The 143,574-nt window shown below is 52.3% G+C and overlaps 1 protein-coding gene across 7 annotated transcripts; it reads right to left on the bottom strand.

Annotated features, from left to right (window-relative positions):
- Positions 1-28,107: 28,107 nt before the first annotated feature.
- On the bottom strand, positions 28,108-142,696 carry Cacna1i (calcium voltage-gated channel subunit alpha1 I). 7 transcript variants are annotated; one of them, XM_041671728.1, is made up of 37 exons: positions 142,489-142,696; positions 131,538-131,788; positions 108,611-108,722; positions 107,662-107,795; positions 91,729-91,826; positions 80,821-80,980; positions 74,107-74,422; positions 72,753-72,845; positions 69,831-70,143; positions 66,598-67,007; positions 59,718-59,869; positions 58,539-58,724; positions 58,144-58,261; positions 57,852-58,007; positions 57,333-57,426; positions 56,541-56,743; positions 55,543-56,016; positions 55,162-55,262; positions 54,590-54,713; positions 54,325-54,393; positions 53,675-53,859; positions 53,088-53,214; positions 52,695-52,820; positions 51,053-51,142; positions 48,755-48,947; positions 47,944-48,095; positions 46,628-46,737; positions 45,900-46,033; positions 44,689-44,759; positions 36,383-36,461; positions 35,739-35,860; positions 34,698-35,066; positions 34,317-34,463; positions 33,276-33,479; positions 32,459-32,627; positions 30,665-30,858; positions 28,108-29,537 (listed from the first exon to the last, which is right to left on the bottom strand). In XM_041671728.1, exons 2-37 carry the CDS (start codon positions 131,765-131,767, stop codon positions 28,890-28,892), a joined length of 6,663 nt encoding a protein of 2,220 aa, XP_041527662.1. In that variant the 5' UTR covers positions 131,768-131,788; positions 142,489-142,696; the 3' UTR covers positions 28,108-28,889. The 7 variants fall into 7 exon arrangements, with proteins under 7 accessions (XP_041527662.1, XP_041527663.1, XP_041527661.1 ...); XM_041671729.1 differs by lacking the exon at positions 142,489-142,696 and adding an exon at positions 132,899-133,013 and having other exon boundaries at positions 34,317-34,424; XM_041671727.1 differs by lacking the exon at positions 142,489-142,696 and adding an exon at positions 132,899-133,012.
- Positions 142,697-143,574: the final 878 nt, after the last annotated feature.

Here is a 143,574-nt window from a genome sequence, read left to right as displayed (position 1 = left end):
CACTCCTCCATGGAACAGAGATGACATAATGGACACAGTGTGGGGGAGGGGCGCTGTCACAGCAACTTGGGAAAACCCTGGGGAACAGACTAAGCCAGGATTGCTGTGGGGGGCAAGTGATGGTGAAGATGACAGACTGATGGGATGGAGGGACAGACGGACAGAAATAAAGCCCCACAAGAGGCTTGTTGCTAACTCTATCGATCAGGCACTACCTTCCCTGGGCTTTAAGACGGAACCAGACTCAAAGCGGTTAAAGTATGGCCCAAGAGCATGCAGCCAGTAAGAGTCAGAAGCTGATCTTGGGGTCACCTGAGGTCACAGGCCTGATCTAAAACTACATCATTCTCTACATCCTACCAGAAAAGAGGGTCAGAGAGCCACGAGAGCTTACAAGAGCTCTGCAGGAAGGAAAGAGGGGACATGGCTGCACAGGCCAAGGCGAAAGGGCTGCGAGAGGTAAGAAGAGCGTCCAGAAATGCCAACCTCAGAGAAACTTCTAGAGAGATAAAACCCCTTTCTTGATGAGGTAGTTATAAGTGCTGGTGCCCAACCTAACTTTGGGGCAGGTCCAGGGACAGGAAAACAGAGGCAGTTAAAGAGGTGCCCCAAGATCCAGAATCTCGCCCAGAAACCTCTCCACAGCTCACAGACCCCACGTTCTCACCACCGTCTGGAGGCGCTTCACCTCCCATGTGCATGCGCATCGCAAGGCTTTGCTGTTGGGCTTTTGGGCCCAAGTCTATTAAAATTCTGATGCTTCTGCGGCTGTGGGAACAGAAAATGATAGGAACGTCAGGAAGAGAAGAAAAAAAACTCTGCCAACAGTCGATGCTGCAGAAGTCAAATGCAGAGAGGATGCCTAAAGGCAGGGGGCTGCTCTCTGACCTTGGCCTGTCTAGGAGAGGTTACCACAGCCCACCCCCCGTACCTTGGAGCAATATGATAAAACTCATTATTACCAGTAGCAATAGCAAATACAATATACTTTATGTGTGTGTAAGTATTTGTATGATGTATATAGAAGTCAAGAGTGATAGTGGTATTTACCTCAAGCTCTCTCCACCTTTTTTTTTTTTTTTTTTTTTTTTAGAAAAGGTTTTTCATTGAACCTGTAGTTCTCAATTTCTGCTAGACTGATTGGCTGGCCCCTAGAATCTGTATGCCTGCACCCCCCAGCCCTGGGGCTGCAGGCACACACCACCACACCCTATTTTTATAGAAGTTCCAGGCTTCAATCTCAGGTCTTCAAGCTCCCACGCAAGCTCTTTACTGACAGCCATATCCCAGCCCTACATTAATATTTTGCATTTGTCTTTTACATCCATAATTTACGTCTGCAGAGGGCCTGGGGTTTTTCAACGTGTGTCATACACAATCCTTTCCCTTCGCCCTGACAAGCTAGTGAAGCAAGCAGGAAAAACCCTGTGTAAGCATGAATACTGTCGTCACATAAACACAATCCCCTCCTCCCAGGCACCAAGCAAAATAGTACTCCCCACCCCCAGAGGTTGGCTGCAGCTAAGTCATTTTAAAAAATGTGGGTAAACGGGACTGGAGAGATGGCTCCGTGGTTAAGAGCACTGACGGACCCAGGTTTGGTTCATCAAAAGACTCACGACTGCCTGCAAATCCAATTTCAGGGGATCTGATGCCCTTTCCTGGCCTCTCTGGGCACCTGGGCTGAATATAAACGCACACTGGTGCACACACACTCATAAATATGTAAACAATAAATATTTTAAAATGTAAATGGGCCCTTTCCTCTGAAAGCCCCAGGTCCCCTCCTCTGGTATGACTGGGCTTCTGAGGGAGACTCGAGAGGAATGCCCAATTTTCCAGTACTCCATGTAGCATGCTTGGAAGTTTAGTGCTGCAGCAGACCACAGCCGTACTGTAGCACAGAAACAGCTCCCATCTCAGGGTGAAACAGCAGTGAAGCCTCACACTTAGCCCAAAGCCTCCTAGACATGAACTTGGAGGGGCATCCAAGCCTCGGCTACCTGGGCAGCATACCTAGGCATGAACCAGGAAGGACTTGACCAGTTAGCCAGAGTGGACTCCGAATCCAGAGAAGCTCTGCCTGTTGTAGTTTGAGGCCGTAAGTAAGCGATCTGGGGACCACAAGAGGGTACCACTCTATAGAGTAGTTAGAGATGCTGGCACGGCCTGACGCGTGGGGCACATTTGGCTCTAACATGAGCTCAATACGCATTTGTCTCTACTGACCCATGTTCTAGTCACTAAGCTGGTTCTGTTCCCAGGGGTTTCCATACAGCTCAGGAAGTTCAAAGGTGACTCAGTTCCCCCCGGGCTCCAGCTGGGGTGACTCTTCTGTTAAATGGCGCTTTTATCCCTGCCCGGGCTCGGAGTCCAGAAGGCATTCCTTTTGTGTCCTCCTGGAACATTCTTCATTCAAACGTATTGTTGTCCTGGACAATGGCATAAAGCAGAGCCTAGCTGGCTCCCAAGAATAGAAGACGACAGTGAAGCCCCCCCCAAACACCTTGGCATCTGTGAGTGGCAGTCTCTCTCCGTTCCTCAGGGCTACCTGCTCTTGGTGTCAGCAGGAAAGGGCCCGGTAATTAATTTTTAAATTTGCTATTATCATGCATTAAGGCAGCAGCCCAAACTTCCAAGTGGTTTTGACCTTTCAAAATGTTACAAGCAATATCAGTTTTTCTCCTGTGACCCAGAGACAGTGAAAACAGCAGCATGGAGGTGGGCGGCCATCCCCGCCCGGTTCCCCTCAGTCCCTTTTACTTTGCCTGCCTTCTATATAAAAGGAACCCTCACACCTAAACATTTATTTTTCTAGGATGGGATGTTATACAATACCTTCCTCTTCTTAGCCATTGTGTGTTTGTGCACCTGTGTTCACATGGGCATGCAGATGCCAGAGGACAGCTTCGGGTTCCATTCCTTGGGATGTCACCACTTTCTTCACTGGGACCGGCTCCCCACTAATCAGGAATTCACACATTAGGCTAAACTAGCTGTCCAGCAAGCCCCAGGATCCCTCCTGTGAGGCCCATCCTCCTAGCATGGGGTTGCAAGCAGGCACTAGCCCAATCCCCTTTCTCTCTCTCTTTCTCTTTTTTCCTTTCTTTCTCTCTTTCTTTTTGTTTTGTTTTTTGAGACAGAGTCTCTCTGTGTAGTTCTGGCTGTCCTGAAGCTCATTCTGTGGACCAGGCTGGCCTCAAACTCACAATATACTTACTCCAGCCTCCCTAGTGCTGGGATTAAAGATGTGCACCACCATTCCCTGCCACGCCCGGTTTTCTTAGTTGGTTCTGAGGTACTGAGGGGCTCTAACAGGCCAGAACATGGCAAACATGGCCCCAAAAGGTTTTGCCTTTTATCTTTCTCCCCCTTTCTAGAAACCATTAGATTCCATTCCTAAAGATAGCCTCCATGTTCCGTTCCCTTAATTTAGCCACTGATTCAATCCAGAGACAAAATACTAAGGTACAACAATCAAAATTCATTCTTTGCCTAACCTGTCCAATCAGGATTAAAAAACAAAAACAAAAACAAACAAAAAAAAGAAACAGCACCTGCTCGCTGCTTGCTGTCTGCCATTTCAGCCTCCCCCTGCTTGTTCCTTTGGGGTAATAAATCTCCTAAGCGTTGAGAATATGGGGTCTGGCTATGTCGAGTACGGACTCTGAGGGGGCTGCCCTCCCTTACAGGTTCAAATTCAGATTTTCATGGAACCATTGCCACCACGACCCAGAGAACCATTCCCTTTTACCATGCTAAGAAACTGTAGCTCCCCAGTCCTGGGCACACCCACTCAACTCTCTCTCTCTCTCTCTCTCTCTCTCTCTCTCTCTCTCTCTCTCTCCCCCTCTCTCTTCTCTCCTCTCTCCTCACCACCCCCACTCCCGAGATTTGGGTTCCTTTAGTAGCTCACAGCAGCAAGGCTGGAGCTACAGACAGTTAGGAACCACCTCATGCTGGATCAAACCCGGGTCCTCTGGAGAAGCAGCCACTGCTCTTAAAGGCTGAATCATTGCTCCCGCCCTGCAGGTAGTTCTGATGACTGGATTGTCTCACTCTGTATCTGTCCTCAAGGTCAGCTTGTCTCTGTTCCAATTTCCTTCTTCTCTGAAGTGAATAGGACCCCTCACGTGTGAACTGTGAGGGAAGATCCCAAGCTGCCAGCAGCTGCCCACTGCTTTGTTTAGGTTTTCTCCGCTCATGGCTTTTGCCAGATCCCCCACAAGACCAGGACATCTTCCCTCCATGACTGCTGTCCTGAGCACATTGTGTCACAAACCCAGTGGGACACACTGTGTCTTTCCACAGTGTCAGAATGTACTAAATCACAACACACTCACAAAGTACGATGGCCTTGTTGGCAACAATTTACCAGAATCCTGTGTTCCTTGGTGGCCTCAGCTAAGGCAACCACAGATCCCTCCATTACAACCTTAATTACTTAATATTAACTCTCAAATCACATATTACACAGCACACACACACATCTGTATGTAAATCTCTATGTGTGTGTGTGTGTGTGTGTGTGTGTGTGTGTGTATTTGTGTGTGTGCTGTAGAGATTTAAGTAGCCACAGCAGAATTCAAGAGATTTCAGAGGCCTGAGAAACAGGAAAATTGATAGAGATACAAATGGAGTCTCTATGGAAAGCAGGGCAAGTTAACTCACTAATGAGGGCTGCTGAGGCTGTCAGCCATAGTCAGGCTGCATAGCCAGTTGGACTGAGGGAAGGGAAGGAAAGGGAAAGGAAGAGGAGGGAAGGGAAGGGAAGGGAAGGGAAGGGAAGGGAAGGGAAGGGAAGGGAAGGGAAGGGATGGTCAAATGGCCTGGGGACCATTGTCACCACAGTATTGGGTATCCTCTTCTCTAGGGGTAGAGGAAATGGAGACATACTCTTTCCCTGGCATGTTCAAGAAGCTCCTGGTTTCCCTGACATTATTTAAATATGAGCCCCTACACTTCCAGTTCACCTTGATGAATTTCTACAGTGACTCTTTCTGCTTCCAAGGAGAAGCCATGCATCACTCCGTGCCACACAGGTGGCTCTGGATGGAGGGCGCCATTCACATGTCCACCAGGTGCAACGTCATCCTCCATCTTTAAAACAAAGTCGAAAGCTGCCTGTAAAATGGAATCTGTGGGACAAGGTACAGACTAAAAAAAATCACTGTTTTACACCCTGTGGAATACGTTAGAGGACAGCACAGCCTGATCTCAAGGCCACCAAGAGCCCACTCTGCCACGGCACACTGGCCCACCACGACCACCTTACTGAGAGCAGAACTGGCTCCACCTTGGCCAGGGGTCAATTTCACTCTAGTTAACGACCCATCTGCACCTTCGCCAGAGGCCACCCCTGGAGGCCTGCTGAGCTCAGAGCACTGTGCACCCTCATATAGGCCTCTGGAAGAAAACGAGAGGGCTCTACCTCAGCCTCCACCACCCTCCAGCAGCCCCAGTCACCTCCTTCCCCTCTTCCCTGTAGCATGGAATAATCACCAAAGGGACACAGCAGAAGCCACTCGTGATTAACCTTGACACAGGCTGGACTGTCATCACCCCACTGAGGTCATGGGGGTGAGGGGTCACCTACTGGGACCAGAGAGGGGTGTTTCTCTCGCTCTTATATCTGAATGGCGTGCAGGAATCTGATTCTGAAGTTTGCATTTTCTTTCACCTCCCAGGAGTCAGGACTGTGTGGGATGCAGAGGCAAGACGAAGGAAGACCTGAGACACGGCAGCAGCCCAGCTTCAGGATAGAGGGTCTTGGCATCACAGCAGGCTTGAGGACCCCTCCTCAGAGACTACACCCAGAACGTCATTCTCCATGCTCCATTCCAGACAACTGTTAGGTAGGAAGCTGATGGTGGCCGTCTCAAGCTGTGGGAGTTCTCCACTGGAGCCCAATGGCCCCTGATGACACCAAGGCAAAGGAGACCTGGCTGTGGTCCTGACAGCAGACTAGAAAGGGGCCCACCCTGCTGCCATACAGATTGTGCCTACGTATGGGAGGTCAGGAGACACGTCTTCCCAAGGTGGAAGATGGCACACCCAGGAAGGCTGGCCTTCAGGGACAAGCTCTCCAGGCAGGAAGGAAGGGAGACACACCTAGCACAGGAGATGGGTTGTGCATGGCTAAACAGGATGCCCTTGGGGACCGGCCAGCTGGTAAATAGCAGGAGATGTTCTAAAAAGCAGGCAGGTGCCACCATCTGCAAGACCCTGGAGGACACCGTGTTCAGGAGTTTAAATTTGGGCTTGCAAGCAGCAATGGAAACGGAGAGCTTGAGAAATGAATCAGGGAATCAACCCCCGCTGGGTGGCCATAAGGGACAGGGGAAGGTGAAGCCAGGGGCAGCAGCTGGAAGCCATGGGAATGCTAAACTTAATTGACTGGAGTAGAGAGAAGATTGGCAGGAAGTACTTCAGGGAACAGATGTGTCCCTAGCTCCATAGGCCCTCAGAATAGCAGATGTGTTACCATAGACCTGGATGGAGGAAACATCATACCCACCAACAGTTGGGGGCTGGCTTCTTGTCCCGGTGTGGTGGGGACATGGGGTGGGTTGGGCTTTTGAATGAACCTGAAATGCTTGGCTGGTCTGATCCAGTCCACTGAGTGAACCCTGGGGAGTTCTTCGGGCTACCTGGAACCTTTGTCATTGTCTCCCTTCCATCAATACAAGTTCTTGCTATCGCACGAAACAAGTCCTTTCTGAGTGTCGTACTTTGAAGGGACTTCCAAGCCTGATTCCTTATGCTAGTTGTGTGACCTTAATTAAGGGAGCTCTCGAGCTCTCTGAGCATTGATTTCTGTAAGAAAATTGCTTTTCTCAAAGACAGTAAAACCTAGATCTTTAAAGGAGGTAGGAGGACAATGAAGAGGGTCCCACACTCATCCCGGGAGGACAACTCTTTTTCATAGTTCACCTTGGGGATGGCCTGCTCAACCCTGTTGCCATGGTCACAAATGCTCTGAGAAGTACATGTTCCCCTTGTAATGGTCTGGTAAGAGCTGGGCAAATGTCAGCTATCCTAAGACTGGCCAAGTACCAAAAGGAAAGTAAATATAGATATAAAGTATGATACCAAGACTTCTAAGGGCGTGCTATGCATCAAGAGGTCATGTTCCAATTGCACACATTTCTAAGAAAAAAGAGAGACCCAATGGCATTCTTGAGTAAGTTTGTATGGACTCCAGATCCTCATGGTGTGTATGGCTATAGCAGCAATGCTGGAACAGTTTACACCATGACTAGCTTAGCTCTCTACAAGTCAGGGCTGCTTTTTCTCCCCAGTAAGCTGGTGGTTAAACTAGTTATGCTGGTTAGTTTTTATTGACAACAAGACACAACCTAGAGTTACCTGGGAAGAAGGAATCTCAATTGAAAAATTGCTTTGATCAGATTGGCCTGTGGCCATGTCTTTGTGAGATTATCTTGACTGATGATTGATGTGGGATTTCCCTCTGTATGCTGTGATTATGTTTTATTGTCACTGGTTAATAAAGAAGCTGCTTTGGCCTAAGGCAGGCAGAATACTGCTAAGCAGGGAAAACTAAACTGAATGTTGGGAGAAAGAAGGCAGAGCCAGAGATACCATGTAGCCGCCCAAGAAGCAAGATGTGAGGTAACAAACCACAAGCCTCATGGTAAAATACAAAATAATAGATATGGGTTCATTTAAGATGTAAGAGTTAATTAATAAGAAGCCTGAGCTAATAGGCCAAAAAGTATGTAAGTAATACTAAGCCTCAGAGTGGTTATTTTATAAGCGGCCTCAGGAACAGGTGGGAGGAGAAAACCTGGTCCAGGGGGACCAGCAGGATGGAGAATATTTGTAGCTATAGATGATTGATGTGGGATGGCCCAGTCCACTATGGGCAGCACCACTCCTTAGGCTGGTGAGCTGTATAAGAAAGCCAGCAGAGCATGAGTCAGGAATCAGCTTTCCTCTGTGGTTTCTGCTTTAGTTCTTGATTAAATTCCTGCCCTGACTTTCCTCTGTGGTGACCTGTGACCTGGAAACAGAAATTTTCCTAAGTTGCTTTGAGCAGAAGGTTTTATCACAATGGCAGCTATGCCTTGTTATCTGTTTCAATCCCATCTTGGTGGAAGTTTAGGTTGCCTCCATACTTCTGTAAGTATCTTTGTGTATCTGTTCCTGGGCATGCAATTGCTAGATCAAAGGTCACAGGGCTCCCTGGACAACACCTACTGGTCAGCTCCTCAACCTGCTGAGTGTCCTACCAGCCCCAACCACCTCCCCATTTCCTATAAACTTCAGGACAGGCCTCATAGCCAACCCTATTCAGGCTTTGACGGCTGATCTTTCACTCACTCATTCATTCATCCTTTCTTCCCTCTGGTCCAGATCCTGACTGCCACACCTACTCTTCAGAGCATTCAGCATAGACCTGGATCATCTTCTTCTGGAAGATCTGCTGAGCTCCCTAGTCAGGCCTCCAGTCTCCTCTCCAAGCCCTACAAAGTCATCTACAAATAATCTACACACCTTCACCTGGGTAGAGACACACAGAGGAGCCTTCCAATGAGATCTGTTCTACAACCAGAGACACAGCACCCGCTCTCCATTCCAGAGACCACCCTTGTGCTGTGGGATAATGCTCTTGTACATGGTAAAGATTTGTCACTAGTATTGCTTTAATAAAACACCGATTGACCAGTAGCCAGACAGGAAATATAGGCGGGGCAAGCAGAGTAGGAGAATTCTGGGAAGAGGAAAGGCAGAGACACAGCTGCAAGCCAGATGCAGAGGAACCAAGATAAGAATACCTTACTAAGAAAAGGTACCAAGCCACATGGCTAAACATAGATAATAGAATTATTAACTTGTAATTATTAATTTAAGTTATAGGAGCTAGTTGGCAATAAGTTTGAACAATAGGCCAAACAGTTTATAATTAATATAAGCCCCTATGTGTTTATTTGGTACTGAATGGCTGCAGGACCAGGTGGGACAGAAACTTTTGTCTACACTCCTGTCCACTCCCGATGGAAGGCATTTGGAAAGGCTGAGATGTCAGGTGGAGGGTGGGAGTAAGGCAGCCTAGGCTCACACGCCAGAAGATGCTGTGTGGGTCAGCTATGAGAGTCACATCAGGGAAGCAAGCCCACGGCTTAGAGAATGAGATCAGAACAGAAAAGGGTCGATGTCAGAAACAAAAGCCATAGAGAAAGGCCCATGAGCTGCCACAACCACCACCGCCCTGAGTCCCCTGAACCCTCTCCACAAACCTTTCTTATTTATCTCACTCCTTCTGATCCCCACCCCAGCATAAGACCCCTCCAACTCAGTTTAGAGCTCTCACTCCCCCGCTCCCATTCTGGTGTGCTGGAGACCCTCACCCATGCCAAGCAAGAGCTGAGTATGTCATGCAGTCCTCGCCAGGCCCTTGAGGAAGTGGCACAGTGCACCCTCTTCCCAGGAGAGCTGCTTCCAACACCACTGACTTGAATCCTACATGGCCTTCATTTCTAGAAAGCTCTCAACGCTGTGGCCCAAATCCCTGATGTGATTTTCAAGTCTGTGTCCTAGACAAGCATGGCCATACATAACTGTAACCTCAGTAACTGAAGGCAGAGAGGGGAGGGGAGGATGGGAATGAATGAGGCCTGAGTTACAAAGTTTCAAAACCTCAAGACAAAGAGCCTTGCTCCCTGTTTCTCAGGCATCTGAGAGAGTAGGTCTGCACAGGAACATGATGGAGAAAGGGAAGGCACCAAAAACCCGGGAACTGGGCAGCCGCATGGGCGTACCACCCAGCAGGCTCAGTGCAAGCTGAGCCAGCAGTCCCAGATCTATGAAGCCACCTGCCTATGGGCTCCTTTACTGTCAACTGAGCTTTCTGCTGGGCCCTGGAGGCCATGGGTATTGAAGAGACACCTCACTCTATATCCAGCACAAGTTTACTGTCCTTATGAGGCTCCTGCAGCAGGGGACAAGAACATAATGCCTCACCGAGCACACTGTGGCTGAGGCTTACGTAAGTTAGGCAGTAGGAAGGTTTCCTCCCATGGTGACACTGCACGGCCTGCTGTCACCGTGATGAGCAGGGGCACAGTCAGGGGAGAGGAGCACTCGGTGACCCTCATCCTCAAATTGACAGGGCCGTCTGCATCCCTGTCATGTCCTCGTGGACTCCTGGAATGTGGAGCCCACACTTGTCCGGTCACTCGAGAGCTTCCCAGCTGGTTGGCACACTGGCACCTTGAGGTCTGACCCCAACCTTACCGCTGAGACAACACGATGAGCCCAAGATGATGTCATTCTCTTGGGAGTGAATAGGGACTCTGAGCTGCATGGCCCTTCCACAGATATGATCCACTGACGGCTGCAGTACCCAGCAGGATGTGGGGCAGGCTGCTGGCTGGACAACCCTGCTCTCAGACCTTCTTGCTCTTTACTAGAGAACTCACGGTGGGGATGGGGCAACTGGTCTTGCAGAAGCAGATTCCAAGAACTGAGGAGCCCAATGGCTAAGACGCTCCCCAACACAGCTGACAATCTTCTTTTGGGGTCCCCCAGGCACTAGCATGGCAGCCAGCTTATTTAAGGACTGTTTCATTATTTGGAGTGTTCCAGTTGTAGCCTGCAATTCGGGCCACAGGAAAGACAGTCAGTGAAGTTTATAGTCTGGAATTTGGAGGGGAGGTAGAATTCTGGAGAGACAGGACAAAAGTGACAACTCCCAAATAGCCAAACAGGCAATGAATTCATGTAGTGTAGTGTGGGGGAAGTTTGTAGCTCAGGGAGAGCTTCCTGAATGGGGAAACCCTGCAGATGCATCTTATAAAAACTAGTATCAGGGCTTGGAAGTGGCCAAGTTGGTAGAGTTCTTGTCTGATGTACCTGAAGTTCTAAGGCCCAACACTGAATAAACCAGGCATAGTAGTATACACCATATCCCAGAATTCTGGACGTGGAAGCAGGAGACCAGAGACTGTACAGAGTTCTAAGTAAACCAGGCATAGTAGTACACACCGTATTCCAGCATCCTGGACGTGGAGGCAGGAGAACCAGAGACTGTATAGAGTTCAAGGCCAGCATGGGTTACATGAGACCTTGTAAATAAATAAATAAAAATAAAACTCGCAGGAATTGGCTTTTTAGCAAAGCTCAGAACACAGAGAAGTAGAACATTTAGGCTCCTTAAGGAGAGGAGCGGGGAACAACAGAAGACACCCTGACTGGACTGGGACTGGAAGGCAGGGTTAAGATGCTAGGCACCTTCTGATGTCACCAAGATCTGCCAAAGGTGAAGGACAGGTAGAGTAGGCCATTTGTGTCCACCCTAGATCCTTGGTGGGGGATGGACCAGGGGCTCCCACTTCCCCACTCAGTTCGCAAGCCCCCTGCCATGGAGGGGGTGAAGCTCTGAAGTTCTCAGAGCTTAACATCCAGATTCCTTTGGCTCGGGCCTGAGCACAGACAACCGCAGGCCAAGGCTGACCTGGTCCCAGAGCCCAGGGAGACATCATCCTGCTGGTGGCACTGGAGAGGCAATGACTGTCAAGGGAAGAGGCCCGAGGAGGCAGCAGGCCAAAATCAAGTAGAGCCGGGAGAGAGAGATGCCTCCCGGGGCTATTAAACCCAGTCATTAATTTAAAGAGTGGAACCTTCCCTAATGATAGCCACGGGCCGCCTGTCCCCAGAGGCTTCTGGGAGGCTGGGTGCTGCTTATCAGCTCCAGATAGCCGAAGTGGCATTAGCGTATCACAGTCTCAGCCCTGGGACTCGGCTTTTATATTCTGAGGACAGAGGAGAAATGGCCATGATCACTTTTATGACACTAGTGTCACTGCAGAAGCTTTTTGTGAAGGATCTGTGTGTGTGTGTGTGTGTGTGTGTGAGAGAGAGAGAGAGAGAGAGAGAGAGAGAGAGAGAGAGAGAGAGAGAGAAATTAGGCACATCAAAATCGTTCTTCACCAAGAAGAGGCACCTGACTGAGAAATGGTTCTGCCCACCTTGGAGCTGGGTTACTCACACAGGTCTCATTTAACCAAACTCCATCTCTGTGGGACCCATGGGAAGACCTTGAAATCCCAATTAAAGATGCAGGGAGAGGTGAGGAGACAGTTCAGTGGGTAAAGTGTTTGCTGTGCCAGCATGAGGACCGGAGTTTCTATCCTTAGCACCTCCACAAAAGCCAGACATTGTAGCACACATCTGAACTCTGAGTGGGAAGTGGAGAAGGGACGATCCTAAGGCCTCACTGGATAGCCAGCCTAGCCAAAATGGCGAGCTCCAGGTTCAGTGAGAAACCCTGTCCCAAAAAAGTTAGGTAGAGCACAATAGCAGAAGATACTCAACATCCACTTCTGATCCCAATATATTCACACACACGCACACACGTGTGCACGCGCGCGCGCACACACACACACACACACACACACACACACACACGCACTTCAGGGGGATGTGGGGAGAGTCCTTGAACTGGGCTGTCCTGGGCTGCAGTCCCTGCTTCCATCCTATAGTGTCCCATTGGGGAGCAAGTGGCCTGGATCAATCGACAGCTTGGCTTGACAACTGGTCTCAAGGAAGATGGCCTCTGTCACCAACTGCCCAGGTGGGACAGAAGACACTGGACTTCAGAAAGAGCCTGAACAGCTCACATTGAGCATCTCTGAGACTGCCGAGAAAGCTGGATACTAATGGCCATTCAGCAGTCAGGACACAGAGGTTCCCAAAAGACAGTGCCACTGTGACCAGTCAAAGGGCTACAGCCACAAGAACACGCCCTACCCATGTCATCTGTGAGGCTGGAGGATCAAATACAGATCTCTGGTAGACAGGATGGGGACTTTAAAGCCACCCACCCTGGGCAGAGCCTCTTTGAGTTGAAAGCTGGATGAGTTTGGGGACCTCTGTGAAGGTCAGAGCTGGAACTGCGGCATGGCGTCAAGTCTCTAGACAACTAATCAGGACTCAATCTATTTTCTTCATTATGGGCCAGACTCCTAGTTCATCCTTCAAACTAATGAGAAATCTTGTTTGGGCGTGCTGGGCTGCTTCTGCCTTCTCCTGGTGTCATTATTATTACTACTTCCCCATGTGCCCAGCGCCCTTGCGGCTGAACATTTCACTGTGGCCCCGTTCAAGCTCTAGGGAGCCAGAAGGTCACCCTGAGAAGCAGGGCTAAGCCTCTTATAATGGGGCTTGTGGGACCAGATGCTTGTGCTTTGGCTGTCGACACTCTTCCAGACTGTCAGGCTCCACCTTCCACGGGGAATCAAAAGCCGGCAGGTGTGCTGTTGGTGCTCCCAGCTGCTGTTCTCTGCCACCCAGAAAGGAACCAAGTACAGAGTGGAGCACCTAAGTGTGGGAACGGGGAGGGCCTTCTGGACCTGCCTGGGGGACACTGCCATTGTGCAGGGGGTGGACTTTCCACGATGGGTGTGGCATCCCTGGTTTGCCACACAGTGACCTCAGAAGGACTCGGGGAAACACGCTGGTCCTCAGAAGGGAAGAGGCATATGTGACTATCACCTAAGGATATTGGCTATCTGGACCCCTATCTATGTAGGCAGATACTCCTAGAGGGGGTCTTTCTCTCCCCTGACAAGGCTGGGAGCAGTGAAACCATTCACATAAGGGCTCATGATTAATTGCAAGGCAGGTGATCAAGTCAGATCTGCCTCTTTCCTGGTGAGAGGTTTGAGGAGCAGCAGAAGGAGATGAATGAGAGGATGAGCCCTGGGATTGGATCTGCCAGGGCTCAAGCCCACAGAACAACCGCATAGTTTGCCTTGTACAAGCCCCCTTTCCCTGCTGTGAGGACGCACTTCGGTCTTCCAAGGCAACCCACGCCCAAGTAAACACTCAGTCAACATGGGCTACAGAGCTAGGCATGCATGGTGAGGCCATACCCTTCAGCCCACACTTCCCAGGGTCCCAAATCTCCAGGGAAGGTACCTCAACCAGCACAGCCCACGCCCACAGGCTGAGCATTGAGTCAGAACCCAGTCACAGTCATTTCCTGGGCAGGGACCGGCCTTGGCATACACGGACCAATTAGTCAGAGATGGATAGTGACGGGGAACGGGGGTGGCATCTGAGCCCAAGGAAGGTGCAAGAGCTACTGTCTGGCTGTTAGTTTGAGAAAGTTCAACTACCTATTCATGGTGGCTGCAGGGGGTTCCAAGATGCACCCTACTCCTCCAAAAATGATCCAGCTCCTCTGTTCCAGAATGTATCTTAGGCCGCTCACAAAATCCTTCCCACGAACACAGCGAAGTGGCCAGGGAAGCCCTCCTAGCCTTCTGGTACCTTCCCCTTGGGCATTCGCCAAGTAGGAAGGAGGTCCCTATGGCAGCTTGTTTAGGGGTCCCTCGGAGGACTTCTCAGCAGAAAGCTGAGCTCTGGAATGGACCTTCATGGTGCCTGCATTCCCCAATTAACATTCGCCCAAGCCCCAGGTGGTCTCTATCATGGGTGCCTGTGCCTGCTGGCCCAACCCACAGGATCCAGATTAAAGACAATCACCAAGGATAGCTGAGACCCAACCACACTGGCAACTTTTCTCCTCCCAGGACTCTCACTCTTGGGAGCCCTCACGGTCTCCCCCCACAGACAGCTGATGGGGCTGCCGGCTGGGCCGGGTCCGGCCCATTTCAGGATTCAGAGAAGAGGATGTCTATAGTGCCAGCAGAGGCTGTAGATAATGCTGTTGGGAGAAACCAGTTCTGTCCATGGGCCTCCCAAGCCTGAGCCATCAGCATCCATGATCCAAGGAGGCAGGCGCTGCTCCTGCTGCCGGAGTCACGGCCATCCCTCACAGGCGTCACAGCCAAGACATCGTCCTGGTATTCAGCTCTGTTTCAAACCATTCTTCCTCATTACTCCGCTGAGCACTCCTCGAGCATCTCCCTCCTCCGCCTCCGTGCCCTGCAAAGGACTACAACAGGACTCATTTCTTGGCTAAGGGACAGGCCATCCGTCTTCTTAATCTGCCCTCATAAATCAACCCCCTGAGCACGTCAGGCTGCCCACCTCTGCTTCCCCAGAACTCTCCCACCCTCCGGATACCTCCCAGGGAAGCCCCCAGGCCCCAGTTTTTTGTGGAGGGACAGTCATGTCCCCAGGTCACCCAGCAAGCCTCTCTACCAGAGCTCCCCTCACATGACGAGGTGGGGGCCTGGCAGATGCCTCTTCAGGAGGCATGCCAGCAGCCACAGCAGCTGCTTCTGCTGTCAGCAGGGGCCTTCTCCTGGAACGGGATGTCTTAAGCTTGTTGGGATCAATTGCCCGTACTGTTCTGATTAAGGCCCCTGCCAGGTGGCTGACAGCTCCGACAGAGAGGGGAAAGAAGAAAGAATTTGTTGGGACCCTGAACAGATCCAAGGGACAATGGCCTTGGGGTAGAAAGTGGAGGAAGAAGAGATGGAGTCAAAGGGCATGGGAGGGGCTCAAAGGTGTTTCATTGGGCAGTGACCTGCTCTGTAGAAAAAGACCCAAACAAAATGCAAACCAAAACAGCTCCGAGATAGCATTTTACACAGATTTCAGAATGGCTAAGATCAAAACCACTGATGACAACTTATGTTGGAGAGGATGTGGAGTAAGGGGAACACACTTCCATTGCTGGAGGGAGCACAAACTTGTACACCCACTTTGAAAAATCAATATGGCAGTTTCTCAAAAAATCGGGAATCAATCTACCTCAAGACCCAGCTATATCACTCTTGGGCATATTCCAAAGGATGCTCAATCCTATCACAAGGCCATTTGCTCAAGTATGTTCATAGTAGCATTATTCATAATAGCCAGAACCTGGAAACAACCTAGGTGACCCTCAACCAAAGAATGGATAACGAAAATGTGGTACAGTTACACAATGGAGTGTAACTCAGCTGTAAAAACCATAACCTTATGAAATTTGCAGGCAAATGAATGGAACTTGAAAAAAATCATTCTGAGTGAGGTCACCCAGAAAGACAAACATGGTATGTACTTATTCGTAAGTGGATATTAGGAGTAAAGTATAGGATAACCAGCCTACAATCCACAGCCCCAGAGAGGCTGGAAAACAAGGAGGCCCCAAAGAGCGGTGTTTGGGTTTTCTGGGAAGGGGAAATAGAAGAGATCTCCTGGGTAAACGGGGGAGTGGTATGGGGAGGATGGGAACTTGAGGGAGCAGGTGAGTCAGGCTGGGCGCAGGAGGTGGGTTGGGGTGGAATGGGGGAGGAGAGTAAGGAAAGGGATGTCTTGATAAGGAAGCTCATTTTGGGGTTAGGGAGAAACCTGGTGCCAGGGAAATTCCCAGGAATCCACAAGGATGACCCCAGCTAAAATCCTAGCAATAGCGGAAAGGGGGCCTGAAGTAGCCATCTACTGTAACCAGATTGGTGTCTACCCTAACTGTCATCAGAGAGCCTTCATCCTGTAACTGACAGAAGCAGAAGCAGAGATCCACAGTCAAGCACAGGGCCAAGCTCTGAGAGTCCTGCTGAAGAAATGGAGGAGGAATTGGGCCAGCCAGGGCATGAAGGTCATGACAGGAAAACCCACAGAGACAGCTGACCTGAGCTCATGGGAGTTTATGGACCAACAGTTAGGGAGCCTGCATGGGATCAGCCTAGGCCCTCTGCATGTGTGTGTGACAGTTGTATAACTTGATCTATTTGTAAGGCTCCTAGCAGTGAGATCAGGACCTTTCCCTGACTCTTAGCTGGCTTTTGGGAACCATGCTGGAGTACCTCGCCCAGCGTTGATGCAGGGGTGGAGCTCAGACCTGCTTCAACTTAATGTGTCATGGGCTATTCAAGCCCATGGCACGCCTGGCCCTTTCTGATTGGAGCTGAAGAAGGATTGAATAGGGAAGGGGATAGATGGGAGGGAAACTATAGTTGGTGTGTAAAATAAATGAAAAAATGTTAATTAAATAAATTTTTAAAAAAGGAAAAATCCCCAAACAAAGGACAGCAGGACCATCCCAAGTCAATGCCAGTGTTGGCATTTGGTGGGCATCAGAAGGAAGCTACTAAAACGCCACAGAAACGTCCAACTGAAGAAGAGGATGGGGGAACTAGTAAAGAGTAGAGATGTGTGTTTATGTACAGTGTGTGTGTGCATATGCATGCATATATGTGTGTTTGTGTGTATCGTTTCTTAGTAGATGGGGAGGCCCAGAGGTGCCTTTAACCTTCATCTCCAACCAAAGTTTCTTTAAGATTCACAAAACAAGAGCTAAAGAGATGACTCAGTCAAGTGTTTGCTGCACAAGGACCAGGACTTGGCTTCAGCTCCTCAGCACCCCTGCAAAAACCCAAGTGTGGTGGTGAGTGCCTGCAGCAACAATGCAGGGGAGGCAATGACAGGAAGATCCCTGGACTCTTGCCACACTGATGGACTCCAGGTTCACTGAGAGACCCTGTCTCAAAAAGTAAGGTAGAAGATTGGGCACTAGCAATAGTGGAAAGGGTGCCTGAACTGGCCATCTACTGTAATCAGATTGGTGACTACACCTTTAAATCCACCACCCAGAGGCAGAGGCAGATGGATCTCTGAAGGCAAGGCCAGTCAGAGTTATGTATTGAGATCCTGCCTCAAAGAAGAAGGAAGAAGAAGGAAGAAGAGGAGGAAAGGTAGAGAGATTGAGAGATATACCAGAAGTCAACTCCTAGCCTCTACATGAGCACAAATACACCTGCACACACACACACACACACACACACACACATTAATAAATATCAATTTAAAAAACAAAAGCAGGGTTGCTGCTCTTGTCTGACATTGTCATGGACATTGAGAGGTCCGACCTTGCTTCCTGCTCATCTCAGACTTTCAGAAATGTCCTTTACCTCCTTGCAAACTTATCCCTGCACTGAATAAATAAATTTCCGGCACCTCCCTACCTCCCATACCTTTCTTTATTTGGGGTTCCCAGTTGGACTGCATTCTCAGCTTCCCTTGCAGCTAAGCATGGCCGCCGTAGTACAAGTGATGGCTGCTATTCCCAGGATCTCCCTACAAATGCCTCCCACGGTGAGTTCCCCAAGCTGGGAATAGCGTTTCCCTAGGCCACTGATCCTGCTTGGGGGAGAGACACCCACCATACCGGACATCACTTGAGCAGGACTAACCAGTGGTGGACTTGACACAGCAGCAAGCACACCTTAGCCAACATCAGCCCAATACGTTGCCAGAATTCACATACCCTGTGCGATGAGCCTGTGCATTTGTGCTGTACTCTAAATCCTTACTAGATCCAGAGACAGGACTGGGACACAGAGCCTGGGGGGCCTACCCCACTGCAAATGGAGAGATCCAACTGAAAAAGCCTTTCGTACCTCCCAGCATCTTAGAGCCCTACCTTAAGCCCTTGGTTGGTCCACAGGGTTTTTACTTTCAAGGAATTCCTCGGTAGATCAGGACATGAGTGACCACACAGGCGACCTGAGACAAAGGGGTGATGGCTGTTGTGGCTCTGAGGATAGACGCTGTCCCTCAAGGAGATGATGGTCTATTCAAGCTGAGGTCACAAGGCCTGGGTGGGACTGTGCCTGAGAGAGGATCCCTGTGGCCAGAGCATTGGAAACAGAGTACCAGGCAGGGCCCTGCCTAGGCTGGAGTAGATGGGACCCTTGAGAGTAGCCTGGCTACTCCCTGGGAAGGGTGTGGGCATGCCGTGGTGACGGTCTCGGGGCCTGGAGCTGGCAGGCCTGATCTATGCTAACAAAACTTCAATCCACAGTGTTTAGTGACAGCTTGCCTGGCAGTGGTTAGAGCCTTCTGTGCAAACATGTCAAGAGACCATCAATCCCTTGATCACTGTGGAGGTTTGGACTGCCCTCCAGCTGCTAGTGACATTCCTGAACAGTGTCTGCAGTGACAGGCAAGCAAGAGGAGATGCAGCTAGGACCTGACACTCATGCCTTCCATTGCCCTTCTCAGCAGCCTCCTGAGAGGGATGAGATTCAAATATGCCAAATGGCTTGCTACTAGCGAGGCCGGAGTTGAAATCTGAGCCAAGCAGTGACGGTTGGTTCCAAGGCAACACAGGCGGGTTACTGAGCTAGATAGTTTAATCAAACAGAATCTAGGTGTTTCTTAGCAGTGCTCTGTAGATGCCTTCACCTTCAATGAGTTTCCTAGAAGAAACGGAGAGGACCCTTGGTGACGTGAATGACCACATCCCATCACTTACGTGGGGAATCTGCTTAAGGTTGTGACAGGGTAGTTCCAGCCTGCCATGCCCTGCCCCTTGGTGTTTGGAGTTACCATCCCCACAATCATGTCAGCCAGTCCAGCACCAAGGTTAAACCATATTGACTGATAATGAGGATCCATTCTGACAAATGCATTATTTAGGAGATTTTGTCATTGTGCAAATATTACAGCATCTACTTGCCCAGGGCTGGGTGGCGCAGATATACACACTCAGACTATATGGTACAACCACCATCATGCATGTGGTCCATCATGGACTAGACAATCATTGGGTGGCACGGGGCATACATGTGTTGTATTGGCTGCTTTTATGTTACTTTAACTAAAATATCTGACAGAACCAAGGCAAGGAGATGGTTTATCTGACTCAGTTTCAGTCCACTGTTGCCCTGTGTGCCTAGCCAGGACATCATGTCGGTGGGAATGTATGCTGGATACTTCTCACATCATGGTGGACCCAAGAAGTGAGGTAGGGGGCCGGAACCAAAGGCCTTCCCCTAGTGACCTGTTTCCACCAGATAGATCCTGCCTCCTAAAGATTCCATGGCCTCCCAAAACACCCCATCAGTGCCCCGATCCATGGCCTATTATAACAGCAGCTGGAGCTGGCAGAAAGTCAGAGTTCAGACGACGTCAGTCAAGGGAAAGCTGTGAGAGTCAGGAAGAAGGATACCTGACTTCACCTGGCCAATCAGCAAAGGCTCAGAAGCCAGGACCGGGGAAGGAGAGAGATGCTGGAATGGCACTCTGGCTGGGATCAGATCCCAGATCCAGGTCCTGGTCCAGCCCAGGGACATGAAAGTCCAGGCAGGGCATGGCCAGACAGGGAGACTCCCCTAAGGTGTTATAACAGCCAGGATGGCACACTGCAATCAGCTATAAGAGGGTTGTCAGGAGAGGGCTGAGAGTCAGACCGAGGTTGTGGCTGGCTAGATTCTGGAATGTGACAGGGTAAACACAGAAAGGTCAGGGGAGGCTGGGGGGCGGGGCGCAGTGAAACAAATCAGAATGTCAGCACCAGCAGGGCTCCTCGCTCTGCCCACCGCTGCGTCCCCAGGTGTTATCTTCATGCCCAGTCCTGAAGATAAGGAACCTCTGCCAAGCAGGCCAGAACAACGTGTAGCCCAGCCTGGCCCTGTGGCCCTGAGGAGACCAGACCCCACCATGCCTGGAGAGCTGTGACACACCCAGGGCTGTGTGCTGTGGGGTGTCTTGAGGTACCTTGAGTTTTCTCTTGAGGAAACTCGTAGAGGCATGAACCCACTTATCTGTTCCCCAGAGACAGATCAGCTGCTCCTCAAGAGTGTGTGCCCCGGAAGCAGAGTCACTGACTCACCAAGACCCTCAGGTCCCGGGGCACGAGCCCTTGGCGACTCTGCTGCCAGACTCCTTGCAGGGTACACATGACTCCAAAGACCTTTACTAAGTGGATGTCCACTGTGCTCTCCTCTCCTCTAGGGGTCAGCAGGCAGACTCTCCCTCCTCTGCAAATTCCAGGGTTCCTTCTGACCTTTGGAAACAAAAGTCAGGAAGTCCTGACAAAGTCACTCACCTCCCTGAGACAAGCAGACAAGCAGGCAGGTGCCGGCTGAAGAGAGTGGAGGAAGGGAAGGAGAAATACACACACACACACACACACACACACACACACACACACGACCCGCTCAAGTGGGGAAAGGCGAGGTTCTGTGACCAGCAGGGAAGCCAGCACCATGGAGCCTGGCACAGTGGCCCTCACCAAAGGGGCAGCAGGGTTTTTGCCACTGACCCCATGATCCCACTTGGGTGATACACGAAGGAGAGGCAAAAGTAGAAACTGCCCAGAGATGTGTACATTTGCAGCAGCTCAGCCCACCACAGGCAAAAAGTGGCTGCAAATGGGGCGCCTACCAATGACGGGTAATTAGCGGGTGTTCATCTACATGGAGATGCTCCTCGGTCTCCGTCAGCCTCAGGGTAGGGAGCCAAAAAGGGCGAACACTGTGATTCCACCTTGTGAAGTACTCAGAGGAGGTGCTCAGAAAAAGTAGAAGGGAGCGTCCTAGGGGGCTGGGGGCTGTGTAGTTGTCTCCCCAGAACTGAAATTCTGACTGGAGGGAAGCTATGTAAGGCTCTGAAGTCAATAACTTCTCAGATTCACAAGGGTAAGGGACCGCCCCAAGACTATATAAGCTGTAGGGACTGTGGGGCAGTGGCGGGAAGGAGATTCTTGGACCTGTCAACCGCAGAGAGCTCTGGAGTTCCAGCTGTGGTGAGCTGGTGGCTTTCGATGGTGTAACTGCCTTTCAACTGTCATGCTCCTGTAAACAACCCCAAGGAACCGGCTCAGCCACTTGGACTTTGGACTGGCAGGGGGTTCCTCGTCTGGACTAAGTAGACATTTGTTCTAGTCCCCCAGGAATGGTGTCACACAGCACTGCGGGAGGAAATGAGTAGCTAGTGTTTGAGGGGGTGCAGGACCTCCTTTTGGAAAAAAATGGTTTTGCGTGGATGGTAGCAAAGGCTACACAACACCGTGGATATATTTGATGCAATATGGTCTCAACGTCATTACATAGTTAAAGATGGTCTTGAACTCTTAATTCTTGTGTCAGCGCCTCTCAAGTGCTAGGATTACAGAAGTGTGCTCCCACCCTTGGTCTATGTGGTGCTGGGGATTGAAGATATGAATGAATTTTTGTAAAGTAAGGCGCTGGGGATCAGCGCGGCATGGCCTCAAGCTGGAGCTGCGGGGACGTTCCTAAAGATGGCGATGCCTGACTTGGGCCTTAAAGGCTTGACAAGGGGGAACCAGCTCGGGAGAGGCCAGCAGAGGAAGCAGGGTGGGGAACAGAGTAGGTCCAGGTGGAATCTTGTTGACTGTGGGTAAGGAACAATATCCCCAGGGCAGGCAGGCATCACACAGGTCCTGGGAGCCACCAGAGCCATGCCATCCAACTACAGAGTGACAAGAATGAGATCAGATGGCATGTCACCTAGATGTCATGCACCCCAGGCTCAGACTGAGAAGGGCTGGTAAGATAATGAGCATCCTGCCGCAGGACCTGGGCCATGTGAACAGAGATGGACACCTCTGCAGCTCAGTACCTGGGCACATCACTTCTGCTCTCTCAAGGCTGGCTGGATTTAGAAAAGAATACAGGACGGCCAGTGAACCCAAATGTCAGGTGGCAACAAATGGCTTGCCAGGGTGTGTCCCTGACTGCATGAGGCACACACGCCATAAGCAATTCTTTGTGGTTAATAGGAGTGTGGAGTGTGGCTTGTTTTCTTTTCCGGTGCTGAAGTTGGAACCCGGGGCCCTGTGGATGCCAGGCAAGTATTCTGTGACTGAGCTCACCTCAGCCCCTATGTGAGATCCACTCAGAGTAGGCTTTGTTCTCCTGCCCCTTATGTGGAAGGGGTGGCTGCTGCCTTCCACATCCCTCTCTCACCTAGCGGGTATCCCCATCTTGCGTTCCCCAGACCATGATGGCAGAAAGATGTACCAACAGTCATGCCTCTGACCCATGACCTAAGCTGACCTTGCTTCTGGTTCTATTATCTGCCTCTTGCTCTGAGAGGCTGCATCTGTCCGTCCCTCTGACACAATGGCTTCCACAAGCATGGGCACCTGTGGCTATGCCCCCAGAGCCTGGCACAGGTCTGACACACAGTAGGCACTCAGTATGGACAGAAAGACGACAAGACTGGCTCTATGAAAGAGCTACCTAGTGCAGAGGGGAAGAGGGAGGTAAGCGTGAGGGGGGTGCTCTACCCCTACTGTTTTACTGTCTGCCCCCCTCCAGCCTCTCACACTAGCCACCACTCCCCACTTTTCTTGATGCTCAGGGTTGACAAGGGGGCTGGAATACAGGTCTGCCCTCACTCTACCCCACAAGCCCTGCATCTGGTCCACACATTCCCATGGCAGCATGGTTACCATGGCAATAGCAACCAGAGGTCACAATGCTGTAAACCAGAGGATGTCTGCCCTCCTGGAACACCACCACCGAGACAGAATCTAATTTTCATTACAGCCATAATGCTGGTTTTGCATAATGGTACATATATTAATACCTAACACGCCTGTGTTTATTTGGTTAGAATTTGTGAATGCGGGTCTAAATAAAAAGTGCTGAGAGCTGAAGTTTGTCACTCACCGAAAACGCTCTTGGAGCGTCGACTTAGTCCAATCTCTCCTTGGTAGCTACTGGCTTCTAATCTCATTGCTAATGGGTAGGCAGGGACACAGAGTTGGGACAAGGTGAAGTGGACACTCAGCCAGGTGCTAGACCTTCCTAGGCTGCTCACCTCTGCCACAGCGGGTGGAGTCACACTCCCCTGCCAGTCAGTCTCCTTGCAGGGGTGGATGCAGCCGAGGCAGGACCTGCTGGGGCCTCCCACTGTCCCTTTGCTGCCCACTGGCCAGTAAACGTGTAATGGAAGACATGGAGTGTGTTATCGCCCTGGCAGCTCAGTGGGCTGGCCCTGCGCTCGTAGCTGCCTTTCCGCACCTGCCACCTGCAGAGGGAGGGAGCAGGCAGAGCTGGAGCTGCCAAGGCAATAGTGGAGGCCTGGAGATGATATGGAGCCAAAAGGAGCATGGGAGGGGGCGGGTGGAGGAAGTGTGGCCAGTGACACAGTGATCCTCTCTGTCCCCGACCCCACTCTGGGACCTCAACAAAAGAAGTTACAGCAGGCTCTCCTACAGGTCTACTGTCCACTCAACCCAGCCACTGTTCTGCTTTAACTAGCCAGTTCCTCAGTCTCCCCTCATCCACACTGCCATTGCTACCTCAAGTACTGGCCCTAAACCTAGGTATGGTGCCACTACCATGCCCCAAGCCAGGCAGCCACATCCCTTATCCCTGCTTGTTCTTCCTTCCTTCATCCATCATCCATCCATCCACCCATACAGACTCCATCTATGACTCTCACCTGACCCAGCCCAGAGCTACCCTCCAGGGCTCAGAAACAAACAGAGGAGAAAACCTTGGGAGTGAATCCCCAACACTAGAATGCTATTGTAACATGGTAGCACCCACACAAATCAGACAGCCAAGAATCAGAAAGCACGGCACTCACTCTAAGAGGTCTCCCTGATGTCTGGAACACGGAACTCAAGGGGCAGAGAGGGCTACCAAGAGAGAAGAGCTGGAAGAAGGGCAGCAGGGGACAAGGAAGAAAGGAGCCAGGGTATTGTTTCAGGGCTGTGACAGGCCAGGTAGGTAGGGGGCCTTGGTGGAGCAGGGCGGGGAGTGGGGGGACAGCCCAAGGCCTCAGAGAGAAAGAAACAAACACAGAAACAGCAAAGTCAAGAGGCAGAAAGACTGCGTCCTAGAGACTTGACCAGAGCCTTTGATCCAGCAACGCCTGAAGCCAACACTACATCTGGAATTCTTAAAACTTTGAACCACTAAGTTATTTCCATCTGTGTCCTTCTTGCTTCTCTTTTCTTCTGCTCTTTTATTCTTCTTAAAGGTTTTTTCATGTGTACGCATGTGCGACTGCATGAGTTTCTGTGCACCACAAGCATGCAGGAACCTACACAGGCCAGAAGGAGGTGGTGGATCCCCTGGAACTGGAGTCATAGGCAGTTGTGAGCTGTTGGGACTAATGAGTCCTGGCCTTCAGCTGCTCTTCCCTCCTAGAACCTTCTAATTAAAGTTACTAGAAGCTGTGCCTAGCTTAGAGGATCAGAAGATGGGATTTTCACCTGTTGGCCAATGACTGCAGTGTATTTAAGCCTACATGGTGCTAATAAAGAGGGGCTTTGGTACCAGTGTTAAAAGGTCTGTGTTCTCAACCTCCAGCCCCTTGCCCAAAGCTCGCGAACTGGGGTCTAGCGCATAGAGCGCAGACAGGGGGTAGGGGGAGGGACGGACGCAGTGCGCAGCAGTGAGCCACATGACTTGCATGCTGGGAACTGAACCGCAGACTTCTGCAAGAGCAGTGTTGTGGTCCAAGTAAGAATGACGCCCATAGGCTCATGTATTTGAATGCCTGATCATCAGGGAGATGCCTGAGAATGATTAGGGGCTGTGGTCTTATGGGAGGAAGTGTGTCACTGGGGGTGGGCTTTGGGGTTTCAAAAGCCCCAAACCAGGCCCAGGGTCACTCTCTTTTCCTGCTGCCTGAATATCCAGATGTAGAGCTCTCAGCTCCTTTTCCAGCACCATGTCTGCCTGCATGCTGCCAGGCTACCCACCATGAAAACAATGAGCTAACCCTCTGAACTGTAAGCCAGCCCTAGCTAAACCTTCTCCTTTGTAAGAGTTGCCATGGTCACAGCAATAGGACAGGGACCAAGACAAGCAGCAGGCACTCCTTCCCTCTGAGCCGTCGCTCCAGCCCCCATCTTTTGCTTCTAAGCCCGTTTGAGTTGGGTTTTTGTGCTTTGTAGCCATGAGCCCTTGTAGTACCAGTTCTATGAATTCAGGCTGTAGTGTCGAGGGTAAGCAGCTTGACCTCTCCCCGCCTCATTCCCAGCCCTGAAGCTCCACCCAGACCCTGAATACAAGGGGATCCTTCCACGGGGTCTCTGAATTCCCCCAAAACCCAGACCCCACAGCTGCAGGATGAAGACATTATCACGCTTCCCTTGGTGGGGTCGGGGAGGCGGAGGACCAGCATGATCCCAACCCTGCAGGGAAGGAAGAGTAGAGACATGGAGAAAGTCCTCAGTAAGTTTCTGGGGTTTTATTCAAAACAACGCTGGCTGGCGGTACGGCTTGGTTTCTCTATGCCCGGGCCATCTGGGCCAGCAGGGACCAGCGCCTTCAGCAACTAAGAGGGAAGTTCATTCACACTGTAGAAACTGTACAGTGACCGGAAGTTAGAGTCAGAGCAGCAGAGCTGGGCTGGGGGCTTGCAGGACGAGGTGGCCTCTGCCTCCCCTCAGGCCCCAACTCTACTAGGGACACTGATTATTGCACAACGACAAAAAGAAAAAGGAAAGAAGAGTATGTGTGTCTGGGTTAAACAGCAGCTTCTAAGACCCCAAGCCCTTACACAGAGTAGCAAAAGGGGCTGGAGGTGACCCTGGGAGCTGTGAGCTCTAGGAGAAATATTGGGGACAAGCAGATGGGTGAGTACTGCTCACGGTTCATCCTCCTCAGAGGGACTACCTGGACCAGAGCAGGAGATAGCAAGAAGGCAGGGCAGGCTCCGTCTGGCTCCAGATCCTTCTCTACAGATGCTGTGTGCCCTCCACCCCCGCACCACACAGCCTGGCGAATTGACAGCTTCCGGGCACTGGCACCTGCGTTCCCATTCTCCTCACATCCAGGCCCATGTGGATTGGGAGAGTTTGTGCTTTGGTGATGGACAGGGTTAGCCTGAGGCCGCAGTCTCGAGCCACAGTGTTGAAGAAGGGGCGCCCGCCCAATCCTTGCCCATTACAACCCATCTTGCCAGCAGCTCACACCTTTCCTGGCCCCTGACTCCCCACTCACAGACACAAGGCCAGATACCTGGGATTGGTCCTAGGAAAAACCCACCCCAGGTAGTGTCTGTGCTTCTGGGCTCAGCAAATCATTCTCTCTAGATGCCCTGCCGTACCTAGCTAGCTACAGCCCTTGCTTAAACATTGTCATTTCCCTAAAACAGCCTTCAACACATCTGCCTGCTCTGGGGTCACACAGTTCAGCGTGAAGGTATAGATGCCTGAACATCTGCACCCAGCCTCAGAGGCACGGCAGGGAGAAAGCTGGCTGTGAAGAGCCGCATAAGCACACACACACAGAGGCAGCCTGAAGATGGAGCTAGATGATTGACATTGTACCCAGAAAGCAGAAGGTGGAAGATGCTATCAAACACCACCATTGTAAAGCCTGAAGACCATGGGCCTGACCCAGCCCTCTCTAACCAAGTCAACTCCACACTGGGCTCCTGGAGTCACCTTCCCTTCAACCACGGCTGTGTGTGCACAGTCCAAGTGTTCGGGCTAGTGCCCTTCACAGGTGACCCGGGATCTTTGCTGCACTCACCCAGAGCCTCAGTTTACCCATGTGTAAAGTGAGTTTAACAACCACTTTCCTCCTCCTCGCCTCTAAGCACTTGGCAGGCAGTACCCCTCAACAATCCTCTCCTCTTCGCTTCCTCACAGCGCCCTGATCCCAGGGTCCCTGTGCCAGATGGGGACACCCCAGAGCCTACAAACACAGCTGCTGCTCACTAGCCTGGCTAGAAGCCCACTTCTGTGAAGTCAGAATCTGGGAGCAGGGACAAGAGATGCACATGCTCTTAGCAGTACCCACGGCAACCCTCAGTGATGTGGCTGAGCACCCCACATCACCACCCTTGTCAGTAGGCCACCCACAGCAGCGGGCCCCGCCCTTCTTCAGGCTGATTGTAAACCCACCCACTTAAGAGCTGAGCCTGTGAAAGTCAAGGGCTCAATACAGAGTAAGTTTTTTAAAATAAATGGGTAACCATTCCAATAAAAAAAAAAAAAAAAAAAAAAACCTACCCATCCTGAACTCCTCCGGAAAGCGCTACCACAGGAGACCCGACGTGCAGTTTGAAACAGTGAGACATACCCAAGGGTAAGCAGGAGTTGGAGGATGTGAATGTCCGGGTAACTCGGTGGAGCTAAGGGTGCTGGGGTGGGGAAAGGCTGGAGCCAGGCTTTAGGCAGGTGCTCAGAGACCCCTTTAGATTTGTAGCTACCCTAAACACTCCTGGGGCAGGGGTGGGGTTGATTAGGGTGGGTGACCATAATCCCCAGGAACTGCTGCAATTTGAGGCCTTCATGGAGGACAAAAAATAGAAAGTTCTCGTGTAACTGACAACCCAAGCTCGGGGAATCTGTGTGGACCAAGCCGGTCCGAGGACCCCTTCACCTGTCCTCTCTCTTGTATGAATTATTCCTGTTTGCTGCCTTCCTGAGGGGCTGATCCCCCCCCCCCCCCCCCCCCCCGCCGCCAAGTACTCACAGAGGTCAAAACTTGACCCAAATCCTGAGCCCCCTGCCCAGCTTCAGAAATGCCCGGTTCCCCAACCCTGCTCTAAGAAATAAGACTAAAATCCCACCCCACCCCCAGTTTTTCTAAAGAGAACATCTAACTGGCTAACTAAGAAAGTCTGTGTGTCAAGAGTGTCTACAAAAGACTTCACAACAATACGACAGTCAGAGGGACAAGACTGACAACCCCGACATGTGGGTAGAGGCTGGGGATCTTAGCAGCGTCTCCTCTTTAAAAGGGAAAAAAAGTGCACCCTGAATTGCTTCTCTTCTGTCTCCTGGGCCCTGAACGTCCTCCCAAGCTGCTCTCAACTGAGGGAGATACCCGAAACTACAGCCACCGAAGCCACAGCAGGAGCATCTGTGCTGTGCAGGCCTGTGTCCTAATCAACAGACGAGACCACCGTCTGGGCCCTGGCCTGCACCCTCAACTTTAGCACTTTCTGGAATTCATAAGCTCTCCGTAAAAAAAATAAATAAATATATGTCTGTCTCTATATATATATATGTATATATCTGCATATACACTGGAAGGGCCACGGATGGGGCCGCACATCTGAGCCTCAGCTAACCCAGACCCTCCTCAGTCGCCTGCCCAGTGGCCCGGCGCTGGCTGGCCCCTATGCCACTCCCAGGTGTGGACAAAGTATTGCTGTCTGCTCCCTGGCTCCTGAGGTAAAAGAAGGCAAGATGGGGCAGGCGGGCGGACAGCAGCTGGCAGGTCCCCCGCAGCCCCTGCGGCCCCTCATCTTTTCCTCTTGCTTGCAGCATCGGTTGACTCCAGCTCCCCAGGAGGTGGCTGTGGCTCAGGTGCTGAGGAACCCAAGCCTGAGGCCAGCGGGGCCTGACCTGGTGGGTCCTTGCTGCGGTCTGCAGCCCATGATGGGCTCCTGGCCAGGCCGCGGGCTGAGACTGTGGTGCCAGGACGGCCAGGTCCAGCAGCGAGGCTGCTGGTACTGCTGAACTTCCTGGCGGGGGTGAGGCCCGGGGGTGGCAGCGTGGGTGGTGGACAGAAGAGAGACGTGAGCGATAGGCTGCTGAGGGTCTCGGAGTGCTCACTGCCTGCACCCCCACCGCTTGCACCCCCGCGGCCCTCCTCATCAGAGGGGTCCATGGAGTCGTGGTGGGTGCACCCAGGACTGGTGGAGCCCCCGCTGCTGTGGCTGCGCTGATGGGCTCTCAACCCACGCAGACTAAACAAGCCACGGCCCCTTAGGCTGAGGCGGCGCCGGGTGGCCGGTGACAGGCCAGCACATGGCCCTGGCACCTGGACCGGCGGTCCCAGAGCATGCCGGGGACTGTCACTCAGTGTCAGACTGTCCTCCAATGTGGTCTGCAGGCTGCCCGCTGAGCTGCTAGGGCTGGCATCCAGTGATGTGTCACTCACAGTAGCCTGCAAGGAGGTAAGAAGGGATGAGGCTCCCTGAATCATCTTCTCCTGGTCCTTAGTGGACAGTCTGATGATGGGGACCCAGGATGCTTCCCTTCTCAACATATCCAGGATCCCACAGCATCCCTTCTGCTGTGTCACCAGTCCCTGGGACCTCTCGGCAGTTACAGCGAATGTCAAACAGGCTCTCTGTCCCCTCGGGGCAGCCTGGGCCATCTTTCCTAGTCCCAGTGTCTAATGACAAGACCTTCCCTGGTATAGTTCCCAGCTGACTCGCAGCCACCCACATCTCCAGCATCACTTCCGCCACCTGTCCCTTCTTCACAAGCCCTTCTACCAGCTCCCCCATGGCCCTGCTCCATCCTCTCTCCTAGGTAAGCCTCCAGCCTTTGCTCACTCTCCCAGCCACCCCTCACCTCCCCACAGATTATACTCCCAGCATTCATTTGCTTTGACACCTCTCCTTCTGCAACACACACACACACACACACACACTTTAAACCCCGAACTGCTTGGGAGGCAAGAAGTCGGTCCATTGCCTGCTGCAGAGCACAGCCTGGTAAAACTGGAGATTAACTGTGTCTTACTAAGCGATTATTAGGAAGCCTGCAGGCCAACCTCTACTGTTGTATGGGCCCACACATGGCCCACCAAATGTGCTGGTGGATTGTTGTTTCGTGCTCCAAAGGCCCTCTGTGCCCAGCTGGCATGTGGGCTGTGGCTCCAACCATCTGATACAGACGACCATACAGCCAAGACTTCCCACTTCCCAACCTGCCCGTCTGCAGTCAAGCAATTTACAGTCTACAAGCAGTCTAGCAATGATACCCCTACCACCCACCAAGAGCACTCAAGGCATGGTCCCTGACCCCAGTACTGTGTCACCCCACAAAGCCTCCTCAATGCTTTTCTTTCCCTCATCTCGAGCTAGGACCCCTGTTTCAGTCATCTCGACAACCTTGGGGATCCTCAGGAGCTGGTCTTACTCATACGCATCTTTGGTGTCACCTCTCAAGTCTCAGAGGTTCCCCAACTTTCCCAGACTCAGCTGTCGTGGCTTTTTTCTGTTCTTTTCCTTCCCCTCCCCACGTATCACCCGTGGCTCTTCAGAGTCCAGGAGGTGCTTGTACCTGACGCAAGAGGGTGCAATTGACACTCGGAGACCTCAGGGATGCCCAGGAGCCCTGAAGGGCGATCTTGGGCAGGGTCCCTGCACTCATGCCCGGTTCCTGTCCCTTCTGGCTGGCAGACACAGCAGGGTGGAAGAACTCAGCAGGCATCTGCAGGAGAGGGCTGGAGGCATCTGGGGAGAAGGGACTCGGTGCTGCAGGGAAGGGAGAGGAGGTGCTAGGAACGACCCAGGAGGCAGGCACAGAGCACCAGCTCTCACGTGAGCATCTCAACAACGGCTGTGAGAAGACTCTGGGCAAGTCTCCAACTCAAAGCCTCGGTTTCACTCTGAGCATGTCTGTGAAGAAGTGTCTAGATTGGGTTGAGGCGACAAGACCCACCCTCACTGCGGGTGGTGCCATCCCACAGGCTGGGGTCCTGGGATGAACGCCAGGGAGAAAGTGAGCTGAGCACCAGCATCCATCTCTCGCTCTGCTTCCTGCCTGTGGAAGCCATGTGACCTGCTGCCTGTTCCTGCTGTCATGCCTTCCCCGCCATGATGGACTGGACCCTTGAACTATGGGCCAAAATAAGCACTTCCTTAAGTTGATTTCACCAGGCACCTGGTCACAGCAGTGAGAACAGACACAAGAGGAGGGACGTGGGGAATATCAGCAGGTATGGAACACCTGGCCCAGCACCATGCACATAGTAGGTATTCAATCACTAAAACTCATTATCCTTTGGGCCCTGACAACTCCACATGGCTAAGTCAGGCCTGGGGCCTCCTCCTGGACAATGCAGGGTCGAGTCTCAGGTCTATGCCAGGCCCTGTGCTGATGGTATAGAAGCTGCTGGGTGGGCCTGGTCTGCTCCACTGTGGATAGAAAGGGACAAGGCCAGGTTGGAAGAGCCTGAGGCAGGCCAGACGTTTGTATGCCAGTGCCAGCACCTCTGCCTACGGTCCCCTTTGAACCTCACAAAATGAAGGAAGAATGCGGGGTTCAGAATATGTGACTAGTTACCAGGCAGCCGTATAGGCTGTGTCCTGGTAGGTTGCCGACTTACTGAAGGAATGCTCATTCCTTAAACAGCTAATTGAACACTCCATCAGAACAAGCCTGGGGGCAGACCCAGGGCTCAGGTTTTGAGATCAGGAAATTTGGGGTCCTGGCACCCCAGCCATCATGCCCAGTAGAAGTCACTGGCTTTACAGAGGGTCCATGGAAAAGCCGGTCACCCAGACATCCCAGAAGACATCTTGGGGTGAGTTTGGGGTCTGAGGGGTCACTCTTGTGTTAGACTGTCTCCCTTTCCCCCCACCCAACCAGTGATGCCACCCAGATTCTTGTCATCTTCCAAGAGGGAGCACAAGTGACAGGCAAGCCAGCTCAGTCCCTTGCTATATCCCAAGACACAAACCAGCTATGAAAGGAGGTTTGGGGTAGAGTTCTTTATCAAAGGGCCATTGAAAACACCAGTCTTCCGGTCACTGTGTCCCCCTCAGATTAATCTCTATTCCACCTCAATAATCTGTAAGCCTTCCTTCTGCTTGATAATAAAAGCTGTGGGCGGCAACCTGGCTCCCTTTTCATCACTGAACACAGGAAGCTCAGCGTGTCGCTTCCTTAAGGCCAGGCTTCAGCTAGCATTCGCTCATCGACTGCTGCTTTACTACCAGTGTAGCAGGCCTGAGTCTCTAATTCTCAGAACCCCACTTGCTTCTTTATGGTGGGGGGAACCTCCACCGCCTCCCTCATGCAGCAGATGCTTAGGATCAGGGTGTGGGGAGCTGGCAAGGCTGAAACCCTCACCTTGGCTGCTCTCGTGTTTGAGCCAGGACTGGACGGGATTGAACGGGATGGCCTCCATCTCGCACTGCAGGCTCTCTGGGCCTGCAGACACTGGCGCACTGGCAAAGGGGAAAAAGCATTCATCCAGATCTCCTGCCTGCAAGGGCTCCTCCGGAGGCTCTAGCTCACCCTGCAGGCAAGGGAGGTAGGTGGTATTGAGGGAGACAGAGGCAGGGTTCCTGCATAGCTATCCCCATCCCTACCTCGGAAGCCCTTCCTCTCGCCTTCTCCACCTGACCAGCAGTCACCACCTTCCAGTCCTCAAGTGAGTGAAAGGTCCTGACCTCTAGGAAGCCCTCTTGGATGCTCCTGGGCAGCTGTGGTTCCCCTGGCTCCTCCCTTCCTGACTCTAATAGCCTTGAGACAGCACAGGCTCTTCTTCACGCCTATAACCAAATGCTAACTCAATGTAGTGGTCGCTCGGGCTGAAGACATCAGAGTAGAACATTACGTGAACCCCTGCCTTTGCCAGAACTCAGTTTCCACATTCATACTTAGGGAGAGGAGTTCATCTTTGGCTGCTGCCCGGGGTCTTGTACATGGAGCAGAGGGTTGTAGCGTCTCTTTGCTGACTTTCTCAGCTTTGCAAGTTCCTTGAGAGCCACCCAGTGTCCACTCTGAGGCGGATGGGCTCACGCTATCTCAACCTGCAACTTGCTTCTGTGTCTGACAGAAGATGTGGCCTCAGTTACCTAGACTGTGTCCACCTGAGCCCAACCTGGCTGGATAAGCTGGCATCGCACATGGAGGAAAATGTGAGGAACTCCTGGCCACTTACCTTACTCTCCTTAGGGCCCTGTGGGCAGGCTGTGGGGTCCTCAAGACTCAGGTCATCCCCCAGCAGGATGGACGAGGACCTGTCTGAGTTCAGGGAGAAGGCCTCTGTCTCAGCCAGCTGCACCTGCAGGGGGAGGTGGTGGCCTCGGGTCACCCTGGGGCTGGGATGGGGCAGCCTGGGCCTGGAGCGCTGAGCAACAGGTCCCTGAAAGGACATGGGGCAGTGGTCAGAGTGGTTCGCAGGCCTGCTGGGCATGGATGGTGGGCACACTCTGTGTAGGATCCCAGCCTGGGGGACACATGATGGCACAGGGGCCACTCCCAATGGAAACCAGGTCTGAGTGGCCCACCTTGGTGTCTGAACACAAAAGAAGACACGGTACAGCGAGCTACGGAGCTCTGTTGTCCACTTGCCCCAGACCAAGAGTCCTTAGAGCTGGGCTGGGCGTGGCTTCTCTGAGGGCTGTGAGGGCTACTTGTACTGCATGTCCCTGCAAGACTTGCTAGACTGAGGAATCTGTTTCAGTCATGGGGCAGGAAAGTTGAGTAACCTCCATGTTCAGCTCCTGCCCAAGGCTCTTGGGGATGACCTCACAGCCACTGATCCTATAGAACAGCATGGGCTGAGCCCAGGAGCACCATGTGGAGGACGGGGTATATAGGAGGAGCTCTTGGGAATAGCCTGGGAGATGGCCCCTGAGCAGGGTGGGGATGAGCTGCCTCTGAGAGGAGGCCCAAGAGAAGTATTGAGACACTCAGGGGGACCACAGTCACTAGGGAAGAAGAGGCACCAGGGACCCTTTCGTGGGTCACAAAGGACAAAATGCCCCAGACGGGACACAAGGACGAGCAGCTTCTGAACACTTTTTATATCCAGGTGCTGAGGTGGGCTCTCTAGGCGACACCACAGGGCCACACTTCACAGACAAACCACTATGACCAGTGGGACCAGCATGTTGCTAGGGGCCTAGAGCCACAACGTCCCTCAACACCTCACTCCCAGGTGACTCCCGGGAGCCAGCTCCTCTGAGGCTGCCAGTACCTCTTGCTTGTCATGGTGACACTTGTCACAGCCAGCAGGTGAGGAGTAGTGGTGGAAGATGGAGCCAGACAGGTTGTCAATGATGGTCAGCTCCCCCTCCAAGGAGTCCTTGATGATTAAAGAGACGCTGTCCAGCCACAGGGTCTCCTAGGCGGACGGGGCAGGGTGGGGACAGGTGGGATTATCGGCTGGGTCCCTGGACTTTGGGGTGGGTATGGCAGAGCTGCCCTCCCGTTCTCTGTGCCCACAGCCTGGGATCGCCCTATCTTAGAGCTGAACACAGAGGGACCCCAAAAGATAGGGCACCTCCAAGCCCAGCTGCCCAGCTGGCCCCGTGGCGCCTGCCCTTTGAGCCCCATTCACCTCTCAGCCCTTGCCCACCTGTGCTGGAGAGTAGCAGTGCCGGCACAGGTGACCCTCGGAGTCACCCCCAATGCCCGGCCCTCCTGATCCACGACCGGGGGCTCCTGGTGAGTTAGTGGGCAGCCTCGGGCCAGGACAGGGACACGGGCCGGGACTGGGGCCAGGGCCCAGGCCATGGGCCATCTCCAGCTCAATTTCAGCATCCATCTCCGCGTCCTCCTGGGCCTCCTTGTTGCTATCATCCAGATGTTTCATGAGCACAGCTACCACCACGTTGATGAGCACGAACTGAGCCGTGAGCACAAAGCTCACGAAGTACAGCGGCGACACGAACTGCAGGCTGCTGAGGCAGCTGCGCTCATCATGGGTGCAGTCTCGCAGAGTGTCCTACCACAGGGATGCCACACGCAGGGTCAATGCCACCCACCACACCTGCCCTGCCACACACCCCACCTCCATGCACAGAGGACCCACAAGGCTACCAGAGCTCAGGCACACACACACACACACACGCCCGCATGCACGCACACACATACACGCACGCATGTCCACACACGCACACAAACACACACACGCATGCCCGCACGCACGCACACACATACACGCATGTATGCCCACACACGCACACATACACGCACACACGCACGCACGCACACCAAGGGGCCTAGATTAATCCCCCTCCAGAGTTCTAGCAGCCTTCATCGCCTTCATGCCCATAGTAGCCTGAGCTTCCCTTAGCTTCAGCCAAGTCCCTAGGGCCCTAGCCTGGCCCTCTTCATGCCCTACTGGGGCTGATCCCACCTCTTAGAGCCCCTAGCAAATCTGAGAAGAAGCATGGGGTTGCTCAGGCACCCATGGTGCCAGCCCAGGAAGGTCCTGCCTAACCTGAGCAGGACTCCATTTCTCTGGAGTCAGGGAGGTCCGGGACGTCTCTGGACCCTGACTTCCTATGTACTGTAGGATACTGGGCGTGCATACTGGGTATGTCTGGATCAGTCATACCACCATGCATCCGGAACTTGAAACTATCTGATTTCCCCCCAGCTGGCCCATGAATACCTTCATGATTCCATTCCAGTTATCGCCTGTGGAGACCTGGAAGAGTGTGAGGAAGGCCATGCCGAAGTTCTCGAAGGTAGCGTGCCGGCTCATGCCCTCACACGGGTTCTCATCGTTGCAGACTGAGAGGGAGAGGTGGTCAGCTTGTCCACCAACAGTACCCCAAGCCGCCAGCCCTCAACATCCTCTCAAAATATCCCCTGCAACCATGTGCATGTGGACTGTGCCCAGCCTATGGATGGGGCAACTGAGGCTCAAGGAAGTGGTGCGCTGGCTGGGGGCTCAGTCTTAGGAGCATGTGGCTTTTCTATCCAATAGCTCCTGAGAGAGGTGAGGTGAGGGTCAGCTCCTCAGGGAGCCCTGATTTCTGGAACTGACTTTATATGCAGGACTGAGTTAAGTTATTGGGGTAGCCCTGGTTCAGGACAGGCAGTGGCTGGGGGCAGAGGAAGGAGGTTCCCCAGAAGACCAGACAGCTTGAGTCCAGAACTCCACCACACAGGTCTGATGAACGCTCATGAGCCAGGCCTCAGCAAATACCCCATGCTAAGATCGGGTTTGATGAGAGTCCTGCTACTGAAGCATCTCCCCCACACAAGGGCCTTGGGTGGCAGGCTGAGGAGCCAGGCCTAGGCATCACTCACCCAGCTTCCCAAAGAGCTCCACTCCCAAGGCAGCATAGATGAAGAAGAGAAGCATGAAGAGGAGGCCCAGGTTGCCCACCTGTGGAGAGAGACGGCTGGACTGGGACCAGAGGCCTAGGGGGAGGCTTGCGGGGAGAACAGGGAGTGGTCTGGAGGAAGGCAGGGGTAGAGGTGAAGGACCTCAGATCAGGGTGACAGAGGCAGGGCCAGGCTCAGGGCAGCTGTCTTGTTATACCGGGCTGAGTATCCATGTCTGCTGTCTCCTTGTAACCTCCTGAAGGGCAAGACTAATGAATCATAGGTTACCGAACAAGAAGTGAATGTTTAAAGTCTGCCGTGAGAATATCACTTGTTCCAGAAACTTATGAGGGAGTAGGGATGACTCAGTGGGTAAAGTGTGCAAGCAAGGGGACCTGGCTGCAGTCAGCAGCCATGCAGAAGCTGGGCACAGCGGTATGCATCTGCCCGGCTGATGACAGAGACTGGCAGGAGACTCTGGGGTTCATGGACCAGGTATTCATGAGCTCCAGGCTCAGGAAGAGAGCCTGCCTTGAAAGAAAAAGAAGGAGGGAAAGAAGGAAGGAAGGAAGGAAGGAAGGAAGGGAGGGAGGGAAAGAAATAAAGAGAAGAAAAAAAGAAAGAAGAGGAAGAAAGGAAGGATGAGAAAAAAGAAAGAAAGCAAGGTAGGAAAATAACAGAAGATACTAGATGCTACACCCTCACACACATGTATACACACACATACACCATCCACCCACCCTCAAATGAATCTACATGTCATCTCAAGGGAAAATGAGACAGACTGAGAGCTGAAGGACCTGTTTAATCACATGGATCTCAAGTAATGGGTCAGAGATTCAAGTCCTTTGTTAGCCTGGGTAAAACTAGATGAAGTCAGACTTGCCTCCACAGGCCAGCACAAGGCTGGTCACTAAAAGGAATTAGGAGAGAAATCACACACAGCCGTGGTCCCAGGAGCCTCCTGCAAATGTAGCCACCCCTGTCCCGTGGCTCCTACAGGACAGAATGCCCCAGATTCCGAGCCTGGTTCAAACCCACGCATCAGTGGGAGACTGCCTTTACCTCACGCTACAGATGAGCCAAAAGGCATTGCTGCCCTACAAAGAAAATCCCTCCTGGTCCTCCAAAGGCTCCTGTAAATTGAGCCAGGCAATGGTTGAGGTAATCACTATAAAGTAAACCCCTGTGGATCACAGACCGCTCTAGAGGAGGCCTTCCTTCCCAGCCACTCCACAAGGAGCACACACTAATTAATAACATCCTTCTCATTAAGGACGCAAGCACTTAGTGGACACTGCAAGCCACAGTGTGTGGCCCTGACAGCCAAGGAAGACTCTGTCTCACCAAGACCAGCAGAGCTCATCTTCTGCCCTGCTCGGACTTGGCTGGCCGTGTTTCCTAACCAGGAGCGGGTCCTCATCATTCCCTTCAGTCCCCTACCTTCACCCTCAGGCCCTCGGGGTCTGAGAGCTCCAGCAGCCTCCTCATCTGCCTCCTTGCCTCCAGCCTTTCCTCCAGTCCTCTCACAGAGGCAGCTCTGCTTGAAGCCCCCTTGCCCAGATACTCCTATGGTCAGAGTCCACAGCACAATGCCCCCATGTGTTTTGTCTCAGAGCCGAAGACCTGCTATGGCATCCCCCGCCCACCCCCTTCCCAGGATGATCTCCCTGCTCCTTGATTCCAACCATGTGGAAATGGATGGCTGGGTCTCTATGCGCCATGTTCTGGTGCAGGGGAGATTCTTCGCCCCCTCATCCTCATCTCTCAAAGCCCAGTCCAGGTCGCCAGTTTGAGCAGAAATGATGCTCAAACTTTGGGATACCTGCAGAATTTGTAGCAGCAGTATCCTGGAGTATGGACTGAGGATAATCCACCAGGACTGGCCATCCACCCCCAATTATCATCCAGTTACTAAGTGCTACTGCCCAGTATCGATCAAACAGTACCCTGTGAACCAGGAAACCAAACGGGGTTGTTAAACTCAATGCCAGGCTAGAGAAAGCAGGGATCCTCATCCCCTGCCATTCCCCTTGGAACACTCCCCTGCTCTGGGTTCAAAACCAGGCACTAGGGACTACAGAACTATGAAGGATCCCAAAGAAAGATAAACAAAAGGGTGGATACAGGCTAACCCATGGTTCCTGACCCTACACCCTCCTGAGTGCCCCTGCCAACAGAAAAACAAGGATGTGTCGTTCTGGGCTTAAAAGATGCCTTCTTTTGCCTCATTTTGACACCTATAGGCCAATCCATTGTTGCCTTTGAATGAACTGATCCTGAGAGGGTTTTTACAGCCAATTACAGCCAATTGACCTGGACTAGGTTGTCCTGAAGGTTCAAAACTTCTCCCACACTCTTCAATCAGGCCTTAAGTGAAGACCTCCTGACTTTTTGGCAGAGGGTTCCAAAGAGCACCCTGTTATAGTATGTGGATGACCTCCTGATGGCCTCAGAAACAGAAAAGATGTAGGAAGGCCAGTAGGGGCCTGATAGAGACAATAAAGGTCCTAGGACAGTGGCTCTTAGCCAAGAAGGCCCAATTATGTGCGCCCACCCCAGGTCACCTCCTGGGGGTACAAGTTGGGAGGAGGCAAATGAGCACTTTCCCAGAGCCACATCTAGGTAATCCTACTATTCCCACACACACACACCTCAAACAAAGAAACAAGTGCAGGAATTTCTGAAAAGGTCAGGTACTGCCGCTTGTGGATACCCGAGATCTCGAAGGTACCTAAGCCACTGTATACCAGTACCGCGGTGGTGGCACCCAGTCACTACAATGGACTGATCCTGAATGAGGAGCTTCTGAGGCCTTGAAGACCCTCATTTCTGCACCAACCTCGCCCTCGTGGATGTCTCTAAGTCCTTCTATTTGTATGTGAATGAGGCCTAGGCACTTGGACCCTGGAAGAAGTCAGCAGCCTACCTATCCAAAAGACTGGATCCTGTTTCTGCCTGTTGGCCACTTTGTGGGCAGTTGTCTCTACAGCTGGGGTGGGTGTTAGTGAAAAGCCAACAAGCTGAACTTGGGCCAGGAACTGTTCCTAACCACCCTGTTCCTCTGCAGAAGTCTTGCTGAAGAGGAATCCCAAAAGGGTGGATTCCGATACCCCGATAATGCCCTATGAGTGGATTCTGATACTCCGATAATGCCCTATCAGGCAGTTCTGGACCAGCCCCATATGGGATTCTGTAAAAGACATCAGCCTTGCGAGCCTGTTGCCAGATGATAACCCAACAGAGCCCCTCCATGACTGCCTGGAAGTGACTGAGGAGATCCAATCTGCCACACCTGACCTACCAGATGTCCCACTGAGAGAAGCCGGAGAGGTAATGTACCCTGATGGAAGCTGTTTTGTTCAAGACAGAATCACGTATGCTGGGAGGCAGTTGTCACCTTGGACAGGATGGTGTGGGACCTCGGCACAAAGGGCTCAGCTTCTGGCATTAACTACACTGGGGGAAGGACAAAACCATCATTAATCACAGTCCTTGTCCATGGGACCCCTCGATCAAGAAAGGGGACTCCTCACCTTGACTGGAAAGGAAATAAAAAAAAACAAAAAACAAAAAAATCTTGGCTCTACTAGAAGCCATATGGCTGCCAAAACGAAGTGGCCATTGTCCACGTGACAGGCATCAAAAAGAGAATTCCCTAAAGGCCCAAGGGAACCAGTAGGGCCTCTCCAGATCTTGGTTACCCTGACAGAACCCACGTTTCTCAAGTGCCCAAACTATGCACAGGAAAAAACTAAGTGGTCAAGATGGGAGATATCAAATGGGAGGCAAATGCATGGTGGGTCTTGCCAGACAGGAGACCTGTACTCCCTGATGCTATCAGGAGACAAATGGTCACCAAACTCTACCAGGCAACCCACCTGGGGGCATCCAAAACTGTAGCCGGGGTCAGTAACTGCTAAGTTACTCGGGTCCGGATATAACATCCTTCCAGTAGACAATTTTGTCAAAGACCCTGTGTCCAGAAGCATTACTTAAACACAAATGAATCCCAAAGGAGGAAGGAAAGCCCAGAAGGAGTCCATGCCTGAGGAAGCAGGGAACCATGGAAAGCAGACTTTATAAAACCTACAATTCATGGGTATAAATATTTGCGAGTTTTCATAGACACCTTCTCTAGATGAGTAGAAAATTACCCTACCTGAACAGAGTTGTGATGGGGGAGTGTCATATATCAATCTGTTGATTTCATTGGTTAAGCAATAAAGAAACTGCTAGGCCCATTTGATAGGCCCACCCTTAGGTGGGTGGAGTAAACAGAACGGAAGGCTGGGAGAAAGAAGCTGAGTCAGGGAGTCGCCATGATTCTCCCACTCCAGGCAGATGAAGGTTAAGATCATTCCTGGTAAGCCAGCTCGTGGGCTACAGCAGATTATTAGAAATGGGCTAGTCCAGGTGCGAGAGCTAGCCTAGAAGAGGCTAGATAGAAATGGGCCAAGCGGTGTTTAAAAGAATACAGTTTCTGTGTAATTATTTCGGGTAAAGCTAGCCGTGGGGGCGGCCGGGTGCCGGGGACGCAGCCCGCCGCTCTTATTATTACAACAGAGTTGGCCCCAGTGGTCACCAAGAAACTCCCCCAAGAGTTGACTCAGATTCAGATTGCCCCTCTCCCTGGGGTCCAGGCCTTTATGGCCAAACTTTCCCAAAATCTACCAAAGGTCCTAAATGTTGATTGGAAACTACATTGTGTCTATAGGCCACAGAATTCAGGTCAGATAAAAATGGGACCTTGAAGGAAACTTTAACTAAATGTCCTTGAGACTGTCAAAAAAAAAAAAAAGCAAAAAAAAAAAAAAGCCAACCTCCTACCACTTGCCTTTCTAAAAGCCAAGTGCACCCCATATTGAGAATATCACCCCACTTGAAATTATGTTTAAGAAGCCTCCATGTCTCTTCCCTAAGCTAAGAGATGCTCATCAGGTAGGAATTTCTAACCACTCCCTCCTCAAGTCCTTCCAGGCCTTGCAACAAGCCCAGAGGACTATTCATCAGATGGTTCAAGAGGCCATGACCCTGTTCACATCTGAGCCTCCCAACAAGTGACAGCCTGTTGACCTTGTGTGGGTAAAGAGGATCCTGACCCAGAGCCTGGAGTCAACATGGAAAGGCCTGCACCCTGTGGTCCTCACTACTCCTACAGCAGTGAAGATTACCAGTGTTGTCCCATGACTTCACCAAACCCAGTTGAGACTACAGAGGACAAAGATGGATGGGCTGTCACCATGTTCTCCAACCCAGTAAAGATAAGACTGGCACGGGCCTTAAGACTAAGATTGTCCTATTTTGTCTTCTTTGTGTCCCTGTGGGAAATCCTCAAAATCCCCAAGAGCCAGGACCTTGCTTGAGAGAACTAAGAAAGAACAGAACTGGAGAGATGACAGCCAGTCGATATATACACTGAGATCAACCCACCTTCCGGGTGGGTTTCTGTAAAATAAGACATCCAGAGGCAACTAGGAGAACAGGCTGCAAAGAAGTATGCTCCTGGGGCTGTGGGTCCACTTTTGAGGAGATGGGGCTCCAATCTACCCAACTATGCCTGCTCTACTGACGGCCCCCCAAACTGCCAAGAGCCAGGCGAATGCCATTGTGCTCAGTGGGGTTGTGGACCCAAGTCCTCCTAAGGGCACACTGACCCTTTAATGGTCCTAAAAAGAAAATCATCATGGTCTGCCTGTAATTTCATGAGTCTTGGGCAATGCAGTCCCATATCCATAAAGATTAGGGCCTGGCAGAAAACTGAAGGTCATTATTGGGAAACTGGCAGAACCCGCAGACTCAGGTTGTATGTGAGGGGTCAAGACCCAGGCAGCAAATTTACTATCCAAAGAGAACCTCCACCTAGGGTCATCTGGCCCATGTGCCCCAAACTGGCCCATATTGGTACCCCTGGAATATGAGCTCCCTAAGGTGGCAAGCCCCAAAATTTCAATAGCCGCAGGAATTCCTTCAGTGATCATGGAGGGTAAAGGTCCAGGAAGCAGCAGAAGCCAGCCCCTCAGTGTTTGGGATGCTAGAGGGAGTGTATTGGTTCCCGAGCCATTCTCAACAGGACAGGTGATGCCTGCTGGCTACCTCTGCATCCCAAACCCCGTAGTATGGGATAGGAACTAGTCAAAAAGTATGCTCTACTTCCATTCCTGAAAACTGTAAATGGGACCAACCTAAGCTCATCCTGGGAGACCACCAAGAAAAGACTGCTCAATGGCATTAAGATGCTCCCTAGGTAACTCCTCCTTTGCAGATTCCTATAGCCATACACGGTAAGTTAACTCCAAGAACAGCAAGCAAGTGTATTTCTAGGCCCCAACCACTACTTGGCTTGCACGCATGAACAGCTTAACCAAGTGTGTATCTTCTGAACAGTTTGCACTGGAGGAGACCCTACTCCTTGAGTCCTTATGTGTGCCATTCCACAGGTATTCATCTGTGATGAAGAACTGAGCAGGGCTGACTTAAATCTAGACAGTGGGCTGCCCTGTGCGTGGCAAGCCACCCACATTTTCATTCCCCTATTGGTGGAGGAATGCAATCACAGGCTCCGCTGGAGCTGGAACTTCAGCCTCAATTGTAGGGAATAAAGACTTTAAGGAACTCAGCACTCAAGTGAGTGAGACCTAGACCATTTGGGAAATTCTGATCCCCATCTGGAAACTCAGGTGGATTCCTTAGCGGAGGTTGTACTCCAAAACAAGGAGGTCTCTACAGGACACCAGGAGAAAACTGCTGCTTCTGTGCCAACCAATCAGGGTGATTAGAGAGAGTTTAGCCATGGTCAGAAATAACACTGAAGAAAGAGAAAAAGACATCAAGGATCTGACAACTGGCATCAGTCCTCGTTCTTCTGGTCCCCTGGATAACCACTCCACTTAAGGCCATTGCTGGGCCAGCAATCCTGTCGTCCTTAGTCTGCACTGGAGGACCCTGCTTGCTCAACTGTCTACTCAACTATATAAATCAGAGAATAAATCCTGTTAAATTCTTAGCGCTAAGGGGACAGAGCAACCCCCTGCCCCAAGATGGCACCAGTTTGTCTCATGCCCATAGAACCAGTAGGGAATGTAACAGGCTTCCAGACCTTGGCACACTGAGACCATGTTATAGGCACCATCCTGACCTTAAACCCAGCACATAGGCCCCAGCACCTCCAACATGGGAGCAAAGTCCTAATCCATCAAAGACCCAATCCATAGCTCTAAGGAAGTCTCTAACTGCACAAATCTTGCTTTCTTTTTTCTTCTGAGCTACACTTCTTGCTAACTAAAGTGTGCCAACCAGAATGTACTTTATTTGCATAAAAATCCAAGAGCTGCCAGGTAGCAACTCTTTTAATCCCAGTTCTCAGGAAGCAGAGACAGGCGGATCTCTGTGAGTTTGAGGCCAGTCTGGTCTGCAAAGCAAGTTCCAGGACAGACAGGGCTGTTACACAGAAAAACCCTGTCTTGAAAACACAAAAACAAAAATACAAGAGCTTAGGGTTGCACGATTTGGGCGAGTTCCCCATGCATCGCTGGACAGCAATAAGGACTTTATATTTCCAGCATTAAGAGTGCCTGTGGTGGTCTCTGGTGGGCTTACCTGTGACACTGGGAAGCTCACACCAAACTCAAGAATGGTTCTCAAGACATAAAGTTCCCTATGTGCATCATAATGAGTGATGTGTACATTACGTGTGCAAGGGTCAGCTCAGCACAGGCACTCGGCACGAATGCACGCAGTGGGCGGGGACTATAGCTGCCCAAGCACCAGTACCGGGGAGAAGACAAATGCCCTGCTCTGTGAGCCAGATCCCAGCTCACCTTCCTCTGGACAGGGACACGGTCCTCTCACTCAGCCTGTGTGGGGACCTCACTGTCCATTAAATGACATCTTCCCATAAAGCCACTTTTCTAGGCCCAGATCCAAAGTTACCTTCCCTGATTTCCTAGGGAGTAACCTGTGTCTTCTCCCTCCTGGGAGCAGAACACAGGCCTCTTCCCATAAGACCCTGAGGTGTCTAGCTCCCCCACAAACCTAGGGGCTCCTAAAAAGTACTGAAGAGAGCCTCAGAGTCCTCATAAGGCTGGACATGGAGTAGATGCTGGTAACCATGTTATGAGTTCTCAAAGAGAAGCAGGAGAGGCTCAAATAACTTACCAGGGAGCAGACTCTGCCCTGGGTCTTGGCAGGACTGGAGAGGAGGAAAATCAAAGCCCGCATCCCTCCAAGCCCAGTCCCACACAAACCCTCAATCTTAGGGCAGGGTTCCAGGAGGGTGTGGCTCTTACCTGGGGCAGAGCCTGTACCACCGTGTCCAGTAGGGCCCGCATTCCTGTGGCCATCTTCAACAGCTTCAACACTGCGGGTGACATTCAGCCCTGACTGTTAGTTCAGGCTATGAGTGTGTACACGCGATTGTGTACATGCAAGTGTGTGAACTCGGGGAAGAGAAGGGACACAGGGCAGCATGTGACCAGGGCACCACACAGGTGCCTCTTGGGCACCACACAGGAATATGGCTGCAGGGTCTGGAGGGATGACCTAGTGGTTCAGAGCACTGGTTGCTCTTCCAGAGGTCCTGAGTTCAATTCCCAGCACCCACATGGTGGCTCACAGTTGTCTATAATGTAGTCCCATGGAATCCAATGCCCTCTTCTGGTGTGTAAATGTATATGTAGACAAAATACTCATTTACACAAAGTACACAGATAAATATTTTTTAGATAGTTTTTAAAAACTATTTTAAAATTTGTTTTAAAATATTTTTTAAAAGCTACAGCTACAGAGTGAGGGGTTTATGAACAAAACAGAACACAAAATGGGTACAGAGAAGTTCAAGACCACAACATGGACAGTAGAGTGAGGGGCACACAGGTGCGTGGATGGACGAGCCAGTAACTGCTATGTCAAAGATGGCTGACACAAGGGTCCACATCCCTTCCTGTCCCTTCAGGCTAAAAAGGACTTTGGTGTCACCCACAGCGTTTCTGCACATCTCTCTCTCTTTAGAACGTGAAGGCAATAGGCAGGAGGTGGGCAGAGGATCAAGAAGCACCCAGCCATCACTGTGGCAATAGGATTTCGAAAAAGTAGGGAAAATTTGGGGAGGAGAGAAGGGATTCTGAGGGAGAAAAAGAAGATTACAGGACACGTTGAGGGCTGTGCCCTGCTACGGTGCTGGAGAAGTGCCAGGTAGCACACGAACCTGGAACTGAGTCCTCGTGGTACATCCTGAGACTTGACCACACAGATTATGTTTACCACGAGGAAGCAGAGGTGCACACAAGCATGGGGGTGGGCGGCTCAGTGTGCAGGAGGCTGTGCACATATATGGGTGACATGGGGGCTCCTTTTGGATCCTGCTCTGCCCTACTCAGCAGAGAGCCCTTCTTGCTCACATGCTCTGTCTCTCACCCCACTCCTACATGCTCTCCCCTAGGCAATGGGGAGTCCCCTTCCTGACCCAGCTTGTCTCTGTCCTGTCCTGTCTCCTACTTACCCCGGGCGATGCGCAGAACACGCATGATACGGATGATGGTGGGGTTGATGGGCAGAGCTGCATTGATCTCAATCTCCTCCAGTGTAATGCCCATGACAGACAGTAGCACAATGGCCAGGTCCAGCTGGTTCCATCTGTACAGCCGGGCAGTGGGAATGGGGAGGAAAGCATAGTGGCTCAGGCACCGGTGAGTGCAGGGTCTTCTCCCAGCACTTCACACTCCTGTGGGGCCTACTACAATGTGTGAATACCCTTGCTTCTATCCATCCTCTGTAGTACCAATGAGTGTGCCTCCCCACACACACGTGCTTCTTTTCCTTCCTAAACAGGGAGTTGCTTGAGCTGAAGAAACATCTCTGTCCTTTTATAGGGAGGAGGCATGGACTCTAACTTCTAAGTCTAAATCCTAAAATATCTAAATATCCTCAACTGCCTTCAGGTAGCATTTGACCAGTCTGTTGAGCTCCCTGAGCCTCAGCTGCTTCCTCTGAAAAGTTAGTATGAGGCAGACCATTCTCTATCTTCAGGTTACAGAAGGCCCACAGGAGATGAACTGAGACAACCTGTATCCATCCAATGAGATTTAATTGCTTCCTGTCCAGAGATCTAGTCAGCAACTAGGAGTCCGTGACCATAAATAGCCAAATATTACTGGCTCCTTCCGGTTGTTTCAAAGATCTGAACTTCTTCCTGACCCTGCTTTGCCTTAATATGGCTCAGCCACTCACCGGTCCTTGAAGAAACGCCTTAGGCCAAATGCCACCAGCTTCAGCACAGCCTCCAGCACAAAGACAGTGGTAAACATGTAGTTGCAGTACTTGAGGGCTGTCTCCAGGGACTATGGGAAAAAGAGAAGCATGGTCCAGGATTATTATCTGCCCCAGCACTTTTCTACAACCAAAGAGTCTCTGTCTTTTAAGTGGAGAGTTTAGTCTATTTACATTTAATATAATCCTTTATTCCTTTTTATTTATTTATATTCCTATTCATCCCTTATGTCTTTATGTGTAATACTCATTTCACATTGTTATTTCATTATTTATGTTGGCCTGACCCAGTTGCTTCTCTTTGAAGACAGTATGGGATAGTGGCTAAGGATCCCCAAACCAGACTGCATAAATTTGAATACTGGCTTAGCACTTGTTCCTTATTTAATCTGTGACCTGGGAAAGTGCTTGACCTCTCTGGCACTTAGTTTCTTCAATTAAAAATTTAGAAAATAATCCCAGTTGCCTGTCAGAAAGCTCCTATGATGATTAAATGAGCTAGCAATTCAGTGCTGGGCACAGGACAAATGATTGGTCATTGTAAACTGAAATAATCCCATTTCTTCACATTAATTTGGAAATTCTATAATTACTGTTCACTCTGCCATGGTTCCCTTCCTTTTGACTTCATAACAGTCTTCTCTGTCCACTAAAATACGATGCTAATTCTTCACTTGGAGACTTGGCTCCACTTTTCCTGCCAACTCTGCCAAGAGGAGCCTTTTAGAAAGCTCCTTCCCCTTAAATTCTTCTCAGGAATGCTGTTTGACCCCAAGGATGCTTGCCATGGACCTGCCCCCAGAAAGTCAATCCCTAAACCCAGGATACGGGGGGGGGGGGGCGGGCAGTGGAGGACCCAGTAGACTTTGAACACAATCCAAGTTCCAATTCTATCTCTGCTATCTACTCTCTGAGGCTCAACCTCTTCATCTGGAAACCCCAGACAAAGGTTCTCCCAACGTTGACATTACTGTGAGGATTAAAACACACACCATGCCCTGCATAGTCCATATTAACACACCGTAACCACTTGTGCTCTAGGCCGCTCACCAATGCCACCTCCCCCGCACTCCTGGAAGGAATGGCCATTTTCTTTCAAACTTCTAATTCCACCAGCATCTCCTCCCCGCAAGTGCCTGGCATAAGCATATCATGGAGGGACATCATGGATGCCACAGTCAGCTGGCCCTCTACCCAACCCTGTCCCTGAGGTGAGATGCTGTTAAGGTTGGTTCTTACCATGAGACCTTAGACTAGATGGTGACCCCAAGACTCACTGTAGGCTGGTTGTAGTGCTCCAGAGACATGGTGACCACGTTGAGGCAGATGATGAAGGTGATGAAGATGTCCAGGTAGTGGCTGGTACACATGGAGTGGATGAGCAGCCTTGTGGGACAGTAGGTGGCATAGTAGGGCAGCCTCTGGGCCTCTGCAAGGAGTATGGGAGAGCGGCACAGACCATACAGGGTTGGACCACGCAGAGAGAGGAGCACAAAGGAGGGAGAAAGCAAGAGAGAAGCATGCTGGCTCATACCGGGTCCTAGATGAGAGTTAGTGTTCCTCTACCAGCCAGGGCACCCACCAAGAGGGAAACCAGGCGATACTGGGGTCAGGTAGCAGAGATGTTAGGACACACATTATTTCTAAATACCCAAAAGGCCCATGATAAAGACTCTAGGTCTGATAGGCAGAGACAAGGGTCCTCAGGCTGGCTATCCAGGGGTGGATGACTGTCCCCAAAACTATACACAATTTGTATGAGGGAGAACATAAGGGGAGGTGTGTTCTGAAAGTTCCCACTCAGTGGATGCCCACAGGAAAGGCCTCCTATGTCTCTGCCTGCACTGGACAACCTGGGGCTTCACTCAGGTAGACAACGGTGTCATTACTGATGGCCTCAGGACACCTGCACAAGTAGATGCCAGGGAAAGGGGCCAGGCCATGGACAGAAGATGGATTAAATCTTTTGTTCCCTTCCAGTTCCAAAGACTCAACAGGCCTCAATCAGGTGCCCGCTAGGACACCGCCCAGTAGGCACCGCAGCGAGTAGAGAGACCCTGCCCATCCCAGCATCCACCATCTGCTCACTACGGCGCTTCTTCTCTAGGCGCCTTAGCCGCTTCTCCTCGCGCCTCCGGGCCTCTTCGGCCTCCTGGTGCTGCCGGCACTTGTGGAAGTTCTCCACCACCACGCCCACGAACATGTTGAGCACAAAGAAGCTGACGATGAGCAGGAAGGAGATGAAGTACAGCAGCATCCAGGGGTTGTGGTTGGTCACAGGCTGCAGGGGAGGCAGAATGAGGACTGAGGAGGCTGATCTGCACAAGGCCACAGACGCGCTTGACTTCACCAAGCCTCGGTGTGACGGGGGAGCTAGGACAGCTTGCCTCCAAAGAGTAAGGTGAAAACAACACAGCATGGGAAATGTCTGCCTGGGCCTGATGTGAGTAAGGAGGACAGCAAATGGTCCCCCTTCCCTGCTCCTGTGCTTGCTTTCTGCATACATTGGTCTGCTGCCTTTACATTGACCTTCCACACATTCACCCATACAAGCATTCATCTACCATCTACCCAACTCATCTATCACCCACCCACCTACCTACTCACTCAACTATCCACCTACCCACTCACCTACCCATCCATTCATCCACCCACCCACCCACTCACTTACCCTTCCATTCATCCACCCACCCACTCACCTACCCACTCATCTACCCTTCCATTCATCCACCCACTCACCTACCCATCCATTCATCCACCCACCCACCCACTCACTTACCCTTCCATTCATCCACCCACCCACCCACCTACCCACTCACCTACCCATCCATTCATCCACCCACCCACTTACCTACCCTTCCATTCATCCACCCACTCACCTACCCATCCATTCATCCACCCACCCACCCACTCACTTACTCATCCATTCATCCACCCATTCACCTACCCATCCATTCATCCACCCACCCACCCACTCACTTACCCTTCCATTCATCCACCCACCCACCCACCTACCCACTCATCTACCCTTCCATTCATCCACCCACTCACCTACCCATCCATTCATCCACCCACCCACCCACTCACTTACCCTTCCATTCATCCACCCACCCACCCACCTACCCACTCATCTACCCTTCCATTCATCCACCCACTCACCTACCCATCCATTCATCCACCCACCCACTTACCTACCCTTCCATTCATCCACCCACTCACCTACCCATCCATTCATCCACCCACCCACCCACTCACTTACCCATCCACCCACCCACCCACTCACTTACCCATCCATTCATCCACCCACTCACCTACCCATCCATTCATCCACCCACCCACCCACCTACCCACTCACCTACCCTTCCATTCATCCACCCACCCACCTACCCACTCACTCAACTATCCATCTACCCACTCACCTTCCTATCAACTCATCTACCCACTCACTCATCTACCCATCTATCCACTCACCCATCCATATTCACCATATATCCTATCCATCATTACATTACCTACCCATCTACCCACTCATCCATTCATCCACTGATTATCTATCCAACCTATTTATATCTGCCCATCATCCCACCCCCTCATCCATCTGTCTACAAACACATTTCTCCATCCATAAACCCAATCTGCTATCCATCCACCTAGCCACTCATTCATCTTTTTGTTGTTGTTGGTTTGGTTTTTTGTTTGTTTGTTTGTTTTGCTTGTTTTGTTTTTCAAAAGTGGCTTTCTCTGTGTAGCTCTGGCTGTCCTGAAATTTGCCCTGTAGTCTAGGCTAGCCACAAACTCAGAGATCTGCCTGTATCTGCCTCCTGAGTGCTGGAATTAAAGATGTGTGCCACCACTGCCTAGGCCTCTATCTATCTATCTATCTATCTATCTGTCATCTACTTATCTATCTATTTATCATTCATCCATCCATCTATCCATCACCCACTCACAGACTCATCTATGCACCTATCCATCCATCTATTCATCTACCTTCCCACCACATCCATATCCAACTATCCACTCACCCATCCTCCCATCCACTCACCAGCCCACCCACTTATCCATCTATCCGTACATCTACCATCCATCCATCCACCAGCCTTCCATCCACTCAGCCTGCACTTATCCTCCCACTTATCCATAAACAAAGCAGAAAACTGAGCAGGAAGCAGCCAAGCTCAGAATGGTGAGTGGAGTCCATCACTAGGAAGAGGAGAGAGGCAGTCAAGGATAAAGGAACACTTACAGGTCTACTCATCACCACTGACCCTCCTCACCTCCTCTAGCTCCAGACCTAACCTGGTGGTTCTAGGAGACCAAGAGCCAGAGGTGACTTCAGGTCCCTTCCCCGCCATCCTCATCAGCTGTGGCCCAAGCCATGCCCACCTGCTGGTCCACGGCAACAGCATCCAATCCATTATACATGATGTTCACCCAGCCGTCCTTGGAGGCCAAGACAAAGAGGGACATCAGAGCCTGGAATACAAAGGAAGAGGTAGAGGTGACCGATGTGGATCCATCAGGCCTCTGCTGTTCTGCCTCTAGGAGACCAAAACCAAAGAGGTCTCCCTGAGTAGTCGAGCTGTGCCCTTGACGGATGAGGCCTCTGTGAGCACCTCCTGTGTGCCCGCTGTGCACCCGCGGCTGCTATTGTGGGGTTAGAAGGCGAACTGGAGCCAGAGTCCTGAGCCACCAACTCAGTTCTAGTAGAGTCCACGAACTCCCATACTCCGGCCCACAGCAAGAGCACAGGATCCCGTGAGGGAGCAGTGAGTCTTTAGATGGGACACTTCCTGGTAAGCCTGGGGGCTGTGCCATTGTCACCCCAGGAGTCCCCAGCACCTGAATCAGAAGCTCAGGAGCCCTGGGCCTCAACCCAGCCTCTGGTGTTAACTCAGGTATGAGAGTGTGGACCTGTGAGTGAGCATCAGGGGATCTACCACAGGGCCACCAGGGGAGACACCAGTGAGGGGGACACCAGTGAGGGGGACACCAGTGGGGGGACACCAGTGAGGGGACACCAGTGAGGGGACACCAGTGGGGGGGACACCAGTGGGGGGACACCAGTGAGGGGACACCAGTGAGGGGACACCAGCGAGGGGACACCAGTGAGGGAGACACCAGTGAGGGGGACACCAGTGAGGGGACACCAGTGGGGGGACACCAGTGAGGGGGACACCAGTGAGGGGACACCAGTGGGGGGGACACCAGTGGGGGGGACACCAGTGAGGGGACGCCAGTGAGGGGGACACCAGTGAGGGGGACACCAGCGAGGGGACACCAGTGAGGGGGACACCAGTGAGGGGACACCAGTGGGGGGACACCAGTGAGGGGGACACCAGTGAGGGGACACCAGTGAGGGGGACACCAGTGAGGGGGACACCAGTGAGGGGGACACCAGTGAGGGGGACACCAGTGAGGGGGACACCAGCGAGAAGGCACCAGCCTGGACCCTGCTTCTTCTTACATCTGGGAGAAAAAATAGCCCTCTCTCTGCAAATACCTAGCTGCTGGAGTCTTTGTGGGGCTGGGGAAATAAGGCCCTTTGGGGGCAGCTCTCTCCTGGAACTATCCCCAGGAGGGGACCAAAGGCAAAGCAGGACCCTGCAAGCTGACTGAACTATTAGAAAAGAGAAGACGCCAGGCCAAGAGGCCCAATGGACTAGTCACCAGCTGAGTTTGTCAACTGGATTGTCATATTCCCATTTGACAGAGGAAGAAACTGAACCTTAAGTGGAATATCCATACAAAAAACAGCTGGGGTGTATGCCCAGGTGTGGATAGCTCTAAAACCCCCATTATCAACCCTTGGGTGGGAGGGTAAGACCAGAGCCAGTGTTCATGAAGCACCAGCCAAGTTTCACATGCTGGCAGATTCTGCACTTAGGGTCCCAGCCTCACACCTCCCGGGAGCAGAGCTCAACCCCTACCCACTTTGCAGGATGGGAAACTCCTGCCTGGAAAGGGAAAAGGGTCTGTAGCAACAATACAGGACCTGAGCTGGGCCCGTGACTCCTGAAGCACTCACCTGGCCCAGGTTGTCAAAGTTGTACTTGTGATGCACCCAGCGATAGTTGGCGGCCACGCAGTCAGATCTGTTGGTGATGTTGCGGGTGTCCACTCCCAGACAATGGTAGAACTTTCCCTTGAACAGCTGTGCACAAGGAGGGGAGAGCTGGTTGCTCGGGGTGAGGGAGGCACAATCAGAGGAGGGGAAGCTTCCCCAGGAACTGACCCACACAACCTGCCCCTTGCTCAGTCAACCCAGGTTGGCTCTGCCTCCTTCACTTGGCTCCATCAAGACCACCTGAGTCCCCATGTGAGCGAATACAGGTATGAGGGCAGAGCGCGCAGGGGCGGGGTTGGTATGAATAGGCTGGGCTGGGCTCTTTGTCACCCCGCCAAGTGAGCACCCCCTCACCTGCACCCCCAGGATGCCGAAGATGATGAAGAAGGCACAGCAGATGAGCACAATGTTGCCGATGGGTTTAAGGGAGGAGATGAGCGTCTCTACCACCAGCTTCAAGCCAGGGGCCCGGCTAATGACCCTGCAGGCAGGCAAGGAAGGACAGGGCACTGAGTCAACAGAGAGACAGCCCCAACTCAGTTCACAGCCACCAGGCCTCCTGAGAGGTGAGGTTCCAACAGGGAAATGAAGAGACAGTTGCCAGGTTACCTAGGATGGGGGTGAGCAGCGATCTCTACCTAGGTCAACACACAGAAGGACACTTGACCCCTCACCCAGTACCCATGCGGTACACATTACACATGAGAGATGGCAGTGAGCCACCCAGGAACACAGAGGAGGTCACACTATGGAAGCCATTTGAGCCCCTGCCCTAGGCTCTCTGGTTCCTCCCCCAGCAGTGTGGTATGCTTGGCACAATGCTCTTGGGAGCCTGCATTGTCAAGCCAGAGTGACGACCCACTTAGACTCGGGTAATTTCCCTACACTGCGCAGCCACCTTGTCCTACACTTCACCCCTACCATTGTGACAGGGTCTTTACCTCAAAGGACGTAAGGTGCGTAGGAGTCGCAGGACCCGGAGGACTCCCAGAATCTTGGCTCCCCCCGCGGAGGCCACAGATACCACGATATCAATGATGGACACAAAGACCAGGAAGCCATCCAGTACATTCCAGCTGCTGCGTAAGTACGCCTGCTCGCCAAAGTACAGGCCCAGAGAAACCACCTGGGGACAGGGTTAGGGTCAAGCCTTTGGAAGTGGAGGGGTCCAGAAGACTCCCCTCAAGGAGCAGGACAACGGGAGGTCAGGTCCACCTCCTGTAAAGAGGTGATAGGTGGGGCTCTTCTGAAGGCTGGTGAAGGGCAGGAAGGAGCAGGTCTGGGCCCAGGGAAGGCTCCAAGCTATGGTCTCAGAGAACGACAAGAAGATCTCAATCCAAAGCCACCCACACTGGGAGCCCCCCAGGGTAATGCGTCTACCCAAACACACCCTTCTAGCTGGGTTTAATAATTGGAGAAGAAGGAGGCATTGATCCCCTCTCATCCCAGAGCTCCGCCCAGGGTCTAGAGCCCAACAGGAAGGATCTCTGGGGCTTGTGGAATGTTGCTGAGTGCCAGGCCAGCAGGAGGGGTGAGGCCTAAGCCAGGGGCTCCAGGTGGGAGTGGGAAGGATGCAGGTGAAGCCCACAACCTTCAGTGTCATCTCGCCCACGAAGATGGCTGTGAAGATGTAGTTAGACACCGTGAGGAAGATGCGCTCCTGAAAGAGTGGGAGAAGCCATGAGTCCAAGTCTTCCACAGCTGTCCATGTGCCTAATCAGCCTCTGCTTCAGCCAGGAGCAGCCACGACAGCTGCCGCTAAGTGTCTGGCTTAGCCGAGCTCTTCCTGGGCTCCCCCACCTTGGCCATCCCCAGTGTTGAGAGCCTCTGCCCAGCCCAGGGCGGCAGCCACTCACAGTGCTCCCGGCTTCAATCTGAGGCCTCTCCAGGGCAATGGTGATGCAGTTGAGGAAGATGAAGGCCAAGACCACGTAGTCAAAGAGCTTGTGAGCTATGATGGTCTGACAGAGGATCCGGAACCTAAGTGGAAGTCAGGAAACCCCTGCAGGGTCAGTTTGACCAGAAGGAAGATGGAGGACCAATACACACTCTTGGACCAGAATGGCTGAGAGGAAGAGATCCCTCTCCCTTCTTGTAGCCATTCAACAGGTGCCAACTTTACATCTGCCAAAGGTACCCAACTAGAGCCTCCTCCCCAACCATACACCCTATGTAATGAGGTCAACCAGCTGCCTCCAACACCTAACACAAAGGCCTCTGATGGGAAGGGCTCCATCTGAGCTTTCAGGCTGGTTTGTGCATCTGACCAGGCTTGTGCCCAACACAGGAGATGCTCACGAAAGCCGAGGAGGGCCATCTAGACCCCTCCCCCTTCCCTTGAAGACCCTCCTCTCTCTAGCATATAGAGGTGCCCTTCCAAACATGTCACCCTTCTCCTCTGGCCCTCACCCAGCCAGCCACCACTCACTTGTTCTCAGGGGAGAAGAGGTAGACGGACCAGTCCTCACGGACTTCACACCAGTCAGGCTTGTAGACATCGATCATCTTGCGGACCCGGAAACACAGGGTCTGGCAAGACAAGGAATTGGGTGCCAGGGTTGGTGGTGCACAGAGCGGCCCATCTCTTCCCACTCTACCAGCCACGGAATGAACTCTGAACTCTTACTCCGGACCCCAACCAAAGGATTGGCAACAGTAGGTCCGGGGTGGGCAGTTCAAGCCCCGCCCTCCAGCCCCACCCACCATTCCAGGACAACCCAAAGCCATGTCTCTTGAATCTGCCTCTTCCAGCCCTGTAAACTGCTTTTACAATCCAGCTTCTCAGGGGTCCTGTCCAGTCCCAACTCACGTAGTCGATCTCCTCCTCGTCTTCCCCACGGTCGCGGCGGTCATCCATCTTGGTGAAGACATCCTTGGCGATGTTGGGCATTCTGCCATTGCAATCCTCATGCCCCGGAGCCTGGCCCGCTGCCCTCCAAACAGTCCGCGAGTGAGCGCCCACCACGGGCACCAGCTCTGCCAGGTCCACTGAGTCTCTAGTATCGAGGGACAGCGTCCGGCGGTGGTGGCGGTGACGGTGTGCAAGGTGGGGTCCATGGTGAGCATGGTGGGCATGCGGGGCATGCAAGGGTGCAGTGCGGCATGGCACCTCCTCCCGGGCACCCTCACAGGCCCTGGCGCAGCTGCCACCATGCTCCCCCGACAGTAGGGACTCGTGCTCAGCTGAGGGTGGCTTGTGCTTCAGGCTGTTCCAGCTGGAGCGGCGGCTGGCCCAGGTCCCGCTACGTCCCCAGGGCCCATAGTAGGAGCTCCGGGAGCTGGACTGCGGAGAGGCCCAGGCTTGGATCAGCAGTCACCCACACCGTAATCTAGCACCAAGGCCTGAACCTCCTGCAAGCCATGCTAGAGTGAGCCCACCCACGCCAATGTATGACTGGCATTAAACCCCCTCCTTCTTTGAGGAAAGTATATAGTAAATAAGGGCCTACTTTACAGGTAAGAAAACTGAGGCTCAGGGAAAGGTGATAATTTGCTTGCTTTTACACAGCTCAGAGGTGGCAGAGGCCAGATTAAATTTCCAGTTGGCCTCACCTCCAAAGTCAACACATTGCTGCCAAGATGAAATCCCAGGTCTCTCCACCACACCACAGCCTTTCCTACCTTACCCTTTCATTCCAGCTACCAAGACCTATTCTGGCACAGAGCACCCAGAACTGCCATAAACACAGACCCTGACTGGTTTAAACTAGATAGTGTGGTACCCTAGCCAGGGCACTTCCTACCACGGTCCCTCAGTGCTTTCCACCTCCAGCAAGGAGCATCCATCATAGCACCCACACGACTCACCAAGGAACGCTGATCGTAGCTCATCCTGCCCAATGACATGACACTGCTTTTGCGGGAGTCGAGGGCCACCAGTACCGGGTCTGGCTGCAGTGAGAGACGAGGGGCAGGGCCCATGGCACCAGCAGAACCCAGATGCCCACCCAGGGGGAGGCTAGGGTCCAGATGTCCATTGGGTGTCATAGGTATTGGGCAGAGCTTGAGATCTGGAGGTGTGAGATGAAGAAAGCAGACAGACAGACAGACATGAGCCAATCAGAAGATGTATGTAGATGAAGAGCTTTTTCTGGGGAGACATCCTTGACCAGGAAATCCCGGAGGTTGCCACCTACTTCACACGCCTTCCTCCATCCTCCTTGCAAGGCTGTTTATTTACTTCCTCATGAACCCTTCCTTCTGTTCTGGGGCCTCGACCTCCACCCAGCAGGAGAACCTCACTCCCATGCTCACAGGCAGACACTGTCTTCTTGGGTTACCCTGGCCACTGGGCTTGGTTGGAGAAGGCTACCCTAGTGGTAGCAGACATAACCAGAACACAGGCCACATCCTTAAACACTGGGGCTTTAACTCAGGGTCCCATGTAGGAAGGGCAGCAGGTGGGCTTTCTAGGGGAACCCAGGAGGTCTGTGAATGTCCATTTCTGAAGCCAGGCATCTCTTTTGGATATAATTGTAAAAAAACAGACCAGTGGCAATCCCGGAGCCCAGGCTTCATGGGGAAGCCATCGTACCCTATGCCCACCTGGGAATCTACAGAAGGCTCCTGACCCTGAGTGGAAAGTGGACGTGTGCTTACCCCCGCTACTGTCCAGGCCCTCTGGGAGCTTGTCAAACTCCTCCATGTTGGATGAACTCTGGTCCTCGTCAGAGTAGGAGCGATTAGCATCACCCTGGAAATCAGCTCACATTGACACAGGTCGGCTCTGCCTTTTCCTACCCTTGGGATTTTTCAATGGGTGCTTCCACCCTCCTTTTACAGACGGGGAAAGTGGTTCAGAACGGGGACCTGAGAGGTTAGTGAGGACGTCGGCCACAAAGCCCAGTTTTCCTGATCTCCAGGACTCCCCAAAGCCACACAGATGGAGGGAGAGGCAGGCTCTGGAAAGCCAGGTCTTGGAAGCTTTAGAATCTGAGGTAGTGAAGGCACCCATACTGGATGCAGCTTCCATTTGCTTCCAGGATCGGGATGGGAAACTTGCTGCCTCAGACAACTCTACTTCAGGGGGATGTTTCTTGCTAAAATTATAAGCTGGTACTTATCCCCCAAACAGGCTCCCTGTCCCCTGCCCAATGGCCTGCCCAGGGCGATAGTTACCTCAGCCTGGAAGCCCTCTACCAGGATGGCCACCAGGAGATTGAAGAGTACATAATTGCCAAAGGTCATGAGGGCAACAAAGTAGAGGGAAGCCCATGGAGTGGTGGAGGCCATGCCATTGTAGAGGACAACGTTCCAGTCCTCCTGCGTGAGGATCTGTTGAAAAGGATACAAATTCAGCCCTGGAATCCTTCCAAGCCCAGACTGTTAGCCTAAGACTGTCCAGGACCTGCCATCCAGACGCTTCTCCCTACGCACCCCTGAAATCCAAGAGCTGTCAGCTATCACTCACCTGGAACACTGTGACAATGGCCCACAGTAAGGAGTCAAAGTTCTTCCTGTCGGGGACTGTGTCTCCTGTGTCTGTGCGGAGGCTGAATTTGCAGCCGAAGATATGCATCCCAAGGATGCTGTGCAAGAGAAGGAAGCGGCTCGTGAGACTTAGCACACTGAGCTCTCTGCAGCTGCTGAGACCACCCAGAGCCAGAAGAGAGGGCAATCCCAAGTCCGTGTTAATAGAGGGGAATGTCGGGGCTCAGAAGAAGGACCTGCCCAAAGCCCACAGGGTTGAGTGATAGCGTTGGGTTCACAGCCAGATCCTCCCTCCCCTAGCCATCACATCCCAGGCTCATGCCCACAGCCCCTATCAGGTTCCCCAGTGTTGAGTCCTGGCTGGGCAGGGCGCACCTGAAGATGAAGATGAAGAGCATGAGCAGCATGCAGAAGGTGGCCACGTTGTCCATGGTCTTCATGAGCACCACGAGCTGGCGCCGCAGCGCCGGCATGAAGCGCACCAGCTTCAGCACCCGCAGCAGCCGGAAGGTGCGCAGCACCGACAGGCCTCCGTCCGCCTGTCCCACGATTTCCCAGATGCTGCAGCCAGTGTTGAGGGGGAGGCAGAGGGGTCAGTGGGAGGCCAAGAGGATGGGAAGATGGAAGAGGTAGACAGGGCAAGGAGGACAGAGAAACAGCTTGCATCATCCAGCCATCCATCTAACAAATGGTGTTGGGTGCTACTCCACAGCACCCCTTAAATCAGGTTTTCTTAGCCAGGAGCCCATGGGTCCTGCATTAAGAAGCCTGTGGCTCTTGAGTTGGTGAGATACCTGAGCAGATCAAGAAGCTTGGAACCAAGCCTGATGACCTGAGTTCAATCCTCAGGACCCACATAGTAGGAGAGAAGTGACTCCTGCCAAGTTGTCCTCTGACCTGCACACACACACACACACACGCATATGCACACACACGTTCATATGCACACTTGTAAAGAAGGACAAAGCAGCCAGGTGGTGGTGGTGCACGCCTTTAATCCCAGCACTCGGGAGGCAGATGTAGATGTATGTATCCCTGTGAGTTCAAGGCCAGCCTGGTCTATAGAGTGAGTTCCAGAACAGGCTCCAAAGCTGCACAGAGAAACCCTGTCTCAAAAAACTTAGAAGAAAAAAAAAAAAAAAAGAAAAAAAAAACAACGAGAAGGCAGCAGTCTTTGTCTAAAGCCTCACAAGGATCTGGATGTCACTGTCCTCTCTCTGAGGTTGCGTGCTTCTTTTGATTATGAACATAAACAACAAACCAGAGATTCAGCCAGAGCCATGACTTCATGGGCAATCAGAATAGCTAATATCTTCAGGTGGCATAATGACTGATGAGGCCATTTCTGTGTTTCCAACCCGTTTGGAACTCGGTGGCCTCAGACTCACTGCGACCCCGACTGAGCGCATCTAATGCAGAAGCATAGATTACTAAATGACCAGTTTATTCGGTATTTGTCAGTAAGAGTTTCTTTTGTCATTCAGAGACTTCCTGTGCTATCAGGGCTTGGGGCTCTCACTCCCGCTCTCAGCTTCGAGGTGGCAGTGTGGTTACCTGATGATGACAATGATGCTGTCAAAGATGTTGTAAGGGTTTCGCAGGTAGTCGAAGAGCCCAAAGGCAGCCAGCTTCAGGATCATCTCCAGGGCAAACATGCTGGTGAAGACGACATTACAGATCTCCAGAATGTTGGTCAGCTCCTCAGGCTGTGGGATGTAGGGTGAAGAACATGTGACCCTGGCGTGTCCCTGTCATGGCACTGTAGTCTTTAAGGCTTCTTAGCTGTGCTACCTTTGGATCCTGGGGTGGCGTCTGCCAAGGAGTGAGGCAGTCCACCAGTGATGCTGTACTGTGCACTGGGAGGCATTACTACCCATGCTACAGATGGATCAGCCGCTCACACACTGCCAGGAAGCAGAAATCAAAAGACAGGGTACCTACTGCATGCCAGGCACAACCCTAGGCACAGGACACCTCCACAGTGACTCTCAGGGAACACCAAGAAGATCAAGGGAAGTGTCCAGAGTCACTAGCCAGTGGCAGTGGACCCCCATTCTGCAGCCACAGGCCTCCCTCTTCCCGTAGAGCTATTTCTCTCGGGGTTTCAAGAGGCAGGTAGCAGCTTAAAATGGAACCACTGAAGACCCTGCTTTGAAACAGACAGTTCCATGGGGATAAAAAGGATGGTTCCAGGCCTGGCCCCTGCCTCTGACCCCCCCCCCATCCACAAGCAAGGTGTAGAAGACACAGCCTATGGCTAAGGGTGTGAGGCAAAGAGGCTCTCCTCTCCATGGTGAAGGACATAGCGCTCAAGGGGACACCAATGGCTCCTGCCTGAAACCTAGGAAAAGAACGGGCCACTTATTCCTCCATCACTGAACCTCAAAGCCTGATAGGCCATCGCTGACCTTTCCATTTGAGAAGCAAGGGAACCGGGTGGATGCTGGGGGCTGGCTTACACGGAACCACCCAGCAGCAATAGCAGACTAGAAGTAAGGGAACCGGCTGGGTGCTGGGGGCTGGCTTACAAGGAACCACCCAGCAGGAATAGCAGACTAGAAGGAACCGGCTGGGTGCTGGGGACTGGCTTACATGGAACCACCCAGCAGCAATAGCAGGCTGGACTCCGCTGCAGCACACAGAAACTGCCTGAATCAGCCCATCCACTCATTCATTCATTTGGTTCCTCCTGGGTGCATCACATAGGTCTTCCAAGAGCCCACACTGTGCTGGACCTTTATGTTCCTGAGGGGGGTCAGGGGATGCCCACTCTCATTGGCAGAGTCCCACAAATCACCCCAAAACAAAGCAAGCCAATACCCACCAACGCTGGCAAAGCTAAGCTTGGGAGACAGTGCTGGGGAGCCAGGCAGTCTCCCGGGGGAAGTCAAAGAAGAAAGCCAGTGACACGGGAGAACAGAGCAGGCTAACCAAGCCAAACTCCCAGCCAGGGCAAGGGCTGGGTGGCAGGCAAGTGCAATGACAGCTAGCCATCCCCCACCCTGCCGGCACCCTAACTCCAAGCTCAGGCCTTCCACCGAGCAGCAGGGAACCCCAGGGGCCCCACTTTGATTCCGTATGATTTACAAGAAGAAAGAAAAATTTATGCAGCCACCAGCTTCCCATCTAGTGCCCAGGAAATCCAATAAAACTGCCAGTTCCTCTCAAGTCCAGATAAAAGGAGAGGGTCCCATTTCCATCCACAGTTATATTTGACTCGCAAAGCGCAAGATGAGCAGGACCCTGGGAAGGCAGTGGGATGGAGGGACTCTGATGCTGCTCACTCGGCCCACCCAAACCAGATCTTTGGAGATGAGAAGGGTGGCTGCTGATGGGTCTGTGATGGCCCTCCGCTGGCTCTCAGCCGCACACAATGTGTACGTGTTCCTTCCAACTGTGCTCGAGCCACGGCAGCGCTTCAGAAAGGTCACTAGCTCGCCTCCCTCCTCCCCCGCAACAGCCTTGTCTCCAGGCAGTGCACACCTGTTAATCTCTCTCTAATGGACCATCCATCACTCCCAAGAGCATTTTTCTGGGAGAGAGGCAGGCTGGAGAGAGGCAGACAGATGAATATAGACACCACCAGTGGGAGGCCAAGCGGGGGATGGAAGGGACGAGGCAGAGATGCAGAGAGACAGAAGCCGAGTGGATGGACAGACAGACAGGAATATGGAGAGCACAGAGCAGAGGCGAAAGCCCTGATGAAGATGTGAGGAAGGAGGTCTTGGGACCTGGCTCTGTCGGTGGAGAGTTTGCCTAACATGCACAAGGTCCTAAGTGCAATCACCACACCCATTAACTCAGTATATCTTAGCACTGCAGAGGTTGGCATCAAGAGGATCAGAAGTTCAAGGTCATTGTTGACTATATATTGAGTTCAAGGCCAGCCTAGGCTACCTGACATCCTATTTTGGGGGAGCGGGGAGGAAAGGGGTGGATTGAAACACAGCGATAAGGTAGAAATCAAAGACAGGCCAGGAGAGACAACACAAAAATCACAGACAGACGGACGGGCAGACAGAACAACAGATAATGAGAGGTCTGATGTCTAACATGCTCCCTGTGGAAGAGCAGGTGGTGCAGGTCAGAAAACTCAGCTTGCATCTAGAAGGTACAAGGGGCTCCTTCTTGCCCCGTGCTGGGCTTAGCGGTCCCAGGCTGTCCAGTTCCTGGCCACCTCTATAGAGGTAGATAAAAGGACATACAAGGGTCTTTGAACCGTCCAGGAACCCCTCAAGCCCAGTCTAGCACCATGGTGACAATGGCAGCAGGTGTCAGCTAAGTTCCTCCTGAGGGCAGGCCTGTGGAGCACTTTCTAAACGCCTATCATCTAAGCTCCAATCTTGCCCACACTGTGCCCATTTAATAGTTGGGAAATACATGGCTCAGACAGAAGGAAAGGCTCAGGGTCAGAATCAGGGTCATGGCCAGGCCAAGAAGGAGTCCACTCTGGAGTCGTGTCTCCTCCCTCTCCTGGGAACCGAGTGCCATCACCTGGACACATTTTAGAAGAAGTTTGTTCAGCACATGTTATTCCCCTGCTTAAAGCCTTCCCTGGCTCCCCACTGCACAAGGGTAGAAGTGTCCTTGAGGCCCTCGGTGGACAAGCAGCCCTGCTTGCCCCACGGGCTGTCCACCTCAACGCCATCTCTTCCAGGAAGCCCTCCCTGGTTGCAACCCATGTTAATGCCACCCTCTCTTATGAGACTCTCACAGAGTTATAACTTCAGGCACCAAACCATCCCATAATTCTCTTCCCAGAGTCACCCTAAGCCTGATTTATGTTTACTTCATAGGAGCTACCCAATGAGCTTTGAGTCACCCCCCAGCTGGGGAGGTCTTGAACACAGTCTCCTGGGAGCTAAAACCAAAATGATCCTACATCCTAGATGGGACAGCCCTAAGCTGGAGGAACCCCTTCCTGGTGCCCATTCCATACAACCTCTGCTTTTCACTCTCCGCCTTGACCAGCCTTCACCGGGGCCAGGATGAGGCTTTGGGGTGGCCCTGCCCAGCCTGAGAGGAGGCCCAGGTCTAGTCAGAGAGACACTAAGGCAGGGCCACCCTAAAGCCTCCGAGTGTCCTCCTGGCCTGTGCGCCCACATTTGTTGTGCTCATCCACAGCTGCCCTCTGCACCCCAGAACCAGTCCTGCTGGCTGCTTGCCAGGTCACCTGGGCAGTCTATTTGCTCAGTTTCCCCACCTGCCCCCACCTTCCCACTTCTGTGAAGATGAAGCCTGGCAGTCAAGTTGGCCTGACTTTCCTTATGGTCCCACAACTCAACCAGAGACTACCCAAGGGGTGTGGGCTTCTCAAGTCTCACGGGTCTCCTGGGATTTCTCTTTTTCAGTGCTGGGAATTAGACCCAGGACATGCTAGGCAAGTACTCTGCCATCAAGACACACCCGGTCCTTGTTGGTCATTCTCTCTGTCTTCATGAAACACAGGCAGGTCCATAACTGGCTGACTTCCTTTCACCTGTGAAGTCCTTCCAGGCCAGGCCCTACACGGAATATCCATGCCATACAGAGCCTGAACAAACAAATTGTTCATGGTGCTGGCCCGCCATTATTTGAGCAGCAGTGGCCATGCTATAGGCCATGAGCATCTGTACTGAGCTCCCCATAATTAGAGAGGCAGGGGTGACAAGCCATGACCTCAGCACTTACCCCCTTACAAGTGGTACCCAGAGTTCTCTGCAGGCTTGGGTGGGGTGCAGGGCCCAGTGGAGGTGGGGGAAAAGGACCCATGACCCTCTCCCCTTTTTCCTTGCATGCCATCTGCAGTCCTGGGCCACCTCACACTGTGGGGCCACCTCAGTGGGGGATGCTCGAAATAAACCTGGGGGCGGATCAGTTTCCCCGCAGAGAGATGTCTGAGAGCCCAGGGCGAGGAACAAAAATACCAGCAGGCTCTGCACAGAGCTCAGCGGAACAATGGCTGCCGCTCGGTACTGCTTTAAAAAGCATGGTTTAAAAATTCTTCCTCCTCCTCGCTTCTTCTTTAATTAATTTTTGAGGCTCCAGACAGTGGATGGGAAACTCACCCAGGCTGGTGGCAGAAAGCTTAAACAAAAGACCTGCTAGTAGTCATGGAGTCATGAATGCCTACTAGACAACCAGAATTCACATTTTTGTCCTTCCTGGCCACCCCGTGTGTGTGTGTGTGTGTGTGTGTGTGTGTGTGTGTGTGTGTGTTGGGTGTGTGTGTGTGTTGGGGGTGTGTGTATGTTGGGTGTGTGTGTGTTGGGGGTGTGTGTGTTGGGGGTGTGTGTGTTGGGTGTATGTGTGTTAGGTGTGTGTGTTGGGTGTGTGTGTGTTGAGTGTGTGTATGGAGGGAAGGGTGTCTGACTTTTCTGTAGATAGAGGCACTAGCTAGGAAAGCATTTGACTTTCCCAGGGCCACCTGTCCGTCAGCAGCAGAACCAAGGTTGAAATCTGGACCATGAATAAAGGATATGGCCCCCGAGTAGCGGCCTTCCAAGTGTGAAAACAAGAAGCCGTGATGCTAGCCTGGAAAATATTTGTGAGGACTCAGGGACACCTTGCTCTCTCTAGGCCTAGAGCTTACTAAGTTCCCAGTACATGATCTGCCTCGGAGGGAGACATCTCAAGGCTGAGGTTGCAGACGAGGAGATCAGGGTAGACCCTACACTTGGGAGGAGCCTCTTCCAGCCAGGTGGGGACTCCAGGTAGGAGGCAACTGCACACCACGTGACTTCTGCTGTACCAATGGGAGAAGCTCCAGCAGAGTTAGAAAGTTTGGGGCCCCGACAAGGTAGCTCGATGGGTAAAGAACAACAAATGGTTGATTTTTTTTCTTTTCGAAGCAGGGTTTTTTGTGTAGCCCTGGTTGTCCTAGAACAAGCTCTTAAGACTAGAATGGTGTCAAATTCAGAGATCCCCTGCCTCTGCATCCCAAGTGCAGGGATTAAAGGTGTGTGCTATCGTGGCCAGCTCAAAACAATTTTTTAAAGGAAGTCAGCCTGCTCAAGTGGGATACAGCAGGGTCAAGAGGTGAGTCAGAAAAGACCCTGAGCAGACTCATGTAGAGACCGTGACTGGCCCGAGGTCAAGCAGGGGGGCAAAGGAAGAGCTGCCTCTGCTGTGGTGCTGCCTTGGAGGGGCTTCAAAAATCAGAGACCAATGGGGTTCAAATAAACCTGCCAAGTTCCATGGTGTAAATTCTCTCCCCGGAATCCATCTCAAACAAGCAACTATTTGACAACTGCTTGCTACATTCCCAGGTGTGAGAAAACTGGTGCTCACCAGCTGGTTCCAGCAAGCCAGAGACAGCGCCCACTCTGGTAGGGCAGGGCGTAGACACCAGAGCCAGGCTCTGGAGAACAGCTCTTCCCCCAGCACCTTCCCCAAGAGCATAAGCCCAGCTGGGTCCCCTGCGCTCTGACGGTCTAGGGCCTTAAGGTAAAGTTTAGTCCTCTCCTCTCACCAGCTTCTCCCTGCAGAGATCCCACTCAGCAGCCCTCCCCAAAGATCTTCTTAATTAAGTCAGAATAACTGGCAAACCTGCAGTACCAACCGAGTGTCGGGTGGCAGCCCCAGGGGCCACATTTAACTAAATTGAATGAAGCCTGTGCTTGGTGAGCTAATGAGCAGAGAAATGAAGAGTGTGGCCCCCTCTAGGCACAGGGGAGGGCTCTGCAGAATGACAAGGACACCATAGCCAGGGGGGCTCAGAATCCAATTCCTGCTGGGATGTCAATCTTGCCACAGTAGGTGGGTTCAAGCTGGGCTGCTAGCTATCTCTGGGACCTAAGGTCAGTGAGCCTGGGCATTCCCAGCTGGGAAGTGGGGGTGCCCCACCAAGCTGAGGAGCAGGCCAAGGAAGCCACACCCTCCAAAAAAGACTAGTGGACAGGAGCCAGGAAATAGGGTTACTCCAAATGGAGCCAGCATTTGACAGGAGTGCCCTATGGGCTGCAGACTTCTGGGCAGCTTAGGAGGAAAAGAAGCAGGCAACCTCTGAGTTGGGTCCTAACTCATGAAGTCTTATCCTGCCAGTGAACCACATTCATCAACCAGTCTTTTTTTTTTGGGGGGGGGGGGGTCGAGACAGGGTTTCTCTGTAGCTTTGAGCCTGTCCTGGAACTAGCTCTTGTAGACCAGACTGGACTTGAGCTCACAGAGATCCACCTGCCTCTGCCTCCCGAGTGCTGGGATTGAAGGCGTGTGCCACCACCACCCGGCTCCATTCATTCTAAAGATACCCAAGAGCATCTACCCCCAAGTGTTGCCTTGGGCAAGGATTTGGAGCCCTGTGAAAGGATTAGACTACCCTAGCCAGGGTCAAGGAGATAGATGTGGTGGTGGGCTCAGTCTGGCCTGGGTGTGCCCCTCCACCCCTGGCCAATGCTCCACATTGGCCTGCTTCTCCCTACCCACAACCTGGCCCAAGCCCTGTACCCTCACTGGCCTGTTCATGGTGCTCGATGCCCATGCTGACAGTGTTGACCAGGATGGCCATCATGATGCCTCTGTTGAAGTACTTGCTGTCCACGATGCCCCGCAGCTTGGCTCGTGTCTCTCTCCACACATCACCACACAGTCGGGCTGCTCCATCCTCCTGCTTCTCCTCCTTCCCCAAGCCTGAGGAGGCCCCATCCTCACTGCTCTGGGGTCCATCCCCGTCGGCTTCAGCCTCCGCGGAGCCACCAGAGCCCGAGCCTTCCTGGCCTGAGTCTGTGCTGCCTGGGCCTGAGGGCCGCCTGCCTGCCTCATGCTGGCAGCGTGGGCAACTGCTAGGGTCAGAGGTCAGAAGAGCAGAGATGGGCTGCACCAGAGTGTGGGGGGTGGGGTCCAGGGGACTGTGTCGTGGGCACAGCTCTGAAAAACAAACAGAGACCAGCATTAGTGTCCAAAGCGGGTCCCCAGCTGCCCGAGGGACATTGCCTAAAGCAAGTGAAGTCCGCCTGGTGGGCCTGGTGCTGCTTGGGAAAACATTTTATTTCCACCTGGGTTTTGTCCCTGTACAGAAGTAGGAATGGAGCACCCACCCACCAAAGTTGCAAGAGAATTGTCTTCACGAAACATGTGACAGGCTCACCACAGTGCCTGGCACCTCAGTCTGTGCTAACTCTTGGTCATCTTTGACCTTGACTTTGGGCCAGTCACTCAATGGACCTTCCCAGGCACAGTTATAGGGATCTGGGGACTGCAGGTCTGCATGGAAAGTGGACACCCCACAGAGGAAGCTATGGTAGCTTTGGCATTCCCTACTTTGCTCATCTGTGTGAAGTTCTCAGGGAGGAGGCACAGCCCCAGACGAGGCAACCTCGCTCTCTGGGTTCCCAGGACTTCCCTTCATACAAAAGTCAGGCTAAATGGGGACGGGGCAGGAAGGATCACAACAAATGGGGTCTGTGGCCCCCATAATCTCATAGGGAGTGGCACTATTAGGAGGTGTGGCTTTGTTGGAGTGGGAATGGCCTTGTTAGAGGAAGTGTGTCACTGTGGAGGTGGGCTTTGAGGTTTCCTATGCTCAGGATACCAACTAGTGTCTCAGTTGACTTCCTGTTGCATTCTGATCAAGTTGTAGCCAGCAGCATGTCTGCCGTGCTCCCAAGCATGCTCCTCACCATGATGATAATGGACTGAACCTCTGAACTATAAGTAAGTCACCCCAATTAAATGTTTTTCTTATAAGAGTTGCCTCTCTGGCCATGGTGTCTCTTCACTCAAATAGAAACCTTAACTAAGACAGTGTCTGAGGCTTTCAATGCCAGGCTAGCCTTGAATCGCCTAGGCTAGCCTTGGATCTGTAAGCCAATTCAAAGAGATGTCAGGAGGCTTCCCTCTACCTGGTTTGGTTTCTTCTTTTTATTTCTTTTTTTTTTCTCTGTTTAGCCCTGGCTGTCCTAGAACTCATTCTGTAGACCAGGCTAGCCTCAAACTCAGAGATCCACCTGCCTTTACCTCCCAATACTAGGATTAAAGGCATGAGCCACCATGCCTGGCTGGCTCCTTATTTAAACTTTTCTATATCGTAGTGACATACGCACATTTTGCTTGAATAAGACAAAGAAAAAAGCGCTAATGGGAAAGAAAAGCAGGAACTCCTGCACTTTTCCACACCGGCTTCCAATACTGCAAAGCAACCAGATGCCCGAGCCACTCTGCTCCAGCCTTGGAGAACCAAAGCCCTGCTCAGCCACATCACTGCTAGACTCAGGAAAAGAAGGTCTGGAGGCCCGAGGAGAGGAGGAATTAATATGAAGAGCTTCCCCCCACAGAGTTCCAGGATGAGGGTGGTGGCAACAGCAAGAAGCCTTCCTAATACTCACACCCCTAGGAAGAGCTAGCCTTACCCAGACCCCAGCTCTCCTCTCCACTTGCTAGTCTAGCCCACGGGTCACCTGGGACCACATCTAGATGGCTAGTGTCTGAGGACAGTGGGCAACTGTCTGGCCTCCGCTGGTCTCTAACAGGGTGAGAGAGCTGGGAGCATGGAGTCAGGGCCTCGGGCAGTAATTGTTGCCACTCACAGGCACAAGCTAGGAGATCCCTTTGCTCTGGAAAAAGAGATGGGTAGCCCCGTGGTGTTCAAGTTCATAAGGGGAACAGGACATGCCATGCCCCACAGCTGCTCCAAGGAACAGTCCTGGGGCCGGCCAATTTCTCAGCACCAGCTGGGAGAAAGTGGACCAAACCTGGAGTCCCCTGGTAGCCTGGGTGGCCTCCATTTAGGGTGGGGTGTATTTGCAGCTGGAGACAGACACTCAGCAAGGCCCAGCACCTCTGACACTCTATGGGGCTGGGCCTTTCGTTGACATGCCAAACCATGTCTTCATCTCCCTGGACCTTGGTTTTCCCCTCTCAGAACTGGAGACACCATTTTTAGTCTGCCCCCTTCTCGGGGCGCTCTCTCTCTCTCTCTCTCTCTCTCTCTCTCTCTCTCTCTCCTTGCAACAGGGTCTCATGTAGACCAACCTGATCTTGAATTCACTATATAGCTAAGGATGCCCTTGAACTTCTGATCCTCCAGTTCTATGTCCCGAGCACCAGGATTACCACCATGCCTCATGGGGCTTGAATCTCGAGTTTTCTTTCACACATGCTCAGCAAGCACGCTAGCCACTGCCCTATGTACCTAGCGAGAATATCCTTTCTAAACTGAACACCAGACTTGCACAAATAGTCCAGTGTCACTCAAGCACGAGGCAGGAGCAGAGGATGGGGACAAGGGACACCATGTGCCATGGCATGCACTGCCCATGTGCCAGGAGCCTGACGTCATTACTCAGGTGTGCTGGTAAGCAGGGAACGGCCTTGGGAGCCACAGTGGGAGATGATGTAGGTGGTGACAAGAGGGAGGCTAATCTTACAAGGCTATGAACCAATCACTGTGCACTTGACTTTCAAGTGTAGGTTCAAGGGAGTGGCGCCCAGGTTTGCCTGAAGAACTTGGAAGAATTTCTCCAGGGAGAGGGCTACCCCACACAGGCCGGACAGGGAATAGGGCAAGGGATGAGGAGAGCAGATGAGTCCTGGATAGGCCCTAAGGGAAACACCAGAGTCTAAAATGAATCCTTGGGATCCCACATCTGATATGGACACTTGTTCCAATAGGCATGATCCGCTTGTAATATTGCCATTTTGAGACCCCTCCCCAGGTCATGTTATATGAGCTGCAGGGGCAAGGCCACTTACTGCGGTGGCTGGGCTCCTTAGCATGGGGCCCAGGCTTAGCAGGGGCCTGTGTCCCCGGGCCCGTGGCCTGACGCCGGTTCTGCACAGCCTGGTAGAGGCCCAGGGCACGGCGCTTGGCCTTGCGAAGGATGTGACAGACATATTGGAAGATCTCCTCATAGCAATCGCCAGGCTCGGCGTAACTGGCCACCGTGCTGGAGGACAGGTAGCGCTGGCGCTGCTCCAGCATCAGCCGGTGCTCCCGTTGCTTGGTCTCCGAGAACTGGGTCGCTATGACAACGAGGCACAGGTTGATCATGAAGAAGGAGCCCACCTGTGACCAACAGGAGGAAAGGACAGGAACAGGGGGCAGAGGGAACAGTGGGGCCAAGGAAGTAAAGAGAGGAGTAGAGCCAACAAGAGGGCACAGGAAAAGGGGACAGAGATAGAGAATGGGTTAGCAAGAGCAGGAGACAGAGAAGGAAGCCAGAGACAGCAAAAATGGGGAAGGGGGGAGCGAACAGACCAGAGGCACAGAAGAGAGGACAGAATACACAGCAGAGAGACAGCAAGACAGGGACAGCCAGAGCACAGAGAGTCAAAGACAGAAAGGGGGAAAGAATGGGAGGGAGAGAGGAGAAGAGAGAGAAAAGAAAGGAGATGGGGAGAAGGGAGGAAGACAGCGAGAGGGAGGAAGGGAGAGAGACAGCAGCATGGGGGCACATGGAGAAGGCAGCGTTGGGGGTGGAAACAGACAGACAGAGGTTCAGGGAAGATGGAGGGGCCCAGAGAGACAGAAACACAGACACAGATGGGACAGGAAAAGATCACTGAGTCCTTGCAGGGGAAGGCACAGCCTAGGTGACTTCCCAGGTCAGACTAGGACTGCATCCAAGCCCAGGCCCCATCAGGACCAAGGCCTGGCCTCCCTATCCACCCATGTAGGACAGAGATGCTGAAGCCAAGAGGAAAGACACAATCCTTCAAGTCACTGAAGCTCCTGAGTCCTGCTCACTGGCATGGACTTCGGCTGTGTGCTGGAGGGGGGGGATGGAGCTGGGTAGCCCCACTGTATCCCATCTAACTATTCTGGTACCGGCCATCTCCCCCTGGTACTCACTAACCCCGAATGAGCACCTCTGGCCTGGCAGGAGAGATGTGGCCTCCAGCCTCCTGGGACATCACCCACAGGTACATGCAGATGGCTGCCCCAGTCACTGGTTTATCCTTCTTTCCTCTCCCTGTTACACACAACTGAAAGGGCTAAAGGCGAAGAGGACTTCCTGGCCCAGAGGACTCTGGAAAACAGACTGCCTCTTAGACAAAGAGATGGCCAGCAGTCCTCTGCTCCATCGTCTTCTCCATAGCATTTCCCAGAGAGCTGCATTGCCATGCCTGGACTGGTTAGGGACACAGGAACCAGAGAGATTACACTCTGCCCCCTGTATGGTCACCACCTAGCCTTTGCCCAGCAGTGGTTGCCCTGGGTGACCCAGGCAGCCCTCGTCCTCTCTGAAACTGGAGCAAAGTGGGGACAGGACTTTCCTAACCAGAGGAGTGCTGGGAGCTGTGTATGAAGATGGAAGACCCCCATCGGCCTGCGGATGGTACCCTCTCTCCAGAGACAGGACACTTGGGACTCAGCGACCCCAATAACATCAGGGCATATTTACTGATCAGTTACTGGATACCAAGGGTATACAGGCTCCCAGCTGCATCCCAGCTAACCCTCCCCATCACCTGGGTACTGTGTTGTCACTGTCCCATCTCACAGAGTCCGTGAGTGGCCTGCCTCAAATCATACCATGAGTCAATGGCTTCCTGTGGCAGAGGACTGAGCATCCTGCCTTCCTCCAGGAAATTACCTGCATCCTCCAGCCTTATGGGCGTCTTTCTACCTAAGGTTCTATATGTCACTGTCACCTGTCAGCCCTTCCTTCCCAGACTGTGAGCTCCTTGGAGTGGGGCGGGGCCAGGATCCCTGCTCTGTCCCTAGAACTCAGCCCATCTTTCTGGGATGTTCTGTTGAAAATGTTTCTGAATAGCCAGTGAAGCAGAATGAAATCTTGGCCCTTCTTTCTTTCCTCCATGGTCTCTCCTGAGTCCAAGGCCTCAGGATCCCCAGGAAACCACTGGAGTTACATCACAGCAGGTGTGTCTCTGGTCAGCAGCCAGTCTCTCCAAACTCCTCAGTCAGGGTGTTCCTCATGGGAGCCAAGCTTGCCTTCCCCCACCACCAGTAAGCTGCAGAACTCAGCCTTCATGCTGGGGAGCAAACACAGCTCTCCCAGAGGCCTGGCCTCTGCAGATTATGCTAAGGGAGAAGCCACAGGCAGGCAGGACAAGGTGGACATTGGAAAGCAGGGACAGGAAGTGCTAACCTAGAAGGGCAGAGAGACCCCTGCCTCCATCACCTGGCCACAGACAGAGCTGCAGAGAATCCAGAGTTCAAAGACTTTCCCAGAGCTCCACCAAAGCCAACCTCCCACCCTATGTCTTGCCTAGGAACGAGGTTCATGCAATCAGTCAAAGCATCTTGACTTCCCCAAGAAAAATGGGGACCAAATGGTACCCCTGGGAAGCTCCATTTTGGAACTATACCCCTGGGTAAGACCCTGGAAGAATGTATTCCTGGAGATAGGGGCAGAGAAAGACAAGCAGAATCAATGGGGCAGAAGTTAATGTAGAGAGATGAGAAGTGAAGGCAAGGGGAAGTGATGAATGCTCCCAGCCACAGCCCTGATGAGCCCCTTCAATCACTGGCTGCTTGGCTGCATTTAAAATATTCCCTCCTTGGAGACGGATGCCTACGCCTCTGGCTGCCTCCTGTCTCACCAGGCTCCCCTAGCCCAGAGGGCTCCCTGGGGACTGCCCACCCCTCCTCTCCCTTCCACCCAGACCTAGTGCTGTGGTCCACGGTCCTGAACTTGCCCTGATACTTACTATGATGAGCAGGATGAAGTAGATGAAGTTGTAGAAAGAGTGTGCATCCATCACGTAGTACATGATCTCCACCCAGCCTTCCAGCGTGATCACCTGCAGCCAGCACGAGGAGAGGGTGGAGTCTAAGACACTGGGCCCTCCTGTGCACCCCAAGGGCTGGGGTAGGGGGCAGCATGGATACAGAAACCAAGGTTCAAAGAGACACTGGTGTTACAACATCACGCTGCCAGGCAGGAGGGGAGCAGGGACTCCCACACGATGGAGAAGCAGAGAACCCTGGATTTAAGCACACTGACTTCTTCCATACACTGACAGCAGAGCTCACAGCGGGGCTGAGGTGTGGCAGGTCATCTGACCGCCATTCAGAGACTAAGAGCCACCTGGGGAGGGACAGGCTAAGCACTGGGGCCTCCCTGGCTCGGCCTCACCTTGGCTTGTGGCAAAGCATTGAGCAGCCTCCACCCTCTGGGCTGACCAACCAAGAGACCCAAAACACAGTGACTGAGCACGAGTTCAGTTGCTGCCCAGCTCTGAATCTCTGTTATGATCCTTCCAAGAGCAGAGTGGGAGCCCCCTGCCCTCCTCTGCTCTCCTTCTCCTCTTCCTTCTGAGGACAGCGGAGCCTCACGGTACAGGGGCTGGCATCCCCACTCACAGCACTGACTTGTTGTCAGGCACCCAAGGGAAGGGGTTTGTTAGCACAGTGCACCCAAAGTGAAGAGTACATTCAGTATTGAATAGAAGACCGAGGCAGAAACAAGACCCCCAATGTCCTACAGCCCCTGTTTCCTGAAAGAACCATGCCTCGTTCCCTCAAGAGTACAGAGAAGGAGTTGGTACAGGAGCCACAATGGTCTGTAAAACGGCTGCATGGGTACAATGGCCCCAGGGCGAAAGCATCTTCTATGCCAGCCAGTCAGGCTCCGCCCAGGCCTGGCCCCAGTTGTCATTGTTCTTGCAATGACTTTCCTTAGCATGGTGGGCCTTGCTTTGGCTCAGCCCAGACCTTCCAACAGAGTCACGCCCTGCTTCTGTGAACAGAACTCCCTGCTCTGACCCAACCCACTTGGGCATCTGTAAGGAGCAAAGGTTTAGAGGGGAGCCCCAAGTGGATAGAAATCTTGACTCGCTATTTAGCCACCGCAGACTCCTTGGCCAACAGGCATGGTTTCCTCCTTCAAACCTTGAGTTTCCTGCCCACAAAGTGAGCAGGATGAAGCCTAGCCCACCAGCATGTTGGACAGCTCTCAAGGAGTGAATGACCAAGTCCAGCTCAAGACTTTACCTGCTGAGTAAGGCTGCCAGCCAGGTCACCCACTGCTGGCCGACCAGTCCTGGGCCTGAATGTTCTCACCTGGAAGATCACAATCCAGGCATAGCCGATGTTGTCAAAGTTGATGGCGCCCTTGTGCGGGTTGGCATTGCCCGTGCGGCAGACGTTGTAGTAGCGGTTCCAGTTGACGCAGAGGCCGCTGGCGTTCAGGTCTTGGCGCCCCGCCCCAAAGTCATACACATCATCTTTGGACAGGCAGCATTCTCGGCCCTGCTCCTTCAGTGGGGGAATCTCGTGACAGCCCATGATGCCGTTGTCCCCCGACAGGGAGCAGATAAAGGGCATCTCGTCATCCTCCTCAGGCTGGTAATAAGGGGGTAGGGCCACATCCCCTTGTCTGCCATAGAAAAGAGCAATCAAAGAACGACAGGGGAGAGTCACTGCCAGGTGTACCAGGTAAAGAAAGGCCATGCTGTGGCAAGACTGATATAAGGCCCCATTACCGCCTCCAGGCTCAGGAACATGTAGTCCCTTCCTGAGACACTCTTTCCCACTTCTTATTTTATCTTATTTTATTTTGGTTTTTCGAGAGAGGGTTTCTCTGTAGCTTTGAAGCCTGTCCTGGAACTAGCTCTTGTAGACTAGGCTGGCCTCAAACTCATAGAGATCCGCCTGTCTCTGCCTCCCGAGTCCTGGGATTAAAGGTGTGCACCACCACCACAAAGCCTCCCACTTCCGTTATGATCACAAAAGTCTCTACGGGTCTACTGTGATCCCTTTCCACGATTCTCTCCTCTGAGAAACCTTCCCCGGAGGATCCTCCCCTCCACAGAGCTAAGTCAGGGCTCCCTGAGCTACACAGTGGCCTGGGACAGATGCCACCCAGCTTCCTGACTGGTCCAGGCCACCGTGTTTGGAAAGGACAGAGAAAGAACTCAGCTAGCAGCCACTGCATTTTGCTGACCAGCAGATGAGGAAGTGTGTGGCCCTGGACTGGTGTCTTCCATCCCTGGGCCTGGATTAACTCATCTATGATACTTGGTCATAAGCTTGGCCCACCACACAATCACAAATGATATCCCATTGTGATCTTAGCTATGGAACCCAGCTAGACAGTTCAAGGAAAAACCATCCAGGCAGGGCTTCAAAATAAAAAGGTAAGTGGAAACTGGAGGACTCTGAGACAAGTAATGAGTCTAATGTGCTGTTCTATAGAACAGGGGCCTTAGTGGAGACCACAACACCCAGAGACAGAGATGTGTCTTAAGGCAAACACAAAAGTCAACACTCAGGAGGCTGACGCAGGAGGATTATGAGTTTGGGGCTAGTCTAGGATAAGTGTTAAGTTCATGGTCAGCCTGAACTGAATGGCACGATGCTTTCCTTTCTTGATTGGCTGGTTGCTTGAGACAGGTCTCATGTAGCTCAGGCTGTCCTTGAACTTTCTGTAAAGCTAACAATGACTTTAAACTCTAGATCCTGTGATTTCTGCCTCCTGAGTGCTGAGAACATAGGTACATGTCAGTACACCTGTTTGGAAATGCTGTGTCAAAAAATATTAATCTAATTTAATTAAAGACAAAGGGGAAGGAAGGAAGGAGAAAAAAGCAATCAAGTTTAGGGTAGTGGTGGTGCATGCCTTTAATCTCAGCACTCAGGAGGCAGAGGCAGGAGGATCTATGTAAGTTCAAGGCTGGTTGGTCAACATAGCAAGTTCCAGGGCAGCCAAGGATACAGAGACACCCTGTCTCATAAAACAAAAGCAAAAACAAAAAAAAAAAAACATACAGAAATAACACCAACATTGCCTCCTCTCATATGAATGGTCACCCCAAGGTTCTCTACCAAAGTGTGAAAAACGTAAACAGTCACTCACACTGTTGGTGGGAGCATTAACTGCACCACCCCTGTGGAAGGCAATTCATCAACGTCCTTTAACAATCAAAATGTCACAACCAACCCCACAAAGGTTCACGACCACCTGCTTCTAATACAAACATCACCTTGATCCCCTGCAGAATGACCGGACCATGCCCCCACGTGGTTCTGGAAAGGCTGAATATGCATTAAACAAATCAACCCTGACGTCACCGCACCCATCATGCGCCACAAGCAAAATTCTTTGTGATAGAGTAGGCCAGACTGAAAGATGAAGCCAGAAATCTTTTGAGAATGTTTTTTTCTGAACTCAGGCTCTGAGATTAGTTCAATACATTAGAAAACTGAAGGGGATTGGGGGCCAAGTTTTTGCTGCTCAAAAACACCATTAGCAGACAGAGTTAAACAGCCGCTCCTTGGGACTCTTACCTATGAGTGTGTTCACTGCGTGAGCAAGCACACTGCTATTACTTATCCAACTGTCAATTTGGGTCATTTCTGGGTATGGGGCCCTTATGATTCAGAACTACTCTTGTCCACATGCTTGAGTGGGCACAAGTCATCTCTCTCTCTCTCTCTCTCTCTCTCTCTCTCTCTCTGTGTGTGTGTGTGTGTGTGTGTGTGTGTGTGTGTACGCACATGTACATGGGGGGGGGTATTTGTAAGCAAAGGTGACTGACTTCCTAAGGTCTTTCTGCCAAAGCATCATGAACACAGGAACTGCAGGTGTGAGCTACCACTCCCAGCTAACGCTCAATGGCTGTAACTTTCTTTTTTCTTTGTAGTGCTGAAGGCTGAACCCTGGAGCCTCATGCATGCTAAGATAATGCTCTGCCAGTAGAGCTACCCCATTGGCCCTATCCAGCAAGCCTTTCTTCTGAGCAAAGCCCCTGGGTACCACCTGGCAAGCCAAGGGTGTGTTTAGCACTGGGTCTGTCCAGCCTTTCACAATGCATCCTGAAACCACCCTGATGATCCACCAAGAGCTCCCTGAGCACAGCAGAACATCCATCGCTTGCTCTGTGTCTGTGGCAATAATGGTCCTTCTCATTTAAACCATCCTGGTGGGGTGCTGTGGTACCTCACTGTCATTTCAATTACAACCCCCTTAAGACCTGGAAGGAGAAGGGCCTCTTCAACTACTCATCCGCCACTCCTGCAGCCCCTTGAGAGGTCTCTGGTAAGGTCTTTTGGGCCATTTTTAATTGGATCCTCTTTGCTTTCTTAGCGGTGTATAGTCATTCTTTTTATGTCCTGGATTTGAGTTCTCTGGTAGATGTGTGTATTGCAAAGTTTTTGTTTCAATCTGTTCTTTTTTTGGATTTAATCACTCCTGCAAACCAAAAGACATCTTAAAGTCACAATTCTTCAAGGTTTCCAGTTCACTGTGGACATCAACCCAGACGGGAGGTGGTGTCCCTGGCTCTACAAGTGATGGATGGAGAGACTCGGAAGGTCTAGGACTCGGGGGTCAGTGCAGCTAGCATTAAGGAGTGATGAGCTCACCTCCATCTGTAGGTGATGACCACTTGCCATTACTGAAGACCCTCCTGTCAGCCTTCCCCCTGGTGCTCTTCTGCCAGCCCTACTCCATGAATTCAGAAACCCCAGGGCAGCTGTGCCAGAGGCCAGCCTACACCCAGATACCAGTTCAGATGACCAGTCAATAGCATGGACAGCCCAGCCCTGATCCCACACTTGCCCACCCCCAGCCCTCCCTCCTCTATAGTGTGGCTGAGCCCCTCTCCTGGGGTTCTCAGGGCTCTGCTGCTGCCAGACTTAGCTGGTCAAGCGCTTGCTTTGCATAAGGACCTGAGTTCAGATCCCCACCGCCTTTATATAAACCAGTCATGGTGATTTGTGCCTATAACCCCAGTGCCAGGGAGGTTAGACATGAGGGTCCCAGAGTCTGCGAGCCAGCTCTTTCAGCCAAATCAGTCAATTCTAGTTTCAGTGAGAGACGCTGTCTCAAAATAAAATAGAATAAGGTGGAGCACAATCAAGAAGACCCCCAAACATTGGCCTCTGGCCTCTACACACATGTACACATGTGTGCACTGGCCATAAACACGTTCCCACAGGCCAGCAGATAAGAATAATCTGCTTCTCTCACAGGATGTTGGAAGGAAACCAAACTGGTCCTGATGAGCACAGTGTCCAGCGTGTACCAAGAAACCCGTGAACACCAGCTGTCTTTCTCCAAGACCAGATCCAGGCCCACCTTGCCACTCAGTGATCATTTAGTTAGGGCTGCCATCCGTCATCTGTGGCACCAGACTGAGATGAGCTCACACTCACACACCCAGGATTGCAGGTGCCATTCCAGTGCCTTCCCAATAAATAAACGGTCTCACGCACACGCATGCACACGCGCATGTGTGCGTGCACACACACACACACACACGGAACTTCCCAGGCTAGAGGAACACACATGACGTCATACAATGGCTCACTCCTGCTCAGTGCTTCGTGAGGTCAGACACCATCCTAACGTTCCACATTTTCTAATTTGGGGGCATTCCCAAAACAACTCTGCGGTAGAGACACTGAGGAACGAAGTTGCAGAAGCCACATGGCTAGCAGGTGGCAGAAGCAGAATTTGACCCTGAAGTTCCGACTCCATTGCTTCAGTCCCCCACCTGCACAGCAATGGTGGAAGGCTCTGTCACACCCTTGGCCTTGCTCTCTTCCCATGCCTGAAGTATGGTCAGCCTCTACCAGTGAGGCCTGTAAGTCAAGGCCCCCTGTCCTGAGAGCATGAGCTCTCAGAGCTCAGGGGAGTCCCCCAGCCTTGCCCTACGGTCCCCTCGCTCCGCTCATATTTGGAGCTCCTCTTCCAGGTGGACCAGCTACACACTGGGCCCCTTTAACACTGAGGCCCAGGCACGTCCACAGCTCTGTGCCCCCATCTTCCCCCATCTTAGCCAAAGCAGGGTTGAAGCCACTTCTCAGGGTCTGGACAGGACAAGGAAACAGTCAACCTCTAACCAGCACATAGACTCTCCTGCTGCAAAGCCAAGGAGAACCAGCCTTCTTCCCAGCCCGCCTCTGTGCAGTGTTCGCATTCACTCATTCACTCATTCACTCTCCATCCATCCATCCATTCATTCATTCATGATCTCATTCATGCTATCATCTTAACAGTCCCTCATTCATTCATAGTGAAGAAATTAGGGCTCTGTTTCAGGTCCTGAGAAAACAGTGAAGACCAACGATTCCTGGTCTTGGGGAGAACTCACATCCGAGGGTCCCCCCAAGACCAAATATGCAACTGCTCCAGAGATTTCCCAAATCCTCAAGCTGACAAATGGGACCATTGCAGGAGAAGATCAGCCAACAAAGAAGTTTAGCAGAGAGTGTGTCCACTGCTTGGGGACGAGAAAGTGATCCTCCGGCAGAAGGTGACATGAAGGCTGAGCATGTCTGTGACATGACAGGGCCAGTCACAGAATGCTGTAAAAGATCCACATGGGACAGGAGGGGGCATGGATGTGCTAGCAACACTCAACGCCAAGAGCTCACACACATGCTACTCTGTGAAGCCTTCCCCGCTTCCTGCCCCTGACTACTGGTCTCTGTTGAGTGCTCACAGAAGTGGAAAAGGCCCTCTTCCACTATCCATGGGGCCCTCACCCAGCAAGGTGTCCCTTCCCTGGCCTACCCAGGTACCCCACCATTCCCCACAGCATAGCAATGTCCCTAAACAACTTTTACCTCCCATTACATTGCATTACACCTAACATTCTGAACCCTGAAAAAGGAAACTGACCCCAACTTAGGCAGTGTCCCTACTCCACACATCCAGAAGAGCCTGAGCAACCAACCCTAGCCTGATGCTCCCTATGGGTGCCCTAGCTCAACTAAGGGCAGACCCTGGGTACATCTGCCAGGATAAACCAGACACGGTTGCTATTTCATTTCCGCCTCCCTGGAGCCTGGCAAGCAGCAGCAGCCCAATGGCTTGTAGAAAGCTTTCTTCCAATCGCATAGAGTGTGCACATGCACTGGGTAGTCCTCATCACTTAGAAAGAAGGGATTCTAAAGACATCGCTTTCAGAAATTAAACCTGTCTTTTAAGCAGATATTGACATTCTGCCTTGGGGGTACCTGGCTCCCACTCTGGACCCAGCAGCAGGTTGTGAGCTGATCCTGTGGTGGCACACAACACACACACACACACACAACACACATGCACAACACACACACACACACCACACACGCACAACACACACAACACACACGCACAACACATATGCACAACACACACAACACACATGCACAACACACACACACACAACACACACACCTCCTTGGGTTCTGGGCTCTGAAACTTTCTATCCTTTTCAATATCCAGACCTCCCTCTCTCTTCCTATCCAGCCTTCCCAAACTGGCCATTCCTATTTTGCTGGCCTGATTCTCAGTTAGCAAATGAGTTAGTAAGAGGTGGGTCAGAGTCAACAGGAGCAGAGAAGGGTGGGAATGAGGGTAGGAGTGAGGGGTGCTGGCTAGTTTTTTATAGCACCTTGACACAAGCTAGGGTCTTCTGAAAAGAGGGAATCTTAATGAGAAAATGTTTCCATCGGATTGGCTTGTCGGCAGATATGTAGGACATTTTCTACTGATGACTGATGTGGAGGACTCAGTGTGGAGCCTACCACTCCTGGGCTGGCGGTACTGAACTCTATTAGAAAGCAGGCTGAGCAAGCCACAAGGAGCAAGCCAGTAAGAAGCAGCCCTCCATGGCCTCTGCATCAGCTCCTGCCAGAGGTTCCTACCTTACTTCCTGTCCTGACTTCCCTGGATGATGGACTATGAGCTGTAAGATGAGACAAACCCTTTTCTCTCCAAGGCACTTCTGGTCTCAGTGTTTGATCACAGCAGTAGGAAGCCTAATTCAGACAGGGTAGAAAACTCACATGGTGAAGTTCTCCTCCAGGAAGCAGCGGTTCCGCAGCAAGCCCGCCCACAGCTGCACGCCAATGATGCCGAAGATGAAGAAGACGAAGAAACAGAGCAGGAGCACATTGCCCAGCATGGGCAGCGTGTCGAGCAGGAGGTTCACCAGGATCCGCATGCCTGGGAGAGGAACGGCAGAGAAGGAGGCATCAGAGAAGCCAAGAGAACAGGTCAAAAAGCGGAAGGGATGGCTGGAGGAGAGATGGAGTCTCTTGCTCCTGCTGGGATTGCCAGAGGACACCTCACTCGTCCATATCTGTCCCTGCACCCACAGAGTCAGGAAAATGGCTCTGGGCCCTGAGGCACTTCCATGAGATCCTGGGTGAAGCAGCAGACATTTATGGAGCCCTCTTTCAGGTGACGAGTGCTCTCGTGGGGCTGTGCACAAGAGCATGTTTAGCTGTTTAGCACAGTTAGAGCACATGGAGAGTCTGTTCAGGCTCTCCTTCAGCCTTCACAGTAACCACCTGAGACTGGCAATGGTGTCTCTGCTTCGTACAGGAGATTCAAAGAACAGGCTGGAGACCCATTGCTAAGAAACAGAAGGATGCGAATTCAAACTGTGGCCCAATACTGAGTCTAGCCCTATTCCTATGACCAATCCTCTTACCTCTGCTGATGGCTCTTCTTTAAGTACCCTATCAAACACCTATTCATTCACCATAGCCAGCCCTGAGACATCTCATTCTGCAGAGTGATCCAGACCTTTTCTCGTCCAACCCTCTACTCCCCTGCTCTAGGCAATCTCCACAGCTCCTAGCCTAGGCCGCCTTGTACAGTTAAGTTTGTATGCTATACAACCCTGAGAGGGCTTATTTGAATCAACATCTGACCCTAAGGAATATTTATCTGTCTGCCTTCCTGTCCTGGGGACAGGGTCTGTGTCTGAATCGCCTCAGTATTCCCAGAAGCCATCGGGGCCTAATCCGCAAGATAAGCGTCAACGTTTGTTGGATGCCTGCTCGTGAACAAGACTGGAAAAGAGAGGAAGGTTGGAGGGGGAGGAGTAAAGAATGACAAGTAGGAGAGTTGGTCCTGTTGGATTGTGATTTACCCCAGTGAGATGCTGAGGTAGTTATTAATGAGGATAATTATCGTGGATTTGCATCACACACTCAGCGTGGAGTAATTTCCAATCAATAATTAATGTCCACCCCCATCTTTCCTCCCCACAAAACTAGGTCAGAGTCCACTCAGGAAAAGCACTGGGGCTCCCTGGCAGGCTGCATCATCCAACTGAGAACAGCCAGAGCCAAGGCTCAGCACCCCATTGCTTTATATCCACCCCAACATGGAAACAAGGGGTACATACTGGGGGAGACAAAAAACAAAACAGGTTACTGCATGCTCCCCAAAACAGACCAAAGGACTCCAATCAGCCAACTTCAGGCCTTTCTGGGATCGCAATCATTCATCCATGCATGCATGCATGCAGGCATGCATTTATCAAGCAGTAGAGTGTCACCGCAATGCTGAGAATTCCCCCTCAGAGCTCACAGCCCAGCAGCAGGGGTCAGGGACAGCAGTGTTGAGCAAAAGGACCACCGCCAAGGACACATTTGTAGGGAGGATGCGGTAGTGCTGGGCCCTACAGGATGTGAAGAATCTGCCAGGGGGAGCTGAGAAGAAGTATAGCTTGTGAACACACAGAGCAGTCTGGAGACAGACCTGGGGTTACTGTAGAGACCTGGGCCACTGTCATCGGCAGATCTCGGAGCAGGCACAGCCCTTGAGTCGCCCTGAACTCTGGGAAATGCAGTCCTAGGGTCCACGCAGAGGCAGCTGATGGAGAGAAGGCTGGACCAGAACTGCCTTGAGGAGGCCACAGGCTCCCCTCACTCCGCAACTCACTAGCACCACGCCAGCCTGACTACTCCTGGCTGCTCCCAAGGGTGGCCTTTGTTGCTCAATTAATTACATTTCCCTTGTTCTCCAGGATATTGAGATTCTGAGCTGCTTGTTCCATTCCCTGAAAAGCAGCCCTTTCCCTCCGTTCCCCTCTGCCCAGGGGCCCAGCTTCCCTCCCAGGGCTCTTCAGGGCCTGGGGAGTCCCAGGGCTACAGAGGCAAGGTGTAATTAGGTAATTATGAATTTAGCACAAATTGAATTCATCCATGGCTGCCCAGGGAATTGAGACTACAGGATTAGGAGTCAGGCAAGGCCCTGAGGAACCTGGATAAACCTTCTTTTACACACTCGGTATAGTAAGTAGCCAAGACTGGCAGGACACTGATGCTCTTCCTCCAGTGCCCTAGTGCAAGGCACATGAGAAAGAAGAGGTGAGAAGAAGCAAAAACAGAGACATAAACAGAAGAGCAGAAAGAAACGAAGACAGAGAAGGGGGACCTGGGTAAGAAGACATGGGAAAGGGGGCCTGAGGGAAGGGTAGGTGCATGGGACTTCTCTCTCGACATGCTTTCTCCTCCTCCAGGCAGCCTTCCTGGGTTCTCGCCATACCTGGTCAAAAGTGGCATCCTCTAGCATTGCTACCCCCTCCCCAACCACAATCTCTCTCTCTTAGGCTGGGCTTTCTTTGGGCGCCATAAGCCTGGATCAGGAGCCATTGGCCCCAAGACTGTAGCTCAGGACCTGTTCCCCAGTCAGTAAGAGACAGAGGATGCAGGACATCTGATGTAGATCCATCACAGACCAGATAAAGAGTGAAGTTCTGGTCCCAGCTGGGTGTATGCCTCTGGGGCCACGGTTGCTGTAGGAGCCTCATTTATAGGCAGGCCGGTCCCATGTGTGCACATGTATTTGATCTGAGAGCTTGTATATATACATACATACACACACGCGTGCGCGCACTCACACACACATGCACACACGCACACACATCTTCTACAGCTCAGCCCACAGCCCATTCCAAACGTTCCTGTGAGGATGGCTGTGGGTCCACTCCTGGAGGCAGGCCTGGCCCATGCCACTACAGACCCAGTTTCCTGCTTCCCTCCTGGCTAGCACATACTCAGAAGGGCATCTCACTCCCCTGGTTCTCTCTGTCCTGGGAATGGGCTGATACCTGACTTGAGCCCACTCCTCCTTTGTAAAATGCTTACCACCCTGAATGACTTCCCTAGGCTCAGTCCTCCTCTGTTCTGGATCTAGCTTCGGGACCCAGGCAAGTCTGCATGCAAGGCCCACATTCCCCAGTCCTGCCTGGATCCTGCCCAGAGCAACAGCCCCTCCAGGAGACAACAGGGCAAAGAATGAAAGACTAATGGTGGGGGCTGGAGAGATGACTCAGCAGTTAAGGACACAGACTGCTTTTCCAGAGAACCCAGAACCCACATACCAGGTCAGAACCATCTGAAACTCCAGTTCCACGGGATCTGATGCCCACTCTGGCCTTTCTAGGCATTCGGCATACACACAGTGCACAGACATACATGCAAACAGAAGGCCCATAAGGACAAAAGTAAACAGATTTAAAGAAAGAGTCATAGGTAAATGGATGTTCCCCCTCCACAGCTACTACACAAGAGGCCTCCCACCACCATACACTGCTCTGGGCCCCACGGACTCATCAGCTTTTAAAAAAATATCAAACCAGATGAGGTTGGATTGATGAAAAATATTTGTAATTCTTCTGCTTAGGGTGACTGAGGGGAAGAAGAGTACCTCAAATTTTAGGCCGGCCTGAGCTACAGAGGAAAACCCTATCTCAAAAGTTAATTAACTAAGCCAGGTGGCGGTGGTGCATGCGTTTAATCCCAGCACTCTTGGGAGACAGAGGCAGGGGGATGGATCTCTGTGAGTTCGAGGCCAGGCTGGTCTACAAGAGCTAGTTCCAGGACAGGCTCCAAAGCTACAGAAAAGCCCTGTCTTGAAACCTCACCCCCCAAAAGTTAATTAACTAAAATTAAATAATAAAAATAATGTTCTGCTCTGTCCCTTTAAGAGACAAGCCACTCCCACTTCCTCCCTGTCTCCCCCTCCAGTCCGCCCCATTCCCCCACTGGGCTCAGGAAAGAAGGGTCTGGTCCAGGAATGTGACGTGAGTAGCTTCAGGGTAGATGGTCTAGATGGCATCAAAACTGGTACCATAGTGACAGGTTCCAGGCAGGGAAATGACTACAACAGCTCCACCCCAACCCTAAGAGATGGAGACCCCGAGCAGGTCCTCCGCTGCAAGAGAAGCTGGAAGGTCCCTTGGTGGCCACGGATGAGATGGCAAGAGGGAGGTTCACTTCCTAGCCGGTATCTCCTCTCCAGGCCCAAGGTGCTCCACAGACAGGGGCTGTCAGGCCAGATTAGCTCGGCCACTCTACCAGGCCAGTTCAAGCAGAAATCACAGGACATGTGCCAGCCTCAGTCAGGGGCACAACCCATTGCCGGGGTGGGGGGAAAGCAGAGGGAGAAAGGTGTGCCATGGCTGTGGCCCGGCCCCCAAGGCTGCATACTTTCTGATCTGGCCAGGTTGGCCAAGAGCACCGAGCAGCCAGGAGAGGAAGGTGCTGAGCGCAAGGAGAAGCCGTCTGCTGCCCTGCCACTGCCAAGCCAACTAATCAGAGGCACAACAGGGGCTAGGAGGCCGGGCCAGGCAGCAGACGGTCGGACTGCCAGGGTCACAATTGCTGGCACCAGCCCGGCCGGGAAGGGGCCTGTGGGTTGAAGGCAGACAGTAAGTCACAGAGCACCCCATCTTCTTCATCCCACATGCCCCGAGTCCCTCCCCCAGAGCAGCGTGTGCCCACCCACAGTGTCTCAAACAACCCTCATCATTCTGTGGTCCCATCACCCTTCCCCTGTGAATCTCCTTAGCCCTGACCCTGGACCCTGGCCCAGCGTCTGGGGCGCAGGTGTCAGCCAGCAGTGAGGGGTTATGCACGAATCTTTGCTTTAAGCCTGTACCTAGCTTGAAGCCTGGCGTAGCGACCCCAGGCAATCGTACTTCAGATGAAGAGCAGTCAAGAGGCCAATACACTGACCTATTCTTACCGCCTGTGTCCTACCCAACCTTCTTCAGGATTTCTAGAGCGCGACTCAGCCCTTGACCCTGAACTGACTGCCCTGACCCTACCCCCGGCACATCCTATGATCCCTTTGGGCTCCCACCAGACATCTGGCCAAGGGTTCTCCACCCTCCTCTTCAAAGAAGACAGCAGCTCTTGGCAGTAGGGCCCCTGCCTCATCTCTCTCCCTCCCGCAGGCTTTTGTACCCCAAGAGGAGAGAGTTCATATGGACCAAGGACAGGAAACCTTGGAATCCCAGATGCACCCAGAGATGGTCAGCTCACGGCATCCCTCCTGCCTTCCCTGAGTCCAAGGAGCCACACGCTCCAGAGAAAGAAACAAAATGTCCATGTCTGACCCACATTTTTTCTTTCTCCCAGACCCTGTCCCAAATAAAACTCCCTAAGTTCTTTCAAAAAGGACCCCTCGGTCTTCCTGTCCCTTCTCAAGACAGTCGGCCTGACAGCGATCCATCTGGGATCCTATCTGGATAGGAAGGGCAGGTACGTCCCCTGTACTTGCTACTGCCTCATCTCAGTCAACAGAGAGCTCAGCACCCCCACAAAGTGAGTCTCCAATTCCCCACCTGTAAAACGGATACAACACAATCCCAACATCCTATAGTTTATCAGAGGATGGAGTAACAGCCCCGTGAGACTGTGAGGGGCTCAGCCCAACACCTGATGTACTCCAGCCATTTATCTTTAAATTCCAGATGTAAGCCGCCCCTTCCCGCTATGTTCCTGTCTTTGAATCCTCCAGCAAGGGAGTGGAGATAACTCTACCAATTTCCATCCTGTCGTTTGTGCATGGAGAGCCATGTGAGGAGGTGGGTAACAGTAACAACACAAGTCAGTATAGGTGATAAGAGGTAAATTCTCACCCCTCCCAGCATGCCCCTCCCTGAGCTACCACAGCAGTCCGAGGATGTCGCAGTATCGCACTCTGCAGGAATGCCCGCCCACGTCCTGAGACCTCTGAGTCCTGGATGAACTCTTCTAAGATGAGCCTCTGCTAAGATGTCTCCAAGACCCCCTCCCTGGTCCTCATCACAGAAGCTGCCCATCACTTCTGACACCCGACATTCTGCAGGAAGTTCTCCAAGCACACCATGCCATTTCAGCCACACAAGACAGATGTTGGTAAGATTAACTCAGCTTTCTAGTCGGAGGATTCCAAGACAAGGGGGCTAGGGTTTGCTGAACCGGAACCAGGGGCTGACAGTACAGTGGAGAGACCTGCAGCTCGAGTGCCTGCAGCACTGCCGATGTTTCTCTCACGGCATCCAAGGGCATCTTGAAGCATCTTCTTCATTCTGTTCAGACAGCCCAGGCACACCCAGGATCCCTTATGGTGAGGTGAGTTGTGACAGAGCCAGCACCTGCCAGCCCAGGTACAGCTCAGGACCCGGGAGGTTGCTCAAAGTCCTCCAAGCAGACTCCCTTGCAACAGCCTCGCTTGGAATGCAACATCGAGCTACAGCATGGACTGGCTCCATGCTCTGTGGTGACTGCTCAAGCTTCTAACTGGAGGTAAAAAACAATCTTTCTCTTTGAAAGGACTCAACCAAGGGGGCTCAGGGAAACACTGTGGTTACTGAGGTGAGGCACAGACAGAGGCAGGGCCTCTCTCCTTAACCTCTGTCTCCTTCCCCATATCTGTCCAGGGCTGGAGCTAAGAAGAAGCTGAGGGACATACTGGAAAAACTCTGTGAGGAGAGCCCTGACTTCTGGGTCCTCTACCAACCCTGTGCAGAGCTGAGAACCATACAGTTAATTCAGCTCCTCTGCTTTGTGCCTGCAGGGAAACTGAGGCCCACATCACAGAAGAGTGAAGAACAGGACTGATACTCTCTGACCTCCAGCTGAGTCTTTCTGGGAGCATGTTGGTATTCTATTCTCCACTACCTTTAGAAAGGTTCTGGTAACCTCCCTCCCTGATTTCCCAATTAATCACTAATCATTTGACTGCCCAGGGCTAGCTCTCTAGCTTGCCACCTAGTGGTTAAATAGAGAGCTGCAGGCTACAGCTGAACACATACCAAGGTGGACATAGCTAATGAGTCCAGGCCCCTCCAGGTCACACATTACCTGGTAACTCCTCGTGAAACACAGGGCAACCAGGGACAAATAAGGCTTTCCTACAGAAAGAGGGGCTCAGTTGTTGGACTTCGGGGATCTCCATATTCTAACCGCCATGAATTCCTGGAGTTTACTTAAGAAGGTGAGTTCAAGCCAGGTGTGGTGGTACGCACCTTTGATCCCAGCATTCAGGAGGCAGGGGCAGAAGGAACTCTGTGAATTCAAGGACAGCCTGGTCTACTAAGTTCCAGGAAAGCCAGGACTATGCAGAGAAATCCTGTCTCAAAATAAAAATAAAAAGGAGGAGGCAGAGATGGAGGAAAAAGAGAAGAAAGAGGAAAGGGGAGGAGGGGGAGAAGGAGGAAGAGAAGAGAGGAGAGGGAATGAGGAGGAGGAGAAGGAAGAGAATGAGGAAGAGAGGGGAGAGAGGAGGGGGAAGGAAAGGAAGACAGGGAGAGGTTTTTTTTCCCCCAGGAACATAGCTGTTTACTCAGCCTGGTGGTATTTTGGCTCCTGGGGGCTCGTACCCTCAGCATCTCCACAATGCTGGACTCTGGGAGAGGTGACTGTCAGCTGAGCAGGCTTCTGAGGGTTCCCAGGGGGGCCATTAGCTGTTAGAAGGTCCTGCGGAAAGACCTACAGCCTCCCTTGGCTATCTGTGCACAGAGCCTCGGTAATTGGAACTTCCAGAAACACAGGGATGTTGGGCTTAAGACTGATCCTTGCCCTTCTCCAGAGAACAGGCAAACTGCTGCTTGGGTCATGGAGTAGCCACCTTAGTCCCAAGCCACTTAACAAGCTCTGTACACAGCCATCCAGGGTGGCCCAGGTTCCACAGATGCTCCCATGAGGGACAGACACCGTGACATAACATATACACATTTCCTCCCATGCACACCCATCTGCACGCACTCACATGTGTGCATACATGTTCTCCTGGGAATACATACAGATCTCCATATCCACACACAGAGGTCCAGAAAACATCCAGCAAGAGAAAGACCCACCCCTATATGTCCATCCTATCCCTTTGGGCCTTCTCCCGTTCACTAACATTTCTTCGAATGCCTGCCCCATCGTTGTCAGATCCCAGGCCTGACGAAGACCATGGCGTGAGATCCTGTACTAACGCCCTTATGGATAAGAATACCCTGCCACAGGCCCCTCGCCTCTGAAGTAACCAGGCTTGTAGGCTCCATGCCAGAAACACAGTCTAGAAGAAGGCAGCTACAACTGCTGTCCCCGGGACAGAAATAGAAACATTGCAGGTGAGGCCAGGAAAGAGGGCCCCTGCTCTGGGATCTCAGTGCTGAGGCCCTCAGTGTTTTAAAGCGAATGCCGATGACTCTCAGACCTGGACTCATGGGTACCTCCTCCCTCCCTCTGCCCTGCCCAGCATTAGCCATCGCTTTCTAGCCACTGGAGCAGCTTCTCAGACCAGCTCACCCCACCTTCCTGCCAGGGCCATGTCTGAAACACCCTCCTGATGACCTCTCCTATCCCCCCCAGCCTCAGCCCCACTCCCTGATATTTATCTGGCACCTGCAGCAGCCAGTACCTGGGATCCCCAACAGGCAGAGGCTAGTGACTTCTAGACTTTCGCTCTGACCATGCCCCACTCCCCTTCGCCTCGCCGGTCTTTCCCACTACCAGTTCATTCCCAGGTTTCATGGATCTCAGCTCAGATGCTCTTCCCCATGCTGCATCCTGAGCTTGGCTGGGCCCAAGGCACCACTGTCTGGGCCTTAGCAGCACAAGAGGATGCAGAGATGTGTTTATTGAGCATGTGCATCTCCCACGTGTTTGAGAGGTTCCTTCCACAGTTCTAGGAATGAAATGGCTGAGATCTACCCTGTGTCAGGTTGAGGAGACAGCTCAGTGGGTAAAGTGCTTTCCTCTCAAGCATGAAAACCAGAGTTCCAGTCCCCAGGATCCATGGAAAAGTCAGGCTATCCTGGCAGCCTGCCTGCAATTCTAGCCCTCAGAAGGCAGAAACAGAGCAAACTGGTGAGCTCTGGGTTCAGTTAAGAAGTTGTCTCAAAGAATAAGGTAGAAAGTGATCAAAGAAAATTCTTTGGCATCAACCTCAGGCCTCCATGCATGCAGGCATGTACACACACATGCAAATGCACGTACATACATGTACACTAAGCACACAGACATGAGAGAGGAAGAACAGTTCCTGGCCTTCCCAAACAGATCTGAAAGTCCCAAGTCTATATCCTCCTCCTTCCCTTCCCTATCTTCCCACTCCTAACATAGGGCAGTGGAGGAGGCATCCTACATCTGCTACTTGCTGGCAGTTGCATCCTTCCTTGATCAGGGAACCAGGTCTTCAAGGCTGTTTCTTCATCCCCCAAATAAGAATAGACCAGATTCCTCTTTGAATGATTGTAAGGTTAAAAACATCAAGGGAATACAGACTGGGCAATATAGAGCAGACCTCAAGCAACCTCTCAATTTAAGTTGGGTTTGGCATGGATGGACAGGTATATGGCTATGATAGGTGAATAGATAACTAGGTGGAGAGACAGAAAGTGGGGCAAATGAATAGATAGGTTTATGTGTGAGCTGGTAGATAGATAGATAGATAGATAGATAGATAGATAGGTGGTGGATGGGTAGTAGAGGGATACAGATGAGTGGATAGGTGAGTGGATGGATGGATGGATGGATGGATGGATGGATGAATAGATGGATGGATGGATGGATGGATGGATGACTAGATGGATGGATGGATGGATGGATAACTAGATAGATAGGTGGTGGATGGGTAGTAGAGGGATACAGATGAGTGGATAGGTGAGTGGATGGATGGATGGATGGATGGATGAATAGATGGATGGATGGATGATGGATGGATGGATAGAAAGTGAGTAGATGGTTGGGTGAACATATAGAAGGATGACTGTATAGATAGATGAGTAAATGAGTAGCAGTTGGATAGATAGGTGAGTAGGTAGGTGAGTGGGGGTAGGTGGATGCATGCATTCATGAACAGGTGAGTAGAGGGGTGAATGGATGAACAGAAGGTGAGTGGGTGGGTGGATGGATGGATAGGTGGGTGGATAAATGAGTGGGTGGGTGGATGGATAGTTAGGTGGGTGGATAGATAGATGAGTGGGTGGGTGGATGAATGGATAGGTGGGTGGGTGGATAGATAGATGAGTGGGTGGGTGGATGGATGGATAGGTGGGTGGATAAATGAGTGGGTGGGTGGATGGATAGTTAGGTGGGTGGATAGATAGATGAGTGGGTGGGTGGATGAATGGATAGATGGGTGGATGGATGGATGGATGGATGGGTGGATGGATGAGTGGGTGGGTGGATGGATGGGTGGCTGTATGGATGGGTGGATGGGTGTGGGTGGATGGATAGACAAACGTGTGAATGGATAGGAAGGTGGGTGTGCAAATGAGTAGACAATCCTATGGGTAAGTAAGTGACAGATTCAAGTTCTAAGCCAGCCATGACGGGCTTCCCAGCAAAGGACTAAACTCATTCTCCCTCAGGCTAATCTCTTTTCTTACACAAGCCCCTTTTGACAGTCTGTATGAACCACCCCCAAGTAACCTTTTCTTCCAGAACAGTCAGACTTCCCAAGTGCTGAAATCCAAGTTATTTGAGAACTCAGAGTCATCAAGTCAGTCCCCCTCCCCAGCACTTCTGGGTACCACATGCTGGCCCATGAGTTCAGTGGGAACAACGTGATATCTGCCCAGCACCATGAGCATAGATCTGGCCCAGGAAGGAACTAATCTATCTTCTCTGAGTAAATAAACAGGGCAAGCTGGGCAGGCAGTGATGTGTGGGCAGAGAGGTCCAACTCACTGGGTACACGGTTGATGGCTTTGAGGGGCCTCAGGACACGCACAGTGCGGATAGCTGACAGGTTGATGTTCTGAAGGTCCAGAGAGTATTCAACCATCCTATGAAGAAAGGAGAGAATGAGGGACAGTATAGAAAATACTCAGGACCAGGTCCCAGGGTGGGACCACCCAGCCACCCACGCTCGCTAGAACAGTGAGGAAAGGGACCAAGATCGAGCTGTGATTGGTTCCAGTCTCCTTGTAAGCAGGGTTAGCAGCAGCAACGCACCTGTCACAGGGAGGCTGCAGGTACAGTCAGGAGTGGAAGTGGAAGAAACAGAGACAGGTCCCCACTATAGAGTCAGCACCATGCCAGGTGGCCCCCCACCCTCTAGACCCTATCCATCTGACCCCTGACTTATATCAGCCCTTCTCTTCCAATGTGGATGCTTGGCCATCAGATTAAACCTAGAGAGCTGAGGGACCTCAGGTTGGTATCACATAGAAACTGGGTGTCACTGACATCAATGGTAGCTTTATCAAGCCTCCGTCACAGATAAGGGCCTAAGAGGGACCCACCAAGCCGGGAAACAAAGTCCCAGTAAGAAAGCAAGAGGGTAAGAGAGAGAAGGTTAAAGCCAAGCATCGCACAGGGCCAGCCTCCTCTCTGCCCACGTCACAGCAGCCCGAGGCATCTGGCGGCGCATCTCCAAGACATGACAGGCATTCTGTATTCGTAGGGTGCTGAGGAACGCTGTAACTGGTCAAACACATTCCAGGCTCACAGACACTCCTCAGCCAACCAAAAACCTTTCTCAGGGGTCTCTTCCTCCTGGAGGAGCCACCCCCTTGTCTGTGATGAAATCATGCTTGAGCTAGCCGTTCTCCCGCACACAGCGCTGGAGCCTCAGAAGCTTTTCCACACTGATTCCAGAATGCGCCAGACCAATGTCAGTACCATGGACCCAAAATGTCTCAAGCCCAAGCCTGCTGGGCACGGTGACTCACACAGAGACAGCCTTGGAGCGTCACACTTCCCTAGTCCCCTCTCTGCTCTGCTCCTCATTCCACTTGCCCTGCAGGGCTTTCCTGGCAGTAGCCTCTTCCAGGGAGCCTTCCCAGATCTCACACAGAGCAGATCTTGAAGACCCACACAGAGGTCTATACGCCAGTCAGATGTCAACTGCTGGGACACCACCATCCTCCCCCTGGCTCAAAGATCCCCTCAACAACCGACCTCAGGTGTCACTCAGTAGAGTCTCCCTCATCTCACCCTGGCTCCAGCATGGCTGCTGGCTCCATATGTCACCAGTGTGGGTGGGAAATGAAGGCTTTCCTACACACCCAATAAACCTGTCCAACTGTTGTGAGCCACCGCCCCCTCCTGTCGCTGGAGGAGTAATTGAGCGAAAGCTGCCTCACCTGAGATGCCCCAGTCCATTCCCGGCTCTGTCCACACCTAGCTCTCTGGCAGGCTCCACTCTGTGCACACGACCCCCACGCGTACACACCTGAGCTTGCTCATCTACGCACACACTCGCATATGGACACCCTCAGACACACGCGCTCCTGCTTTAGCCTAAATTTAGAGAGGGGTGACCTCAAAAACAGTGACAGAGATTAGAGTCACAGACAAAGATTTGAGGAGAGGAAGAAGAAGGGAGAAGAAGGAAAGGCCAGCAGAGAGGGTAAGGCTGAGACCTGGCCGTGGGGGAGAACAAGAGAGGCCCTGAGCAGGCAGTAGGGAGCAGGCCGCGTGAGGATTCCATGCGTGGGAGAACCAAACTGTCATTTTCATATTGTGTAGAAAGAGCTCTCCCAGCAGCTGGGGGACGCTTGTGACGGAGGCACTGTGGGGGCGGCACATGCTGGCACACACACACGCACACACACTTGGGTGTTCACCCTGGCATGTTTTTGCTCTGGCACATGAGCACACGCACATACACACCCCGGGCAAGGGGGAGACACCCTGCAGCGTTCACCCACTCCACAGACCCTCTTCCCGCCGACGCAGGTTCTCTGGATCTGGTCGTGAGGGAGTGCTGTGTACATTTTGCTTGGGGGTGTGGGAGAGGAGATTCCCATGGACTGTGCCCAAAACCCTAGGTGGCACACCTGCCTAGCTCAGGACAGAGGGAACATGGAGCCATTCCTACCCCTGTGAAACATTTTTTTAAAATGCAAGTTTGAGAGGTAGAGATAGGCAGAAAATCGGGGGCTGTCTGAGGGCTGTCTGGGCCCTATCCTGCCGACTCTTTGTATCCATCTGCCTAAGCCCCCTCCCACCCCCAAATTTGAGTGCAGCCACTATGCTGAACCTGCCTCTGTCAACCTTGGAGAGAGTCCTGCTCTGGAGCAGCCTCAGCAAGGGAGTCTTCAGGACACCCCCTGCCTGTCCCCAACTCCAGGCCCCACAAGGTCACGTGCTCCAGTGTTTCCCGTCCAGAGCCCCCAGGGCCACAGCCTGGATGATCAGCACTGGGCAAAGCACAGGGCCTGGGATACGGCTGCCACGAGAGGTTCAGCATCTTGGTGGGATGTTCTCTGACACTGTCTCCCACAACCAGGGAGAAGAGACAAGCTGCCTGGATGCTGGATGGCATGTGGGCTGCAGCTGGATATCACCAAGGCCCAGCTAGTAAACAACAGGCTGAACACCTCCTCGCAGTGGGAAGTTGATGGGACGCACAGGCTTGGCCTCAGACTCAGCAAACCCCTCCACTCTGGCTCCCTAGAAGATGCAGAGCAGCTGCAGCCAGAAGCACATTAGAACCCTCAAAGCTCAGACAGAACAAACCTAGATAGATGCTGCACACTAGCCCAGCCCCTGCCCTCCACCCTGGACCTCACCCTCTAGGGCTTCGGGCAGGAGCACACCCTCACAATGAGCTGCAAAATTTCCTGAGACCCATCTGTGCATCCCTCAGGCTCTCAAAACAAACAAACAAACAAACAAACAACAAAACCCTCCACTCCCCCCCCCCATGAAAGTTCTTGTAGAATTTATTATCAAAATCTGAATTCCTAGCTTCCTGGCAGCCCACTGAAAATGTGATATTACCAAGTTCTTAACAACATGAACAGAACACTAAAGCTTTGTTCCTCTTAAGACTTCTATGCCCCATGACCCCATTGGAACATTCTGCTATGGCTGTTTCCTGTCTCAGGGAGGAGTACAGTCAAATTTATTTGGGGATAAGAAGCACACATTAGGTGCACAGTGGAGAAGCTAGAAGCTTTCATTCTTCCCAGAGCGGAACATGACCAAAAGGATGTTGGACATGTGTGGGAGGGACAGGGAAGAACACTTGACTGGGAGACACGGGCTATGAGTTTAAGTTTCTGCCCTAGGAACCTCACCATCCTGACAGAGACTCTTGCACCAGCAAGTCCAACCTGGGACAGCTGCTGCCATCTCTACCATCCCTGCTGATACTACGTCACTGTCCCTGTCTTCTGACAGCTGTGACAGCCTCCCTCCTGTTCTCCTGTCTCCTGCTTTCCCCTCCCCCCAGCCCAGCCACATCGCAAATCTAAGTCTCCAGTGGAGCTGTGCTTCCCTAAAACCTTCCATGGCTCCCATTGCTCTCAGAAAAAAGGTCAGACTCCTGACCACAGCCTTTAAGGCTGTCCCCAGGCTGGCCTTGCCCCTCTTCCCTGCTCCTACCTTCAGTGCCCTAGGTGCCAAGCAAGGTTCAAGGACACCTTAGGCAAACACCTCACTCCCCTCCTTTCTGTCTTCTTAACGGCTCTTCTCTCTCTGCACCATCACCCCCTGTTCTGCCTCCTCACAAGCCCACACTTCCTAGCAGGGATGGAGTCCCCTCTTCTGAGTCGAAGACTCAGACTGCTCATTCACTCAAGAACTGATCCAGGAAAGATGAAAAGAGGGGGAAAGTAGTAACAGGGCGGTCCAGGAGCCCCAAGAGAACACAGAGACATCTGGGAGCTGGAGCAGCAAGGCTGGGCTGCAGCACAGGGGCAGAGAGCTTGCCTACCATGTGCAAAGCCCTGGGTTCTATTCCCAGAACAGGGTGCAGGGAGGTGGGCCAACAGCAACAGCACCTGCAGCCACCCCCAAACACAGTGTGGCACTAGGCATGCCTCTGACCTTCATGGCCAGCTTCACCTGCTGCCTACACCCTGGAGACACTCAACCTATTGTGAATAACCCCACCCACTCTGTGCTAAAAGCCATCCCCTCCTCCTGTCACCAGGAAAGTGGTCTCTGAGCCCCTGGTCCTAGCTCCTAACAAGCTGCTGAGTGGGTGAGTAACCACGGGGCTGACTTCCCTCAGGCCCCAAGTAAGACATCGCTTTCAAGAGTGAGAGATTAATTCCTAATTACACAGTTACTTTTATCACACGTTTCGGTGCTAAAAGTCTTTAAGGAAAGAGAAGTCAACAACCCCCCTCTGCCTCCTGCCAGCTCCCAAGCACCTAACTGGGCAAAGCGGTTTGGCTTAAAAGCACTTCCACCGAGGAACCTCTCCAGGGGAAGAGGGACTGTCCTCCCTGAGTGGCCGGGAGCAGGTGGGGGCCAGGTGAGAAGGAAGCAGATAGGATGAGGGGGCTCCTCAGGGTTTCTTGTGGTGTTCCTGAGAAAGAACCCTACCTTGAAACTCCTGGCTCCAGGGAGAGGCCCAGGACTGCTCAGATAAAGGGGCATCCCCCTGACTCGGTCACTGTCACAGGGTCAGAATGGGCATGCAGCCCCAGGTTGTCCTTGAGGGTAATCCAGGCCTTGGGCTGGGCCAGGTGAGAGGAGACCCCTTCCCTAAATATGTGGCCTGGAAACCGGAGGCATGAGGACCACTTTGCCTCAGTGTGGCCTGAGGATTGCACCAACACAGAAGGCTGGGGAAGAGCTGCGGGAATAGGGCCCAGGGATGGAGCAGCTCTGCTCTCAAATTCTGCCTCCTTTCTTCCCTTGAGGCTTGAGGGACAGGGAGCCTGGGTGCCTTGAGCTTCTGCCACCTGCCACTCAATCCTGGCAGGCTGGGAAGGGCCTCTCGAGCATTCAGAAGACACCAAGCAGACACACACATCCCCAGGTAAACTCTCCCACAGTCGGATTATTGCGCCTGTTGTCCGCAGAAGAGGAAGTCAAGACCCAGAGAACACCGAGGGGACACAGCCAGGTGTGGAAAAACCTATTCCTACCCCCATCTCATCACAGTTCACGAGCCCCCCCCCTCAGCTAACCCAGGGACCACAACGCACAGCAGCAAGATGGCCAGCATCCTTGGAGGTGGTATGGTTCAGTGGTCAGAGCATGTTATGGGGTTTCAGTCCCAGCTCACTATCGGTACACCAGTGACCTTGAATAGAACATTCAACGGAGCAGGATTCTAACACAGACTCGGGGCTTAGAATAGGATCTGGCTTGAGGAAGGGACAGTAGGTATGAGCCATCATGAGTTTTTTGTTTTTTGGATTTTTGGGGGGTTTTGTTTTTTTTTGTTTTGTTTTGTTTTGTTTTTTTGTTTTTTTTGTTTTGTTTTTTTTTTTTTAGCTTTTACAGCTCACCCACAAGTCACATGTACCCTGAAGGAAGAGGTCATATTCACCCAGACAGGAAGATCCAGGGAGGCCCGGGCTATAATTCTTTAACCCCTTTGGCCCCATCCCCAGCACTGCCCATGACCCACTGTACTCCAATGTCCGGCAACGACCCCAGCTCTCAGAGTGTTCCAGGCCCCTTTGGTCCAGTCTTTGTATCTCAAGAGTCCTTTTTGGCTTTCCCAGGCCCACCCCAAGCTGAGCTGAGCCCTCCTGCCTTGTATCTATCTCACTGTTGCTTACTCGGCACATCTCAGATCCTCAGAGATGCCTCAGGGTCCCAGCCAGGTCCCCAGCACTGAGCGCATGCAGGCTCCCTAGTCATGAGAGCTTGTCAAATAAATAGCTTGAAGAACAAGATAGGGGGAAAAAAGAGCCTTTGGAGCTACTGCCTTTCCAGATGCACCGAGGGCTGGTATCTACATTTGCTTCCTCCATCTCTGGGAGAACCCTGTGGGGCTTTCTTAAGATGCAGTAGAAGACTGGGCTCATGGCAGAGAAGATGCGGAGGTGGGGATGGCGGATCATCGGTCAGCAGGCAGCTGGAGAGGACTCAGCGGGTGTCACTTGACAACTAAACCATCACCCTAGGACACTCGCCTGACGCCCAGCACACAGTAGGGGTCTTGGTGGAGCACATGCAGCAAGAATGAGAAGCAAAGGGAGGAGGCACCACAAAAATGGCATCATGGCTCTTGACTCAGGCCAGTTCCTTCACAGTCATGGTGATTTTGCCCATGACTGTGGTCAGTTTATATCCCTTCCAAAGTCATAGGCTAAAGTTCTAACGAAAATCATGGGACAAAGAGGTGGTGTTCTTGGAGTACATTAGGGTGAAATTGGTGCCCTTACAGACTAAACAAAGAAAACTGTTCAACCCCTTATCCATGAGGGTGTACCGAGGAAACATATCTGTGAGGTAGTGGACCCTCACCAGGTTCCAAACTCTCCTGCTGCAGCTTGACCTTGAAATCCCAGCCTCCAGAACTGGGAATACACGTCTGCTGTCTATAACAATAGCTCCCGGTACCCAGGCAGTTGTGGTGTTCCCTTACAGCATGCCAGTGCTAAGATACCCATAGTTCCTCCCACAAAGTCTCCAAGTCCAGGAGGCTGAGACGGTTAAGCCCACTTGACTTCTGAGGACAGTGAATGTAACTGTGCTAGCCTCAGTTCACAACTCAGGGGGGGTTCTGCACAAGGAAGGATAGCTACAAAATCTCAGGACAGGTGACAAAGACAGATCCCAGGAAGGTGGGAACCTAGGGGGCTCCAGGAACTCGGGGATCAAGGGACTCAAGACGCTCCCACGGCCGGCCTACATTCAGTGCTGTTACCCTTTCCCAGGGCCGTGAGAGAAATGCACGGTGCTCAGGCAAATATGTCTGTTTGTTTTGTTTTGTAGACAGTCTTCCTTTTGTGACTCAAACTCTCAACAACCTTTCTGCCTCAGACTTGTGACTGCTAGGTTTATAGACGAGCTGAGCCCCATGACCCACTCAGGAATGCCTGATTGTTTTGTTTTGCCTGTGTCTTTGTATAGCGTGTATTCATGTCCCCACGTGTGAGGACGCATGTGTGCGTGTGAACGCCTGAGTTCGATGTTGGGAGTCTTCCTTGATTGATCTCCACCTTTATTCGTTAAGTCAAGTTCTCTTAACTGAACCCAACGCTCACCAATATCAATAGTCTAGCCAGGGATTCCCTGACTTGGCCTTCAGAACTTTGGAATTAAAGGTGAGCTACCATGTCCTCCTGGCTTCGAAGAGAGTACCAGAGTTCCAAGTTCTAATCATCAGGCTTGTGAGGTGAGCCCAGTATGCACTGAGCATCCTCAATGAATGATTTTTTTATATGCCTCCCACCTCTTTCAATGTCTGCCTCACTTGAGTGAGCTCAGACTAGTCTTGGCACCCCTCCCCGGGGTGGGCTATGATACTGGGAAGAAGGGGAAGGGACACCATAAGCTCTGCCACAGGCAGGAGGAAACAAACATCCCTCACAGCTTCCTGAGTGTCAGTAAGACTTCCCAAGACCTTGGGACAGGCCAGTGGGATAATTTTGACTTCTGAAAAGGTGACACTCCCTCATACCTGGGGTGAACATGGGCTCCAGGGCAGCCAGATGTGAGCAAACCCAGATCCCCCGTGTACAGTGGTGACCTGGAGTGGGCCACTAACTTCTATGAGCCTCCATTTCCTCATGGGCAAAGCAGCTTTAACAACCTGAACCTCTTGAGATCCTGAGGCTGAGGACGTGATGGGAGATGTAAAAGATTCCACCCCTCAAGCAAGCCTCCTGCTACCCAAGCTTCTGGCTGCACTCCAAGGAACCCAAGACCAGGGATTCCTCCTACCCCCTATATCCTCCTGGGATAGCCTCCTTATTCTCAAGCTATGAGGCATGGGTAGAGCTGACATCCACCCAAACTGGCTCAGGAAAGAACACAGAGCCCACTCCAGCCAATTGGAGCCAAAAAGGCTCAATTCTGGGCCTCAATGGCTGAGCAGAAAAGGAAAGATGAGTAACTGTGGGGAGAAGAGGACACCATCAGCAAACACCGGGGAGGAGTGCTAGCCCCAGAAAACAGAGAGGGCTGCACAGACAAAAACATCTGTCCAGAGTCCGGAACCAGCCATGATGGAAGGCAAGGCTCCTCTGTAAAGGAGCTAGGAGAATCCCTTCACCACATGATTTTGAGGTTCCTGCCTGACTCACACCTGTCCTATATGACTCACCAGGCAGGTCTGAGGATCTCAAGCAACTCACCCATCCCTCATGGTGGCTACCATCTTGTTTCTATGGAAACAGGCCCACACAGTGACCATCACCTATTCCAACCAGCCCTGTATGCAAATGAAACAAGCATTTACACTCAGATTCTGTCTGGAACCTTCCCAGGTCCACACCCACCCAATCACAGCTTCTCACTCCAATCTTTAGCACCTCGTCCAACAGATCGGAAAGCAATGCAGCCTGAGCCTCGGGAGCCATGTCCTTGACCCAAGGCCAGGCTCTGGGGACCTGCCATCAGAGAGAAGACCTGTAAAGTCCCAAAGTAAAGTGATCAGTGACACAGCACACAGGGCCTCTTGAGTCTCTTGGCAACTAGAGGGCTCCCCTGAGCCCCACATAACACAAACACAACCCATGGGAGGAAGGCTCCTCCACCGGCTTCAGCAAAGAGCCAGTAATGAGCCTCTGACCACTGACGACGGCTGGACCCACTGGCAGGCACTGGCCTCTGTGACACTTGTATGATCGGTACCCACTTTAGATTCCTCAGCAGGGCACAGACCCTGCCCAGCCAACCTGGTCAGAGCTACAGAAGTGACAACTAGGGGCCTTGGCTTCAGTGAGGACACTGCCTACCTGATATGAACCTTCTTCTGCAGTCTGACTCGACCCCACAGAAGAGCTCTTGATTGGCTGAGCCAAGTTCAAAGAGGTTCCCTGCTTCCCTTGCCTCCACGTAGCCAAGAGTAGCCATGAGCTGTGGCTCCGGCCAAGAGCAGTAGAGAAGGGAGGGATTTGGTAAAGAAAACATTGTTTTCTGACCCATGTAGACAGGCATGGCTGGCATAGCCATCTCTCTATCCTTCCATATAGCCTTCAACTCAGATATCCATAGCTCCAGACACTGTCTGTGACCACGAAAGAAAAGACCCAGAAAATCACAAGGACATTAGCTCCTGCATGGCAATGCTTTCACACTAACCAGCACGGGGAGTCATGACCCTTCACCTCTCACAGCTCCCTACGGAGGTCATATGAGCCAGCTTCTCTGACAGCAGCCACAGACCACCACAGCTGGACCCCTAGATCAGTGCAGATCCCTAGGTCCCGCTGTGCCTGATAGGCCCTCATGCCTGGAATGGGACCCAAGAGGCTGCCCCCACGACTCTGCTGCTCTCTGAAACATGGAGAGGGGTGAAAGGCTGTGTTTGAAGGTTGAGGAGACTGCTCATCCCAACTGCTACGCGTGACTATGCTCCTCCCTCATGGGCCATACCCAGAATGCCTTTAGTGGGCAGAGAGGTGGGCTTCTCCATAACCTGTAGATAGAGCCCCCACCCCTTTAGTCTTCCCCGGCCTGCCACATGCATTTAAGGCAGAGTAGGAGAGAGTGCTGGATACTCAGGTGAGAGGGTCTTGCGACAAGGCTAGCTGGGATAATCCTCAGTGTGTCACCAGGACCTTAGAAGAAGAGGGGTAGACACTGCTTGCATCTCCTCTGGGAAAGAATGTTAGCAGCACAAGCCTTGTCCCTCAGTCAGCAGCTCTTTTCTGCACGGAGGCCCTCCCTGTGATGTCACAGTCCTCAGGTTTCAAGGGCTTTCAGAGTCAAAGTGCTGGCACTTGCTCCCTCCCTTCATCCACCTAGGAGCCCACAGCCCCACCCAGGTTCCTGCTCCCCCAAAGATGGGCTTTTAACTCTTAACAGAGTTGTCTCACTCCCGCCTGGCTGCTGACAGTGGTCACTTCATAAAGGCCTGGGCATGGAGGATGAGACGGAATTCATCATGATGTCAGAAGGGATATATACAGGCGAAGAATATCTCAGGTTCAAGACAATAATTGAATATTTCATGACCCCCTAATGGACAAGACAGGAGAGAGCAGCTTAAGAGGAAGGTGGTAGAGTGGCTGAGCCACACCTCAAGAGTCGTGGTGACGGCCTGCCTCTGTCATGGGGTGGGAGAGAATGACGGGGCTCTCAGCCTAGACTGAGCAAAAACAGAAAGGGACAGAGAACAGCTGGATCCCTACTCCAGAAACCCCTCTGTGATGAAAGTACCAGCCACAGAGCAAAACTCGTTGTTGTAAAAGTCACCTGCTATCAACCCCAAGGTGAAGGGACCCGGCTTGGAGGGCAAGCGTGACTGTGAGACAAGCTATCAGAGCCTACATGTTGCTGGGATGGTACAGCCTCTCCCATCTGCCCCAAAGCCATTGTCACTGCAGGCTATGATCCTATTCTCTGGGAAAGAATAGAGACAGCATGACGAAGTCCAGCAGTTGGAGCTTTCTGAAAACACTGTCCTCGGACAAGCGGTGGAAGGAACTGGGATGTTTTGTCCTAAAGGGAAAATGAAGCCCCCTCTAGACTTCTGGAAGGCTGTGGAGAGTCTGTACATAAAACCCTTCCTGTGGCCTCAGTTTCCCCATGTGAGAGGCCCCAGATCTGTCTCCTAGCCTCATCTCTCAGCTCCACACATTCCAGAATATTAGCCTTCCACCTAAGATTCCACTGTCTTTTCTCTGCTGGACCGTTCCCATGTCTGCTCTGTGTCTGGAGGACATTCCGACCCCTGGTAGATACTGGACCCGTGTCCTTGGGTCACTCTGGTCCTTCTAGGCAGTATTGTGGAGCCATTTAGAACCTGTCTGTGATGTGTGTTTTGCATTTCTTTTCTACACTCTGAGCCCCATGACGTCAGGAAGGGCGTCTGTCTCCCTTATCTTGTATCCCCACTTCCCAGGACAGTTTGGTGTCCAATAGCACCTCAGTAAATGCCGAGTTGAGAATGAACGGTACTAACAGGTGGAAGCCACAGACAGGCAGAGTTTAGCGAAGTGAAGGAACTTCCCAGCTCTTTCTTCTGTTCCGATTTGAGACTGGCTGCCTTGCATGATAGTGAGCTCTCTGCCGGAGCAGCGTACAAATGGGGCCTCCCGTCTCAATTCAGCACGGCTGTGACCTCTAAGGAACCTTGCAACTCAAAGGTTCTGTGTCACCCTCTGTGTCTTGGAAGAAGCAGCCGGTAATTTGGGGAAGGGGTGGAGCAGGAAGGGAAGAAATATCCTTGGGATGTCAGGCCTGTTACTCTGGAAACAGAACGTTTATAGTACTGGTGGGACTTGGGGGGATGGGTGGGCAGCTCTGGAGGTGGTAAGAACCAGGTGGGGGTGGGAAGGGCAAAACTGGGCTCTGGAATACCAGCTATAACCATCACCCTGCCCTCTCCACCCACACCATTCTTAGGATAGTAAAGACCCTACAGACAACAGTAGGTCTGCTTCCGCATCTAGCACAGGGTAGGCCTGCGGGTGTTCTGACTCTGAGAAAGTCTCCCAGGAAGCTGATGGACAAGTTGCATCATCTGTAGGTCACAGTGGAGGTGACAATGCAGGGCTCTCTCTCTCTCTCTCTCTCTCTCTCTCTCTCTCTCTCTCTCTCTCACACACACACACACACACACACACACACACACACACACACATACACACACACACACACTCAGTTCATACAGTAAGACTGTGAAAACATGCTTTGCTATCAGCCCCGTGCGAGCTTTTCCTGATGCTAAGGGTGGCGGTCAGAAGATCCTACCTCCCAACTTGTCCCAAGAACTGGGTGTTGAGGCTGGTCCAGGTCCTCTCCTTGCTCAGCTTGGAGATCCCAGTGTGCCAGCACACAGGAGGGGAACAAGAAACAGAGCTGAGCTTGCGGTCTGTGCGGCAGGGGCCGGAGAGCTTCGAGACGGGAAGGGTAGACCCAGCCAACAAAATGACATTTGTGAGACAAGAGTTGGGAAAAGCTGTCTAATGTGCCGCACACCTTCCATCTCAACACTGGAAAGTTGAAGGCAGATGATCTCTGTGACTCCACAGCCAGCGTAGTCTACATAGTGAGGCCCAAGCTAGTCAGGGCTGCACAGCGAGGCCTTGTTAGCATGAGCTAACAGATGTACCTGATGATTCTTCGGTATCTAGGGGACAATACCTTTGTTTGATTTATTCTTTCCTGCTAATTAAAAGGTGTAGCCACTGGGAAATTGCAAGCTGATTTGTGGATTTTTACCAGGCAAAGATGGATGCAATTTCTGCCCAACAGGAAAGACTTCTGCCTATCGCCAGCCTGCGCTGTCTTCGTGGGAGGCCATCACCACATCATCACTCAGCTCGAGTGCTTCCTCTTCTACACCTGCTCCCAGATGCTGTGTCACCACCTCACCTGTCCCCGAGTCAGCGGAATAACCAGGGACATTTCTCAGAACAACACGGCACTCTCGTATCTGTACAAGGGTCACTTTTCTTCACATCTGGGTTTTTTTTTTCAGCTTTTGGAAATGATATTCTGATCTAAGTTTCCTTCCAGAATCAGGGACTTTAGAACAACAACATTAGTACTCCAAGGAGATGTGGGTGAACAGCACAACCATAAAACAAAACCAGGTACAAACTGTTCCAAAACCCAGACAACACAACAGCAAGAAGACATCCAGGGGATGGAAATGACAGAGAAGGGGACAATTCTAGCAGGGGCAGGGAAGGGGGAATGGACCCTGCTGAGCCAGGGGTGACACACAAAGCTGAGTCCAGAACTCCCTCTTGTGCCAGGTGAACACAGGACAGATACAGAGACAAGAGAAGGGAGAGACAGTCCAGCTAACAGGAACTTGAGGAAGACAGAGCAGGAGAATGAGTTAGAAAATCAAAGAAGAAACAGGGCAAGTACTTTGAGCCAACGGGGCCCTTGAAGCTGGAACCACAAGTTCTAGATAACCAGGAGAAAGCCTGAATTCTGAAGACAAGGAGGAAAACAGCCAGTTTCTCAGCTGGACAAAGGTTTGGGCTCCGTGCAGCCCCATGCTATCGATTCACGTGGCACAATGTCACCAGTTCTAAGAGAGTAAAGTCACAGTCCTATGAAAGAGCAGACACACTCCGTCCTTCCCATCCCAAGATCAAAGGGATGAGCTTGCACAGCCAATATTAAAAACTGATACTCTCCAAAACCTTTCCTTTGAAACTCTACTTACGGGTATTCTCCAGTCAGCCCCAGGGAAAATGCACCTGACAAAGGTGATGCCCTGGTACCCAAGAAACCATCTGATGTCTACCTGTCTTCAGGTGGGCTCCAAATCCCTAGGGACAAGGGGGCCTGGAGTCTGAAGAGCACCATCAGGAAGGGATGCTTGGAACAGAGTGGGGACACAAACTGTCGCGTTTCAGGACAGAGCCTGAGAACTCCTGGACTGCTACTCTAGTCATTTGTAGGTGTCTCCGCTGTCCCTTACGGATGGCAAAGTACTCGTGTGCAAACACATACATATGCTCACACACACACTACCGGGCATGCACACTTCCCTGGTCACCAGCCTTGTTCTTTCCTGATTCCTGCCATGTGGAGCCCTGGCTAAGTATGGTTAGTACCTGTTTGCCTCCCATGTGCTACCTTCTCAGGACAGAATTCAAGTCCCCGTGTCCCAAGCCTGGTTCCATCAGGCTCCTGGGTCAAATGATCTCAGCAAAATACAGCACCTTGCTCAGAGCCCTAGTCCAAGTGTGGGCAGACCTCACCACGGCAGAGCTATGGACACTGTCCTAGCCAGTGAGCCTGGCAAGACTGGCCTGCATGTGGCCTTCTCTCCCCCTCAGCTGGCCTCCAGGCAGCACCCACATTCAGCAGAACCCTCTGCATCCCTGGCTGCTGAACAGACTCCAGGAAAGCAGGAAGGAAGTCTGAGTGACGCTCCAAATGGGTAAAATGGGACCTAGTTTCCCCTGGCTTCTCTGACTGTAGAATGTGGCTTTTTCTTTTTCATCAAGTCTTATTCGATGACCCAGGCTGGTCTTAAATTCCTGGGTTAAGTGATCCTCCCACTAAAGCCATTCGTGCTTCATTAGAAGTGACCAGAAATGGGGTCAAAGGACGTCTAAATCTGCCCTCTATCCAGACTGCTGAGCAACCATAATAGTGATAATGGTGATGCTAACTGTGATGATGGTAGTGATGATAACGGTGATGATGGTGGTGATGATGGTAGTGATAATGGTGATGATGGTGGTGATGATGGTTGTGATAACGGTGATGATGGCGGTGATGATGGTGATGCTGACTGTGATGATGGTAGTGATAACAGTGATGATGGTAGTGATAACGGTGATGATGGTAGTGATAATGGTGATGATGGTGGTGATGATGGTAGTGATAATGGTGACGATGGTGGTGATGATGGTTGTGATAACGGTGATGATGGTAGTGATAATGGTGATGCTGACTGTGATGATGGTAGTGATAACAGTGATGATGGCGGTGATGATGGTAGTGATAATGGTGATGCTGACTGTGATGATGGTAGTGATAATGGTGATGATGGTGGTGATGATGGTGACGATGGTGGTGATGATGGTTGTGATAACGGTGATGATGGTAGTGATAATGGTGATGCTGACTGTGATGATGGTAGTGATAACAGTGATGATGGCGGTGATGATGGTAGTGATAACAGTGATGATGGCGGTGATGATGGTAGTGATAACAGTGATGATGGCGGTGATGATGGTAGTGATAACAGTGATGATGGTAGTGATAACTGTAATGATGGTAGTGATAACGGTGATGATGGTGGTGATGATGGTAGTGATAACGGTGATGATGGTGGTGATGATGGCTGTGATAACAGTGATGATGGTAGTGATAATGGTGATGCTGACTGTGATGATGGTTGTGATAACGGTGATGATGGCGGTGATGATGGTAGTGATAACGGTGATGATGGTGGTGATGATTGCTGTGATAACGGTGATGATGGTGGTGATAATGGTGATGCTGACTGTGATGATGGTTGTGATAACGGTGATGATGGCGGTGATGATGGTAGTGATAACAGTGATGATGGTAAAGGTGGTAGGGATGAGGATGTGGTGGTGACAATGACGATGGTGACAACGATGGTAACAATAGTGGTGGTGATGATAACTGTGGAGATGATGGTGGTGATGGTTACGGTGATGATGATGATGGCAGTCATGGGGATAACGATAATGGTTATGATAATGATGGTTTTAATCATGACAGTTTGCAGTAAGAAGATGATGTGGCAATGAAGATGACTATAATTATGACGGTGAAAATGAGATGATGGTGAGTGATCATAATGATGGTGAGGCTAATGATAATGATGATGATGGCAATGATAACAGAGGTTATGGTGGTGGTGATGACTAATGATAACAGCAAGGTAGTGAGAGAGGCGGAGATGAAAGTGACAATGATGATAATAATAATGGTGATGGTTATGATGGTGATGGTGGTGCTGCTGCTGCTGATGGCAGCAACACTTCCTGGTGTTCATTCTGACCGAGTGAATCTCTTTCCTCCTGTTTTACAGTTGGGGAAATGGAGGCTCCACAAAGTTAAGTGACTTTCTCAAAAGCATTCAATTAATCATCATAAAACACCCAGTCTACACTGCCCATCTAGGAGAGATGTTCATGGTGGCCGAAGGACCGGACAGCTGTCTGTCCACAGAGGGCACCATTTCTCCTGTCCCCTGAACCAGAGGCCCCACATCCTCACACAGCATCACCATCAGCCCCCAGAAGCCCCTGGGCTACCTACGCGGCAGCTGGCATGCATCAACAACAGCTCATTACCTACCCTGCCATGACGATGAAGAAATCCAGGCGATTCCACGTGTCCCCAAGGTAGCACTTCTTGCCAAAAATGCCCAGGGCCACCATCTTAAGCACCATCTCCATAGCGAAGAAGATGAAGATGAAGTCATCAAAGACCTGCGTGGCCGGAGAAAGACAGCACAGGACAGAGTGAACTCTCAGGGCAAGAGTGGAAGTCAGAGCCACTGTGGGGTCAAAGGTGGGGCAGGAAGAGAACCTCCGAGGCCCTGGTCCACTCAACCACTTCACAGAGAGGAGTCCCGGGCCCAGAGAAGGGATGAAGTTACCAAGGTTACACAGCCCACTTTCTCCATCGTTTTAGCTTAGGCAATGACAAATGTCAGGGCTGAGCACCAGGCTCTCCCTCATTATCTCTGCTAACTGTCAAACACTAGGACAGATGGTGGAACTACATTCTCACCCCTAATTCTTGCAATGGCGTACATTGGGTAGCCCACTTTAGAGCTAAATAAGCAAGACCCAGAGAAGTCAAGCAACTTGCCCCAGGTTACACAGCAACTACATAGCGGAATTAAAATGAAACTCAGGTCTGACTCCCAGGGATGGGCCTCAAATATGCTACTTCTGCAAAATGGGTGCAGCCCTGGAGCCCTGTTTGATGGTTCCTCAAACCCTGCCCACCCACGCAGATGCCACATCAGGGCCCACCCAGGATCTGAGAAGCAAGAACAAGAGAAATGCACGAGGACACTCCTAAAAGACATGGGGAGGGGGACGACTAGGGAACCAGGCAGGCTATAAGCAGAGAAGCGTCAGCCAGTGCACTTCACTGGTGTGAATGGGCTGGGGTGAGGAACCAAAGGGGGCTGGAGGGGCAGTGAGGTAGGAGAAGTAGGAGGTGCCAGAGTGGAGCCCTGAAGTTGAGAGGACACCCCAGCTGGGAGGGGGGAAGGAACAACTCGGAGGCTCACCTGCAGGATCTTGCAGCGGTCTGACAAGCATTCCATGTCGTCGCATGGCTGGTACATGCCCAAGGTCACACAGTTCAGCAGGATGACCAGCATGCTCACACACTCGAACCATGTACACAGAGTCAAGGACAAACTGGTTGCAGTGCGGCTTAAGGTGCTACGCTCCTGAATGTGACATCCCAGGAACAGACACATGGCCCATTTCTTCCCTCCTTCCGGCCTGTGTGGACCCCACAGTGGCCCAGGTCCATGACAGTGTGCAGTGTGCAGCTGGCCCTTCCCAACCACAGCAGAGAGACCAAGGCCATGCCCTGCAAGGAACCAAACCAAACCACCAAAGCTTCCAGTGTAGAACTCCCCGGTCCCATGCAGGAAGGACTGGCTCCCAGAAAGGTCCCCAGCCCCAATAGCTCTGATGCCTAAACCCTTCTTTGACCACCTTCTCCCCTCACCCACCCTCCCTCTGCAGAGGCCTCCTACTTCCAGTTTCAAGGGCTCTACTACATATCTGAGGCCTCCTGGACACATTCTCCTGACCCGCCTATCTCTGTAGTCCGCCTCTGGCTGATGCTCGTAGGTCATCCCGACCCAAAGGGTCGGTCTCCCCATCCTCTGGCTGACACTTGTAGGTCATCCCCACCCAAAGAGTCAGTCTCCCCAGGCTCTGCCCAGCAGAAAACTGCTGCCTGGAGCCAGACTAAGATTAGTTCTTCACTCGGCCACAAGCCACCAGCAGGATAAGGCAAGCTACAGCCCCGGCAGAGGCAAACTTCCTAAGTGCCCCTTCCCCCTGCTAACAACCCCTTAGGCCATGGCTGACTCCACCCACATTTGCCTATCTCACTCTATCTAATCAGGCACTCAAAACTCAGAGTTCTTAGGGCTGTGTTACTCACACTTAAGCCCCTAGTTGTCATGATCTAGCTGAGAGAGCTGAAGTCTGCTCGTTTCTCCCAAAATGGCCTCTCCTCTCTTGTCCAAACCATGGGGCCTAAGGAGATCTGTACCTCCAGAAAGTGCAGCATGGTAAAATGAAGTTAAACCACACATGGCATAAACGACTAAAGTCAGACTCAGGGGTGAACCTCCAGACTGAAGGCCCTGACTTCCCTTGAAGGTGACCCAGAGGGGTTTCTCGTTTACTAGGAGGGAGTCTGACAGCCCCTGGCTCCAGCTGTCTACACACGTCTATCCCTGACCCCGTCACTTAGCATCTGGGTACAGAGTGGTGATGTGTTGTCAGAGAGACCAGGGCCTGCATGAAAACTCCAGTCCCAGCATGGCTCTGGAGTCTCAAGCAAGCCCATTCCCATTCTAAGCTCCCAGAGGTTCCTTACTTGAGTTTAGTGGTACCTCACAGGTCCACAGAAGCTGTCCCAACCCCTCCTCTTTAATGGCATCAGTGAGCCATTAAAAACACCTTTAATCCCGACACTTGGGAGAGAGAGGGAGGCAGACCTCTGAGTTCAAGGCCAGACTTGTCTGCAGAGAGAGATCTAGGATGACCAGGATTACACAGAGAAACCCTGTCTTGAAAAAACAAATAAACAAACAAAAAAATCAGGAAGATGTTTCCTCCTCTGCTCAGAGTCCTGCTATGACTCCCAGTTTCTCCTGGCATAAGTACAGAAGCCCTTCCCAAAGCCGGCCAGCAAGACCCTACCTTCCTCTCCTTCCCCTGAATGCCTTCCTCCAACCTGGGGCCTCCTGCTTATTCTGTCTGGTCTCAGGCAAATGCCACCTCAGGACCTCTGCAAGAACTGTCCCTTCCACTGGGGAGACACTTCCCAAGACTCCCCAGGAATAATCCTTTATGGGCACTTCCTGTGAGGAGTTCTACCCACATCTTCAACTCCAGAAGCCCCTCCCTGACACCCCTCCAGCTTGACATCTCTCTCAAGCATTTCTAGACCACAGAGATAATGCTCATTGTCTCTGCCCACTTCTAGGGCAGAGCTCGGATCGCTGGGATACACACTCTCAGTTCAAACCCTAATTGCACGTAGATGCTCAGCCAAGGCTTGCCGAATGAATAAATGATCTTCTCTCGGGGCCCTGACCACACCAACCCAGTCCCAGCTCCAGCACCATGAAGCCACACCAGCCCACCACAGCCAGATCCCGACCACAGTGAACTGGGCCCCTTCTGCCTGCTAAGAGAGCTGGCCTAGTTTCCATGGCAACAGACCCCTCTGCTTCCCAGACCCTGCTCACCTTGAAAGCTACTTCCAAGGCCTCCATCCCTGCCCTGCTCCTTCCTGTCCCTGGCCTGGCTGCCACTCTCCCGCCATAGCCTGCAATTAATTTCAGTTGCTGCCAGGCCCCCTTTGAGCCCAAGCATGGCTCCAGCAGCAGCTTCATCGTTAATTAACTTTTTTGAAGTTCAAACGTTCTAATTACCAGCGAGCATCCCCATTTCCCTGTGATTCCCTGTCCCACACCCACCCCTCACAACCCAGTTTCTGCTGCCTCTGCCCGTCCTGGAGACCCAAACCCAAGTGCATCTGGCAGGCCCATTTACAGACGGGGAAACTCAAGGCCTCTGCTGGGTCACATGGCAGGGATCTGTTTACACCAAACCTGTCAGGCTCCTTGGTCTATGTCTCCTCCCCGTCATGTGTCCTGCCTCTGAAATGCTGTCCCTGCCTCCCTGGGTGCGGGGCACATCCCTGACCCAGTCCCAGCCTCTCCTAGGGCTGCAGCTCTGGTCCCTGCCTCTCTGGAGGGTCCCATGTGATGCCGGGCACTGAATCCTCAGACTCCTTGATAAGCCCGTATAGAAAAGAAGAAATTAAATAAGATACAAAGGGAAACAGATTCAGCCAGGTGTAGTGGTCACATCCATAATGCCAGCACTAGGGAGGCTGAAGTAGGAGGTTCGAGACTGGCTAGAGCTACATAGAAGTACCTTGTTCCAAAACTCAAACCAAAAACAAGCAAAGGTGGGGTGGAGCTGGAGATACGGCTCAGTTGGCAGTGTTTCACTCGTACATACACAGGCCTGGGTTTCATCCCAAGAACCACATAAAGCCAAGCATGGTAGCATGGTAGCCAATTCCTGTGGACCCAGTAGCACTCGGGAGGCAGTGGCAGGAGAGTTAAGAGTTGAAGGTCTTCCTCAGCTACATTATGTGTCTGAAGCCAGTTTAGCCTATTTGAGGCCCTGTCTTGGTAGGGAGGGGAGAGCAGATTTCCTTCAAGTAGCCAGCTGCAGAGGCCGTGCCCATGGACAACTACCCCTGTCTTTTCCTGCTCCTAAACTGCTGTATCTCCTCCAGAGTAATCTACATATGTCTGTCTCTCTCTTGCTCTAAAGTCTTCCCTGGCTCCCCGTCACCCCCTTAGCCTGACACCCAAGGCCTCCTGGATTCTGATCTCAATGAGTTCAACGGTTGAATCTCCTGCTGGTCCCAGGGCACACTAAGCTTCTTGCTACCTACGAGCCTACCCACTGCATGGCTTTACCCTCTCTCTGAGGCAAACCCCTGCCCACCCTTCACAACTTCACTCAACTGCCACCCATTCCAAAAGCTTCCACCTTTTGCCCTCCCCAGCTGGTGCCCAGCCTTCCACCCACCCAGTCTAGCACATACCACAGTGATGAACTTGGCAGTCACTGTGACTGCTTCATACCAGGCTCCCTAAGGAAATGACCTTAACCGTCATTTACGGTCCATCCAGGAGAGCCCAGGAAGTGGGTCTGGAGGGCCAATGTGATTTCCCCAAAGTCACACTGCATGTCAGGCTGAGCAACTCCAAGTACCAACTACTTCTTTTGTAGCTCCGCTACCCTGAGCAGGGCCCAGAGGCCCTGCAGGCAGAAGAGCAGGTCCAGCCCCTGGGTCCTTCTGCTTCTGTTGGCCTCGGGCACAAGGGGAAATCCCAGATGGCAGGACCTGGGACTCATCCAAGCGCTCCAAGGCTCAGAAGTCAGGTCAGCGCAGCGTGGACACCCACTACTCCTGACACATTCCCGCTGGCTCACGGATGAAAGGCCCCGAGCCTATTGGAAGCCGAACCAGGCCAAGGATGCAGTGAGGGAGGAGCTGTCAGGGGAGTCAGCGCCTCCAGGACTGGCAGCTTGGTGGCCTGGCCCAATAACTACTTTCCCACCATTGGTCATATGCACCAAGGAGCTTAGAGCTCAAGCAAGCCTCGCTGAGTTCTGGGGAAATGGAAGGAGAGATGCAGACCCCAGGAGGGCAGACTGGGAATTCTGGGTTATAAAACAGGTGGGGTTTGAATGCTGTCCTCACAAGAGAATGGAGAAATCGATAGCTCACAGTCAGAAACAAAGCTCTGGACTGGTATGTAAGGATGAGCAATGGGGACACAACCACCCTACCTTCTCTGTCTGGGGACTCTCAGGGGTGACAGCAGAGCAGCCCCTTCCCTGAGACAGCAAGGGATCCAAGACCCCACTGCAAGAAGAGCTAATAGGAGCACGGAGAGAGCCAGAGAGAAACAGTACTCATAGCACCTTGACCCCTGGGGATCCCTGAGTCACAGGGGTCTTACAAACCCACCAATCCCGAGCTTCCCCACCTGTCCAAGCACTACCTGTCATCCTAAACAGTCGCAAAGCCGGTGACCACCCCTGAGGAACCTACGAAATAAATCAATGCCCATCAGATCAATGCAGTGTCCTTGGTGGCAAAGCTGCCTTTTCAGCAGGCTCAAGAGACGACAAACACCCTCGTTGGTGGCAGGGACCTTCTAACACCTCAGCCCCACCACCAGCCAGACTCATAGGAACCCAATAGAAGCCTGGACCCTTACCATCCCTCCCAAGTCTCACTGCCTCCCGAAGCCCTCAAGGCCTCACAGAGAAAACGAGAACATAGAAAGTACCTGCTGTATACCAGGTGCCTAGTGAATGCCTGCTGATTACAAACACCCCCGAGTGACTGGGAGTATTTGCTAATGAGCTTTCGAGCCAAACATCGAGCCAGGAGTGCGGGCGTAGGCCTGCGATCCTGCACTCGGGAGGGAGAAGCAGGATGAGTCTGAGTTTGAGGCCAGCCTGGGCTACACAGATCCTATCTTAAACAAACTTGGAATGTCAGCATGCACAGCAAGGAGCCAGGAGGTCTCTCCCAGTGTGCAGAGCCAGCCCAGCAGGGTGGATAGGACAGCAGAGCCAGGGGTCTCCTAGATAACGGAGGGGGCAGAGATCCCACCTGGGTGTTCTCTGCTCATTGCTTACTATGGCCTTGGGTGGAAACTGAAGGTGTCTTTATAAGCCCTTTGGATGACAGCTGCCTCACAGCCTTCCAAAGAGAGTCCGCCTGGCTGGGTATGGTAGAACACACATGCCACTACCGAAGGGGGATCACTAGTTAGAGGACCCCCTGGACTACAGTGACCCTGCCTCAAAAACAATGGCAATAAAAAAATTGGGGAACCCACAAAAGCCCAAGCTTGAGGTGCAGCCTCCGCTCTGTCACCCTGGCAGACGCTACTGCTGCTGCCAAGTGACAGAAAAGGAAACTAAGGCAGCCAGCATTATAGCATGTGACACGATAGAATCTGTACTGCTTCTTGCTGACTCCAGGTACCATGTTCTCAACCACACCCTGGCCACACTGGGCTCAGCACCTTAGACGTGGGTTCCTCTGATGCTGGTGTTCAGGGGACTCTGCTTTGCTCTTCCTGACTGGCAACTTCAAGAGAGAAAGTCAAGGCTGTGTTTGCCACCCCAGCCTTAAAAGACCAAGCTGAATCAATATGGAACTCCACAGCCCAGCACTGAGTCCTGGGAAGACCAGAATGTGGGCCAGGGTGGGTGGGCTCAGGGCCACCAGGAACTCCACCATGCAAGGACCTCAGACACATGCACACGTGGCTGCCAGACCCAGGCAGAAGAGTGAGCAGGTAGAGGTAGAGGGACAGTGCCACACTCCTAAGCAGGCCCTGCAGGGCAGCCTCATCTCAGAGAGCAGCCAGAGACCTGCATGGTTACCATGACGACCACCATCCTCTTCCCTCATAGCTGATGTGAGCCTTCTATACTTGGGGGTGAGGGTGCTGGAGGGGGCCTTGGGCTAGGCGGGAATGGTCCAGTTTGTTTTTATTTTTGTCAAATTGAAATCTGATCTGTTTCCCAGGGTTCTATACAGTTGTCTAATATGTCAAGTGGAGGACGGGGATTGGGGCCAAGTCCTCCATGACAGGGAACCGACATGACAGCAGTCTCCATGCCAGGGTTCCTCGATCTACCTCCAGGACAATGGAGAGCTCAAGCTGGGGGACCTCAGAGGGCTGTTCTGCCCAGCCCAGGTCTTGAGCCAGTTCTATTTCCCTGCGGCCAGGTTCCAAGCATCTATGGAGTGTTTGCTGTGTAGCTGATATGTGTGCTCAGTCCATCAGTACTGAGGCAAAGTTAGTTCAGTTCATTCCTTGGAGGTCCCCAGAGTGTGGCCCCATTGCCAAACCATTCCTGATACGTGGTCCTACTGCGTCTGCCACAGGACAGTGGCTACCATGTTTGAATGCCCGAGGATTAAGGCTATCCACTCACCCATTCATTCATCCATCGACTCAACTCATCTGATGGACAATGGTCATTCTGCAGAGCTGTTTTACAAGGTCTACTCAATGTGAACACAGACTCAGGCTGGGGCTGATGGAGGCGAGCACTGACATCCAGTAGGAGAAGACCAAGGATGCTGCCAAACACCTAAATTGCACAGGACAGTCCGGTCGCAAAGAAACCGTTGGTTCAAATTATCAACAACACCAAGACTGAGAAACTTCGTCAGATAGTTCCATGGTGTACACGACACAACCAGGAAAAAGAACGAGCAACCAATATTCACGGCAGGAGAGAAGAATCTTTGTTGGGTGAAGAAGACAAACACACAAGATCATCTGCATCCAGGTCTAGGAAATCTAAAATCAGGCAAAAGCGCTCCGAATAGCGGCAGGGTGGGGAAATTGCCAAGGGAGAAGAGGACCAAGTTGCTTCCAAGGACTGAGATGGTCTCAAACTGAGTGGTGGTCACAGAAGACAAATTGTAGGGAACTGTATGGACCCAATGACATGTGAGCTCACCTGCCCGTGTGTTTTACATCATTGAAAAAGCAAAACCAGAAGCAAGGGGGGGGGGGAGGTCACACACCTGCAATCCTAGCACTCAGGAAGCTAAGGGAGGAGGATCTCAAGTTTGAAACTTTGTCTTAATAAAAGAAAGAAAAAAAGAAGGGAGGGAGGGGGAGAGAGGGGGGAAGAGTACAGAACAACTTCTCTGAGGAAAAATAAAAATGCAACCATTAAAACACAAGTTGGCGAGATGACTCAGAACACTGGCTGCTCTTCTACAGGACCCGGGTTCTGTTCCCAGATTCCACATGTAACTCCAGCCCCAGGGGATCCAATGCCCTCTTCTGGCCTGTGTGGGCACCAATCAGTCATGGGATACACAGACATACGTGCAGACAAAGATTCATATATATAAGATAAAAATGAACAAATCTTATAAAAAAAATTCGGGGGTGTGGGTGGGTGGGGATGGGATGTGTGTGGTTCAGACGACAGAGTGTCTGACTGTTTAGCATACACGAAGCCTGGATTCGATCCCCGGTGTATATTCCTGTAATCCTAACAGGGCGAAGACCAGAAGGAAGAAGCTCTTCATTGGCTACATAGCAAGTGTGAGGCCAGACGGGGCTATACAAAACCCTGACTCAAAAATGAAGAGATGAAATACACAGGCAACATGTTGGGGCCCCACTGGCTCTGGCCTCCGCTGCTATCCTCAGCAGCCCTTGTACTCAGGATCAGTGACTTACCTGCAGGCATGGCTAAGGAAAGTCCTAGTCAGAATGGGGTCCCATCAATCCCTCTTCTGATCTTCCTCACCATTCCCACTGCACCCCAAGGAGAAGGGCATAGCATATGCTACTACATTCACCTCCCAGTCACAGAGAAGAAGGTCTAGAGACTGTACAACAGGCGCCAAACAGCACAGCAGTTGAGTCAGGCAGAAAGCGGCTCCAGGAAGTGAACTGGCACACAAAGGTACAGGTTCCACTCGGCTCGCCTGTCCCCAGTGACGAGAAGTGTCCTGGAGGAGAGACAGCCAGGCCTTGTTGGCTCTGCTCACAAGCCCTGAAGTCCCTTAAAATGAAGACAAGAGACAAATCCACCCCCTTCTCTCCCTCTTTGCCTCTCTGCCTTCCTGTCCCCAGCCCCCTCCAGAGTCCCCACCATATGAGAATTCAGTGGATTTGTCCAGTCTCTGATTCCCATATGCCCAGCAAGCTATGATGCCTGGCACAGACAGAGTGGAGGAGGCAACAGAGAGCAGATAAAGATGCCAGCCTGGAAGAGAACTTAGGGTGGGTGGTCCCCAGGAAAGAGGCTCTGGCCAAGAAGACTTGCCAGACATACCACTTGGCCACTGGAGAAGAGAGGGTGGGGCAGTCACCAGGGCTACAGCTATCCAGAAAAAGACACAGCCTCAGGAGCCCACCTCAAAGAAACTGCACCTACAGAACTCCCCATGACTTCCAGCAGTCAAATGGGAACGCATCTGCTAAGACAACCCATGAGCACTATTGACCAGAGCTGGGCACCCTGTGCTCCTCATGGCAAAATATGAGCATCCCATTCAACAAATCCGGGAGTCTTCCTAGGACAGCCACACAGCATGTCTGCAGCTTTTAGGAGGTGAGATTGGAGGCATTGTGGAGGCTGGGGAGGGGTTTGCCGCCCAGCTTCCTGTCCTGAATGCCCTCTCCTCTCCATTTCCACATCTACTACTCCTTACTCAACATCGATTGCTCATTATTCTTGCAACACTCCTCCACGGAGGCCTCCCTCTGTGCCTGGTGCTAGAAATCAGAATGAAGGACACTTGGTCCCTGATGCCAGAGACCCGGTGAGACAGAGGGCTGCTTCTCCTCCAGAAACCTGTCCTTTACCATGTTTGCCCCAGAACACACACCTGTTCATGTTCACCTGTGTGTGTTCCCACAGAAACACACAGCACGCATGCACGATGCACACACACACAATACACACAATAAGCTCTCCCTCGCTCCCAGCCATCAGCACTGGAACTGGCCAACCCCTCTTCTTTGAGAACACAGGTTCTTCATCTTTTCTGTCTTAAACACAGAAATAATGGATTTATTCTTTTATTTATTTATTCATATATATGTGTGGCAGTCAGAAGACAACCTATGGGAATTCATTCTCTCCTTCAACCAGTGTGAGTCCTAAGGATTGAACTCGGTTGCCAGGTTTGGCAGCAAGCAACTTCATAGGTCAAACCATCTCACCAGCCCACAACCATTTTTAGTGTAAATCTTCTAAAAACTTAGGAATAGAAAGGGAACCTGGTATACTAAAATAGTTATCAAAAATATCCAAAGAATGTGTGACAGGGTCTTCTTCATTAGACTAAACTGGCCTTGGACTTTTGAGGGTTTTGTTTTATTTTCTGTCTTTTGTTTTCGTTTCTGGGACAGACTCTCTCTGTGTAACTCCGGTCATCCTAGAACTCACTACATAGACCTGACTGGCTTTGAGCCTATAGAGATCCAGCTGACTCTGTCTCCTCAGTGCTGGGGTTAAAGGTGCCCAGACTCTAGCCTCGAACTTGAAATCCTCCTGCCTCAGTCTCCCAAGGACTAGGATTGCAGGTATGTGTCACCATACCAAGAAAAAATATGGGGTTTTTTTTTATATATAAGTACACGTTTTGTTATCAACACAATAAGTAGTAATGCCCAGGCATGAGTCTGAGGTTATGTGACAATCTGACACCATGAAGGACGAGCCTGCTAATCCAAGTGACCCTGGTGACAGAAAGCATTCATGACTCCCCCCTCAGGTGGCAAGAACCACTACTGTGATCTGTGGGTTTGTTTCTACCTTTTTATTAAAAAGAAATGCTAAATTTGACCCACAGGGCCATGAAATTCAACTTGTCCCCACAAGAGTTCATGAGCCCCAGCTTAAGACACCGATCCTAGAAACTCCTCAGGCCAGAGGAGTCAGTCACCCCAAATCCCAGTCTGGTCCTCACACTTCCTGGACTCTATCTTCCAACACTGAGTCTCAGGTGCCAGCCCTGGGATCCTGCCTCTCCTCTCCCTGACCCCACTGATGATGGCTTTTGTGGGATGATCAGAGTCCAAGGTCATCCCAAGACTGGACTCGCAGCCAGGCAAGAGCCCCCCCCCCCCAGATTCTGCACCAAAGATATCTCTCAACCCCAAATTCATCATACATGAAGGGGGAAATGTCACACTCTCCTCAGTCCAGAACACATTCTTGTGTATTTCCACCTTGCCACCAGCCTTGGAAGTGGCCCAGGCTGGAGCCTCCTTCCACCCTAGTGACCTGTCCACAGCGCCCTGGAGCCTCCTTCCACCCTAGTGACCTGTCCATAACCTCCAGGAGCCTCCTTCCACCCTAGCGACCTGTCCACAATCTCCAGGAGCTTCCTTCCACCCTAGCGACCTGTCCACAGCACCCTGGAACCGCATTCCACCCCACAACTGCCTTGGAGATCTGTCTGTTTCACCACTAGAACTGTCCTCTCTACCTCCTCACACCCCACATCCCTAAGGAGGCAGCTTAAGAGTCTCTGGATAGTCCCCTCTCTCGGCCTTGCCTTCTGGAATGCATCCTCCACATGTAGCCCAGCAGCTCTCCCAAAACCAAAAGCTTGGATGCCCTGCACCACACCACCCCCAGCCTCTTCTCAGCCCTGAACACTTGCTTGGCATTCAAGGCCATTTGTCTTCACCACCATCCAGCCTCATCACTGTCCACTTGAGTGTCCTGCTAAGAGGCACTCCATCAAAAGCCTTACCACACATCTGTTCTGTACAGGGAGGGGGTCAAGGCCTGGAGAAGAGGTACGCATCCATGGACTATGAGCTCGAGCACAAGAAGTTGTCTCATTAGCAGAAGGGGAGTATACTTTACATACCAAAGCCCCTGGAAAGGCTTCATGGGAAGAAAAACAGTGCCCAACAGAGACTTGTCTTGGCACTGAGCAGATGACAGGAGGCATTAAAAATGGGGACAGGGTGGCCAACTAGCATTTGCCAAACATGTACCAGCGGATAAGTAGAGGGGCTGATACATGTGTGGGCAGGAGGCAGGGAGGGGCCTCCTCGCGAAGGACAGGTGGAAGATGGTTAGAAAGCAAATCGATGTTGCACAAATGTGAGGTCTGTGAGTGGATGGATGGAGAGATGGAAGACAGGTAAGGGATAGGTGGGTGGATGAATGAACCTGTGGATGGATGGATGGTTGGAGGATGGATGGATGGATGGATGATGGATGGATGATGGATGGATGGATGAAGGATGGATGGATGATGGATGGATGGATGGATGGATGGATGATGGATGGATAGATGGTTGGATGATGGATGGATGATGGATGGATGGATGAATGGATGGATGATGGATGAATGGATGATGGATGGATGGATGGATGATGGATGGATGATGGATGGATGGATGGATGAATGGATGATGGATGGATAGATGAATGGATGATGGATGGATAGATGGTTGGATGATGGATGGATGATGGATGGATGGATGAATGGATGGATGATGGATGGATGGTTGGATGATGGATGGATGGATGGATGGATGGATGGTTGGATGATGGATGGATGATGGATGGATGATGGATGGATGGATGGATGGATAGATGGATGGATGATGGATGGATGGATGAAGGATGGATGGATGATGGATAGATGGATGAATGGATGATGGATGGATGATGGATGGATGATGGATGGATGGATGAATGGATGGATGATGGATGGATGGTTGGATGATGGATGGATGGATGGATGGTTGGATGATGGATGGATGATGGATGGATGAATGATGGATAGATGATGTATGGATGGATGATGGATGGATGGATGGATGGTTGGATGATGGATAGATGGATGATGGATGGATGAATGGATGGATGATGGATGGATGGATGAATGATGGATAGATGATGGATGGATGATGGATGGATGGATGATGGATGGATGGATGGATGGATGGATGATGGATGGGTGGATGATGGATGGGTGGATGATGGATGGATGATGGATGGATGGATGATGGATGGATGGATGGATGGATGATGGATGGATGGATGATGGATGGATGGATGGATGGATGGGTGTGTGAGTGGTTAAATGGACAGATGATGAGTTAATGGGTAGATGTGAGGACAGAAGAGAGGTGGACAGGTGGGTTCCTGGAAGGGGCTAGACACAGAATGCTGAAGGTGATCGCAGTTCCAGCAGTGAATGAGGCCTGGGTTATGGTATAGGAATCCCTGAGTACAGAGTTTCCTCCCACCTGCATGAGAAACACTCTCAGGCTCTCCCAGATCCAACTCATACTGGTCCTGACCTTCCCCCAGATCTGGGGTTCTCACCCTCAGGTGACTTTGAGACAGGCAGTTCTCTGAATGGGCTATCCCATGCACATTGTCTTATGTCCCCTGTAAACAAAATCAGCCTCACAGCAACCTCCAGCTCCCAATGGTATGGGTCAGGAAACTGACATCCAGGGAAAGTGTGACTCAGTCCCAAGGTCACCATGTTTGTAGCCTGCAGAGAACAGACCTGAGTCAGGCCCCATCACCACCACAAGCTGGCAGTGACCAGGGTAGGTCACTATGAACCTCTCCCACTGCAGCTTCATCCCCAAGGGGACTTCTACCCTAGAGGGACACAGAGCCCAGAGAGGCCAAAGTATCTGTCACAGTACCGCACATACCCACCTGGCAGATCACGATGGTGCAGCAACTGGCAGGGAGATTAGCAGAAAGACATTCTGTCTGATTAAAAAGACTATTGATTCCTCTCTGAGGGAAACGAACAGGGCCATTTGTCTCCCAACAACATCCTGATGGTCTGAGGGAGACAGCAAGTCAAAGTCAGCTTAGAGGCCCTGGGCAGAATATAAAAGCCAACTAGAATTCAGTCACTTTTACGTCTTCAGTCAGTCTGTGTCATGTTCATGGGTGTCTCCCTTGTCATCTCCTGTCATCCTCACCTCCAGGCTGGGTCGTCCACTCAGCATCTTCATCCTAGGTCTCCTTCTATTCTACATAATGAGGCTTTGGTGGGCTCCCACGCTGGGACAAACTGACCTCATTATCTTGTCCTTGTGTTCCCAGGATTCCTCTTCCATGCTTTTCCACCACCCTGCTGCAGAAGGGTTGAGACATGGCTGCCTCTTACTTTTGACCAGGGGTGCTGTAGATACCTTGGGTGTCTGGTTATGGGGTAGGACTGAACCCTCGGGTGCCTCCATTCAGAGCCAGGAAGTTCCAACTCCCGCTGGATAAACAACAGATGCAGTCAAACAATGTCGCCATAGGAACCTCTTGGCCAGATGCAGGCTCTGTCTCTCTCTCTCAGAACCCCTCCACACACATGTCATGGTACACGCACACACACACATACACATATGTATATAATAAATTAGTTAATATTTAAAAGAAAAATAAAAGGGGGAAGAAAGTGAGAGTGTGTGTCCATAGCTCATCCCTGCTGGTCACCTGCCGTGTCCCCACACCACCACACAGTGTTACACATACCAGCCCTTGCCTGGCCACAGCATGCTCTCCAGTCCCTGCCTCACTGTCCCAGGCCCGGGAGTCTCCACCGTTCCCTCTACCAGGTCACACTCCTTCAACCTCTCTGGAAACTCCTATTCATACAGCGAGACCCAAATGATACGACCCCTTCCTGCAGTTAGGCCTCATCAGTGCCCCAGGACTCCATCACAGGCAGCCTCTCCCCCACGGCTCTTACTACACAGAACTCTCCAGCAAAGATCCCGAGGCTGCCCAGAAAGTCTAGGATATCCCCAGCCTGGCCAAGCTCCTCTCAGTGGCTGTTGGGACCCTGGTGGCCAGTTGGAACGCAGTCTCTGCTCTGGCCGCCAGTTGCATCTTGGGGGATGGTACTTGACTCTGACTTTTATTTCTGAGAAAAACAACTTTCTCCACACCAGATGGAGGAAACGGACAATTTCCCGGACATGTGTTGCTTCTCCCAGCAGTGCCTGCCACCGTCTGGACTGTCCCATTAGGCCAGGGCTGGAGGAGGAGGGGACAGCTCCCTCCAGGGAGCCCCTCCTACCCGGAGGGAGCTGAGCCAGGCAGCCTGAAGAGAGGGTCCACAGTGTTGGTTGGGCTCTAACTAAGCAGCCTGCTTATAACATATAATATATAATTACATAAAAGAGGTGCCACCTCTTAACATTCAACAGGTAACCTTGGGTGAATACAAGCCTCCTGGGTCTCCATCTCACCCCATTCCCCAGCTAAAGGACATAGAGTTAGCACACACCCTACACACACACACACACACACACACACACCCTTGGGAGGTGACAAAGCCACAGAGCAGCAGAGACATGAATTTGGAGACCGAATGCTGACCCAACATTAACCCCAGGCTTGACCGGACAGCAGAGACACCAGCCCTGCTTTCTGGGGTCTGAGGAAGCTGGACTGTGTGGAGCTGCTAGGGTTCATAGCATTTAAGAAGTGGGGAAAATAGTACAGACAACAAGGAACACAAACCCCATGGGAAAGCATGGGGAGGGGGGGTCTGGACTTTAGGGCAGAACATAGAGTGACGTCAGGGAGCAAGGCAGCAGTTAATCAGAGTCAACAGCAGACACCTCAAGTCCAGGCCATTACACTATGCTGAGCCCATTGCAGAGACCAGGGGACCCCATAGCTGAGTCAGGAAGACAGCGGGAAGGAGGGAGGGACAGACAGAGAGAGGAAGGGAGAGTCGGAGGAAGGGAGGGAGCAGCATCCTCCAGGCATCTGTGAAGGATGACAAGATCAGGAACCCCAGGCCTGCAGGAGAAAGGAAAGTTTGAAAGGGAACAGCAAGGTACTGCCAGAAACAACACAGTCTGAGCCCCTGTCTCTGCTCTAGGAGAAAGAAAGGGGGACAAGACCAGCTGCTACATGGAGCATGAGGGATAAGGATTAGCAAAAGCCCAATCCCAGACCCTCTGCACCCCAATAGAAAAGGTTTAGGTGGCTGGGTGGTGGTGGCACATGCTTTTAATCCCAGGCAGAGGCAGGCGGATCTCTGTGAGTTCGAGGCCAGCCTGGTCTACAAGAGCTATCCAGGACAGGCTCCAAAGCTACAGAGAAACCCTGTCTTTAAAAAAAAAAAAAGGTTCAGTGACCCAGAGCCTTCCCCCCCCCCCCCACACACACACACACACTGAGAGATCCAAGGTCTTCTCTTATCTGGCAGCTTGGAGTCCTGTCTGATACAGCAGAACTGAGAAGAATCCAATCCAGAGACAGGGCCACAACCAGTTGACCGAGACAGGGGCAGCAGTGATGGGGGCAGGGTCTTTTGCAGTGCTAGATTTCCCTTTCCTTCCTACATTTACAGTGTCCCAGCACATATCATACATGTACATACATTCAAGAGCATGCATGCACACACACGCATGTACACACACCCACACAACACACACATACGCGCATGCATGCACACACATACACACACTTTGCCTGCTCTTACCCTGGGGCAGCACACACTTCCCACTTGCATCCCCTGGGCTCCCAAGCCCATCACCAGTGCCTAGCTACCCAGCTGCTGCAGGCCCTATTAGCTCTTCCAGCCATGTCGGGATGCACACAGCCATACTCAGCACTTAGCAGCGTGCCCAGCGCTGGCCCTGGAACTCTCATCCCACCCCGATGTTCCCAACCAGTTTTCACCATGGCCCTGTGACACAAACAAACACACAAGCATAAGTGCAGCGAGGGAAGGACCTCACCCAAGGCCACTGGGCATCAAACCAGGCTCGGGCCTTCATTCCCTAGGACACCAAGATACAGACACCCTGGCTTCACCAAGTCACTTGTGTCCAACACTAGCCCCAAAGGTTGCAACATTCCCCCATAACCCCCTCTCTAGACCCCTGGACCATGCTCCAGGATCTATCACTTGTCATCAGGGTCCCTGGGAGGTCTCAAAGTCTTCACTCCTAGAGCCACAGAACGACTACCACCGTGGCCTATGAAACACCTGGCACTCCGTGGCTGCCCATGGGCTCATCATTCCCATTTCTTCCATGAGTAGACACTCTGAGCCTCTCATGACCAGCATAAACCTCCAGGGCTGTGACCACAAGACCTGTCCCATTTCCATCCAGAGATGGGCCAGTTCAGCCAGGGTAAATACCAGAACCAGCCACTGGCCACCTCATCAGCCCCCAGCAGGCAGTGGGCTGGAGTTCCACAAAGGTGGTAGCAAAGAAGTCAATGCCTGACTCCCTTCCAAACTGCTGCCTGTCCTGTCGTTCTGCAAACAGAGAGACACAAAGAGATCCAGAGGGAAGGGACTGGTCCAAGGTCACTGAGCAGCTGGTGGCTCCTGCCTGAGCCCAAGCAGCAGAGAGATCCTCTCAGCCATTTGGCTTCCCCACCACGCTTGGGCCTTTCACTGCTCAGCACTGGCTGAGGAGCACACAGGAGAGGGAGGGGCCACAGAGGTAAGCCCAGCTGGCCACCGTCAGGAGGTTCCTGAGTATATGCACCAAGAGCCTGGGGACCTTTGACTTTACCCCACTGCCTGAAGCTGCCAGGCAAACTTCTGGCCTCCAGGCAGTGTGGAGAACTGGGTTCAGGTAGTAGCAGAGTTCTGGATAAAGCTAAGGGTGGGAGGAGACGGAAGTGGAGGGTTCAGGCCAGTTTTGCCACTTGCTGGCTGTGTAACCTGGCTGGATAAAAGTAACTCAACCTCGGTGAGCCTCACTGTCTTCATCTGTAAATTGGAGTCATGAAGGCACCTGTCTCCAAGAATGGCTAGGATAGTTATTCAAGACAATGCTGCAGGTAGAGCCCGCCAGCCAGACCACGGCGGGTGGACATACGCTGGAGGCCTGAGGGGAGCCACCTTTAGCCCTGTGTCATGGCCCAATTACAGAGATGGAAAAGGTGAGTCTCCAAGATGGGCAATGAACGTGAGCACAAGCAACCACTTACTCCTAGGTGAAAGCCCAGTGGGGGTGGGAAGGGGGCTTCCAGATTAGACACAGTTTGGGAAGGGGGCAGGTGGCAGATGCCATGGTCAATTGATATCTGCCCTGACCCTAGCTTGACCATGAGCAGCCAGACTCACAGCGATTCATGTTAATAACAGAGATGGAATCAGATTTTTCCCAGGAACAATGTCCTCTGAAGGTATTACATTCCATCTAAGGGCCTGTCGCCTGGCATCTTATTGAATCTCCTGCAGGCAAAGTGTTTACTGAGCCGTGTGTGCATGCATGAGAGCCCCGTTCACCCCATGACTCTCAATGCGGTGGTAAACATTGCTCCTTTGTGAAGCTCCGCTGTTGCATCCCCCTCCCCTACGACACTGGTCTTCAGTATGCCCTGTGAAGAGAACACCACCGCCCTCTTCCACCCACCATGGGACTGAAGCTTGGAGGGGCTTTGACACTGGCCACGGTTGCCCAGCAATGAGCAAAAGAACCAGCCCCAGTCTGTGTGACTCAGGTAACCAGCGACTTCCACAAGTCACACTCGTCTCCCCTGTGAGTCAAACGGCAGTGCGGTCTGTGCATCGCAAACCCAGAGGCCTCCCAGTTGCTAGCGAGTGCCCCAGACCTAGGCCAGGCAGGGAGTAGGCTGATGCTTGGGTGAGTGGGGACCCCGCCTACGAGGGTCCCCACAGCCTGGTGGCTCACAGTGAGTCAGGCAGTGACTCAGGCCTTGCTGGCTCTGAGCTGCACAAGAAGCTGAGTCAGGAGCACCAAGTTCCAAAGAACCCTGGGCCAGGGCCCCAGGAACCAGGAAGGTGAGCTCAGAATGGATTGTCAGGAACTGACCCCCATTACCCTGCCCTGCCTGCAACTGGTAATAATGAGGGGCAGCTCTCCCTTGCCTGGCCTGACATTGCAGGCCTTTACCCTTCAGGCTCAATTTTAGCAAGGAGTTAAGCCACCATCCGCAGAGAGTGCACATGCAAAGGGTCATATCTGGTGGTCCCAGTAACCTAGGGATGCTCAGCATTCTGTGCCCAAGGTCAGGAATGACCAACATCCTATAATGTGCAAGACCGTCCAGACCCTCAAATGCTAACAGCCCAAAATTCAGGCAGGGCTCCATATGGAGGAGCATTAGATTAAGTGCTTCCAAGTTTCCCCTAACACTGTGAGGACGAGGTTAAACGTTACCCCACCCAGGGCCCTCCCACAAGGAGAACTAAGTTGAGTACTACATACCCACTAAGGAGCACCAGTTGAAACACTACCCTAACTTCCTCCCACTGAGAAGGACTAGGTTAGACACTGCCTGACACTGCTCCCACTGATTGCTGGAGAGACATTTCCAACTAGGAGAGCTGACCCTCGACGCCTCCTAAGAGTCCCCTCTCTAACATAGGCTTTCTGAGCACTTGAAGCCTATTCTGAGGTCCCCCAAGTCCCGGCCACAGAGTCCCCTGTTGATGCAGCAGTTTCCTGGCTCCCACCTACCTATCTGCTAGGAGACTTCAGCCCCAGCTCTGTGATCACAGCCCCAAGTTCCAGGTCCCTGGACCCCAGGCACACAATATCCCAGCTGCCAAGTTCACACATCTAGAACATGAATTTTTCAGAGCTTAGATTATTGAAGTGTCCAGTTTTCCTGCCACCCAGTCTTAAATCCTACCTGTAAACTCTTAGACTTCAACACAGAAGCTTCTAGACTAATTGATTCTGAGCCTGGAATCCTTGAACTCACTCTGCTTCGGCACACCCCAGCTGTGATCTGATGTTCCCAACCCCAGTACAGAAACAGCAGCTGTTGCCACGGACAGCACCAGACATTCAGGGTTGAGGAGACTTTCCTGAGGAAGATGGGGAAAAGACAGGTGGAAGGGAGGGAGGAGGTAGAAAATGAAGGATGTGGAAGGAAGATGGAAATGGAGAAGATGGGAGACGGAGGATGGAGGAGATGAAGGAGGATGGAGGAGATGAAGGAGGATGGAGGAGGATGGAAGAGATGGAGGAGGATGGAGGAGAATGGAGGAGATGGAGATGATGATGGAGAATGGAGGAGATGGAGGAGACGGAAGAGGATGGAGGAGATGGAGGAGAATGGAGGAGATGGAGATGATGATGGAGGAGATGGAGAAGATGGAGGAGAATGGAGGAGATGGAGATGATGGTGGAGGAGATGGAGGAGGATGGAGGAGATGGAGGAGAATGGAGGAGATGGAGATGATGGTGGAGGAGATGGAGGAGGATGGAGGAGATGGAGATGATGATGAAGGAGATGGAGGAGGATGGAGGAGATGGAGGAGAATGGAGGAGATGGAGATGATGATGGAGGAGATGGAGAAGATGGAGGAGGATGGAGGAGATGGAGGAGGATGGAGGAGATGGAGGAGGATGGAGGAGATGGAGGAGAATGGAGGAGATGGAGATGATGGTGGAGGAGATGGAGGAGGATGGAGGAGATGGAGATGATGATGATGGAGGAGATGGAGGAGGATGGAGGAGATGGAGATGATGATGATGGAGGAGATGGAGGAGGATGGAGGAGATGGAGGAGGTGGAAGATCAGCAGAAGGTGAAGAAGGAAAAACAGAAGGTAGAAGAAGGGATGAAGGGTGAGAAAAGAGAAGGGGCATTGAAGGAAAAGCAAGACGGAAGAAGAGAAAAGAGGTGAAAGCCAGAGGATGGAGGAAAGGGAGGAGGGCTGAGAATGAAGAATAAAGAGAGGAAGGAGGATCAGGGAGAAAAGATGGAGGATAGAGGATTGGAAATGAAGAACCAAGACTGCTGTGGAGGAAGGAATACGGAAAAGGAGTTGGGGAATGGAAATTGGGTTAAGAAGGAAAGAAGGTGGAGAACAGAGGAAAAGGAAAAGATGGAGAAAGAAGGCCAGAGGAGGGATGAAGGGTGAGGAGGAAAAAAGGAGGAAGAAGGATAGTTGAAGGTGAAGGAGAAACAGGGGGCATAAGGATGAAGGGTGGAGGGAGAAGTGGGGTGCAGATAAGGAAATGGGAGGAAGGGAAGATGGTGGAAGAAAGGGGGTAGGGGAAATTAAGGAAGATGGAGAAGGTAGAAGATGGAGGAGGTGAGAGATGGAAGGGATGAAAGAGAAGTGGAGAAGATGGAAGATGGATGGTGGAGGTAAGAGGATAAAGTACGTGGAGGGAAGGAGGAGTGGGGTGCATGTGGATAGCAGGAGGATGGATGGAGGAGGGGATGCATGTGGGTACCAGGAGGATAAGGATGGAGGGAGGAGTGGGATCCAGGTGTGTATCCGGAGGATGGAGGGAGGAGGAGGATGGAGGGTGGAGTAGGTGCAGGTGGGTAACAGGAGGATAGAAGGAGAAGGGGATGCAGGTGGATAGTAGGATGGAAGGAGGAGGGGATGCAGGTGGGTTGCAGGAGGATGTGTGAAATCAGCAGAGGGCAGAGAAAAAGGAGAAGTGTGGCTGATCTGTGTCCCTTTGGTTAAATCTCTCTTTTTAAAGTTTATTATTTTTGTATGTGTGGTATATGTCTTCAGGGGTCTGCAGAGGCCAGAAGAGATTCCTCAGAGCTTGTCTTAGTTAGGATTTCTATTACTGTCATTAAACACAATGACCAAAAGCAGCTTGGGGAAGAAAGGGTTTATTTGACTTACAGCTCCATCACTAAGGGAAGTACAGATAGAAAGTCAAGGAAGGAACCAGAGGACAGGAACTGAAGCAGAGGCCATAGGGGAGTGCTGCTTACTGTCTTGAGCCCCATGGCTTGCTCAGCCCGCTTTCTTATACAGCTCAGTACCACGAGCGCAGGGGTAACACCACCCCCTGTGATCTATACATACTCACATCAACCACTAATCAAGAAAATGCTAATCAGGCATAGAGGCACACACTTTTAATCCCAGCACTTGGGAAGCAGAGGCAAGTGGATTTCTGAGAGTTCAACGCCAGCCTGGTTCCCTCTTCCCAAAAGCTAGCTTGTGTCAAGTTGGCAAAACTCTAACCAGGAAGAACTGGAGGTCCAAGTGGTTGTGAGCTGTCTGCGGGTCTTCTGGAAGAGCACACACTGTTAACTACTGAGCATCTATCTCTCCAGCTCCGAATCTTTCGCCCAGCTCCACCAAAGGCCCCTTCTCTCCCTCCCAACCCAGCCCCATTGTGTCCCGCCCCAACTGGACTCACTGAGCAGAGGAGTTGGGAGGGTGACATCAGTGGGCAGAGTGACTGGAGGGCCCTATTTAATCAACAGGTCAGCAATGTAGCTGCCCAGGCTAGCAGGTGACAACCTGAGTTCTAGTGCTAGGCATGTCCCACTGATGAGCATGGCCGGCCCTGGCTCCCAAAGCTGGAAGGAGACAGCTCACCAGCCCCTCCTCTCCAGATGGAGGCACTGGGACTCGGATGAAAGGACAGGCACAAAGTCACACACACTCAGCAGACAGGACACTGGCCAACTCCCCAGTAAGGACCTCTCCATGGCACTTGGGACAGACAGCATGTGCCATGTCAGCCCAGTCAGCCCTGTCAGAGCCGATCAGAGTCACATTCCCAAGCCAAGGTCTTCTGCAGGCCAGAGTCATGGTGATCAGCCTACCAACAGAAGTTCAGAGAGGTCCAGTGACGTCATACAGCACCCAAAATGCTCTCCTGTCACCCGGCAAGAAGATAGGCCTCTGACCTTGTCCCACTGTCTCCCTGGTCCTCTAGCCTTCTCTTCCTTGAAAGTTCAAACCTCAGCCAGGCATGGAGGGAACCACACCAAAGGTTTACCTTCCTTGGAAAGCCTAACACAGACCTGGGTAGTGGTGGCGCACACCTTTAATCCCAGCACTCGGTAAGCAGAGGCAGGAGGATCTCTGTGAGTTCAAGACCAGTCTGGTCTACAGAAAGAGTTCCAAGATAATCAGGACCACATAGAGACCCTGTCTCAAAAAAGATGGAAGGAAAAAAGGTAGCTCAAACCTTTGCCAGCACTTCTTCTTCAGCCTGGACAGTCTGCTCGCGTGCTCCATGCCCCTAAATTGTTCTCAACACTTTTTTGTTTGTTTTTGAAGACAGCTTTGGAGCCTGTCCTAGAACTCGCTCTGAAGACCAGGCTGGCCTTGAACTCACAGAGATCTTTCGTGTCTGCCTCCCAAGTTCTGGAGGTAGAAGGATCAGAAGTTTAAGGTCATCCTTAGCTGCACAGCTAATCTCAGCTATAAGAGACCTTGCCTCAAAAAGAAAAAGAAAAATCCACAACTTGATGTGAGGTTGCATGAAGAGCCCCAGGTAATCACAGAGGGCTGCCTAAGGAGGCGACACCGGAGATGTGATTTAAAGGTGACAAATCACAAAGGATTTGGCCAGGTGAAGAGGGGAGGAAAACGCATTTTAGCCAGAGGGAACAGTATGTGAGAAGCCCAGAGCATGGGTGAACCAAGGGGGAGCAGAGTGTGAAGGAGGAGGCTAGGTCAGGGTACCGAGGGTCTGGTGAGCTAGGTTAGCATGTCTCTGAAACCTTGTGGTCATAGGAACCTGTAAAGAATCTTGAACATGTGTCCCAAAGTTTAAGAACTGGAAACCTTATACCCCATGCAACTGTAATAAGAAGGGAGATTCCACAAAAGCAGTAAGGGCTCACGGGTTGAGTGCCCCAAGTAGAGTATTGCTGAGGGAGCTGGTCCCTTAGCACAAAAACTGCCATCAGCAGCTTCCAGAAATTTCACCTCAACAAGACCCCAGGTCCAGCCTCCACCCTTGACATCTCTCCAGATGGCTATGTGCCCACTCACCAAAGCCCAAGAGGCCTGCAGCCCTCAGTTCCGCTGGCCAGAGGACCATGTGGGCAGCCAGTGTCTAGGAAGTAGCGCTGCCCATTCTCTCTTCCCAGGCTGGCCCCTGGGCAGAGCACAGACACACCGGCCTCCAAAGGATATGGGTTACATACCATCTTGATGCACCAGTTCCGGGGGCTCGTGGTCTGGCGCAGGCAGAAGAAGGCAACAGGTGCCAGGTCTGGGTGTGGGACATCAGGGTTGGTTCCATCCAGTGGCTCCTCCAGGCCAGGAGGGGACGGAGGGGGACTCCGGGGCCCTGGCTGCTCAGTGATTCCTGGCTCAGGGGCCGGGGCTGCTGCAGATGAGGGTGGTAAGGCGCCGTCAGCCATGTCAGCATGGAGCAGGGAGCCCTAGGGAGCAGAGAAGGACACATGGGGGGGGCTGGTTTAGCACTTACTACCCAGCCTACCTCCCCGACAGTGGGTGACATAGCTCAGACAGCCTAGCCACAGGTCCTCCCTCCCCTCCCCCTCACTATAGCCACTGCACTTAAGTCAGAATCACTCAGCCAGATGGTCATTGGGCAAGCCAAGCTAGAGCGGGTTTCAGTAAGTCAGAACTATAAATAAATCAATAAAAAAAAAAACTCAGAATGTAAATGATATCTTTTTCTTTTATTTTCATAGTGCTGAACTAGAGTTCGGGTTGGGGGTGTGACTCAGTGGTAGAGGGTATTCCCAATACTGTCATAATTAATTAATTAACTAAAGTCTAGGGCTAAGGATGTAGATCAGTTAGTAGAGTGCTTGCCCAGCATGCACACCGTCCTAGATTCGGTCTCCAGCATCACACAAACCAGGCACAGTGGCACACCTATATTCCTAGCACAGGAGAGGTAGAGGCAGAAGGGGCAGAAGTATAAGAGCATCCTCAACTACACGGGCTGTTTGAGGTCAACCTAGGCTAGAGAACCTGTCTCCAAAAATTATTGAAATATCAAATAAGTTTAAAAGGAAAGGAGAGATGGCTGAGCAGTTAAGAATGCATGCCACGGGGCTAGAGAGATGGCTCAGTGGTTAAGAGCATTGCCTGCTCTTCCAAAGGTCCTGAGTTCAATTCCCAGCAACCACATGGTGGCTCACAACCATCTGTAATGAGGTCTGGTGCCCTCTTCTGGCCTGCAGACATACACACAGACAGAATATTGTATACATAATAAATAAATAAATATTTAAGAAAAAAAAAAGAATGCATGCCACTTTGGCAAGGACCCTAGTTCAGATCCCAGTACCCACATTAGGGCATTCACAACTGTCTGCAAAGGATCTAATGCCCTCTTCTGGACACTTTGGGCACCTGCACTCCCATGCACACACACACACATAGACACACACACATACACACATATAACTTTAAAATACTAAAATAAATCTTTCTAAAATAACACATAAAAGAGTAGAATTATCTGTTCATCAAACCATCAAAAAAGAAGTAAAATTTTAGGGAAATAAAGATGTTACCATGAACACAGGCTGGGCTGCTGGAGCAATGTGTTACAAAGGAGAAAGTGGGTGGTGTCAGACACTGAAGAGCAAGGAGGGACCAGCAGCAGCTTCCCTGAGGAAGTGACATTTGAGACCTCCAGAAAGCTCACACACACACACACCAGGATGAGAACCCAGGGCTCCACAAGACTAATCTCTCCGTTTTACAGGTGGAGAAACTGAGGCCCAGAACAGACACACAGTCAGGAGAGAGCAGAGCTGGGCCTTAGTCACATAACTTCCGGGTCTGTCTTGCCTCTCTGAAATCCTTAGTGCTTTCCCAAGGGGCCTCGATTTGAAGTGTCCTTGGCCTGCCAATCACACACTGACCCTGACTCCACTCAGGGGCAGCCCCACATGCTAGTCTTATTCTGATGCACCCGGCCAGTTCATGGGGCTCTCATAGGGAAACTGAGGCCCAGGAAGAGGGGTAGCTTGAACAGAACCAGGGGTAGATGAGAAGCCAGAATTCCAGTTCCAGCCCTCCAAGCGGCAACTGGCACTGGCCTGACTTGCCCCCTGGCAGGCTATGAAGGGCAGGCACTACTAGAGCCCAGCGCCCTATAGTCTCCCCCTAGGGGCTACATATCCCTGAAGGCTTATCCAAACTCGGCAGCAAGAGGAGGTCAGAGGGCCTGCGCTCCTGGCTGCTGCTGGCAGCTGCAAGGCTATTGACTGAGCCACCTTGAACTGATGGGTCCAGACACTTCTTTGTTCCCATGAGCAACGGACAGGAGCCGGTACTTCCTGCCGCTTCGCCCGGCTGGTCAGGGCCGCAGTGTTTTCTCCTGAGCTCCAAGTTTTGCTCCCATTTCCAGAAAAACAGCACAAACCTTACATAAGCACGTTGGCTAGCCACGCATCAGCCACCCAGGTAGAACGGCACCCTCCCTGGGGTGGCTCCAGTCTTCCCATCACTAGACGCCAGCTTTGGAACCCACCTCTCTCTCCACCAACCATCACTGTAGCCAAAAGGGACCTCCTGGGTCCCTAGGGCTGCGCTGCTTCTCCCAAGCCTCAACTCACGCTACTCCCTCCTACTACAGCATACTCTCTTGGCCTCCATATCCCTGCTTGTCCTGATTGTCCTGAGCCCCTACTGTGTGCACAGTCTCCATGGCTATGGTAAACTTGCTCTCGTTCAGCCCACACAACAGCCTAAGAAAAGGATACACACACATTCAATCCGCTTCTCTTTCTGGCTTTTCCCTACCCCAGGCTCCCGACAATGCGGTGGACAGTTTCTGCTTTCGTATCTCTTTGATTTCAGACCTGTCTCCCCAGCCTTCGACAAGGCTGTAACTGAGAGCACAGATTGTTGCCTATTACATTTACAGCTGTAACTCCAGGCCCTGGAACAGCAAGTGCCTGGAACATACTAGATGCTCAATAAATGTTTGTTGGATACATAAATCAAAAGTACTGAAAAGTAAATAAACAAGGGGGATATGGTGGGAATCACAATGAATCACCTTTTCTTCTAAAGGAAGAGCCATTTAAGAGCAAAAGAGAAAGGCGCTGCCAGTGACGCTCTGGGGAAAGGACGCTCCAGGCAGAAGGAACGGCATATGCGAAGACTAGGAGGCTGGAAATGGCTGAACGCGTTTAAGGAACAGAGGAAAGGAATGAGGCCAGTGTGGCTAATGGAGCAGAGAAAGGGAACCTGAGAGCTCCAGCAGGAGCTCCGAGTGCAACCTAAGTCACTGGAGGGCTTTAAGCAGGGGACTGGTGTGCCCTGAGCAGCGTGGCTAATAGCATACCCTTTAGGGGTAGGAGTTAGTCAGGGAGTGTCGGTGGGACATGGAGGACAAAGAGGGCTGGGTAAATGGACCGGGAACATAGTAAAGGCTCTGGGTCTAGCATCCCCGTCATGGGAACCCTCCATGCAGCCACACAGAGGGGAAGCTGCTGGGCATAGAGGCCTCACACAACTGGCCACACCTTCTCCTCCTGCCACCTGCTGTTTGGTTCTCTCGCCCCTGTTTAGCCACACTAAGTTACTGTCCTCCATCCTCCTACCTCTCCTGCTAACCCTGTGCTTACTGCCACTAAGGCCACCATCTCCGTGACAGCCCAGCTTCCTACCCCTGGCCTGCTTCTCACACTCACCTAAGCCTCCATCCTCAACTTGATTCCTAGCGGCCACCCAGTCTCTAGCCTCTGGCAGAGGTTGGGTCTGCATTTGACTTGATTTCAGCACTCCTTCATCCAGCCTCCTTCCTTTGACTTGGTCCCAAACACCCACGCGGTCTCTACTCTCTAACCTGCTCCCCAGTGACGTGGGAACTCTCCATCCTTAGAGTTCCCACGTCTAGCTCTAAATCCCCTCCTTCCTGCCTGAGGCTTGATTCCTTTCCCCAGGTGCCTAACTAGAACCTTGGAGGAATCAGCAGCTGAGCTCTTGAGCTCCACCCTGTCGGCATATAAAGCCTCACCAGGACAAAAAGACATCAGTAGGTTCAGAGTCAGAGTTCCTCTGCATCCCCAAAGCACCTCCCTCTTGGCACTCTCTGGATCTGATCCTGACACTTTCCCCCACTATCCTTCCAGGTAGTTGTATGGCAACCACAAGGAGAGCATAGCAGAAGCCCACTGGGTCTGGAATCCCATCCCCACTCCTGGTCCTGCTGGCCTCTTGGAGCCTCTCTTCTCTCTACATAGCTCAACCTTTCTCTCACCTCCTCTAGTGCTATGGGTGGAAGTCATAGTGAAACCCATGGGGGAAAAGGTCTGAGCAAGCATGTGGCCATGTGTATCATGCATAAGGGCTGTTAACCCTGTGCTCCCTCTGCCATTACTATTACCACCACCATCAACATTGTCATCACAGTCACCACCAATATCATCATCACTATCATCATTACCATCATTACCACCTTCACCACCATCACCATAACCACCTCCACCACCATCATCACCACCTTCACCACCATCACCTTCACCACATTCACCACCTTCACCACCATCACCTTCACCACCACCATCACCACCTTCACCAACATCATCACCACAACCATCACCACCATCAGGCAACGATCAAAGGCCCAATAAATCCCACAATTCTGTGAACATTTCCCTCCTTGGAGGAAGAGATCAGGACCCATAGGAGTTCCACAGTGCCTGGTGTCAACCAGCTGACATAGAACAGTGGTGGAAAAGATGAGTCCCAGCTCAAGTCTGCCCATTCCCAAGTCCAGAAATCAGACTATTGCAGCAACAACTTAGTGGGCACCCTAAAAACAGGTTCCCCTCCAGGCTGAGTCAAGAGGCAATGGAGACAAAGCTGCTGGTCCAGATAAGACCCTCAGTCTCCCAAAGGCAGTAGAAAACCTATCTACCTATCTTCCAGAGTATCCAGCCAGCACCAAGAGTTCTCGATGTCCTCATGTCTCCATAATTCACAGCCCTGGTAGATATGGAGGCCTGGCCTGGCCAACCAGATTTGAGTGTGTGTGTGTGTGTGTGTGTGTGTGTGTGTTTTCACGGGGTCAGGCAACCTGTTTGTTCTTCAGTCAACAGTCACAAAGTAAACAATGTCACTGCTCACACAAGCAATAAAATCATTCAGAGAATGTGATGAGTCTAGGAATCCCAGAACCAGGGTGTCTTGCTCTCATCAGAGCCAGAGGCAAACAATGCTACAATGGAATGAAGACCTTCAGTGTGGTGTTTGGGGAGTGGGGCCCAGAACAGCAACCTGTGTTCAAGCCCCAGCTCTGACACCAGCCCACGTTGGCACCTGACAGCCTGAAGGTGCTATCTACCTATAAAATGAGGAGATGACTGCCCAGTGAGCTGGGGTAACCCCGCCAGGCACAGGGCTTACACACAATGAGACCACAGGCTGTTCCGTCATACCTAACAGTGGCATCTGTCGAGATTTCTACAGTCCTGGGAGTCTGGGGTCCTGGAAACCATGCCTGGTTTCATAGGTTTTCATGGTCTCCAGATCTTCACAGACGGAGGACTCTGGAAACAAACAGAACCCTCAAAATGGCACAACCCACTACCACACACACAAACAGCACCAAACACGAATACACACCTACAGTCTTATGCTCACTGTTACACCCAGACACACTCCCATGTGGACACACAGAGAGGTGGCAACAGGCACTCACACATATAACATACAGTCACACACAGGACAAATACACAATACTATACACACGACATACCTTCACATACAACCACAGACATGGATAATATGTAGCACACAGATGCATACAAACACCCCATAAAATGCAGATACATACACACAATCACACACATTCATTATGTATATATATTCATTATGTATACCACAGACATGCAGCGTTCACAGGCACACACAACATATGCATATAAGGCCGGGCAGTGGTGGCACACGCCTTTAATCCCAGCACTCAGGAGGCAGAGGCAGGCGGATCTCTGTGAGTTTGAGGCCAGCCTGGTCTACAAGAGCTAGTTCCAGGACAGGAACCAAAAGCTACGGAGAAACCCTGTCTCGAAAAGCCAAAAAAAAAAAATGCATATAATCATAGCCAGACACACACACACCATATGATCACACAAACCAGTACACCACACACTCACAGACACATGCTCACATACACATACAGAAATCACAGGCACACCAGGTGTCGTGGCACATGCCTTTAATCCCACCATTTAGGAGGTGGAAGAAGGCAGATCTCTGAATTCAAGGCCAGCCTGATCCACAGAGTGAGTTCCGGGACAGCCAGGGATATGCAGAGAAACTCTGCCTTGAAAAACCAACCCAAAAAGAAAGAAAGAAATCACAGACAGATACATGCACACTTAGGACCTCAAACAGATACACAGCCCTCACACATACAAACCAGGGCAAAGCCTGAATTTGGGGGGCCACCAAGAAATCTGGTAAGGCTTTGGGAAGACTGCCTCCCAGAATCTTTCAGGCACCATCTCAGAGCCCCTAGCATCCTGTCTGCTCCCTCTTCCGCATGACAGCCCTGCAGATGCGTGCTGACAGGCTCGCCCACCCCTGAGCCTCATCTGCCCCAGGCCTCTTGTCACCAGCTCCCTCAACCATTCCTCAGATGACAATTTCCAGATCGCCTGCCTCCCAGAACCCCTCTCGGTCTAAGTTGAGCTTACCCAAAGTCCTCTGCAGGGACAAGGCCAGATTCCCAGTGAGGCAGCAGGGTTGTCTGCCCAGTGCTGTAGGAGAGGCCTCTCTAAAGCAGACTGGAGCCCTAGAGCCCAAACACAATGCAGACCCCAGTGCCTATGCTTCATGGGGTCCACGAACCCCCCCGGATCTCTGAGTTTCTGTGCAGTTGCTCAGATGCAAAAGGCTTACCTTTGTCCCCCAAGTGCGTGAACTCACCCTAACATCTCTGGTCTGGACAACTGAGCCTGCCCACATGCTAAACTCCTCTTGGCTCCGCCACGAAATTCAACAGCTAGCCTTTCCAGGATATGTTTGTTTGTTTGTTTGTTTGTTTTCAAGACAGGGTTTATCTGGGTAGCTCTTGTAGACCAGGTTGCCCTTGAATTTACAGAAATCTACCTGCCTCTGCCTCCCGAGTGCTGGGATTAAAGGTGTGCACCACCACTGCTCGTCCCGGGCCTTCACAGCTTTACAGTACACTCAATTGGCTCAGCAACTCCTCCTGGGACAACTAACCAGTGTCACAGTCGGCATTGCTTGGGGACACTCACAGCCCAAAGATGCAGGCATATGTGTTCTCTCCTGCAAGGAGGAAACCGAGGCACAGAGAGAGGAATGGGTATTTCCAAGGTCGGAGACTACTTAGTGGAAGAGCTGGGATTCCAACTGTGAGTCGGGAGTTAAAACGTGGGCCAGGTGCCCCTGTCCCACTGAAGCACCTGCCCACCTGGCCCCAGACACTGCCGTGTTTGTTTTCAGTGGCCCTTGGCCCTGTGATGAAAATGAGCAAGGAAGGCTGCACCTGAATCCCCACCGTCTGCACAACTCCCAGCAGGTGTCTCTACTGATTGGTTTCCTCACTGCAATAATTAGAGCTCTGGGTCTCACTGTGAGTGAGGTGGGTCCCACGAAAAGGAACACTAGACTGGAGTCCCAGAGTCCTGGCCGGGTCCAGCATCCCTTCCCTGCATCCCTTTTCATTTCCACCTGTGAAAAACACAGAGGAGGATGCCTCTCTCCCTCTCCAAGCAGATAACAAACGGAGCGAAATGGGGAAAGTACCTTAATGAAAGAAAAACAGTTTCCCCCTCCGAGGCACCATGCTAGGTACTGCAGAGACACTTCTAAGTCTCACCAAAAATCCTTTAAGGAAGCAGCATTAGCCCAATTACAACAAGCTGAGCTTGCCATGCTGAGAGGCCTGCCCCTCCGAGTCCCCGATCACAGACTTGCTTATTCGTCTCGCAGCTGGGATAAAAGCTAGGGTAGGGGCACTCAGGCCTTAACCCAGCCCTTGTTGCTCAGTAGGTCAGGGTGCACAGCAGGGAGGGGGAACAAGAGCCCAAATATCCATCTCAGGATGCATCATTAGCCAACGCCAGCAGAAGGGGACAGCTGGCCCAGGGAGGACACTGGAGACAAAGGTCCCTTCTGATTTCAGCCCCGAAGAGACACTGGCTCCAAGGCCCCAAGTTGCCAGCCCCTGCTTAGGGTCCAATGACCATGTGTCCAGCACCCCCACAAGTCAAGTCCACAGCCTGATTCTCACTCCCAGAGCACAGAGGATATGGAGACTTGCAACTATGTCTCCACGATGCCCTCAGCAAGGAAGCCAGACCCTCCCTCAAGGCATGGAAGGCCCTAGAAGGCTCATTTAGCCTGTTCTCTTCTCTCACCTCTGGGTTCTAGTGACCAGAATGAGGTCTGACACTCAGTAGGTGCTTAGTAAATCACAAATCCATGTTTTGTTTCTTCTCTTTTCCAGCTGGCTGCTTAGGATGGGAAAGATTTGTCCTACATCTTTCAGATGTCAGGACCCACAGGCCTGCAGACCAGGGACCTGCAGATGTTCACACAGGAGCCTGCACCCACACGTCTGTGTAGTCAACAGCTCAAGCCCAGACCTAACACTCTGGAGGACGCTGGGGTGAAGAGAGGGCACTATGCAAGGCACACTCTGGGAACACGTGGGAAGAAAATGTTCTCCAGAAAGGAGAGAGGGAGGAAAGAGATGGAGTGGGGGAAAGAAAGAGGGGAGAGAGGGGAGAAAGGATGGAGGAGCCAAAGCTGGGGAGTGGGCCTTAATTTCCCCTCCTCTGACCTCCGCTCCTAGCCCAGGGTTCACGCTTGGCAGACAGTCTTGAAGCACCCCAGATGCAGCACAGGGAAGTCAGAGAGCAAGACAAGGGTGAGAGACAGCACAGATCAGGAATCCACACCAGCCTTGAAACAGAGATCTGAGCTGCTGGGGGCGGGAGCGCATCTCTGCGGATGGGGGAAGGGTAGGGCCCAGAGTCTGTCCTGGGAGCTGCACTTGGGGCATAGAATTGGGCAGGTAATTGGGGTTATGATGAAGGGACTGGGGACAGAGAGGCCGAAGTGGCCAGGTTGTGAGCTCAGGGCAGGTCTCTGAGTTCAGAAGCATCGGGCACTGATTTCAGGGTGGCGCTTGTGGTAACTGCTCCCCAGCAGTGAGCGGATGACAAGCAGGCCCTCCGAGGGCCAGCCAGGTCTAGAGCCAGCTAGAGTGGAGGAGTGAGCAGGAGGTTCCAACAGCTAAACCCCACCCACCTGCCCAAGGTCACGGGGAGTCAACCTGAGGGGATGAAGACTTCTTGGCGCCCTCTGGCGGGCTTAGAAGATACCCTCTCTGGACCAGCCTTGAAGAAGCTACTGATACAAGAGTCTGAAGTGGAAGAGACAGGCAAGTAGGCTAGACAGAAACTCAGGTAGGGAGGACGGAGAACTTCAGTCAAGGCAGAGAGGGGTCTCCAGAAAGGCTTTAAGCCCCTCCCCCAAGCTGATCTGGCTGCTTGAAGAGCCTCCCGCTGACTGGCGGAGCTCTGAGCTGTCAGCATGGATCCTGCAGGACAAAGTACAATGAGGCCCAGACCTTTGAGGATATGGAAGATTCTCCAGTTCGGTGCCAGGCCAGCGCGGTGTCCCCAGGATATTCTCTTCCTGACTCTGCATTCACCCCTAGACTGCTGCCCCCAAGCTTGGTTCCAGCTCAGCATCTCCCTATCCCATCCTGAATTCTCACCAACTAATACCCCTTGCCCGGGATCACCATTGTCCAGTCCTAGGACTTGGAGCTCAAACAGAAAGTTTGTCCTGAGGGGCAGACAAGAGTTTTGAATGAGTCCTTGGAGCCGAGTGGGGGATGCTAATTCAAGAAATGATTGGAGCTGCCTGAGTAAGGACAGGGGGAAAGCAGGCCTGGACTTTCACATCAAACCCCCTCCCCTCCAGCCTGGCCCCTGGACTCACACCCTTGTCTGTACGGCATCAGAGTCTCCAGGCAGTGGCTGAGTCTGCAGGGACAAATCTCACAGGCAGTGAGGCTGACAGGCTGCTCAGGCCAGCCTGAGCCCTCCAGCCTAGGGCACTGTTCACATGAGATTCAGACCCTGTCACACCAGGAAGACACAGACAGGCTCTCTCTCCCTCCCTCCCTCACTCCCTTTTTCTGTATCACACACACACAGAGAGAGACACACACACACAGCCCAGAACAGACTCCAAAGGCCAGAACCCATCTCAGGGGTCTCTCCTCGGACCCCATCTCATCCACAGCCTCCGATCCTGACGAGAAAGGACACAAGGCACAGGAGCTGGTAGCTGTTTCTGCTGGGCCTATCCTGAGTCCCCCTCCCCCAGGCACCATAACCTCCCCCAAAAGAGACCTACCCACCTCCCTGCCAAGCCCTCTTGCCCCTTCACCCCACACACACCACCCAACAGACAATTAAATCCCAATCAACACAAACGCTCATTATATAACCATTTCCCTGGCAGCTGAGGACTCCTCTTGGCCCCTGGAGTGCCCGCTCCAACCCGACCTGGCTCCATGCAGTGCGACCTGGGAGGGCGCCTGGGGTACTGGCCGAGGAGGGGCCCTCCAGCCACCTCCTTTCCTCCGGCCTGGAGGAAAGTTCAATCCTGCCTGGGGTTCTCACACTCAATCCTGCCGCGGTTCTCCCTCCCTAGCGAACGCTCCCTGCTCAGCCCTGCCGGACACTGGCACCAGCTCTAATCCAGCTGGTCGCAGAGCCGCAGCAGCAGAGGGACAGCAGGACGGACAGACAGACAGCCCGGCCCCGGTCAGCAGCCTGACTTGTTGAATAAATTTCTGCAGCACTGGTTCAGACGGCTTTGGGCTTCGGTATTGGCACCAAAAGAACTTTCGTGGCCTTGGAGAGGGGCCGGTCAAAGTTCCCTGTCCTTCCTCCCAATGCAGGGCCCCTACCCCCAATCACAAGATGTAGCGCCCACCTGATGGGCACGCGTTGGCGGATGGGGGGGGGGGTCAGTCCCCAAGAATAATAAATAAATAAATAAACGCCTCTATAAAGAAAGAGCCCTACGCGCCAAGAAGCCGACCAGGGGGCTGAGCCTTTTCTTCTCCCTTCATGGCCACTGCCTCGCCTACCTTGGCATGGACGTAGCCGGGCAGCTGGGTCGTCCCAGGCAGAGATGCGGGGGTGACGCGTGTCCCCGAAGCCGGCGTGGAGAGGGACCCCGCGCCCCGCCGGCTCCACGCCTCGGATTCCGGGATCAGCTGCGCCCCCGGGGCGAAGGGGGCGGCGCGCGCAGGGTGGCGGGCCCGGGGGCGCGGGCCATGGCAGGCGGGTCGCCGCGGCTCCGGGCGGGCGGCGCGGACGAGCGGCTAGCCGCGCGGAGTTGGAGCGCGCGGCGGGCGGCGGGCGCGCGGCGCTCCGGGCCGGGGGCGGGGGCGCGGGGCCGCGGCGGGGCAGGTGCGGGGCGGCGGGCGCGGCGGGGCGCGGGGTCGGGCCGCCTGGGTCCCCGGCTTCAGCGCCACTCGCGCCCCCGACCCGGACTCGAGGCGCAAGGGGGCTGCGCGCGGCGGGGGCTGCGGAGGAGCCGGAGCGCCGGGCGGTGCGGGGACGTGCGGCGGCGGCGAGACCGAGCCGCGCCGCGTGCGAGGAAAAGCCGTCCTTATACTGACACCAAATGTCTTCGGGGAAAGCTGCAGGCTTGGGGCGCTGGAGGGGGAGGCGTGCGGGCGACAGACTGAGTGACGGCGGCGGCGAGTGAGCCCCCTCCCGAGGGGCGGGAGCCCCGGGGGTGCTGCCTCCCGACAATTTAGGGTTGCACCCGGGGAGGGTCCTGACCCCTTTGGCACTGACTGCGTCATGCGTAAAAAAAGAAAGAAAGAGAGAGAGAGAGAGAGAGAGAGAGAGAGAGAGAAAGGAGGGCCCTGTGAATGAGCGGCCCAGGTGCCGAGTGCTTGTTGGTCTTGTCACACTTCAGATTCTCACTGGGCTTCCATTTGGGGTGCTTGCTCCACTACCCAGTGACCAGGGTCACCAGCTTAGCGGTGATACTCAGCCTAACCAGTTTCCAAAGGTCCCTCGGAGACTCAGGTTCCCACCAAGCTTCCCATTCGGGCCCCTCTTCTTCCTGCCCTTCAAGACTGACTCAAAGGCCACCAGTAGTGAGTGGTATTGCACGCCTGTAACCCCAACAGAGGCAAGCAGATCTCTGTAGGTTCGAG

This window comes from Microtus oregoni, unplaced genomic scaffold (genome assembly GCF_018167655.1).
Source record: "Microtus oregoni isolate MIOR12 unplaced genomic scaffold, Mior012 000022F_ref0000154, whole genome shotgun sequence".
Lineage (NCBI taxonomy): Eukaryota > Metazoa > Chordata > Mammalia > Rodentia > Cricetidae > Microtus > Microtus oregoni.
The sequence above is the reverse complement of the archived record's forward strand: the minus strand, read 5'-3'. Positions and strand labels throughout refer to the sequence as shown.

Coding starts and splice junctions, on each gene's coding strand:
- Cacna1i (XM_041671727.1), bottom strand. Junction 52,821..53,087: donor TCGGCATCCTGGGGGTGCAG/GTGAGGGGGTGC, acceptor CCTTGTGCACAG/CTGTTCAAGGGAAAGTTCTA. Junction 29,538..30,664: donor ATTGCACCCTCTTGCGTCAG/GTACAAGCACCT, acceptor ACCTCCTTGCAG/GCTACTGTGAGTGACACATC.